The 144,179-nt window shown below is 38.0% G+C and overlaps 1 long non-coding RNA gene across 1 annotated transcript; it reads right to left on the bottom strand.

The window, feature by feature from the left end:
• Positions 1–36,881: 36,881 nt before the first annotated feature.
• Positions 36,882–99,007, bottom strand: LOC138804758 (uncharacterized). Its single transcript, XR_011365340.1, has 3 exons — positions 98,730–99,007; positions 97,599–97,718; positions 36,882–36,982 (listed from the first exon to the last, which is right to left on the bottom strand). It is a non-coding gene; the product is annotated as an uncharacterized lncRNA (long non-coding RNA).
• Between the last annotated feature and the right edge of the window lie 45,172 nt (positions 99,008–144,179).

The raw sequence follows: 144,179 nt of genomic DNA, 5'->3' as shown, positions 1-144,179 counted from the left end.
ACAAACACCAGTACCCCTTTATGATTAAAGGTCTGAGAAGCTAGGAATGCATGGAACATTCCTCAATATAATACAGAGTATGTATATGACAAAGAGATAATAAACATGTAACTAATGGTGGAAGCATGAAGACATTAAAATCAGGAATGATAAAAGGATGTCCACTCTCTCTACTAATGTTCAATATAGTAGTGGAGTTCCTAGCAAGAGCAATAGGCAAGATAAAAACATAATGGTGATCCAAATAGGGAAGAAGGAAAATTATCTCTTTTTACAGATGAAATGATCCTGTATTTAAAGGACCCTAGAGCTTCCTCCCTCAAGTTAGTAAAGGTGATGCTAACCTTCAGCAACGTAGCAGGGTATAAAATACACAAGAATCAGTAGTTGTTCTTTGTTATCAACACTGGGAAGATCCATGCTGGAATCCAAAAAACAACCTGATATATATTAGCTCAAAATCAAATCAAAACTAAACAGAACAAAACAACAACGAAACTAGGAATTAATTAATTTAGCTAAAAATGTGAAGGACCTCTACTGTAAAAACGTTAAAACTCTAAAATGGGTAATTGAAGGAGATTCAAGGAAATGGAAAGTCTTTCAATGCTCCTGGTTGGAAGAATTAACATTGTGAAAACTGCAATATTACCCCCAAACAATTGACAATGCAATACCCAGCAAAATCCCAACAATGTTCTTCAATGCAGTAGGGAAAGCAATCCAAATTTAATATGAAATTACAGATGAAACAGAAGGCTTAGAAATGAACTCATGGGCCTATAGTCATTTTACACAGACACACAGACACACAGACACACATACACAATGGAATTCTATTCACCCATCAGAAGGGATGACATTTCACTAGTCTTAAGGAAAATGAAAGGCTGGGGGAAATTATACTAAGAGATAGGAATGCACACTCAGAGCAATATAGGTTTCATGGATTCATTCATTTAAGGTAGCTAGAAGGTGCCTAGAAATCTACAATAACAAGACAGATTCTACCTCGTCCCAGGTAGGAGGGCCATTATCAAGAAAATTCACTATAGAAAATGCTGAGGTGGATGTAGCCAAATGGGAACTCTATTACACTTTTCAGTGAAAACAGGGGTTATACCGTGGGGGAGGGACACACAAAGCAACAAAGAAATAACCTATAAATATCTTAGAAATGATAGCAAGAAAGAAAAAAATGAGTCCTTATCTTGAGGTTCATTTCACCTAACATCAACTTATCTGACCGTTATTTCTTGTCTCAGACATATGCTAGTTATTGTACATAAGGGAAGCCATGGGACGTATGTTTCTTTGGCCTGGCTTACTTCACTTAATATAATTTTTTCCAAGTCTGTCCATTTCCGGACAAATGGGGCAAAAGTCAGATATACTTAAAGAATTATGTTCAGCTTATCCATTACTGAAGGAAGAACAACTAAAAGAGCAATCCCCATTAGGAAGAAGAAATCCTATTTACTTATCTTCATTCCTTTGTAAGGCCAGTGTTGCCCCCTGTATCCTCATGTTGTACATTACAACTTTATACTTGATCATCAAGTATATCTACTGCCTTCTACATTGTGACCTAAATGCCCCAGGAATTCCACTTCGCTTTACTTTTTAAAAAGATTCTCTCTAGTGAAGATGTTCTCCCAATCTGAGGGCTTTCTATTGATCTTGCTAGCTATGTCCTTTGGCATGCAGAAGCTCTGCAATTTCATGCAATCCCAATTGTCCAACATTTCTTCGATTTGTTGTGTTTCTGGGTCTCTATTAATAAAATCTGGTCTATTCCAGGGAGACCCAGGGTTTCTCCTATTCCATCTTGTAATGTTTTTAGATTGTCTGCTTTGACTCAGAGGTCTTTGAAGTATTTGGAGTTGATTCTGGTGAAGAGTGATATCTAAGGATCTAGCTTTAATTTTCTACAAGTAGTTAACCAATTTTGCCAGCACCATTTTCTGCAGAGGCTGTCTTTCTTCCATTCTATGTTGTTTAGCTCCTTTATTGATGACTAGACATACAACGGAGAAGTGTCTCATATCTAAAATATACCTGGAACTCAAAAAATTAAATCCCTCAAAAACAAATCTTCAAAGAAACAACTGCTCAATAAGTAAGTGGGCTAAAGACTTGAAGAGAAACTTCTCTGGAGAGGAAAGAAGCAGGGCCAGTAGACATAGAAAGAAATGCTCAACCTCCCTAGCCATAAAAGAAATGCAAATCAAAACAACAATCGCATACCACCTCATCCCAGTTAGAATGGCTATAATGAAGAACTCTAATAACAACAGATGCTGGAAGGGATGTGGACAGAAGGGCACCTTACTGCATTGGGAGTGTAAACTTGTTCAACCACTTTGGAAAGCAGTATGGAGGTTCCTCAAAAGACTCAACAAAGAGCTCCCCTATCACCCAGCAACAAACAAGACCACACTAAAGCTACCAGGACGACTATGTTTATTGCAGCATTATTTACCATGGCTAAGATGCCCCGCAAGTGATGAATGGATCAAGTAAATGTGGTATATATACACAATAGAATTCTATGCCTCCATCAGAAAGAATGACATTGCCCCATTTGTTAGGAAGTGGAAAGACTTGGGAAAAATTATATTAAGTGAAGTAAGCCAGGCCCAAAAAACATAGGTCCCATGGTTTCCTTTATTTGCAATAACTAGTATATGTCTGAGTCAAGCAGAAAAGTTCAGATAAGTTGATGTTAGGGAAATGAACCCTAAGATATGTATTCAAATGTTTTTTCTTTCATGCAATTGTATTTAAAGTATTCATAAGATTTTTTTTGTTGCTTTGTATGTCCCTTCCCCATGGTATAACCCCCGCTTTCATGGTATTTGATGTTGGTATAATTTGTGGATGGTAAGGGAAAAAAACAAATCATTTAAATAGGGTTACAAGTGGACCCATTGCAACAATGAGATGTAAAACACGTTATGTTGAAAATGAACTTTACAACTTTGGGGGAAGAGGAGGATTTGGTGTGGGGGAGGATGGGAAGGAATGGGAATGGGAAATAAAGATGGAGGCTACAATGCTTGATAAGAATGAAGGGTTAAAGTAACTACATTTTTGAGGCAGTGGCCATTTGTTTCTTGTTTATCTCAGCTAGCAGAGCAACATGTGGTGGTAATCCAAACACCTGGTTGTTTGCCTTTATAAGCCCTGCAAATCTTTAGCTCAGGGCTCTCCTCCTAGGCTCCACTGTGTGGGAGTGTAGGATGAGGCCCAAGCTGCAGCCCGTCTAAATAAAACCTTGCTTTTGCATTTTGGAACGTCTGACTCTAGTTGGTCTTCTTTGTGGGGGTCCTGCAAAATGGTCACTACATGTTAGTGAGGGCTGGTCCTGGATACCTCAAGAGACCCACGAGACCTCAGACCCCGAAAGTAAAACAGTGCTGTCAAATTTGTCTTGTCCTGTCGTTCCTCTCTTTATCTGTTTTACTTTCATTTTTGTTTGTGAGGACGGCAGCTCCAATTCGTATTGTGTAAAGGGTTGTCATAGCGGACGCGCTTGCATGACAACCCTGGAGGATCTGGGAAACATCCCAGATCCTCTTGTGAGGGGGATGGTCCTTGGATCCCTGCCATGAAAATTGTGGTGCGTAGGTTGGTTTGGTGTTGGGCCAGAACTGACCAAGAGGGCCTCATAACTGAGGCCCAACTCACTCACTGTGGGTCTGCTCCTTCTGCTTCCCTATTACAGGGGTCAGCGGACCAATTCAGGAGATCTCCACTTCGTAACCTTTTTTTTAACTGTCAGGGCTGTGAATGTTTTGTTTGTACTGTGTATTGTTTTTTGGACTGTACGACTAATGGGACTGGAAATCATGGGCAACACTCCATCTAACCCCCTAGACTTAAAAAAAGAAAAAAACTAAGAAAGGGGAAAAGATATTGTACCCCCTGGTTTTTCAGGGAGATAACGTGGAAAAAATATTTCCTATCCCATACTCAGCTTCCCAGGTTACTTTGGCAGAGCCTGAGAATGATCAAGAGGAGGAGGTAGCTATAGAACCAGCAGCTGAACCCTCGGCACCTGCCCTTAAAATTTCTGAGGGGCCAGTCACTAGAGGAAGCCATGGGATCAGCCCCTCTCCCCCTTCTAATGCAGCTGTTTTTTCCTTAAGCACATTAGGTCCTGTGGATGCAAATGGTCAACAGTAATTCTCATATTGGCCATTTTCTACAAGTGATCTATACAATTGGTGCACCCAAAATGCCACCTTTTCTGAGAAACCCCAGGATTTAATTCGTTTGCTTGAAACCATTCTCTTTACTCATCACCCACTTGAGATGATTGAAGTCAGCTTTTACAGGTCCTTTTTACCACCGAAGAGAGAGACTGTATCTGAGAGGCGGCCCAGAAACAAATCCCTGGCCACACAGGAGTGCCCATCACAGATCCTGCCATGATTGCTTCCTATTTTCCTGAGATCTGACCAACATGGGACTACAATATGGTTGAAGGTAGGGAGCGACTCCTCATCTATCACCAGGCTCTGTTTGTAGGTCTCAAGGTGGTGGCTCACCGACCTACTAATATGGCCAGAGTCTATGATGTTAGATAGGGAGGAAGTGAAAGTCCGGCAAGGTAACTTGAACAGCTCATGGAAGCTTTTAGTCAATATACCCTGTATGATCTTGAGACCCTGGAGTCAGCTCACATTATTATGTTTTCCTATATAAATCAGTCTGCCTCAGACAGAAAGCAAAAGTTGCAGGCTCTAGAAAGACTTGGTGAAAAGTCCATTATGGATCTAATAGCCATGGTGGAAAAGGTTTACAGTAAGAGAGAGACAGAGGAGCAAAGAAAGGAAAGGAAGGGCAAAGAATGTGAAATTGAGCATGAAAAGAGGGACTAGGCCAAGGAAAAGAGGCCAGACTTGTTTGACTTGTCACTATCACATTCCGTGCATACCTGGTTCACAGATGGCAGCAGTTTCATTCGAGATGGAAAAAGGTACGTGGGCTCAGCAGTCACCATGGACACTGAGATAGTGTAGGCTGAAGCACTCCCCCAGGGAACATCTGCACAAAGAGCAGAACTAGTGGCACTAACAAAAGCCCTATGGATGGGAAAAGGGAAGGGATTAAACATTTACATGGACAATCGGTATGCTTTTGCTACCATGCTTGTCCAGGGAGCCAGTTACCAAGAGAGGGGGCTGCTGACAGCTGAGGGAAAGGCTATTAAAAACAAACAAGAAATTTTAAGACTTGTCCAGGCCTTATGGGAACCAGCAAATATTGCCATTATGCACTGCCTTGGCCATCAAAAGGGAACTGAATCAACAACCAAAGGAAATAACTTGTACGATCAGGCAGCTAAGGAGGCGGCCCTCCATCCCAGAGGGGGAGTACTTACTCTAGTAGACGCCAGGCCTCTAGCTTTGCCTCTTGAGCCTCAGTACTCCCAAGAAGACTTGGAGTGGATAAAGAAAATTCCCATGGCCTATAAACCCCCAGGCAGAGAAGAAAATAAAGACGGGTGTAAAACTGGTGAGGGGAAACTTATCTTGTCACAAAGATTGGACAAGGGGATTCTTAAGAGAATCCATCAGGCCTCTCACATGGGAACCCGAAGAATGCAGGACTTGCTCCAACACTCAGAAATAAAAATTAAGCAAGGAAATCAACTCATTGAGGACATTGTTAAAAATTGTAAAGCCTGTCAGCTCACCAATGCCCCCAATCAACTGGTTACAAAAGGAGCTAGCCTCTGTGGAGATAGGCCAGATGTGTATTGGGAATTAGACTTCACAGAAATTTAAAGTGGAAAAGTTGGAAATAAATATTTGCTAGTTTTTGTAGACACCTTTTCAGGATGGGTTGAAGCCTACCCAAAAAAGCATGAGATCGTGAACTTCGCGGCTAAGAAGATCCTGGAAGAAATCCTACCCATCTATGGCTTCCCATCCACCATCAGTTCGGAAAATGGACCGGCCTTGGTCTCAAAAGTAAGTCAGGGGATAGCTGTGGCACTGGGGACGGATTGGAAATTGCACCTTGCTTATAGACTCCAGAGTTCAGGGCAGGTAGAAAGAATGAATCAGACTCTAAAAGAGACCTTACCTAAATTGGCTTTGGAGACTTGCACAGAGTGGGTACCACTCCTTCTTTTTGACCTCTTTAGAATAAGAAATTCACCCTATCACCTTGGCTGTACTCCTTTAGAAATAATGTATGGACATCCTCCACCTATTATCCATAGCTTTCAGACTGGATTACTTGCTGATTTGAGTGACACTGAATTTCTATGTAAACTTGACTATCTATAGCTTGTCCACAAAAGTGGGTGGACCCAGCTTAGATCATTATATGATTCTGCTTCTATTCCTACCCCCCATTTGTTTAAACCAGGGGACTGTGTGTTTGTTCGAAGGTACAACTTGAGATTTTTGGAACCACAGTAGAAGGGACCTTACATGGTACCTCTGGCTACACACACTGCCCTTAAGGTGGACAGCATTGCTGCTCAGATCCACTGCACCCATGAAAGACCGGCTGACCCCATTGCCCAGGATGACCATGGGGAAACATGGGAAGTCTCTAAGCATCCTACCCAACCACTCCATATATAACTCAAGAAAAGAAAAATGGACTGAGTGTTATTGTTATTGTTTCAATTATCATTTGCATAACTCCTGGGAGTCGCTCAGTACAACAAGGGGAACTTTGTGCTGTCCTAGGAGAAGACTGTTGTTTTCACATTGACTATTCAGGAATAGCAAAAGAAAACATGGCTATGGTCATAGAGGGACTAGTCAAGATCGAGAGCTGTTGGAGTGAAGTTTTGGGCTGGAGCCACAATATTGTGTCTCAGGACCATAAGTCAAGGGGGGAGGAAGGGTTAAAGTAACTCCATTTTTGAGGCAGTGATCATTTGTTGCTTGTTTATCTCAGCTAGCAGAGCAACACGTGGTGGTAATCCAAACACCTGGTTGTTTGCCTTTATAAGCCCTGCAAATCTTTATTTAGCTCAGGGCTCTCCTCCTAGGCTCCACTGTGTGGGAGTGTAGGACGAGGCCCGAGCTTTAACCCGTCTAAATGAAACCATGCTTTTGCATTTCAGAACATCTGACTCTTGTTAGTCTTCTTGGTGGGGGTCCAGCAACGTGGGCACTACAAGAAATGTACTCATTATGTTGTCCATGTAATTGTAACCCCTCTGTACAGTATTTTCACAATAAAAAATTTCTTGGGAATAAAAAAAATCATTTTTCTCTAAATCGTTGATGTTGGTGTGTGTGTATGTGTGTGTTTGTGTGTGTGTGTGTTTGTGTGTGTGTTTGTGTGTGTGTTTGTGCGTGTGTGGTTTTACAAAGATCAGAAGACATTTTTCTTCATTTAGAATACATCTTTCAGGTTATTGTAAATTGTGGCTACTGGGAGAAGACTCTTGCTATATTAAAGATGAAACAAAAATATATTGTGCATGCAACACAGTGCTTTATTAGTCTGTAGTTCTTCCCTTAACTTCGATTTATATATCTTGGCCGTTATTGTGAATAATGTGAATAGCAATGAACTATAGATATATTTATCAGTTACCCAAAGAGAAATAAATACATGATCGGTGGGTCAGATGATATTTCAACTTTACATTTCTCTAGAAAACTGCATACTACTTTCTACAACGAGAATATTAACCTGTATTTTGACTAAGAGTGTAGAAAATTTCTTCTTTTTGCTTATGTGGTGCTTAGGAATCAAACCCAGGGCCTCAGGCATGCAAGGCAAGCGCTATACCACTGAGCCACCTTCCCAGCCCTAGAAAATTTCTTTTATCCACATTCTCACCAACATTATTACCTTTTTTTTAAGGGCAGGTTTGTACTATGTGCAGTAACCCAGACTGGCCTTAGAATAAAATCCTATTACTCCAACCTGCTAAATGCTTGGAATTACAAGCCTTTACCACCACACCAGGTTCGCTTGATTTTTGGATAAGTGTTATAATAGTTATGAAGTAGTATCATAGTAACTTTGAATTGCATTTCTCTAATGACTTCTGTTCCAAAAGCATTAAGCCAACATAGAAGTTGTATTAAACACGACTTTGTAAACCCACTGGCTACTTTCATGGCTATTAGGAAAAGAGGTCTATTCCGAACTTTTTTTCCAATTTTAATCATTTCTCTTTTTTAATTTGAAAATACTGTACAGAGGGGTTACAATTACAAGTGAAAGATAAGTACATTCCTTATCAAGCATTGTAGCCTCCTCCTTTGTTTACCATTCCCATCCCTTCCCATTCTCCCCGTGCCGCCCAGCCAATCTTCTTCCCCTTCTTCTCCCCTCATAAAAGTTTAAAGTTAGTTTTTCAAAATAATAACTTGTACCTCCCATTGTTTCAGTGGGTCCACCTGTATTCCTATTTAAACGATTTGTTTCTTCCTTCCCATCCACAAATTATACCAACATCAAATACAATGAAAGCAGGGGTTATACCGTGGAGGAGGAACACAGAAAGCAACAAAAAAATCTTATATATACTTTAGGAACAATTGCATGAAACAAAAAAATTTTTGAATACATATCTTAGGGTTCATTTCCTTAACATCACCTGATCTGACATTTTCTGCTTGACTCAGACATATACTAGTTATTGCTAATAAGGGAAACCATGGGACCTATGTTTCTTTGGGCCTGGCTTACTTCACTTAAAATTTTTTTCCAAGTCTTTCCAATTCTTAACAAATGGGGCAATGTCATTCCTTCTGATGGAGGCATAGAATTCCATTGTGTATATATACCATATTTTCTTGATCCATTCATCACTTGAGGGGCATCTGGGTTGGTTCCATATCTTTGCTAAGGTAAATAATGCTTCAATAAACATAGTTGTGCTGGTAGTTTTAGTGTGGTCTTGTTTGGGGTCATTTGAGTAAATGCACAAAAGTAGGATTGCTGGGTCATAGGGGAGCTCAATATGGTGCTTTTGGAGGAATATCCATACTGCTTTTTAAAGTGGTTGAACAAAATTACACTCACACCAACAATGCAGTAAGCTTCCCTTCTGTCCACATCCCCTCCAGCATCTGTTGCTATTAGAGTTCTTGATTATCGCCATTCTAATTGGGATGAGGTGGTATCTGAATGTTGTTTTGATTTGCATTTTTGTTATGGCTAGGGAGGTTGAGCATTTCTTCATGTGTCTATTGGCCATGCTTCTTTCCTCTTCAGAGAAGTTTCTCCTTTTCTTTAGCCCACTGACTTATTGGGCTGTTGTTTCTTTGAAGATTTGTTTTTGGGGGATTTAATTTTTTTGAGTTGCAGGTATATTTTAGATATGAGACCCTTGTCTGCTGTATGGCTAGTGAAGATCTTCTCCCAATCAGTGGGCTTTCGATTGATGTTGCTAGCTATGTCCTTTGCCATGCACAAGCCCTACAATTTCATGCAATCCCATTTATGCAACCTTTCTTTGATTTGTTTTGTTTCTGGGTCTCTATTAAGAAAATTTAGGCCTCTGCCAAGGAGTCTTAGGGTTTCTCCTATTCCATTCTGTAATGTTTTCAGAATGTCTGCTTTGACTCCAAGGTCTTTCATCCATTTGGAGTTGATTCTGGTGCAGAGTGATATCTAATGATCTACCCTTAGTTCTCTTCAAGTAGTTAACCAATTTTGCCAGCACCATTTACATAAAAGGTTGTCTTTCGTCCATTCTATATTTTAGCTCCCTTATCGAAAATTAGATGGCTATAGGTCTGTAAGTTTATTTCTGGGTTTTCAATTCTATTCCATTGGTCCTGAGGTCTGTTCTTGTGCCAGTTCCAAGCTGTTTTGATTATTATGGCTTTGTAGTAGAGTTTGAAATTTGGTATTGACATTCCTCTAGCCCTGCGCTTTCTGTTAGGGATCATTTTCTCTATTTGGCATCTTTTATTGTTTCATATGAAATTTTCAATTGCCGCTTCTATTTTCGTGAAGAATGAGTTTGGAATATTGATAAATATCGCATTGAATTTGTAGATAGTCTTGGGAAGTATTGCTATTTTCACGATGTTGATCTTTCCAATGCAAGACCATGGGAGTTTTTGCCACTTTCTAAGTTCTGTTTTGATTTCGTTTTTCACGTTTTTAAATTTTTCATCATAGAGGTCCTTCACTTTTTGGTTAATTTAATTCCTAGTTATTTTTTGGAGGCCTATTATGAATGGAGTTGCTTTCCTAATTTCAGCCACACTTTTCTCATTGTTGGTAAACAGAAAAGCCATTGATTTTTGAGGGTTAATTTTATACCCTGCTACTTTGCCAAAGTTTTGAATCAACTTGAGAAATTTGGGAGTGGACTCTGTGAGATTCTTTAAGTACAATAACATATTATCTGCAAAGAGGGAGAGTTTTACTTTTTCATTCCCTATTTAGATCCCATTTATGTTTATATCTTATGGCTGTAGCTAGGCATTCTAATACTAGATTGAAGAGAAGTGGAGAGAGTGAACATCCTTGTCTCATTCCTGAGTTAAGAGGGAATGGCTTCAGTTTTTGACCATTAAGTATAGTGCTGGCTGTAGGTTTGTCATATACAGCCTTTATTCTATTGAGGAATGTTCCATGGATTCCTAATTTTTTCAGAACCTTCATTATAAAGGGGTTTTGGATCTTGTCAAATGCTTTTTCCACATCTATTGAGATAACCATGCGGTTCTTATCCGTGCTTCAGTTGATGTTATGAATTATATTAATTGATTTTTATATATTGGGCCAGCTTTGCATTCCTGAAATGAATCCTGTTTGATCATGGTGCATGATTTTTTGGATAAATTGTTGAAATCGTTTAGCCAAAATTTTGTTGAAAAGTTTTGCAACAATGTTCACCAAACAAATGGGTCTATAGTACTCTTTCTTTGATGAGTCCCTACCTGGTTTTGGGATGAGGGTTATGATGGCTTTATAGAATGAGCTCGGTAGTGAACTTTCTTTTCAAATTTCATTGAAGAGCTAAAGGATAATTGGTGTTAGCTCTGCTTTGAAGGACTTGTAGAATTCCACTGTAAAACCATCTGGTCATTGTCTTTTCTTAGATGGGAGGTCTCTTATTGCTCTTTCTATTTCAATGCTTGAAATGGGCCTGTTCAGATGGTTTAACTCATCTTGGTTTAGTTACAACATGTCAATATTTGGTAGGAAAAGTTCTGTCTCTGCCAAGTTCTCAAACTTACTAGCAAAACGTTTTGAGGATTATTCCCTTATTAAGTTGTGAATCTTGGTTGTTCCTGTGGTGATGTTACAATTCTCATCTCTGAGTTTATTTATTTGTATGTATTCTCTTCTTTTTTCTGATAAGATTTGCTAAGGGGCTATCAATTTTTTTTTCATTTTTTCGAATAACCCACTCTTTGTTTTGTTGAATCTTTCCATGTTTTTTTTTGGATTCTAATTCTGATTTAATTTTGTCATTTCTTTCCATCTACTGTATTGGGGTTTATCTTGCTGCTCTTTTTCAAGGAGGCTCAGATGTCTCGTTAAATTGTTGGTTTCAGATCTCTCCAATTTGTTGATATAGCATCTCAGAGCAATAAACTTGCCTCTGAGTACTGCCTTTGCTGTGTCCCAGAGGACCTGGTAATACGTGTGTTCTTTTTTGTTGAATAACATGAACATTTGAATTTCCTTTCTAATTCCTTCCAACACCCACTCGAGAGTCGGCAGTGTGTTGTTCAGCCTCCATGAGTTACAGGACTTTCTTTGGTGGCTTTTGGTTTTGTGTTCTAATTTCATTCCCTTGTGGTCTGAGAGAATGCAAGGTATAACTTCAATGTTTCTGAATTTGGACGTTTGCTTTGTGACCTAAAATGTGGTCTTTTTTGGAAAATGTTCCATGTGCTGATGAGAAGAACGTGTATTCTGATGCTGCTGAGTGAAATATTCGGTAGATGTCTGTGAAATCTTGTTGATCTATGCAGTTGTTTAGATCTGCAGTTTCTCTGTTGAATTTTTGCCGAGTTCATCTATCTAGTGGGGAGAGTGGTGTGTCAAGTTCCCAACAATCAATGTCATTGTATCTATGTGGCATTTGAGGGAAAGTAGTTTTTCTTGGATAAATTTGGGTGCTCCGTTGTTTGGAAAATAGATCTTTAGAATTGTAATATCCTCCTGAAGGAGGGATCCCTTCATTAGTATGTAGTGAGCTTCCTTATCTCTTCTCATTGATTTTAATTTGAAGTCTATTTTATCTGATATGAGGCTTGCAACACCTGCCTGTTTATGGGGGCTGTTTGCTTGGTAGATTTTGTTCCAGCTTTTCACATTCAAAATGTGTTTGTTTTTATGGGCAAGATGTGACTCATGAAGGCAGCAGATAGAAGGATCTTGCTTTTTCATCCAACTAGGCACTCTATGTTGCTTAATTGGAGAGTTCATTCCGTTAATGTTGAGAGATAGGACTGAGAGGTATTTGGGAGTTCCTGCCATTTTATCCACCTTCATGGGAGCTGTACCAACTGGGTTCTTCCTATGGTTCTTGGATTCTCAGTTTGGGAGCAGTTTCTTGGCTTTATTGTGGTCTTGTTGGTTTTCTATGTGTAGGATATCTTTAAGAATCTTTTCTAGGCCTGATTTGGCAGAGATATATTGTTTCAATTTTTCTTTGCTATGGTAGGTTTATATTTGACCTTCAGTAATGAAAGAAAGTTTAGCTGCGTATAATATTCTTGGATTATAATTGTTTGCCTTTAGGGCATGGCATACCTTATCCTGGGCTCTTCTTGCTTTGGTTATCTCTACTGAGAAATCTGAGGTGATTCTAATTGGTTTCCCTTTATAGGTGATTGATCTTTTCTCCTTGACAGCTTTAAGGATCTTTTTCTTGGTCTGAATTGATCCTGTGTGGATTATAATATGACTGTGGGATGTCCTGTTCTGGTCTGGTCTAGTTGGAGTTCCTAAAGCTTATTGTATCTGAATAGTCCTTTCTTTTTGCATGTTTGGGAAGTTCTTTGCTAGGATCCTGTTAAACACATTTCCTAAAAAAGAGCGGTTCCCGAGAAGATGGTGGAGGAGAAGCTGGAATCTAAACAAGCTCTTGCATAGAAAGCAGTTTTAGAGTTCCAGTGAACAGTCCTAAGCAAGAGAATCACACCAAGTGTGCCGTCACAGGACAGAGGGTTAGGCAGGAGAGGGGAAGTCAAGGCAAGGAGACACATCTGAGCACTTCACAGCAGCTGCCATGGCGGCGGAAGCAGTCGTGGCGGCAATTGCAGGGCACCATAACTGAGCCACAGAGAGTCCGGGACAAAGGAGCCAGATGTAACTGGTGAGCGGATTCTACTCAACACCAGGAAGAACTGAAAAGTAGCGGAAATCTTCATCCTGCAGTTTGCAGACCAGAAACGACCCAGGAACCAAGACTTGACGTGAGTAGAAGCCCAACGTCCTCACTCCTTCTCAGGGAGCAGAGGAGGGAAGGCCACCCCTCACCCCCCCAGCACCGGAGATCTCCATCTTGGATACCGACAAAGCTCGGAGGAGCTGCTAGCTCCAACTCAGGCTTTGGAATTAAACGAGGCATTTAGCAGGTCACAAGAACTTAACAGCGGCATGACCTGCCAGACTCAGCTCCATCCAGAGAAAAGTCACCCAGCTCGAGCTCTAGCCATAGGAGTGGCTTTCCTCACTGGGTAATCAGAGCCAGATGCTGCCCCTCCTTCTAGCTGCCTCGACAATCAATTGAAAATCAGTAAACCTAAATCCTGAGAATTGCTCCAGGCTTGGCTCTGTGAGGTTTTCACAAAATAGCCCCAGGGAAAAGCTACTGTTTGTTGAAAGGCCTCAACTCTACTCAGAACCTAGCCTCATCACTGCATCCCCCTCTTTTGTGATTCTCAAAGCAGATCACCCTCCCATTAAACTAACCTGGGAGGGGGATCTCAAAATCCTGGGTAAAGCAGAGCATTTTTCTGCCTGTTGGAACAAACTGACTTAAGAAACCAATCAAGCCACAGGACCTCAAGCAGACCAGAGACTCCAACAAGAGGCTGGTTACAGACACAAGGGAGATACAGGATTTTTCCAACACCTCCCAAAAAAAATCAAAGAACTTTTTTTCTTCTTCTTCTTCTTTTTTTGTTACTTTATATATAAAAGAATTTTTTTTCTTTTCTAAAACTTTTATTAATCTTTAATTTTTGCCTTTTTTGAAAAAAAATTGCTGTCCAGTAACTTTTTTTTTCCTCTTATAATTTTTATTTTAGGGATACATGAATGTGCATTTTTCTTTCTTTTCTTGTCTTCTTTCTCTTTTTTCTTTTTTAATTATCTTTTTGTTTTTTGTTTAGCTCTACTGAACTTCTGATCTTTTATTCTCCCTTTCTTATCCTTTTCACCTTTTCCTCTCCTTTGTTCTTCTTTAAATGACTTAACTCTTGTCCTGCACATCCTCAGACAAACCCGTAGCTAACTAGTAGAACCTATCCCCCGTTGTGTACATACTTAATCCACAAATTTATTACTCAATTCAATCTGAGACTTAAATTCCTTAATAGCAGTACTACCTCTTTATACCTATATAACATTTTAAGCATTTTTTAAGTTTTTCACATCTTCTCTACGTCCCTCCCCTTCTCTCAGTATATTCACGTTCCTCTCTAAATAGATTGTTTTTGTTTCTCCTTAATATCATTAATTTTTACTCGTCTATTTTTCCTTGTCTCTTTTCGTTTCCCTTTCCCATTCTTCTTTTTTTCTCTCTCTCTACTTGCATCCTACCCAACCTATTTCCTGCTTTGAGATTAGGACATAGTTAACACTCCCTGTGCCTCCTCACACTAATCTATTCCTATTTTTTACTCACATCTCTCCCTAACCCTAATAATTTCAGGTTTTCCAAATTCTTCTCTGTGGTTTGAAGCCCATTAACATATAGTTGTTTGATGTTGAATAGATGTATCTGTTGAACTACATTGTACCTGTAGACTATTGACTGTACAAATTCACACTTTGGTTGATGGTTGCCTTAAGATAGTGTTCTAGCACAAAACTGGTGCTATTTTCATCTCAAATGGGCAGAGTAAGCCAGGTATCTCAATTACCAATCTTGATAATCAGGGGACAGAACAGATAACGAATAATCCAGAGGAGAGTTCCCAAACACCTCTACAAACACTGCTGGCAAACATGATAAATGAAAAGATAGAAAACATACAAAGGATACTGTATGAGGGGGATAGGGAGAGAGAGGAGGCAATCCAAAGGTTTATACAGGAAAATCATGAGCGTGAGGAAGCTACTCAAAAACTGATACAGGATTTGCGTGAACATCTTGAGAATAATCAAAGAGAAAGGCAGGAATGGCCTAAAGAGCATGGGAACACTCAAAGAGAACTATAAGCATGGCATGAACGGGAGGAAGCTAAGCAAGAGTAATACAGGAATTGAGAGAGCAAGATGAGAATACACAAAGATCACTAAAGGCATTCATGGAATCCATTAACAAAGAGCTGAAGGAAGTCAGGGAAACCACAAAGGGAATCCTGAATGGAAACCAACAGAAGGAATGGGAGTCCAAGGGAACCATAACCAATCAACTAAATGAATTGAGAATAAACACTGAACACCAAATTAAGGAAGTAAAGAAGTCCATACAATATCTAAAACAAAGCTTCAACAAAGAATTTGAAGCCATCAAAGGTGACCAATTAAAAGGAAAATAAATAAAAAAACAAAGTTGAAAGTCTTGACAGCAGGTTATACCATGCAGAAGATCAAATCTCGGGGATTAAAGATAGCCTAGATATTATACAGAAAGAACATACAACCATCCAAGACAAGTCCCAGAAATATAATAGATCTATCCAACACTTGCAAGCCACCATCAGAAAATGTAATCAAAGGATAATGGGTGTAGAGGAGGACCTAGAAACAGAAGACAATGGTCTAGAAAATTTGTTAAACCGGATCCTAGCAGAGAACTCCCAAAACATACAAAAAGATAGTCCAGTAACACATATAGGCTGAACAACACACGGCTGAATCACGAGTGGGTCATGGAAGAGATTAGAAAGGAAATTCAAATCTTCATGCTATTCAACAAAAATGAGCACACAAATTACCAGCTCCTCTGGGACACAGCAAAGGCAGTACTCAGAGGCAAGTTTATAGCGCTGGGCTCCTAAATAAACAAATTGGATAGATCTGAAACCAACAATTTAATAAGATATCTGAACCTCCTTGAAAAAGAGCAGCAAGATAAACCCCAATCCAGTAGACAGAAAAAAATAATTAAAATTAAATCAGAATTAAATGAATTAGAATCCAAAAAGCTATAGAAAGAATCAACAAAACAAAGAGTTGGTTCTTCGAAAAACTTAACAAAATTGACAGACACTTAGCAAATCTTACCAGATAAAGAAGAGAACGCACCCAAATAAATAAACTCAGAGATGAGAATGGAAACATCACCACAGAAACAACCAAGATTCAGAACATTGTGAGGGAATATTTCTCAAAACTTTATGATAATAAGTTTGAGAACTTGACAGAAATGGACCTTTTCCTAGCAAATATTGACATTCCAAAAATAAATCAAGATGAGTTTAACCAGCTTAACAGGCCCATATCAAGCATTGAAATAGAAAGAGCAATAAGAGCTCTCCCAGCTAAGAAAAGTCAAGGACCGGATGGTTTTACAGCGGAATTTTACAAGGCCTTTAATGCAGAGCTCACACCAATACTCCTCCAACTTTTCAATGAAATTGAAAGAGAAAGTTCACTACGGAAGACATTCTGTGAAGCCATCATAACTCTCATCCCAAAACCAGGCAGGGACTCATCAAAGAAAGAACTATTGACCCATTATTTGATGAACATTGATGCAAAACTTCTCAACAAAATTTTGGCCAATCGACTTCAACAATTCATCCAAAAAATCATACACCACGATCAAACAGGATTCATTTCAGGGACGTAAACCTGGTACAATATACACAAATCAATTAATATTATTCATCACATCAACCTGAGCAAGGATAAGAACCATATGGTTATCTCAATAGATACAGAAAAAGCATTCGACAAGATCCAACACCCCTTTATGATGAGGGTTCTGGAAAAATTAGGAATCCATGGAACATTCCTCAATACAATAAAGGCTGTATATGACAAACCTACAGCCAACATTATACTTAATGGTCAAAAACTAAAGCCATTTCCTCTTAACTCAGGAACAAGACAAGGATGTGCACTCTCTCCACTTCTGTTCAATCTAGTATTAGAATGCCGAGCTACAACAATAAGACAAGATGCAAACATAAAGGGGATCCAAATAGGGAAAGAAGAAATAAAACTCTCCCTCTTTGCAGATGACATGATCTTGTATTTAAAGAATCCCATAGTCTCCACTCCCAAATTACTCTAGCTGATTCAAAACTTTGGCAAAATAGCAGGGTATAAAATTAACCCCCCTAAATCAATGGCATTTCTTTATGCCAACAATGAGAAAAGTGTGGCTGAAATTAGGAAAGTAACTCCATTTGAAATAGCACCACAAAAAATAAAATACCTATGAATCAACTTAACCAAAGAAGTGAAGGACCTCTGTGATGAAAACTTCATAATCTTGAAATAGGAAATCCAAACAGAACTTAGAAAATGGCAAAATCTTCCATGCTCCTGGATTGGGAAGATTAACATCCTGAAAATGGCAATACTTTCCATGGCTATCTACAAATTCAATGCGATACCTATCAAAATTCCAACTTCATTCTTGAAGGAAATAGAAGAGTCAATCCAAAAATTCATATGGAACAATAAAAACCCCGAATAGCAAAAACCCTCCTCAATGGAAAAAAACACTGCTGGTGGAATATCAATACCAAATTTCAAAATCTACTATAAAGCCAGAGTCATTAAACGGCTTCGTACTGGCATAAGAACAAACCTCAGGACCAATGCAATATTATTGAAAACCCAGAAATGAACCTACAGACCTATACCTAACTAATATTCGATAAGGGAGGTGAAATAATAGAATGGAAGAAAGACAGCCTCTTCAGTAAATAGTGCTGGCAAAATTGGTTAATTACTTGCAGAAAACTAAAACTAGATCCTTATATATCACCCTGCAACAGAATCAACTCCAAATGGATCAATAACCTCGAAGTCAAAGCTGACACTCTGAAAACATTACAGGATGGAATAGGAGAAACCCTATGCCTCCTTGGTTCAAGCCGAAATTTTCAGAGTAGAGACCCGGAAACACAACAAATCAAAGAAAGGTTGGACAAATGGGATTGCATGAAGTTGCAGAGCTTCTGCATGGCAAAGGACATAGCTAGCAAGATCAATAGAAAGCCCACAGATTGGGAAAAGATCTTCAGTAGCCATACAATGGACAGGGGTCTCATATCTAAAATATACTTAGAGCTCAAAAAATAAAATCCCCCAACAACAAATCCTCAAAGAAACAACTGCCCAATAAATAAGTGGGCTAAAGACTTGAAGAGAAAATTCTCTGAAGAAGAAAGAAGAATGGCCAACAGACACATGAAGAATGCTCAACATTCATAGCCATAAAATAAATTCAAATCAAAACAATACTGAGATACCACCTCACCCCAGCTAGAATGTCTATAATCAAGAACTGTAACAACAACAGATGCTGGAGGGGATGTGGACAGAAGGGAATCTTTCTTCATTGTTGGTGGGAGTGTAAACTTGTTCAAACACTTTGGAAAGCGGTATGGAGGTTCCTTAAAAGACTTCACATAGAGCTCCCCTATGACCCAGCAATCCCACATTTGGGCATTTACCCAAATATTTACAAACAAGACCACACTAAAGCTAATAGCACAACTATGTTTTTTGCAGCATTATTTACCATAGCTTAGATATGGAACCAATCCTGATGCTCCTCAGTAGATGAATGGATCAAGAAAATGTGGTATATATACACAATGAAATTCTATGCCTCCATCAGAAAGAATGGCATTGCCCCATTTGTAAGGAAATGGAAAGACTTGGAAAAAATTATATTAAGTGAAGTAAGCCAGGCCCAAAGAAACATAGGTCCCACGGTTTTCCTTATTTGCAATATCTAGTATATGTCTGAGTCAAGCAGAAAAGGTCAGATCAGGTGATGTTAGGGAAATGAACCCTAAAATATGTATTCAAATGATTTTTTTCTTTCGTGTGACTGTTTCTAACATATATATATATATATATATATATATATATATATATATATATATATATATATATATATATATATATATATATATAAGTTTATTTCTTTGTTGCTTTGCATGTCCTTCCCCAAGAGTACAACCCCTGCTTTCACTATATTTGATGTCTGTATAATTTGTGGAGGAGATGGGGATAAACAAGTCGTTTAAGGATACAGGTGGACCTGATGCAACTATGAGAAGTACAAGTCGTCATGTCAAAAACGAACTTTACAACTTTGGTGCGGGGGGGGTGGTGGTGGGGGGGCGGGGGGATGCTGGGAAGCGATGTGAAGGGTAAACAAAGGAGGAGCCTTCAATGATTGATAAGAAATGTATTCTTTGTCTTGCCCATGTGATTGTAACCCCTCTGTACAGTAGGTTCACAAAAAATAAAATTAAAATTAGAAAAAGAGAAAATTTTGATGGAGTGTTTATATGCAGAAAACCTGGGAAAGCTAAATTTTTCCAATTAGGATAGTCAGTATTCTATGATCCCGCAGGGAGAAAACTAGGTAAGCATCCATTTACAACCATCTGAATAATTCTGATTCTGCCCATATTAGTTATCTATCTATACATGTGCCCACGTGAGAGGATTTTAAATGACTTTAGTGCTTTAAAATTTAAATTTAAATTTGGAATGAAATTAGTTAAAATGCATTACCTTAAGATATTTAGAAACAACTAAAGGTCTATAAGATTTTTTTATTTGAAGAGAAGCGATATTGGAATTTGGTTCTCTAGTTTAAGCAATTTGCAAAAAGAATTGGCAAAGTAAAATTTACATTTACAGCAGACTTGACACTTATTAAATTTTGTATATTGAAAAGAGCATAAGCCTCAACAATATGTCAATGCTATCCTGTTATTTATCTCTAAAGGTTTATGCTTCTGGTCTCTTAATATTAAAACCAATTTTTTTTTTAATCTTTAGCTAGTTGTGCAAAGGGGTTTCACTCCATCATGTCAGTGTGGAATAGAGTGTATGTACATTTCATTGTACAACACATCTGGATCATTGTAAATCTTTCCACTTTTCTTCCTTCCCTTTCCCCAACCCCACCTATCCCTTCAAGTTTCCTAATTATATTCTCCGAGTTGAGTGATCTGACTGTATTAGTCCAACATTTCCCCTCCATTCTTCTGTCCTACTCCCTTTAAGCCCAGCTCCTTATTTAAGGCTTATTTCATCTTCATGGTATTTTGTAAAATATCTCTTCCTTTGGCATTTGGCTTTGGGATTGCCACATCCTCACTTCCATATTTGACCTACATAAATGAGGCTATTTCTCCACATTTTCAATCTGTGAATGCCTGAGATAGGTCTCCTTTATTATTCACCTTCTGTCCTAAATTTAGAATTGGACATTCAGGGCCATCAAACAGAGCTTTCTCACTTTCTACACACTGAAGATGGAAGGAAAATAATTTCCATGCTCTCAATATTATGCTTTCCATCATGAATGTCCATCACTCATCACTTCAACAGTATAAATTTAAAGTTATGTTTTCTGCATTATATTCGCACATTTTAAGTGAATATTCAGGACAATTTACCTAGTATTGGAAGTTTAAGGACGATTTTCAATTTCTGATGATAGAAACAGGAGTCAGTTTTAATTATGCACAATCCACTATGTAGTGAGTGCTGTAGTCTTCTAAATTTTCAATAAATTTTGAATTACTTTTTATTAATAATTAAAAAAGCTTTATTTCAATATTTGAAATGCTGTCCCAATTATTTTAGAACTTTCACATTAAGTTAGAATGAAATCCCCCCCCATTTTCCCCTACTAGTTCAGGTTAAGTCTCCTTTGGCTTTATTGTTTGAGGGGATGAGAGTAAACAGATGAGGGTAAACAGAAAGATGATCATTGCTCAGATATCTCCTTCCTCTTCTGTTTCTGCTAATTTTTATTTATTTTTATTGTGAAAATACTCTACAGAGGGGTTACAGTTACATGGGCAAGATAATGAGTACATTTCTTATCAAGCATTGTAGCCTCCTTCTTTGTTTCCCCTTCCCATCCCTTCCCAGCCTCCCTGTTTCTGCTATCCTTTTAGAAAGGAATACTGGAGCAGGGAACAAGAGTAATACTTGGGCAAGGGAGCATTCCTGGCATATCAATTATTGTTTCTCAGAATCACTTAAACTGCTTACTCTTGCCTTGTCTCTAACAGTAACCTAACTGTGGCTTCCTTCCTGCAAGAATAAGCACACTAACAGGTTTTACACGTAAATTTGTATTTTATATCTCAGCTTACTACTACCAAAAATAGAAAGCTTTGGTTACATAAATGCAAAGGCACTGATTGTTCAACAATACCTTGGTGAGGAATAGACAACTATACTCAGCTCCCCCTCCTCTTCCATCCTTCCTTCCCCTCCCCTCCTATCACTTACCCTCGCTTCCCTTCTTCTTTCTTTATGTCTCTCTCCTCCATATTCATTTCTAACTTCTCTCTTTTTCTCTTCCAGTAGCAAGTGATTTGGTTTATCTGGCAATACATACGTTATTGAACAAATATGTTTTCTCCTCTTTTTGTGAATATTTATTATTAAGAAGTGAGTTCTAGCAGAGCACCAGTGGCTTACAGCTCCATACAAGGTGGGTTCAAATTTGACAATTGTAATTCAAAGCTATTCCAAGTAGATAAACCTAAGAGATTCTTTTATCCACTTGTGGTAAAAGGAAGAAGTGAAAGTGTGTTTCAGGAAGTATAGAGTAACATTGAGAATTAAAGCCCAGATTGTTAGGTTTTTAAAGAGTGGTCGAGTAAGAACCACACAAACACGAGGTATTCAGGAAAGGGGTAAGTTTATTCATCATTCTCTCTGGCACCAGGCCATGTTGGCCCTCCATGCGGCTGGGAAAGTCCTGGGAAAAACCTGGAAAAGACCTGAGAAAGAGAGCATCTAGGGCTGGGCTAGGCCTTATCTAGGGTATGTGTGGAGAAAGGTGTGGCCACATCACTTTCAGATACAGAAGTGATATTTTCCAGGAGTGCCAGTTGCCTAGGTAACGCAGGTACTGGGAGGAAACTTTGCTTGGAGGAGGGTGGAATCTGCTCGCTATCCAGAAGCAGACATTATATTCCAGCCTTTTAATAATCATGAAATAAGGTGTGGATCCTCTCTGGCTAATTCCTGCTGACAAGGTGTGTCGAAATTAGGGGTAAAATGCTTGAATTTGGTCCTATCCTAGAGAAGGCAGTGAGCTGCAGCTGTCCCTTGGTGAGTGTGAGTCCTTTGATAAAGTCTGGTGGAGGCAAGTCTCTTGGATGAAGTCTAGAGAAAGTCTCATGAGGCATTGAGGGCCTGGAAAAAATTATTAGAGAGAAAATAAATGGCAAGTGGAAGGACTTGGGGGTGAAAAATGTTGGTAGAAATGTCCCTGTCTGGTGATTAGGTAGAGGAGAATTCAGGTAACAAAGGCAAGAATGTGAATTCCCATCCAGTTAAAAGGTAGACAGGTATGAACATTAGATGGTAGGCTTCTTACTTATATTCCTCCTGGCTCTGGTTAATTTTGAAAGGGCAGGCACTAAATGGCTGATATGACATCATCTCCTCTTACTCCTCTCCATGGTCCCTTGTTCCCCAGTCTGGCTGAGTCTAGGTACTCGTTTCTGGGATGACTTGTCTCAGTGAGAATTCATGGAGATTTGAACTCAAGGCCTGGGCACTGTGCCTGAACACTTCTACTCAAGGCTAGTGCTCTACCATTTTGAGTTATAGTACCGCTTCCAGTGTTTGGCTGGTTAGAGTTAAGAATTTTCAGCCATACTTCCAGTCTGGCTCTTTGCAACTGGGAGATGGAGTCTTAGGGATTTTTTTTAGCCCCTGTTGGCTTTGAATTGCAATTTTTTCACGAAAATTCTTTATTATTTCCAATTAAATAACATGGAGATCAAAAAGAATAAGTAGAGTTTATCTGGTCCTTACCAAGAATTGACAAAGTAATATCCTGCAATGACAAAACTCGTTAGATGTGAGAATCTTAGCACAGATATGCGCAATATTTTAGAGTCACGTAGTCGGTACTAGAATACATAACACAAAACCAAAAAGGCAAAACTCAAAATCTAAATTTTTTTACATTAATATTTAGACATCTTTGCTAACAAATCACATCAGATAGTTGGGCCTCAGTTACCAGGGTCTGAGAAAAGAGCAACTTGTTAACAAGATACAATAGAATAGATGGATGGAGGAGTAGTAAACTTGGTGGAAAGTTATGGGTCAGATAGGACCAAAACCCGAAACCACCATATGGCCAAGATGACAAACTCACGATGGTGAATTTCTGAAAAAATGCTAAGAAAGCCTGAACAAATAGATGAAGCCTAGATTGGCTAGTCTTTGATAGGGAAGCTAGAGGAGGTCCCCGGGGCCCAACTCTCATTACACTTTTCAGGGCACAATCCAAAACGTTGTAGAAAAGAAAGGGAGAGATACACGAAGTTGGACATGATTAGCAGAGAGCAAAGAGATCCTGAAAATGAACAGACTTCTGACCGTTTACCATTGCAGAGGCAAAAATTGTCTAAATCTGAGAAGAGACTAAAAAATTAGGTGCTCTGGCTATCCAGGGAGTACAGGAGGCATTTCAGAGGGGTTTCAAGGCACTGGAGTTACACACAGCTCCCCATTAAGGGTGTAGGAGAGAAAAATAATCAGTGAGTGAAGGTGGGCTTATTGGATGGAAGTGGGCCCACAACTTACCACTGAGCCCTCTAGGAGGGAGTGGCCAAGCAACCAGAGTCAAGTGCCCTCAGCTCCAGACGTGACTGGGCTTTCAATTAAAGGCCTAGCAGGTTCTTTGACGTGGAATCACATTTGGAGAGAGACTGAGGGACAGAGAACCCTTAGAGAGTAGTTCACTCACCAAAATGTACAAGCATGGAGGTAGATGCAGAGGCCAGCAAGGAATTGATTCACTTTGTCCACAGCAGACAGACCGGTTCCCAAAAGGCCTTCAGAACTGTAGTATTCCTCAGAGCAAAAAAAGGAAAAACAAACAAAAGAAAGAAAAAAAAAAGGAGAGGAATCCCACCCCCTATCCTGACTTTAAACCTTTCCGTTGTTCAAATGGCACCATTTATGTTAGGTTTTTAAAAAGATGTTGCTGAGTAAGAACCACACCACACATATGGTATTAAGGTAAGGAGTAGGTTTATTCATCAATCCCGCTGGCACAAGGCCATGTTGGTCCACCACGCTGCTGGGAAAGGCCTGGGAAAAACTTGAGAAAGACCTGGGAAAGAGCACGTCTGGGCATGGGCTAGGCCTTGTTTAGGGGATGGGTGAAGATAGGTGTAGCCACATCAAATTCAGATGTGACCTCAGCAGATGCAGATGTGACATCTTCCAGGTGTGCCAGTTGCCTAGGTAACACAGTTATTGCGTGGAGACTTCACTGCAAGGAGGATATAGTCTGCTCTCCATCCAGGAGCAGACCTTCCACAGGTAGAGTGCAAGGCCGGGAGTTCAAACCCGAGTACCAGCACAATATAAAAAAATGAGTACTTTTTTTTTTTTTTTTGTCGGTCATGGGGCTTGAACTCTGGGCCTGGGCGCTGTCCCTCAGCTCTTCAGCTCAAGGCGAGTGCTCTACCACTTGAGCTACAGCGACACTTCCGGTTTTCTGGTGGTTTATTGGAGATAGGAGTCTCATGGTCTCTCTTGCCCGGGCTGGCTTTGAACCGCGATCCTCAGATCTCAGCCTCCTGAGTAGCTAGGATTACAGGCGTGAGCCACCAGCGCCCCGCAGTACTTTATTTTTGAAAAGAGATTTTTCTCAAAAAATTCATACCCAGGAAAATTTTCAAGGTCAAAGACTGTTTGAAAGGCTCTTTCACATCTTAAAATGATTTCTCTGTTTGATTCACATTATGGAAAATAGGAATCACACTTCACATTAAAAAGTATGCACATTGTTGAACATTTTTAATGTTCAACAAAATGTAAAAATTGTTTGTATTTTTAATGTAAAGGAAGCATGGGAAAGGAATTCACCTCATTGGGTGAATTAGTTTTGACTCACTGACAGACTTTTGCAAGTAAATGAGGGTCTGTTTACATGTAAAGAAGTCTACACAGATGGATTTCTAGGAGGGAGAACAAGCTAGCTGCTGTCCAGGTTTGAATCAAAGTAAGTTTATTCCTATGAAATGACAAAGAGTAGCTCATCTCATTGAATTCTATGCGAGCAGCAATTTCAAAAGGTTTAAAAGACTCATGTCTATGTTGTGAACAACCAAGTTTTCACAAACAAAAAAGAGTTTCCTGAGCGAAAAAAATATGTTAGAGCAAAAGAAACTATGTTAAATATAGTTAATGGCTGAGGGACAGGTGTAAAAGAGTTCTGTAATAACAACTAAACTATAAATTTTTCATCAAGTTTCTAACAAGAATCTCCAAGATAGGCCTTGCTACATCTGTCATAGAGGACTGGGTTTATGCAATTGTCAGTTTTGTTTAGGGTCTAACATCTTCTACGGTCGCTTTGTTTGCAAATCGCTCACATCACAAACATGCCGTGTCTGGAAAAATGTGCTGTCTTGCTAGGCACCTAAGGGATTTTTGTGCCACTGTGAATATTTATCGTTTTACTTCTTGTAATTATACCTGTCAATGTGAAGTCCTTTCTTGATAAGAATAATAGCTTCTGGAAGTGGTACCTTGGCTCAAGTGGTAGAGCACTAGCCTTGAGCTGTGGAGCTGAGGGACAGTGCCCAGGCCCAGAGTTCAAGCCCCACGACCGACACACACACACACACACACACACACACACACACACACACACACATTCACATACATATTTACCACTTTGACTCATGTTAGGTTCCTGACATTGGATATCACACAATGATCTAATAATCAAACTTTCCTCCCCAGACATAAAATTCATTCATACTTCCACACAAACAAAAACACCAGATCATTCAAAATAATGAGAATAATGAGCCATCTACTCCGTGATTTTATTCATTCATGACGATGCATTTTTCATATCATAATTAAAAATCTTTTTGAGTCTCTCTGATTAGTAGACAAAAGTATGTTATCATATAAGAGAAATTGTAGGTAAAATTACTTCTCCCTAGTTAATCTTTAATATATCATATCAAAGACTTCTCTTTCCTCCTTGCAGAGTCTGTTTCTGGCATTTTGCCCTAATGTCTAATATTAAATTACAAAGGACATGCCATATTCCTTAATTCATTTTTCCTAAAGGTTATGCTATAGAGTTTAATCTGATTTGTTTACTGATTCTAAATTAACTTTTCTCAACAACTTGTATTATTGTTTATATTGCTCCTAAACCATTGGAAATGTCAAAAAGAACTGGTTATTCACCTTAGCAATGATTGTGAATGGCAGCAATGTTTGTGGGGAGATGAAGGACTTGAATTACCTGGAGTCCCTAAAAGATGGCAATGCTTTTTAAAGGGCTGATCATTTAGTAATCTTTAAAAGTGTGGTCTTCTGATTTCATCTAAGAAGATAAAAGTATGCTTTTCATCACATTCTGGCCTATAAAACACTGGAATCATTTCCTTTGTACATCATATGTCCTGCTGCTACTGTAGTGAAACCCACAAACAACTGCAGAGCTGTGTTAGCTGCTCTAGATATGAAATTTTCTTCCAGTAGCCCTCCCTAGTGATTCAAGCCCAGACTCATGAGATAGTCATATAATCCACAATTACAAAGCACCACAATATAAAAGATCACGTGCAAAATGAGGTTCATTTTTTTTCTTTGTTGTTTCATTTTTTTATTGATTGTCTTTTAAGGAGAGTGGGGCTGTTTATTTCTCATTATTGTTGGTATGACTTAAATAAATTTACCAGATTTTTGAAATAAAATACATATAAAAAGGCATATTTAGTCACAAAATAAAAGTAAACATTTGAGTGATTCTTTTCATTCTACTCCTGTTAACAGTTATTTTAAAATAACTTTGAGATGAGACAAGCATATGTGTAAATTGCCACGCATCAAGCACACAGGACTCTGGAATCTTTGGGCTTTGATTTCTATATCAACTTCACCTAGAAAAGAAAATTATCACTTGCTTCATGTCTTAAGTAATCTACTTAAAACAAGTTTTATTAATTTTATCAATAAATCTCATAATCTATGGAATTGATGCATTGCATAAGTATTTGATTTCTTATTTCCACTACATTAATATTACACTTATTTTAGTTTTTGCACATGAAATAATGACATTCTTGAGTATAAAACATTCCTGTTATTCATTTTGGTTGCCGAAATGGAACTATTAGAATTTTTGAAAATATAACTTTAAATCAAAACCTTCAAATTTCATAGGACTTCAATTGTGTTACTTACATCTTTAATGTTAGAATAAAAAGTATTATTAAATAGAAAGCAAAATTACGTTATCACTCTTCAATCCCTGAATTGATTTTATGATAAAAATAATTATATTTATATAATATATATACTGAAACAAAGTTTGTGATATGGAAACAAAAAAACTCCTTTTTTGTTTTGTGTTCGTTGTTGTTGTTTATAATTTGTGATGATTCTATAGTCTTTATCCCATGCCTGGTATATTCATTGTATGTCTTCAGGAAGGTATGGGGTGGGCACAGAGCTTTAGTGAAAAATTGTAGCAGTGGAGTTCATTGAACATTGATAAAAGTGAACTATTTAACAAACGGGTAGGGACAGGAGGGTAGGACTGGGAACAAGTGAGGGAACTGAAGACATTTTATGAAAGGAAATGTACCTGACGCATGTAATTGTAATCCCTCTATAAATCACCTTAATAATAACAGACTAAATTTATTTAAAGGCAAACAAAATGTTGTTTCATAGAATCCTAATAGTTTGCTTTGTTCACTGGTTTGGGCTGGTTGAGTCTATCTTTGAAAATAGATACACTGACATTCATTGGGAGAAGTTGTGAGCTCATTGGGAGAAGTTGTCAGCTACTAGAAGATAAGTCAATTATGATTGTCTGTATGGTTTTTGAGACTCTGATTCATTTATTTCTTTATTCTAATTTGTATTATTTCTGTCTACTGGATTTGGTTTGGCTTGTTCCTGTTTTTCAAGTACCTAATGCTGATTCAAGATTGTTCTAATTTGTTGATATACACACTCAAAGATATAAATTTTCCTTGAGTATTGCCTGTGCTGTTGTATCCCAGAGGAGGTAGCATTTTGTCTATTTCACTTCCATTGAATTCTATAAACGTTGGAACTTCCCTCCATATCTCATCAGTAACTCACTGATGACTTAGCAATGTGTTATTCAGTCTCTGTGTTTCAGAATTTTCTGTGATGCCTTTTGATGTCGAGATCTCATTTGGTCCAATCATTGGCTGACAGATTACAAGGAGTAATTTCATTTTTTTTTAATTTTCACAGATTTTCCTTGTGATCTGAGATATGATCTATTTTGGAGAACGTTCTGTGGGCTGCTGAGAGAAATATATATTGTGACACTGCTAGATGAAAAATTCTGTAGATATCTGTTAGGTATGGTTTGTCAATACAGTTATTTAGCACTGAAGGTTTTTTGCTAAGTTTTTACCTGGCTGGCCTGTCCAGAGGTAAGAATGATGTGTTCAAGCAACCAACAATGTGTTTGGATGTATACATGTTTTTAGGGTAAGTAGTATTTGTCTGATAAATTTGGGAGCTCTAGGATTCAGGGCATTGATAGTTAGAATTGTTATATCCTCCTAATGGATAGTTTTCTTTACCAATATGTAATGTCTTTCTTTGTCTCTTTTTACCTTCATACCACTTTTAATTTAATGCCTATTTTATACCTTCATACCACTTTTAATTTAAAGCCTATTTTATCTAATATTAGTATAGCTACTCTGGCCTGTTTATGAGGTCCATTTTTAATTTTTAAAGATGATGTACCGAAGGGTTACAATTACTTAAGTCAGATAATGAGCACATTTCTTTTTGAAGTGTCACCTCTTCCTTAATGTTCTCCCAGTTTTTCCCTTTCAACCTCCTTCCCCTATAAGTTGTATAGTTCATTTTTAATGCAGTGTCTATTGAGTAGGACTGCTGCATTTGTTCACCCTTTGTCCCACCATTTCTGCTCCCCCTTGCCCTTTGAAAACTTACATATAAGACCAAAGGTGCAGAAAAAAAACCCAGCATCAGAAGAAAGAAGGAAAAAGCAAACAAATAAAAAATCTTTCATTATCATTTATTGGAGATCATTTTGATGAACTTTATTTTATATGATGATATTCATATAACTATTGAGCTTTTGTGATCCTCTCAAAGGGCATCCTGCTTTGATCTCACTGTATACATGTTTAAAATCCCAAATAATTTATCGTGTCCAATTGTAATGTTTTCTCTTTTACCATCCAAGAGTGTTTACTTGTAGAATTAGAGGCACATTATAATAAAACAAATGAGGGAAATCAGGCAACCTATATTTCTTTGAGTGTGTCTTTCTTCACTTAATATGTTTGTTCTAAGTCTTTCCATTTCCTTATAAATGGCGTAATAGTATTCTATCTGGATCAATAGAATTGCATCAAACTGAAGAGTTATTTCATGGCAAAGGAAAAGTTAGCAGGATATATAGAAAGAGAACAGAATGGAAGAAGAATTTTACTAGCTAATCATCAGACAAGGGTTTTCATAACTAACCCATATTTAGAAATGAAAAAGTTAAACCCAACAACAATAAACCCTCAAATAAAAAAGAACCCAATTAAAATATGGTTAAATACTTAAAGATAACTTCTAAGAAGAAGTAAGAATAACAAATAGACACATCTCTCTCCATAAAAGAAATGCAAATCCAAACAACACTGAGACTCATCTCAACCCTGTTACAATTTCATTATGAAAAAAACGAACCATCACAGATACTGATATGGCTGTGGCCCAAAGGAAACTCTATTTCATTGTTGGTGAGACTGTAATCTTGTTCAATCACTTTGGAAAAAACTATGGAAGTTGCTCACAAAACTGAATAGAGAGCTACCTATTATCCAGCAATCCACTTACGGGATGCAAGGCGATACAAATGAATTTTCTGAAATGTCATAGTCCGTGGAGAGTGAACATACTATAATTCTCTTAAAAGACTGTCAAAGCCCAGCAAAATAAATAACAGTAAATGTGTACTGCAAGAGAGGACAGTGGGGGGCAATGTGAGAGGGGTAGGAAATTGAAGGGGAAAACGATAGAATACAGACAACAATCCATTGTATAATTCCCAGAATTGAAATATACAAAGGAAGGGGTAGTGTGAAATGGGGGTGGAGGTGTTGAAGTGGTAACACAATTCCAGGTGCATTGTACACATAAACTGCTTTGTTAAATGGCAAGTAATTCCATAACAAAATATTGAGACACTTAAGGATTGGGCTTGATTGGGAGGGGTGGATGAGAATGTTGAAAGGGGTGATATTGATCAAGATACACTGTATCCTATATACTGTTTCAGTGAATGTCAATTCCTTTGTACAACTACTTAAAGATAAAAACTTTTTGAAAATTAATTATGATAGTTGAATAGAGTTGAACCTCAATTCAATTCCAATTTAAAAATATTTCTAACCTGGAGACTTGGAGAATACAATTCAAATAATAAAATACTATAAATATTTTTATCAAAATTTGTGATATTTAACTCCATACTACTTTGCTCTTTGTTAGCCATTGGGCTTTTATGAGAGAATACTTCAAAGTAAGTGGCATAAAATCAAAAGCAGTATATTAGCCATACTCTAGAAGCTTGAACATTGATTATAAAAATGGTTGTTCCAAGCAATTATTTTTCTCATGGGGGTCCATTTTCTGGTTCATTATAATTATTTGCTGGACATTCATAAGGCAGAGTAATTTATATTGGGCTTACTTAATCAGGATCATTATTGCAGCGTCATCTCTAAAAGGTTGATTCTAATGTCACCTGACAGGGGAATATATTTTCAACATGTGTATCTGAAAGGAGTTACATTGTCCAATACACTTTGCAACTTTTGCTTTAACTTAGGGTAGTATATCATTTGGATATTATTTCATAGAAGATAATAACTTAAGGACAAGCTTATATCATTTGACTTATGTGGATGATTCTTCTTAAAATAGGAATAATTATAGTGATGGCAAAGTGAAGTATGATAGGTTAATGGCTCTTGAATCACATCATAGGTAACCATGTAAACATTGTACAGTCTTTCTAAGGCCTTTCTGATATATTTGAAGAATCTCTGATGACTTAATTACTTTCATAAATATTCGTTTGAGCCAGCAAATACAGATATCATTTGATTTTAATTACTTTCTGCTATTAGGACTTTCACAGACACCAAAATCAGAGGATATTAATTTCTCTGATAAAATACATAATAAATTTTTGTAATTAATATAACATGAAGAATGTAACGTTAATAGCACTAAAATAGTAATATTCACATTATATAATACATTGACATTCGTTGGTTACATCAATTTTTAGATTGTTTATATTTTTTAAAATATTTATAAGTGTAAATTGTTTGCAATGTATAGACAATGAGAGAAAGATTTGCATGCATATTACTACACATGCAAACACATATACCTGGTTATTCATGATCCTCTATTCGTTACTTTCATTCATGCTTGGAGAACATGCAAAGAAGTGAAAATTGCAAACTTGAATTTACTAAAGGGTTAATTACATCGAGTTTCTGTTGGACTAATAGATTTTAGAAATTAGATTTGTCTCTTCCTTTCACCCTCCTTTCCTTCCTTTGTTCCTTCATTTCTTCCTTCCTTCCTTTTTTTCTTCCTTCCTTCTTTACTTCTTTCCTTTCTTCCTCCTTCCTTCCATCCCTACTCTCTCTTTTTCTTTCTTTCCTTCCTTCCTTCCTTTCTTCCTTTCTATCTTTCTTCCTTCCTTCCTTCCTTTCTTTCTTTCTATCTTTCTATCTTCCTTTCTTTCTTTTACTGAGAATCTTTCTTATGGCAATAGAAAATATACCAACTGTTGTACTACAAGGTATTATGAGTAATTATAAATATAACTACATTAATATGAATTTAAATATCCTGTTATATTTTGACAAATTATACTAAAAACAATTTCACAACCATTGCAAGATATGTAACAAATCATACTTTTCATGATATTATTTCTTCAAACTAAAATAAGAATTTAGACATAATATTGTGTATGTGTGTGTGGTTCTTGTGATTTTAACTCAAGACCTAAAACTTAGTTTCATTTTTCCCTCAAAGGTATTTCTCTATCATTTGAGCCAGAATTCCGTTTTTGGCTTTGTGTGTGTGTGTGTGTGTGTGTGTGTGTGTGTGTGTGTGTGTGTGTGTGTGTGTGTGTGTGTGTGTGTGTGTGTGTGTTTGTGTGTGTGTGTTATGATTTGTGTGTGATATGTGTGTGTGTTGTGATGTGTTTGGGCTTTGAACCGCAGCTTTCTGAGTAGTGAGGATTACAAACTTGAGACACCTACACTTAGCACAGATTTAATATGTGTAAGAATAAATTAAATTTCATATTATTTGGATTTTAGAGGCTCCATTTAACAAATTAACGTTTAGATATTTATTTAGTTATTAAACTTGAACATGCAGTGTGAAAACTAGTTTTCATTTTTATTTAAAACATATACACTCAAAGGTTTAGATGACAGAATCTTTGGACAAATTGAAATATTCTATTATTCAAAAGCGAAAAAGAATCATTAATCAAATTTCTCATGTAAACTAAAAGCAACAGGCTCTGTCAGGCTGAATTAAGCAATTTTACTTTTCATTAAATATTATATACTTTGGTCACATAATTTTCTCTTCCTTTAAACATAAGCTATATTTGACAGAAAAAAGTAGATTCATAAATTTTGGGGTATATAAAAATCTCAGTTATTTGTCATGTATTTCTAAGGTTTGAATAACAAGTCATTTCAGAGAAACACTGAATTTCATGTATTATATGTCAGTAGTGATTTTAGAAGTAAATCAATCTCAATATGAGATAACTAAAGCACGATATTCCATCAGTTATCCAATTATTCCAACAGCCTTTAATAGAACTTATTTTTGAATAGCTACTCTCTATAGAATAACTAAAAAATAAATGATCATGATAGTATTTATTGTTACTTCAACTAGAAAGAAAGAACCTCACTATAGATGACACATACTTGAATGAAAATGCCATATAATTATGAAAAATTCAAGTTATTATGAGTTCGATGAAATAGTCATTTTTGAAGGTCAAAGATGAAATCTCTTGAAGCTTCCTTATCTGCCAAATTAAAAGCATTTGTACTCTAAATATTTCATTCATTTCTCCAGCAATGGTATAACCAAACCACCTTTATGCCAAATAGCTTCTCTGATTAAGTCATGTAAATATTTAGGAATAGAAGTTATCACAATTGTATAGATGTATCTATCCACCACGCAATAAATGAAATCTGAAATCAAAAAGGACTGGGATTAATAATGAGCTTTCACTATGTTGCCATAAAGAGGTGAACCCTTTCAAGTGGGCATAGTCATAAAGATTTGGTCACTGAGAACTTGTGATCAAAGAGGATGTTAACATAAAAGTCCTTTCTTCCTCTTCCTTCTTTTAATTCTCTTTCTCCTTCTCCTTTTCCTTCTCCTTCTCCCTCTTCCCCTCCTCCTATTTCTCCCTTCCCCCCTCCTATTCCACCTCTTCTTTACTTCCTCGCTTTCATGAATACAAATAATCCATCACATATTCCTGACATGGGGTACAGTGCCACCAGCAATCCAAAGCAATGAGGATAAGAAACATACAATGAAATGTATAAAATCAGAAGTCAAGATTTATCTTTCCTCCTTTTAAGTTAATTTTATAATGTATTTTGTTATATTAATAGGATACTGAAACAACATGTTCTCATTTATTGTAAGCGATAAGATTTACTGGAAAAAAAATCAGACCAACAAATCTATTTTAAAATATTAGATATAATTGAATAAGAGGCAAAAAATCACCTCTATGATTTCTTATGAAAAGACAGCAGAATGTGATCTGTTAACAAAAATGGGTCCCATGGAACAATGGGAAAAATAAATCTACACCTACAGATTGTGATATGTCTTTGACATTTTAGGTTTGTTTACACAGCTACTGTCATCTCTTAGGAAATGACTTTATTAATACTCAAGGGTTTGCAGCTTATAACCCAGCAACAAATAATGCTTCTAAATGTAAAAAGGCAGGGGGGGTCTAGTTCAAAGCCTTGGCTTGGTGCCAGCTTAGTAAGGTATAGCTGAACCAGGGAAGAGGGGTAAAACAGGAGTGGTTATAAAAATAAAGCACTGGTCTGAAGCCTCAAAATAAGGACCCCATTCTGTGTGGACCAAACAGTCTCTAACATGAGGTTCTTCTTAAATTAACAAGCACGATTTTAGATTTTTGCAGAGTGAGATGATGCATAGTTACAGACGATGTCTGATATGTCAGGTAATCCAGTCTGCTCTTTTACATGTTACCCAATAGCCATGTTTCAACACATATGACTACAATGAGATTGTCCAAATTATACTGTGACTTTTCCCTCTCATGAATCAAAATTCTGTCTAATAATTTCTGTCTTCCAGATGTTTTCCCAACATTTCTCATGATCTTTTCTACTATTTTGTCTTCATTATTGATGCTCATACAACTTTTTTGTTGTCTTTTGTGTATATGCCATTTTTAGTGCTTGAACACAATGTTTAATGGTCTCCCTTGTATTTTTTGCTCATGGCTAATGACACGCTATTCCTTGAACCACTCCTCACCTTCTGCCTCCTGCTGGATAATTGGAGATAAATTTTCATATTTTTGTCTGTTTGTACTGATATTGAGCTAAAATATTCAGGTATTAGCTTCCTGAGTTTCTATGATTCTACACATGAACAACTAACACCAAGCTTTGCTATACTATTCTTTTAATTATGTTTCAGAAGAAAGTAAAGTATATTTGTGTTAAGTGTGCAATTTTCAAATACAAGTTTGAATCTACTTGATATAATGTAACTGTTATCAATTTTAACAGTTAAATCAATGAATGCTACACATTCCCAAAGAAATATAATTGAAAAAATGCATAATTATTTTCTTTAAACAAGTAAAGGAACTAGGCATTTCTTTCACTTTACAATTCAAGTTTTATATAACTTTAATTAGCAAACTTCCATGACTAAAAGTAAATATATTAATTTTATACTACAAGAAGCAAAGTGATTATACTTAAGAATAGATATTTCATCACAGTCAGAAGATAAGTTTTTGAGCATTCTCCCCATAAAGAAATGTTACAAGCAGAAATTAATGGATATGATGTGGCTTGATCATTAAACAACATATAAATGAATGGGAATATCACTCCATATTTCATGCCTACTAAAAGCAAACAGCAAATTACTACATATTTTAAATTTTTTAATTGTTAAAAGTATTATTTATTTAAAAACAATATTTTTAAAAAAATAGCCAAGGAAAACTGTTTAGAGTCGTGTTCACTCTCTATTGTTGAAGCCAGAAAGAGAAAAATCATACTTTTCTTCTTCCTTGAGCCACTCTGATTTATTTCATCTATTTCTGAAAGAATAAAATTCTGGCTTTGAAGCCTTTTGCTTGATATCCACAATGTGTCATTCTTTCTTTATTAATAGGAGAATTTGGAGAAAGGCTGAGAATTCTCACTAGAAAAAGGAGAAGAGGAAAAGAGAAGCGAGAAATCTAGGTATTTCTTTCTCATCTCAATCACAAGTTCTTGATAATGATTGTGGATGTTAGATACAGTACTCTAGAGTGATTGAAAACATTTATAGAAAGAGTTAACCCCTCAAGTGATCACATAGAGAATGCTTATTTATTTAAAAAATGTAATAGCATCAAACAGGAAGTGTTATCTATTTGTTTAGTACTTGTTTAGTATTTCTTAAATTCTGATGTGCTATAGTCATACAAGAATGGTAAGGAACTAACATACTAATATCACATACTAATATTCGCTTAATTCTTGCTGTGTTTGAGTTTTGCTTCAATTTTACATGCTATATTCTTCCAGTATATAAGTTGAAAAAAGATTCCCTCTGGAAATATGCTATTTTTATCGGTAAGAGTAAAGAAGTTAGCTCTTAGACACAGACCATAGGATAGAAATTTTCCCCTAGAAATAGCCTTTGACCACTTCTGGTTCATTTTTGTAAGCCGAAGTAAGTGACATGACCCATCTTGACATTGCAGAGTAGAGGTAAATCTCACCTACAGTAAGCTGATGCAGGACAGACTAATATGCCAAGATATGCAGTACTTGAGATAAAGAAGAAAAAGAAGAGAACTATAATACAATCAGTCATACTTGCCATCACATGTCTCTGCAGGAAGGAAACTATTATGTACTTTTGTTTCTCAAACTACTGAGATCTTCAAATCATGTCTTTTATGCTTCCATGTTACTGGAATTAGAGAACATCTTAATACTGAGACAGCATAAAATCTCAAAGAAAGCTGGACTAATTTCAAGACTACATTTTGTTCTAGTAGGACATGAAACAATTTTATAGACAAGACTTTATAATGGTAACTTTTTTATCCAGAACTGTATTTTGTTAATATATGTGACTATCCACCAGAATAAATGTCTTCATTTTCTGCATTTTGTGCAGACAGCATATTAAAGTAGATGTGGAGTTCATCAGTAGCACTTTTTAAAAGTGCAAAAATGTGGACTAGGAGCCAATATACATATTTTTTCAACATCACCTTCTACATTCTCCTTCTTCCTTCCTAGGAAATACAATAAATAAAATCAATCAATAAAAAGGTTTAGATTTTTGGCTCTTGAATTTGAATGTGTAAGTATAATGTTGTGGATGTCAGGGATGAATTTTTATGTTTTTTTATATAATAATGTAACATGCAACATCCCTATGAGTCCTGCAGGTCTTAACACTGTACTTCTTTAGGGATGTGATAGGAATGTTAGCCTTACTGGACTTAGTATTGTTTTCCACTTCCTTTTCTACCACCTAGCCTAAATTATACTACATAGTAATCTAATGAAAAAGTAATGCCATATTAAGAAAGTCATTTAGGGCTCTGGGAATGTGGCTTCATGGTACAGTGATTGCTTAGAATGCAAGAATCCTGGGTTCAATTCCTCAGTACCACATAAACAGTAAAGGAAGTGGTGCTGTGCCTCAAGTGGTAGAGTGCAAGCCTTAAGCAAAAAAGAAAAGAAAAGAAAAGAAAAATCTCAGGAAGAGTTCCCTGGCCCTGAGTTCAATCCCCAGGACTGGCAAAAAATTCTTTAGCTAATAAATGCCAAATAAAGAACCTATATTTTAATATAAAATTGCTCCTTCCAATAATAACTTAAGAATATTTCTTAATTCATGTACTTTACCTATATTAGAAGGCAGTGTTGAGAAAAAAAACATTTTGTTAGTAAGTCACTGCAATTAATGTCAGGAATGTGCTTAGATATCAACTAAAGATTAATCCTGGAAATTCAAAGATTCCAGGTTTTTGAGTGGTCACTGCTAATCACAATGAGAAGGGTCGTCTCAGTGAGAATTGGAAATCTTTTTGCTCAGTATGGCACTAAAAAGGCACCAGCTAATTAATAGTTGTGATAGAAGTGAAGGAATAAATCCAGATGGAAGAAATAAATGAGAATTGTTAGTTTTTTTAAAAAAGAGATACCCGAGTAAAAACAGCACCATGCACGTGGTATTCAGGTAAGGAGTAGGTTTATTCTTAGTTCCAGCTGGCACCAGGCCATCTTGGTCCTCCACGTGGTGGGGAAAGGCCTGAGAAAGATTGCTGGGAGATCTGGGAAGGAGAAACAGCTGGGAAAGAGAGAGCTGGTAAAGAGAAAAGAGCTAGCAAAGAGAGAAAAGAGCTAGAAAAGAGAGCATCTGGGAAAGAGGTGGGAAAGGGAGAGCTAGGAAAGAGAAGAGAGCTGGGAAAGAGAAGAGAAGGAAAGACCTGAGAAAGAGCTAGAAAAGAGCAGAGAGAGGGCGTCTGGGCCTGGGCTAGGCCTTATCTAGGGTATGGGTGCAGAAAAGTGTGGCCACATCAAATTCAGATTGACCTCAGCGGATGCAGATGTGACCTCTTCCAGGTGTCCTAGTTGCCTAGGTAACACAGGTACTGGGTGGAGACTTTGCTGAGAGGAACCATCCAGGAGCAGACCTCACAATAATAATAACTAAATTATACCAGAAATTCTTCTAGGGAACCATATTTGATTATTGAAGAACTAGTTATAAACCAAGCTTATTCTTCATTATCTTTAGCATTCTATATCACTTAGGCTAGTTCTTAATCTCTGTGTGATAAATTGAATGCCATTCTATGTTATTCTTTCCTATCTGATTTCCATTGCTTTCTAAAAATCTGTCTTTCTATATTTCTCTACTAATAATTATTTATACTAAGTCCACCGCCACAGACATCAGAGGATGCTAAAGTAAGAGTCCAATAGCTTGACTCATTAATGTAACAACATGGAAAAGGAGGACATATTTATTGCTACCTCAAATTTTCTGAAAAGCTGAAATGTCATCATTTGATTCAAATTTCCATTATTCGTCTACAGTGTCATTAAGTGCACATAACTACAAATATGAGCCGGGTGCTGGTGGCTCACACCTGTCATCCTAGCTACTCAAAGAGGTTGAGACCAGAGGATTGTGGTTCAAAGTTAGCATGGTCAAGAAGGTACATGAGACACTTATTTTCAATTAACCATCAGAAATCAGGAAGTGGTGCAGTATCTAAACTGGTAGAGCACTCAATTTGAGCTCAAGAGCTGAGGAAGAGTGCCAGGATCAGAGTTCAAGCCCCACAACAAACAAAAAATGTCAAATATACTTTAAGCTTCCCCAAAAGGAACTATGAAGTGAATAGTAATCTTCCCAAGCAGAAAAAATTTTCCAATATGATTCAGTGAACCTACTTTTGCTGAATTATTTAAGTTATGGCTTCTTTGCTGGATGTATTCTCTTCTTTTAAAAATGGTCAAATATTACCTTTATAATAATCTTCATCTAATATTTCTTGGTTCCAAAGAGAAGTCCATATAGTTGATGTCACTTAGCTTTCTTACTATCTCAGTTCAAAGCCAATCCAGGCAGGAGAATCTGTCAAATTCTTATCTCTAATTAAACACCAAAACATCCGGAAATGGGCTTTTGGCTCAAGCAGTAGTGTACTAGCTGTGGGGGCAGTTGGGCAGGAAAGACAATTGTTCGGGGACAGGGTCCAGGCTCTGAGTTCAAGCCCCAGAAGCAGCACAAACGACAGAAACAAACAAGCAAACAAAAAAACCCCACATATTTCTTTGGAACCATCCTTAAAGCACTGGTTTGAAAAGAGGCTCCTTTTGCTGATCATACTCACTGGATCCTGCTTTTTGATATGGCAAACTCAGGACCAGAAGAAAGGAATGGATATCTGACTTTTACAACAAAGAGAATCGTCTCAGGAGTTAAATATCCATGCATAAGACATTTTAAAACCTCAGTATCCTTGTTTCTTTGCAGTAGAACATTGTACAACAATGTTATTTCCATTTTTTTCTATGCTGGCCTTCAAATGGCATATTGTTTCCTTTTGTAATACTCTCAACTAGAAGTCTACAGAAAGTTTTATGAATAAAGAGCAAACTCGAAAAAGTCAGGGACAGAGTTTCCTTCAAGCCTTGGATTATTTTCTTGTACAGTAAAAGGACAGCACAAATTAACTTGAACTTTGTCATTTCTCTATGTTCAATTTCTCTCCTGGATTCAGTTTCTACTTCCTGTAAAAGTTCCTTCCAATTACTTCAGTAACAATCTACGGTGCTGCTCCAGGCAAAGTGAATATTTTCTGGCTTCATTGAAATAGCACAAAGACATCTTTGGGCATGAGGTAACACGTGTTTCAGAGACAACTTAGTAACGAGAAAATATGGAATTTACATGGCTTATAAAACATTATCCATGTACAAATGGCCATATAAGATTATGTTAAGTGAAATGAGCCCCAAAATAGGGGCATAACTTGTTTTTTTTCTTTCTTACTATTGTTTTTAATGTATCTAATATATATTATGTGGTTTTTTTTTCTCTTCCATTTTCTTCCTCCATGGTATAACCCATTTCCACTGTTTGATATCAGTGACCTTGCACATACATTTTTCTAATGTGGGGAGGGGAAGGGAAATAAAATGGTGAAACAAGGATACAGTATGACCTGTTGTAACAATGAGACGAACAAAACACTATGTTCAAAACGAACTTTACAACTTGGGGATAGGAGGGGAGAGTTGGGGTTGTGGGGAGAAAAGGCATGGCAGGGGAAAGACAAAATAGGAGGTAACAATGCTCGTTAGATAATGTAGTCATTAACTTACTTATGTAACTCTAACCCTTCTGTCCACCATTTTCACAATAAAAAACATGAAAAAGTAAAACAATATCCTGGAGTACATTAAGTTCAAATTTCCTAAGTGCTCTGTAAATTCAGACCTATTTTAAGTGGGAAGAAGGTACTCAGAAACATTTTTTGTCAGTGTTTGTGTTGTGCATTATTATCCAAGTGTACATAAGTTAACAGAAGGAGAAACAATAGGAATAGGAGAAAGAGAAGTTCTGTATTTAAGTATAATGGTTCAATACTCTATACAAGACTCTGCAAAAAAGACAACTTTCAAATAATAAAGCCAAGGCCAGTATGTAGATCTATGGGAGTGACATAGAGAAAGCATTACTACTAAGTGGAACATGAAGGATGAGAACAGTCTCTTTCTTCTACTACCTCTAAATCATGATAGCTAATCATTCAAATTTGTAAAAAGTAGAATGGAAGAATAATTCTGGTTCCAAGCAATTCAGATATAAGACCATGGACTTAACTGGAAAAAAGGCCATGTCGAGAGTAGGAATTATACTAGCAATGAACTAGTGGCTAAGATTACATTTCTTTTACTTTTTCTTTTCTTTCTTTTTTTTGATGGTAGTGGGGCCTGAACTCCGGGCCTGGGCACTGTCCCTCTATTCTTCAGCTCAAAACTTTTTCTCTACCTTTGAACCCCACACCACTTCCAGTTTTCTGGTGGTTAATTAGAGATAAATGCCTCAGAAACTTTCCTACTCATGCTGGATTTGAACTGCAATCCTCAGATCTCAGCCTCCTAATTAGCTAGGATTACAGGTGTGAAACACTTGAACCCTGCTTATGATCACATTTCTAACAGTGTATACTCAGCATATGTAATGTGTATGTTCATCTATCTTTATATGAACTCGAGTTAAAACTCTGGAAAACAGATTTTACACTCACTAAAATGGTTGCAGTTCAAAAGTTGATACCCCTGGAGAAATAAAACTTAAGAATGTAAAGCAGTCTGGGAAGTTCAGATTGTATCGAGCTTGGGCAAAATACTATAATTAACCAGGCAAAAGATGCATTAGAATAATGTCTCAAGTGATGGAATACTAGTTATGGGCAAGATTGCTGAAGAAGGGCTTCAGGTTTTTGCATACATATATACATACAAATACACACATACACACAGATGCACTTATATGTTCAAACACACATATGGAACAACTCTCAGATTCTGTAGAAAAGTTAGAAAATATGTCTTGAGTAAAAATAAAATCAAGTGATAATTTTTAATAGTAGAAAGTCCTCAAGTGAAATTTCCCCAAAAAGCTTGAGAATATTACATAGGTGGGAACAGAGATAGTAAGAAATTCAAGTCATCATTAATAAAGGGATCGGATCCAGAGAGGAATGAATCAGAGACCCGTTCAGTGCACCTGAAAATGTTCATATCCTGAGTCAAATGTTAGAACATCTTTGAAAATAGTACATAAACAGCCTGAGCCATCACTCTAGTGAAAAATATTATTGGAGAAGTTCAGAATTGCTAGTCTGTATCTAGATTAAATAAATCAAAAAACTATGGTAGGACAATGTGATACAAGCCAGGAATTCTAGCACTCAGACTAACTCAGCTGATTAGAGAGTGGAATGACATAGTGATACTTTCAGTGCAATAGGTAGTATAATTTTGTGTCAATAAAACAAACCCAGAAAGGAATAAAAAATAAGCCAGAAAGGAATACACATTTGGAAGTTTGGGCTAATTTTTTCAATATGTTTTGAGAAGTCAAGTTTCCTATTGAAATGCAACTCATATATAATCCTCAGTTGTGTTTAAATGTCGTCTTCATTACAGAACATTACTAGATGCAAAAGAGCTCATGATTCCCAACCAAGAATTTGAAAAAGCAACAATCATTCTGTTAGATTCTAAAGAAATGATGAAGAATTTCAAAAGCTTAAGCCTAGAGAAATAGGAAAGTTCATTTAAAGTAGGACTTTGTAGACCTGGCTAAATAAGAATTTAGATTTAAAGTAAATATTTTTGTTTGTAATTTAATATTCTATACTTTACTATCAAATTCTTTTTAAGTAGAAGATTTAATTTACAAATTCACAAATGATTCTGGCATTCTATTTGCCTAAAATATTCTTTCATGTAAGGTATAATTAGAACTTAGTTAACAGTTAATTTCAACAGTTCATAAGTAACATGATAATGTGAATAATCTAGATAAAGTTGACAACAAATTGATGCTATTAATTTATAAATTTACCAAAAGAGCAACTTTTTGAGACTTTGGTGTAACATGGTATGAAGAGAGTAATTGTGTGACATCTTAACTTCTAGGTCTGGGCACTGTCCCTGAGCCTGTTTTTGCTCTAGGCTACTGCTCTACCACTTGAACCTCAGTGCCACTTGTGTCAGGTTTTACCCGAGCAGTTTATTGGAGGTAAGAATCTAAGGAACCGTCCTTCCTGGGTGGGATTTGAACCAGAGTCTTCAGATCTTAATATTCAGACATTCAGATCTCCTGAATATCTATGGTAGATAAAATATATAACTATAAATAATATTTGCAAGTGTTCTGATCTCAAGGATAACACTGGGTGGAAAATGATGCAGCAAAGTTTAGTGTAGTGTTCTTTCCACAATACGAAGGGCATCACATTAGCAGAAGTGTAGTATTTTTTCACAATAGTTATATGCTTGTCATGTTGTGAATTTAAGGAATCTTAAGGTGCACATTACAAGTTGGAAATTTTGGGGCTAGGATGACTTTATGGCATAAAAACTTGGGATTGATGATTATAGAAATGATGGCTTACTTTGATGAACAAATGTTTACTCTTGAGGAATTAATATAGACACTTCATAGTTTTACCTTCTACCCGACTGTGGCTATTTTTTCTGTTGAATTTAAATATGTAACGCCCCATTGAAAACAGTACTTATTGCAGAATTAAATAAAATGCAAACAGGTACTGTTTTGAATGTCTCTAGTGTTGCATGTTCAGAATTTGAAAATGAGTAATTAGTTGTCATAGGAATGTTGAAGAACATATATACTCTGTCCTCTTAACAATTATTCCGTTTTAAAAGTTAGGAGTTCCAACAGAATTGAACTATTTTTGTTTTAGTATGAGACAATACTAAAACAATGTTTTTTTCAAAATAATGACAATTATATTCTGAAAATATTGAATAGTTTGATGATATTCAAGTTGATGACCCTCTGATGAAGGGGTAATTAATTCAAATTAGCAGCCAAAAATCTTCATTTCTTAAAAAGTTAATACACATAGAATAATATTTACTATACCAATACAGTAATATTATATTTTATACAGCTCATTTTTATTTTAATTATATCATCAAGGTGATATATAGAAGGGGTTGTAGTAATTATAAGGTACTGAATACATAACATGTGTAACTTTTTACCCCCTCCCCCATTTTTCTCACAGTTTTCCTTCAGCCCAATTGACCCCTCATAAATTGTAATGTAAATTTCCAACATGTTGTTTTGTGAGTATTGCTATTGCATTGGTTTGCCGTTTGTTCTTTGTCTTGCCATTTCGTTGTTCCTCTTCCCTTGCCAAATTAATATGAATGTATATACAATACACGGGATATTGAAATCAAATATAACAAGGATAAACCAAAGGGAAAACACAAAAGAAAAAAGAAATCACATAGTACATTAAAAACAACAACCACCAACAGAAAACTCTGTTCCCATATCCAGGAGTCCATTTTGCTCATCATCATCTTATATGGTCATACATACATAGTTATTGAGCAATTCTGCTCAACTGCTAGGAATATCCTAGACATTTCCTACTTATTACAAATGAGGAAACCACGGAATCTCTTTCTTTATGTCTTTTTTTTTAATTTTATTTGAGAACATACTGTACAGAGGGGGTACAATTTCATGGGCAGGATAATGCATACATTTCTTACCAAGGATTGCAGCCTCCTCCTTTGTTTACCCTTCACCTCCCTTCCCAGCCTCCCCCCTCCCCCCCACCCAATCATACCCCCTCCCCCCCACACACCGACATTGTAAAGCTGGTTTTGACATGACATTCTGTACTTCTCATTGTTGCAACAGGTTTTAGTGGGATTTTTCCTAGACTTTCCAGCCCCGTATGAATTTGAAGTATAGAATTCCACCGTGCATACATAAACCCATTTTGTCAATTCGTTCATCTACTGAGTGGCATATTGGTTTAAAATATGACTCCATGTAAGTATCACTTAGGGTCATTCAAAAATGAGAGATGCCACTTCCCCAGACATTCTAAAAGCATGATTTCTATGTAAGATAGGATTTTATGGTGGTACGAGTTTTGAGAAATCTGGATGAGTTTCATGTATATCTTGCACTGAATTAGGCAGGAAGCTATCCAATATCATGGAGGATAAAAATGGTAGTGTCAAAAATATTTCCCTTGAGAAAGATATAGGAGGCTGCCAGAAGTATAAAGTAGTTCAGATAATTTTGAAGAATTTATAAATGCAAGCTTAAGTTTGTCTCTTTAACTAATAATTATGTAAGTGGAAGGGCAAAAGAAGGGGACGAGAAGAAAATAACTGGCAGCAGATCACTGTCCCAAGATAGAGTAAATAAGACATAATCTATAACTTTCAAGTTAAAGAGAGACCAGTAGAATACATCCCATTTAATTTAGGTACATGCAAAATAATTATTTGGCTTTTTCCTACTTTAATGCTCCAAAACAATTGAAAACTTATAAGAAAAGTTATGTGATTGCCATTGCTTCAACCCGAATACTAACTGTGATGAGCCTTTTTTTTTCTCACTTTGCAGTTGGAAAATATCCCTAGTTGATGATGTGGCTGATTAGAGTCAGAGTTATAGGCTTGTTCTTGTACATTTATCCCAGAAGAGGTTAAAGTAGTTCCCCCACCCCAAGATATCCAAGTACATTGTCTGAATCTGTACTTTGAACACACCCTCACACCTGAGCACATTATTTGAAAATATACTTCAGCATGTCATGGCACATTCTACATTGTGCCCTTGTCTTCTTTGCACAATCCTTTTGAGTTCATAGGTGCTCTATTTCCATTTCATCTGTAAAAACTGCTAAGAAAATTGTTCAACTACCACTTCTTCTTTGACATGCCCAGTATATGTATGAAGGTATATTGTCCATGTTAAGCAATAGGGTAGTGCTCACACTCTGAAGAGAAAAGTTCCATAATATGACCCTGTGTCCACATTAGAGTGTGTAGAATTTAAAGCATTTTAAGACAAACCGTGATATTAGAATTGAAAGTCTCCTTATGGACATTTTCTGGGAGCTCATTAGTTTTCCCAAGAGAAATATAAATATGCACAAAATCTGGATTAATATTTTTAATGTTACCACTGTGCATGCATCCATATTAAAGATTTGCACAAATAAAGAAACAAAAAAACTAAACCATAACAGGTAGATTGACTATGTGCTTATAACAAATTATGGAATAGATTTTGGAAGTATTGCAAATTTCTTACCACTATGAATGAACTTCCTCTCTCCACACCACTACACACAAATATTTAAGAGTGTGAACAGAATTATTTCAAGTAACATACTGTAAATGTTACTGCAATATCATGTGTATATCTAAAATTCCCTTGAAAGTAATAGATTCTACATTCTATTGAAATATTAGTTATTTTATTCTAGGAAACATTTGGAACAATAGACTGTATATCTTTGAAATGAAAAAGATCAAAAAATAGTAGCATAAAAATTTTAGAGGAAGTCTGTCTTCAGAAATATATATATATATATATTATATGAAGAAAGACATACATTTTAGAGATTATTTGTCATCAGAAATATATACATATATCTGAATTTATGTGTAGAATGATGTACATTATAGTGAAACAAAAATCTTAAAACATAATTAAAATTAAAAAAATACATCAAACCAAGTGCCAGTGACTCATGCCTATAATTTGAGCTATTCTGGTTAATGAGATCTTAGAATTGTGTTCGAAACTAGCTCAGAGAGGAAAATACTTTTTAGGGGGCTGGGAAGGTGGCTTAGTGGTAGAGCGCTTGCCTTGCATGCATGAGGCCCTGGGTTCGATTCCTCAGCACCACATAAGCAAAAAGAAAAAAGCTGGAAGTGGCGCTGTGGATCAAGTGGTAGAGCTCTAGCCTTGAGCTGAAAAGCTGAGGGACAGCGCCCAGGCCAGAGTTCAGGCCCCATGACTGGACCCTCCCCCCCCCCAGCAAAAAAGTATTTGTTAGATTCTTATCTCCATTTAACCACTAAAAACAGGAGTTACCTCTGTGCCTCAAGTTTTAGAATGCTGGCTTTTAGCATAAAAAATCTTAGGGATAATGCCCAGGGCTTGCAAACAACAACAATATATATCACATTAATTTCAAAAAAGCACCTTTTAACTGCTGTGAACATTTCTTAGAAACAAGAATACAAGCCTCTGGAAAATGTTAAGTAAAAACTATAGAATATTTACATTTATGTTAAAGACATGACTATTTAGTTTAAGATATTTAGGTAATGATTAGGAATTAAGAATAATGATAGTATATTAGGACTGGTCTTTTATTCTATTTTACTATAGCAATAAAATGATATTTGTAATGATTGTATAAAAATAATCTTGTTTGGTATTTGAGCTATAATACGTAATAAACATTTTAAATTGATTTCCATAGGAAAAATCATTATCTTAATTGTATCAATTCTTTTGATTTTTTTCTTTTCTTTTCTTTTTTTCCTTTTTTTCCTTTTCCTCACTTTTTTATAAATTTTATTTTTTATTGTGAACATACTGCACAGAGGAGTTACAATTACATGGACAAGAAAATGAGTACATTTCTTATCAAGCATTGCAGCTTCCTCCTTTTTTTACCCTTCACATACCTTCCCAGGGGATCAATTATTTTGTAATGTCAAAACAATTTAAAAAATTAGTCCAAGGCTGGTTTGCTCTAAGACTATATTTGTTTTCTTGTTCTAGTTTTTATATGTTGGTAGAAATTAAAATTCCAAAAATTCAATGGATATTGGTATTCTGGAGCATCTTCATAGGTACTAATATTGGAATTGTTTTATTTCATTTGTTATTTTCACAAATATATTAAGATGATTATGCATTTTGTTTCTTTTCGCTGCTATTGGCTCTTACCTTAAGAATATTTTATTTTCCTAGCGAAGTAGAGAATACAATTGGATTGAGGAAGTAACATATGACTTTCACAGAATGCAGATGCATAGATTTGGGTCATCTGTGATTTGCTAAAAGTTTCTTCCAGAAAAGGTTATCAATTAGTTATAAGTGATGCATAATTCTTAGATATTACAGTTATCACATACACTTTTTGATTGAGTTATCTCTGTATAAACTCAAAAAAACAACGGACCAAAAAAACTCAAAGTACACAGAAATCACATCTTTGTTTTAAACGCTGTAGTTTACAAGGAATTTTTAGCCAACACTGAACACATCTTTTTAGGTATTCTGCAATTTGTGTGAAGTGTTTTTAACAATAGTTTACTTTTTTGCTGACATGAAATTCACATCAATATATAATCTCCTTTTATTGTATACATTTTAGTGCTTTGGAATTAAATTGTACAATAATAGGTTTTCCAAGCCTAATTTTCACAAACTTGCATTTCCTCAAATAGAAATGCTGCAAATTTTAGAACAGACATTAAAAAAGATATAAAATTCACTTATAGGAGTTTGTCCAGCATACATCCTCTATAGTGTGTCTTTTCACATTTGTTTTGGGGATTATTTCCAGGGTCTCACACATATTATTCAAGTGCACTGTCAATGAACTACATTCCCTGTCCAAACAAGTTTTTTACTTCTCTTTAATACATACATAGAAGTTTAATGGCTGGATCATATAAAATTCTCTCTGACCTTTTGAAGACTTGCAATCTTGCTTGCTAAAATGATCGCAGTATTATACAAATCATTCTCCTATGTAGAGTTTATCATTTTCTCCACAAATGCATTACTATATTTTCTGTCATCTTTTTATATTAGGGTCAAACTAGTGAGTTTTCTTTGTCTATTTTCTTAGAAACTAAAGAAGAACTTATTTCATATGCTCCTCCTATTGACTATTAATTTATATATGTTCTTCAAAGAAATATCCTATTCAGGTAAAAATTTATATAGAATTAGAAGATATAAAAATACTTAAGATTCAGAAATATTGTAACATTAACATTGTAGCATTAACAAATATGTTCCCTCTATCTGTTGGATATGTTTTCACTTCGGTTATAGTATCCTTTGAATTATGAAAAGCTATCACTTGATATAATCCAGTTTATTCTTGCTTTTCTTTAGCCACTAATGCTTTCCATGTCAACTTTTTAGAAACCCTTAGTGATGCAATGTCATGAAATTATACATTTATGTTTTATAGGTTTTCACATGTCACATTTAGTTTGATAATCATTTTTATTTTAAATTTTTGTATAAGGATGGAGGTAGGACGGGTGTCTGAGGCTCATATCTGTAACCCTAGTTACTGAGGAGTCTGAGAATTGAGGATCACGGTTTAAAGCCATCCCAGGCAGAAACGTCCATGAGAATCTTATATCCAATAAACCTCTAGAAAACCAGATCTGGTGCTGTGACTCAAGCGGTAGGGCACTCACATTGAGCGGAAGAGCACACAGACAGCGCCTAAGCCCAGAGTTCAAGCCCCATGAATGACAAAAATACAAAACAAAACAAAAAAGGATTGAGGTAGTATTCTAAGATCATTCTTTAAATCTCAAGAGACAATAGTGTCAATACACCCATTTAAGATTTTATTTTTATTTCATAAAGTCATAGGATAGTTTTCAAAATCTATTGTTCATAAAACTAAGAATTGATTTTTGACAAATCTGTTACATTCTTCTATGTATCTGCTCTTATAGTAGAACTATTTTATCTTCACTACTAAACATGGTAATAAGATTCAAAGCTAGTATGAAGGCTGAAGCTACACCATTTTACAAGATTGTTCTGACTGACCTGTATTCCTTGAATTTACATACGAATTTATTGAGCAGGTGGACCAATATTCTACAGAGATATCTAGATGTTTGATAGTCACTCATATTTTGTACCTTGGAAAAACACAAGACCCCAGATAGTATACATAGAGAAATGCCTTTAGAGAATACTGGAAACAAATAAAATTAATTTAGGAATGAGTTAAGATTTAGATAATGCTGTAGCATACTAAATCTGAATGATAACAACTTGAGCTTTACAACAGAGGAGAGTGAGAGGGGAAAGAATGATGGACCACATAGGAGCTATATGTCATTGCTATTGTGTTTCAAAAAACAGAAAGACTTCAGAGAAGAGAAGGAGAAAAGTAAAGTGTCCTGAGTCAAGTTTCTTTTTAATCCATCTAATAGTTTGGACCAAAAGTCAGTAAAAATGGGAAAAAATAAAATAGGAAATAAAGCATTGTATATACCTGTTACAATGTAAGGAAATTTAATAGGAATATGATAATTAATTCCCAAAGAAATAGAAGAAAGAATAGCTAAACTATAAAGGGAGAAAGAATGAAGAGAGAAGCAAAGTAAAACCTTTATCAATAACAAACACAAGAGTTTGGAAGTGGAAAGGCAGTGGGAATATTCTAAATAACAATAAAAATTGCTAGCGTGGATAGAATATGTATCACATTTTATCATATATAATTTTGAAAAAACATACTAGGAATGAAAGTTTCAAAGTCATGATTTAAAACACTATTTGGATTATAACAAGGCAGTATTGCCCAGTGGTAAAACATTGGCCTAGCATGTGTGAAGCAATGGTGTGATCTCCCAAACTTTACAAAGTACACACAAAGCACACAAACACACAAACCACTTAAACACACACATACACACCACATAAACACATTTGGAATATTGATATTATCATAATAAATGGAGGAAATTATCACAAATAGTAAAAGTATGATAATATATGAAATCTTAATATTGCTCGTACAATTTAAAAGTTTAGTAGAAATAAAAAAATCACAATATACTTGGATTTTAATAGATTAAGTAAATTGAAAATTATTAGAAGACATGAGAATCTTGGCAAATAAGTTTAAATAATAAACATTTTTAAACATGTGTCCTTTTATTTTGACAAAAGATTGATGTTACTGGTATTTTAACTCAAGATTTAGAATATGATAGCGAGGTGCCCTATATAACACTAGCGATGGCTATATCTCTAATCATTTCATTCTGAATAGTTTTATAATAAGGTCACAGAGTTTCTCAGTATCTCTCGAATTACAAACCCTATTTGCACTTCCCACCATAGCTAGAAAATGGATGCCACAAATCACAATGCGGAGATCAAACTTTTTTTTTTAATTCAAGTAAAAATATTTCCAAAGAGTGACCAAGACTTTCTTAATAAAGTATGTGCTTCTTGAAAATACAGTAAGTATTTGTTACCTGGACAAATATGTTTATAACTATAAGAAAATAAATTTATTTAAAATCAATAGCCATATAAAAATTAAGAAAATAATTTTTAAATAGTCATATGTTAAATATTAAGTTAACTAATCGTACAACTCTGAAAAAAATGAATTGCCCTAAAGAAACAAAAGAAATAATTTAAGCCCAAAATTTGAAATTTAGAAAATAAAATGAAGTGTACTCTTTAGTTGACTTAATTAAGTATAAACCCTCTGTATATTGATTTTATAATAAAAATGCATTAACAAAGAAAGCAAAATTACCCATGTATCAATAGCAACTACAAAAGCATCAGTAGTTCTTCTTTTGAGTGTACAAAAAAAATCGATGGAAGAGATAACAATGTTCCTTCCCTATGAAATGTACTCATTACTTTACCTTATTTATGTAACTGTAACCCCTGTGTACACTACCATTAAAATAAAATTAAATTGAAATTTAAAATAAACCAAATGATATACCAATTAAGAATTCTTAGAATCCATTGGTTAAAAACTTCGTAAAAAACTGCCCTAAATACCCAAGGAATATACTTTGATGATACTATTTAAATATTTCAACTTCAGCAAAAAAGCAAAAAGTTTAAAAACTGTTACAAAGTAAAGTAATAAATCAGAATATATTACTATTAATGATAATCATAAGATGAATTTATAGTGGTAGTCAAATATGTAAGAAATGATGAAATTTGCCATTAATTTGCACTTAATAAGTGAGAAAGAATTTTTTTAGGTCTTTTTAAATTATCATAAGATTAATGAAGAAACTGTTCTGTCACATCATACGATAATCAGATGAAGCTGATATTAGAGCAAAGAACAGATTGTACTAAGTTTTTGAATGTTCATGTATATACTTATTTTGGTTGTGGGAAATTGTGGGTATTTCAACTTGGGGTATATTTTTCCTGCTAGGCCGGCGTCGTATCAGTGGTTAATTTTAGGATAGGTGTTTCCTTTCCACAAGAACATGCACCTGATCTGTCCTTTTAGCTTTCTCATCATCAGTGGCATCCGAGATGAACACCAACTTGTCCAGCCTGCTACCTTGACTGGCCTGGATCCACAGTCCTTCCAATCGTAGTAACTAGATAGTGAAGGATGGTGGAAATGATCCAATGCAGCCAGCTATAGATTGAGAAGGAATTCCACTAAACTTTTGGCCTGGGTTCTGTTCTCAAGCCTCCTAAGTAGTTAAGAGTACAGATAGGAGCCCCTGGTGCCAAGCAGTAACAGTATTTTTAAAGCAATTAGACATATATATGACTTAGGCTTGTGATTACCTCAGGAAATGAATAAAAGAGCAGTGAAGCAAAGAGGACAGCCAGAATTTTAACTAGGTACTCAGAGGCTGAATAAGCTTAACTAGCTAATAGGGAGTCTGAAATCTCATGACCATTTCAAAGCCAGTCCAATCATGAAAATACAAGCGATTATCTAAAAAACAAAAACAAAAACAAAAACAAAAACAAAACAAAAACAAAAACAAAAAAACCCCACAGAAGTGGCTGAAGTTGTAGACCACTATCCTTGGGCACAGAAGCTGAGGAATAGTTCCCAGGCACTATCAAGCCTCAAGAATTATGAGTGCATGCATGAGCACATGCACCGCACACACACACACACAAATGAGTATTTCAATGTGAAGTTCTTTATTTTTTTACCTTGCTGTACTTTATTTCCCTGTATTAGCTCACAAATTAACAAAATCAGCTAAGGACCTATTTACATAAAATTCATCATGTTTCTCTAAAATCTACACTCTTTTTGGATGCCTGCATTTATTTGACCCAAAAGTAAATTATTAAGGAAGTCAATTCATCACTCTCAAGTCTATAGTATTAGAGGATTGCTTAGGATCTTCCTAGCAACATGATTTTGTGAAATCCTACATAAAGCAATATATTTCTTTCACTAGAAGGGAAGCCTCTGTCACACCATTAATAATAGGTTTTTCTCCTCCTGGCATGCATCTGTAGTTATATTATCTTCATATATTTCATGATCTGTGTATGACAAAGTCTACCGTGAAAGTACAAACACCCTTCTCAGCGCTTAGCATTTGTATACCATTCATAGATATGAAGGTGTTTAATTGTTACTGAAATTGCTTTAAAATAAATAATGTTCACCCTGACAATCTTGAGAAAGAAAAATTGGTTTCTCAGCACTTTAGGTAAGAACATCAGGGAAAGAAACAAGGAAAAGTGAGGAACAACTCAACACATACATTCAAATGAAACAAAACAAGACAAGAAAACACAATTAATTCAGTACTCAAGAACCTGCAGGAAATGCAAAGATTTTTTTAAAAATCAGCTATGACAAGCTTATGAAAATCCTGACTACATGGGAGTGCACTGATGTGAGAACAGTGGCTAACGCCCAGACTAGACAGAAAAAAACTTTACCTAATACCATGCACTTGTTAATCTAAATTCCAGGAAGAATAACATAAAGTGGACTGAGGCTAAGATCTTACACATGTAGGAAGCCAGTGTCTATCTGCAAAATTGTCAGGATAATTTAGGGCTGGACACATGACAAAGTGGAAAGAACACCCATTTAGGGGGCACAAGACACTGAATTCAAACTGTAATATTAGGGGTATTAAAGAAAAAAGGTATGATTTTAAATAATTGGAATAATTGTAACACTTGAGTATTTTAGTGGAGAAAAATCCATTAGAGATATAGAATGAACCCACGTTCCAATGCTACTTTAGTGATAATGTTTAGTGGTACTTCAGACAAAACAGATTTACCTTGCAAATGAGCATGGATGTGCATTTGGGTGATGGAAATACTCTACTTACACAGATGTAAATTAGATAGATTTTTTGGGGTAGATTGTAGTTATTGAACTAAGAGCCTGGGTGATGTCCCTGAGCTTTTTCTCTCAAGGCTACCACTCTATTACTTTGAGCCACAGTTCCTATTCTTATTTTCTGTTGGTTGTTTGGAGATAAGAGGCTCATGGACTTTCCTGCCGAGGATGGCTTTAAACCATGTTCATCAGATCTCGGCCTCCTGAGTAACCAGGATTCAAGGCATGAACCATCGATGTTTTTAATAATTTAGTAAATTGTATAGTTACAGAAGTTATAAATTATCATTGTAACCTGTGTAATATATGTATGTATGTATATATCAATACATAGGGGTAGAAATAGTTTAACATATTTTTGTATCTACAGTACATATATGAAATCATCCTTCATTATAAAATAAAATGGAAACAAAAGTTAATGAAGAGCAAAACAAAGGGAATTTTTACAAGTTTCTTTTTGTTGAATGAAATATGTATCAGTTTGGAAAAAAACCATCTCTACTTTAACAAAATGGGTAATTGCTATTAATTCCAATCCATCTATTTGCCCATATTGTGCATCCTCACACATGAGTGTCAAAATCAAACCACAATTTTTTGTCTGTATTTAACTCACCTGTTATAATTTAGGGGATAGATGAAGTAATCAAATAAAGATTAAAATAATAGTGAGTGAGTCTGTGAGTTAGAGCTGAAAAAGTTTTAAATATAATAATAGCTAATTAAAATGTATATTTCATACTTTTACTCTGTTGTCATGTCTCTCATTCCCACATTAGGAAAGCACATAGAAGGTTCTCACTAAATTTATGTAAGTATTAAAAATATATTTTAAGAATATGGGCATAGTGTGGTTTTAGCTTATTGAGACATGTATGGTAGAGTGTGTATTTGAGGACTTGCAATATCTTGTGATGGAGATGAAAGGAAGAATGTGCTTATTCTAGAAAACTGGCTAGAGGATTGCTCCCAGAAAGAGAGTGATGAATTCTTCCAAAAGGTTACAGTAAAATCACTTTCACAACCTTGTTCATTATTGCACTATTCACCACAGCCAAGTTATGGAAACAGCCAAGATGCCTTTTGACAGAGGGATGGTTGTAGAAAGTATGTCATATATACAAAATTGGATTACATCTATCCATTATGAGGACTGTTACATTATTTGCAAAGAAAGGGATAGATATAAAAATATGTTAAGTAAATGAAGTCAGAGCCATACACACAAAGGACCCATGTTCTGTCGCATATTTGGAAGCCAGAATTTTATGCAAGTTAAACAACAGTATTAACCAAAGTTTTCATTTTTCAGAGCAGTATTTAAAAGGTGTCATTTCTTATAAAATTGAACTTTTAATCCAACAAAATGAATACCAGGAAACTATCACTTGGAAGATGTGAGGGGAAGTCAAAGGGAAGAAATAAAGAGAGTTATGGAGTAAGAGTGAAGACATTATATTCAATGCAAATAATATGAAACTAGAAAAAATTAAAGTGGGGTGAGGTTTGGAAGGGTAGGGAAAAGTTATATAAAGATCCATTATACTTAAAAAACTCATTTATTGAAAGGAAATTCCCATGTACACCTAGTTAAGATAATAAAAATATGATTTAAAAAATGGAGACATTTGATCTTTAACTGTGTTCTCTTAAACCATGAGTCAATATAATAGTTTCCTCCTCAGACATTTTCTTTGCAGGTATTTTCCTCATAGTGACAGAAAAGTGATCAATGCAATGCATATCAATACATCACATTGCACATACAATGAGAAGTACAAAATATCATGTCAAAACCAGCTTTACAATGTCGGTGGGGGGGAGGGGGGTATAATTGGGTGGGGGGAGGGGGGAGGCTGGGAAGGTAGGTGAAGGGTAAACAAAGGAGGAGGCTGCAATGCTTGGTAAGAAATGTATGCATTATCCTGCCCATGTAATTGTAGCCCCTCTGTACAGTATGTTCTCAAATAAAATAAAATAATATTAAAAAAAACTAAACAAGCAAATATATTACTTATACATCAAAAAAAAAATCACGGTAAAAATGTTAGAATTCATCACATGATAAAAAACAGGTAGAATGTGCCAAATACTAATTGATTGTTTTTCCAAGTACTTTACCTATGGTATATAATTTAATCCTCACAATAATTGCATAAAGTGGAACTCCTTACATTTTTAATTCTCAGATGAAGATATTGAAGTCTTCAGAGTTGGAATTATTAGTACAACATTGCACTCATGGTAAGTGTTACCCTGAGGATCATCTCTCACTCTATCAATTAACCTCATTCTATTTTATGACTAAAATACTTGCACTTAGTTTACAAATTCTAGGAAAATTTCCCAGAATTATTGTTTTCACTTTCACAATATTTCACTTTATCTTTGTTAGAAAATAGGGAACTATAATATAAAAACTCAAAGTTCATAATCAATGCATAGCTCCCTGGTGAAAACAACTGCTAAAGTATAATATTCTTGATTTCTAGCTCAAAATAGTAGAAATCATATTTTATCCCTTCACTCAACACTGAACACCCTGGGGACCCTATCTCTGTTTAACACTGTCTTACTGAAATAATGACCTCCCCAATTCCTGATGGAAACAGACTGCAGGTCTAATTTCCACATTGAAGCTCAACTAAGTTGTTTACCATTCGAAGTATTTTGATTGCTTTTTACACCTAACATTTTGAGAGAAAGGTACTACTTTAAAATGCTATTAAATCAAGACTGATATAAAAATCACCTTTGACCCCAGATAAATATTTTACCTTTCCTATACTCAAAAATGCACTCTGACCTATCACTAATATTAGGAATGAGAGGATAAAAAATCATAGACACCAAGACCTAAGTATGAATTAAAGACTCTCCAACTTGTGAATACTATTGGTTTAAAAAGACATGAAGGGCTGGGAAGGTGGCTTAGTGGTAGAGTGCTTGCCTTGCATGCATGAAGCCCTGGGTTCGATTCCTTAGCAACACACAAGCATAAAGAAAAAAGCTGGAAGTGACGCTGTGGCTCAAGTGGTAGAGCGCTAGCCTTGAGCTGAAGAGCTGAGTGACAGCGCCCAGAGTTCAGCCCCCACTACCGGACCCTTCCCCCCGAAAATAAAGACATCAATACTACCAATTTTTTTCAAAATTTACTATGATACTGAAGATTCAATAATAAACTATTAACACTTGAAAATAACTCATTTTCATGGGACTAGAACACAAAACACAAGATTAATCCTAATCATATTAAAAGACATTTATTTTTACTGCAAATTCACTCTTATAACTACAAAGATTCTAAAAATAACTGAAGCACAGTGACACAAAAATAATTTAACTGCATCATCTACATTCAAAGGACTGTGCTAATAGAAAACAAAATTATACTAATTAAGTTACACAATTCACTTACATTCTTTTATTCTATTTCTTTTAGTTTCATAAAAACTGGCTTTTCATAAAATGATCCATAAAAAAGCCTATATACCCACTTACATTTTCAGATCTTAACAATATTTATTTCAGAAATGTCTTTAGCTGTATAATCAATGAACTAAAATATTACTAAAATATTTAGATGGTTTTCAGAGATTGCAAGACTCGGTCTGAGATGTTATTTATATTGGAAAACATATTCGAAAAGCCTTATTTGTTAAAGTTGTGATAGTTACTCCCACAAAAGAACTATTATTGAAGAAACCTTTGTATGTACAAAACAACTTCAAATGCATCCACAATCTGGAGATGACGCATGTTTTTTTTTTTAAATATATATCTAACAAGCATAGCCACAATACTGATTTTCAGTCAATATGATGCGATATTCAAACCTTAACAATACGGGGTTTATTATCTTAGTGTGAATAGATACGATCTTACAAAGAAAGTTATTTTCAAAAGAAATCTGGAAAGAGTTTATCCACCTTGAGTTTCACAGAAATAACCAGAGAGTAATACCTATTTGGTCAAGTCGGTCAAAATCACTCCATGAATATTTCTTTTTTTTTTTTTTTTTTTTTTTTTTTTTGGGTCCAGTTGTGGGGCCTGAACTCTGGGCCTGGGCGCTGTCCCTCAGCTCTTCAGCTCAAGGCTAGCGCTCTATCACTTGAGCCACAGCGCCACTTCCGGCTTTTTTCTTTTTGCTTATGTGGTGCTGGGGAATCGAACCCAGGGCCTCAGGCATTGCAAGGCAAGCGCTCTGCCACTGAGCCATCTTCCCAGCCCCTTCATGAATATTTCTTAAAAAATATAACCAATTTAAACCGGGTGCTGGTGGCTCACGCCTGTAATCTTAGCTACTCAGGAGGCTGAGATCTGAGTATCGCGGTTCAAAGCCAGCCTGGGCAGGAGAGACCGTGAGACACCTATTTCCAATAAACCACCAGAAAACTGGAAGTCGCGCTGTAGCTCAAGTGGTAGAGCACTCGCCTTGAGCTGAAGAGCTGAAGGACAGAGACCAGGCCCAGAGTTCAAGCCCCACGACTGACAAAAAGAAAAAAAAATTTTATATATATATATATATATATATATATATATATATATATATATATATATATATATATATATATATATATATAAACAATTTAAGAAGTCAAATACATATTTTGTAGTGACAGTCATCTTACAGCAATAACTTACTACCTAATTATATGTGTATCTTTTTACCTAACATAAATTAAGAACTGAAAATGATCTCTTTTATATAACTTATGTTGTAAATGCTTTGATTATGATGATGTTATTAACAAATAAAATGTACAGAAGGGTGGTTTCACTGAAATGACAGGACATAACACTGATAAAAAGAAAAACATTGCAACACAGTTCTTTTCAGCCTCACCCTGTTCATATTGGCAAGCAACATTGCAACAGCACACACACATACACACACACACACACACATAAACACACATGTGTGCACACGTACACAAGCATGCACACGCATGCCAAATTCAGGGTTTATTGTACAAAAAAGCTCAAATAAAATATTAGTGATTAGGACAAATGATAATTTCCTTATTACAAAATAATACATAATTCAGTCACCATGGTAGTTACATTTTATCTGCCCCTCCACATGTGACCACTACATTTATTTTAGGTAATTCTTTAACTAATTCATTCCTTCATTAGTTAAATACTAATACTAGAGCTTGAACTCAGGGCCTAGATCTGTCCCAAAATTTGTTATTGTTTTGTTTTAGTTTTCTCAAGGTTAGCATTTTATTGCTTGTAACACAGCTCCATTTCTAGCTTTTGCTGGTTACTTTCAAACCAGAATCTAATAGATTTTTTTCTTCGTCTGGTTTCAAACCACAATCATCAGATTTGGTCTTTCTGATTATCTAGGAATAAAGACATGAGCCACCAGTGTGGCTCCAGCTTTTTCCTATACTTATCTATTGCACATACTTAGCAATTTAATATTGAGAGTATAGAAGCAAGATGTATAGTGATTATATTGTTCTGTCAGAAATTCAAGTTAGTAATGTAAATTTCTTCTTAAGACCATACACAAAAAATACTTAAGAAGAAATCTGATGGTGATGATGATGATGATGTGTGTGTGTGTGTGTTTGTGTGTGTGTTTGTGTGTGTGTGTGTGTGTGTGTGTGTGTGTGTGGTGTGTGTACTGTTGCAATATGTTTCACATATAAGCACTGTGCAAGGGTGTCCAGACATTCACAGTAATTGCGTGAATATCTGCCTTGAGCTACCAACTCATGGACATTGTCTAAGTGTCCACTCTAGGCTTCCCGATGAAGAGGGGTATACTCATCCTCATCCCTAGTATTCATAGGAGTGGCCTTTTTGGAAAGAAGTCTCCTCACTGTAGTAAGCGGCAAGAAAAGCATTCTACCACTGAGCCACTTTCCCAGCCCAAGGATTAAGATTCTTGTTTGTAATTTGTTCAAAGCTATGTCTCTTTATGCAGGCTACTAAAAATGTATTTACTAATTTCAAGTAAATATATAAATTCTATTTCCATCTCTTTTAACAAATAAAAAATAAAATTGTTTGCTTTGTAAATGGATCAGAAGCATGGATTTTTTGGCTAGCTAGGTCATTGCACATCTGTATCTCTCTTCCTCTCTCTCTTTCATGAGTCTCATAGACAATATGGTTGTTCCATAATTATCCTAATTTATTTTGCTTTTATATTTTTGGTTGCATCATTTCACTTTCTGCTCTGCCATTTCCCAAATCAGCACCACATAAACAGAACCACAGAAGTGGTTCTGTGGCTCAAGTGGTAGAGCGCTTGCCTTGATTTGAAGAGCTCAAGGACGGTGCCCAAGCCCAGAGTTGAGGCCCCACAACTAATTTTTTTTTAAAAAAGAATCAAAATCCTTGATGATTCTAGGAACCGATCTGACTGAAATCAGTTGACTCACACTTTTCCTGCACAATGAAAGAAAAGGTCCAGGCTAGGAAAGCAGCTAGAGAAGGCAGGCAGATTGTATCTGTAACAAAACTTTGTGGAAAATGGTATAGAGGATTACTTACTGGAGATCCATTTGCACTGGAAGCATGATGGTGAAATATTGCTTGCTGATTCTGAACTATTGCTTTGATCATTATATTCTCCAAGAAGAAAAAATGAAATTTAATTGATATCAAAGGACGACTAATACATTTTGAATTCTCATTAAGCATCTTCAATCATCAAAATTCAAAATCACCTGAAGACAATAGATAGGCCTACTTTTTTTATTTTTTTGGTCCTGTTGTGGGGCCTGAATTCTGGCCTAGGCACTGTCCCTCAGCTCTTCAGCTCAAGGCTAGCGCTCTACCACTTGAGCCACAGCGCCACTTCCGGCTTTTTTCTTTTTGCTTATATCGTGCTGAGGAATCGAACCCAGGGCCTCAGGCATGCAAGGCAAGCGCTCTACCACTGAGCCACCTTCCCAGCCCAGGCCTACTTTTTTAGATGAAAACAAGTTTTTTTTAAAAAAAACAAGAATTTAGGTAGTCATACATAGGACTTCTATTTTACTACTACATTATACATTTTTTTCTAATGTTGGTTACCAATAAATAATGGATCTATTAGAAAGCTCTTAAAGGTAATATATTGAATAGTAAGTTCTCTTACACTATATCTTGGTATTTCCCAAATTATTTACGTAGAAGGCATTGTTTCCTATTTTCTCCTTCCTAGAATAAGCTGCACATGAATCATGAATACACCACTGGTCCTCATTTTCAGTCTGTGCTTTTTTATACGGAGGAAAATCTTTCCTCTGCTCTCTATCAATTCACTACTGTCCAGTCTGAATAATTTAAAATAGTAAAAATGGAAAAAGAGAAAATAAATCATGGTGAAAAAACATATGCAGAAAATTCACCGGATTTTTCTGACCATTTCAACCAACGTGAACTATTGGGGAAATACATGGACACCTCATTCCCACTGGTACTCAAAGTCTCTGGTTAGGCAATTCTGATGAAGACACGGAACAAGATGAAAACATGAGGAAGGTATCAATTGCAAGAAAATAATGGAGAAGAATACCATACAAATTTCTTCTTTGGGATGCCAAAATTAATTGGCTTACTACACTGCCGAGACTACTTTCCAAAAAGGCCCCTCATGTATACTAGAAATGAGGTAAGTATACCCCTCTTCATCAGGAAGCCTAGAATGGACATTTAGACATTGTCCATGAGTTGGTAGCTCAAGGGAAAAATGTCTTCCTGACCCTTTACCCTTCTTCCATGTAGGAACAGACCAACCAGAATATCTTACCCTGACAGCATAGATTGTCTTACTGGAACAAAACTAATCTTAGTTACAAGGGTTCATAGAGAGAGGAAAACTTCAGACAGAATTGTTCAGAATAGAAGGTATTTTATCAAAATATAATTATTTATTATACCTATCATTTCAAAAGTAGCTAAAGCCAAGAAGGTGAAAAAAGTGTTCATATTCATGTTACCTAATATCCTGACCTGTCTACCATCCAAACAGGCAGGAACTTACACTACTGACTTTCTATCACCAAATATTTCCATAGCTCCTGGAGAAGTCCATAAATTTCTCCTCGATATTAGGCCTTAAATTGGTAATGTTTAATCAAAGTGTTTCCTCTTGCCTCCAGGTTGTAAATTTACAAATGGTAAAGTTTTAGGTCTAACTCTACCAAAAACTGAGGTAGAGATAATGGAATAATACTTTAAAACAGAGTTGCATTTGATAACCTAACCTCAACAGAATAATGCATAACAATTTCTTATATTATATATACTTATATATTTTATATATGCTTATCTTAAATTTCACACAGTGAATCTTACTAGAATTAATTGATAATTTGGCAAATAAATTGAAAATTATTCCCATAAATAGATTGGAACATAAATAATTAGGCTTAGAATATATATTAGAATATAAGAAGTATCATTGCAATGTCTTCGGTATAAACTTGTGATACCTTCTAAGTGTTCTTGGTCTTCTGAATTCACATTGTAAAAAAAATATTGTTTTCCTCTAATCTAGAAGAGATTTTACACTGCTGATGCGTTTATTGTGTTAACTCGCTAGTCCCAGTGTTTTTTTTTCCATATTTCTGAAGCATTCTTACTGATTATACACAAATTTTGCTGATATGATTCCTAAAATCTATTATTCTTCTGAAGTACCCATGGGTCTGAGGATATCAGATCCCAGTTACCTGCATCATCAGATAACATGGGCAAGACTTCTCACCTTGGCCCATGCAACATGCTAAGAGAAAGTAATTGAAGACCCACCTCAATTCCTTGCAGGAATTAGCCGTAAGCAATTGTGAAATGTAAGGCAAATTAAAATGAAAGATGAGATCACAAAATATGAGAGAAAGTACTGTAGTTCAAACTTTTAATTTATAGATGACCAGCCCATATGAGTAAACAAAATCACAAATGTCACAAGATTATTTTTAATACCCCTCTCCTAATGATGAGTGGAAGATTTCAGTACAGCATAAGTAGGCCAAAAATAATTTCTGGAATATTAGATCCATAATTGTTCTACCAAGGCTAGGAAAACTTGACTTAGAGTTCAAATATAACAAAAACACACAAAAATCACAACCAAACAGCAATCTTTAGAGAGTATGTATATGAGCTCACAAAATTTTAAGCAGTTAATGAAGGACAGTCATGGGAAAAGCAAACAAACTATTCAAAGAGTGCAGTTGTGGTAGGGGAGAATTTTGAACAGATTTAAATAGATTGTCAAAGGTTATAAATTACCTACATCTACTGCAAATATTTTCTTCTGTGAGTATTCTTTTTCTTGGGGGGGGGTGGGGGCCAGTCGTGGGGCCTGAACTCTGGGCCTGGCACTGTCCCTCAGCTCTTCAGCTCAAGGCTAGCGCTCTACCACTTGAGCCACAGCTCCACTTCCAGCTTTTTTTTTGCTTATGTGGTGCTGAGGAATCGAACCCAGGGCCTCAGGCATGCAAGGCAAGCGCTCTACCACTGAGCCACTTTCCAAGCCCCCATTCTTTGAGTATTCTTTGTCTGAACTGGTTACTCCAGTCTTGAGATACACTTTATAACTTGTGAAGATAGAAGGGAAGAAACAAGGTCAAGAACCCATTACACCACTGGGGAGAAAACAGTTCTCTAAGGTTTCTTTCTTCACTACTCTTTTCTCATACTTTTAATAAAGTCAAGTGATTTTGAGTTACATCTTTCCTTCTTTTTCAGAGAATTACTGTTTGGTAATTAAATGTCAATTCACAAATTTTGATGTCTTTTTTTAAAGAACTTTGAATTTTAATTCCACTGCTACCTTGTTTCACACAGTGAGAGTATATTTCCTGGATAAGGACAATTCTCAAGGGAACCTACAGGATTTACAGCAAGGTTTGTGAGGCTTGTTAGTTTACTGTGAAAATGAACCATATTCACCCACATTGCTACCTCTCAGCTAAGTCTCCAAGGATTTCTTTGCATGAAAGCCTATTTTCCCAGACAATATTAAATTTTCTTAATAGGCTAAGTTGTTAAAAAGTTTGAACAATTAAAATTTACCTGTCATAAATTTTAAAGGTCTTTTGAAATTCCTTTATCAGAATCGTGAAATCACCAGTCATAATCCCGCCTTTACCATCAAAAACAGTTAACATGTTGTTTCATGATATAGTATCCATGAAACTACTATTTTCCAGTGCCTTTGTTATGCGTATATATGACCATATAAGCTGATGCTGAGCAAAATGTACTCCAAGATATGGAAAGAGAAATATTTATTTGTGGTTGTTGTTTTTGATGTACTATGTGATTTCTATTTTCTTTGAGATTTTCCCGTATGGTTTATCCCCTGCTGTGTTTGATTTTGGTATCCTGTGTATTGTGTATACATTTACCTTAATTAGGGAAGGGAACACGAACAAAAATAATGGTGAGGCAAAGGACAAAGACCAAACCAATGCAATAGCAATTCTCACAAGACAAGAAGTTGGAAATGTACATTACAACTTTTGAAGCATATTGGGGTGAAGGAAAAACTGTGAGAAAAATGAGAGAGGGAATAACAAGTTTGAAAAGTTATGTATTCAGTACCTTACAATGGCTGTAACCCCAGTGCACATCACTTTCACATTGAAATTACATTTAAAAAATAAGCTGGTGAAATAAAATTTCACTGTTTTGGTATAGTAAATATTATTCTTTATGTAGTACCTTTTCAAAAATCAGTATTATTTGGCATCTAATTTGAATTAATTACCTCTTCTTTATTAGACGGTCATCAACTTGAATGATATCCAACTAGACAATTTTTTCACAATATACTTGCCAATATTTCGAAAATAGAATAAATTTAGTACTTTCTTATACTAAAACAGAAAACAGTTTAATTCAATGGAAACCCATAACTTTTAAAAGTAAATAAGTTGTTAAGAGGACAGAATGTATGTGTTCTTCAAAATTCCTATGACTAATAACTACTCATTTTCAAATTCTGAACATTCCATACCTGACAGATTCAAAATATACCTGTTTGCATGTTATGTAATTCGGCAATAGATGAATTTTCCAATGGTGTGTTACAGACCGAGAAGTGAACAGAAAAAGTGCTACATTCTGATATAGGATATAACTATGAAGCATGTTTTAATTAATTCTTCGGGAGTAAGCAGTTGTTTGTCAGATTAAGCTATTATTTAATTACCATCAATCACAAGATTTATGCCATAAAGTCATCCTAGCCTACCAGTTTCCAACTTGTACGGTGCACCTCAAAATTTCCTTAATTCACATCAAGAATAGCTTATCTCCATTGTGAAAATACACTGCACCTCTGCTAATGTGATGCCCTCCGTGTTCTGGAAAGAAGATCACTATATACTGGGTTGCATCATTTTTCCCCTACTGGTATTCTTGGAAAAATTATTTATATTTATACTTTTTTAACTATCATAGATAATCAGGATGCTAAGATTTTAAGGTTACAGTTCAAAGCCTGTGAAGACTCAAGGTCTATGTTGAAGGGGCAGAATGATGCAGACTCCGGGCTCAGGATTATCTGAAAATTGTGTTTGAGTATTAGGAAAGCTCTTGGTATGTCAGGCTAGAGAGGGAAAACGTTCTCTCCCTCTATCTCAAAATAAATGTCACAGACTCCTAGGAGCTGAGGAAGTAGCTCTTCTGTTGCTTAAGCATAGTTGAACAGCTGGTCAAGCATTTTCCTGAAATTGGAGAAGTGGTTTAAGTTTGCTCTAAAATAGTTTAGATAATAATATATCAAGACAGGGCTGGGAAGGTGGCTCAGTGGTAGAGCACTTGCCTTGCATGCATGAGGCCCTGAGTTCAATTCCTCAGCACCACATAAGCCAAAAGAAAAAAGCCGGAAGTGGTGATGTCGCTCAAGTGGTAGAGATCTAGCCTTGTGCTGAAGAGCTGAGGGACAACGCCCTGGCCCAGAGTTCAGGCCCCACAAACGGACCCCCCCCAAAAAATAATAATATACCAAGGCATTGTGTCATAGCTCAAGTAAAAATGTATGTGTTGAAATTTTTGTGTCAATGTCTTCTGACCAAATCTTGGCAAAGATCATGCTTGCTTGTCTTTAAACACCCACTAAGAATAAAGCATAGCATGCAGTGGCAATTGCTGTTTGCACTCTGCATTCCCAGTGTCCTGGTGATTTCGTTACCCTTACCCAGGGACCCCAAGGCACTAGACGATACAATTGGCACCCAAACAGGGACCCTTCATTGTTGAATTCAGGATGGGATATTCAGGTAAGTACTTTTAATTACAGGGTGATGGGACAAGTTAAATCTACTCCGTACTTACATATGCTTAAACATTTACTTGCTGCTTATGGTCTAAGTATTTGTTCTTCTGACATAGAAATGTGTATTAATGTAGTTAGGGAATGGAATCCTTGGTTCCCAGATGAAGGAACATTAGATGTTGATAATTTGAAATGAGTAAAGAATAAAGTAGAAAGAGATGTTCGAGAAGAGGAAAAGATTCCTATTAGAGAGTTCCGGGAAGATGGCAGAGGAGAAGCTGGAATCTGAACAAGCTCTCACATAGAAAGCAGTTTTAGAGTTCCAGTGAACAGTCCTAAGCCAGAGAATCACACCAAGTGTGCCATCACAGGACAGAGAGTTAGAAAAGAGAGGGAAAGCCAAGACAAGGAGACACATCTGAGCGCCTGCCAGCAGCTGCCGCGGAGGTGGCAGGGTCACAGCGGAAACCGCCACCACGGCCATACCTGAGCGCTCACACAGAGTCTCCGGAACGAAGGAGCCAGACACAGAGGGAGAGAGGATTCTACTCAACAGGAGCAAGAACCAACAAGGAGCGGACATCTTCATCCTGAAGTTTGCAGACCAGAGACGACCCAGGACCCAAGACTCGGCGTGAGTACAAGCCCGATGTCCTAACTCCTTCTCAGGGAGCAGAGGAGGGAAGGCCACCCCTCCCCCCCCAACACGGGTGATCTCCACCTCGGATACCGACAAAGCTCGGAGGAGATGCCAGCTCCAACTCATGCCTTGGAATAAAACGAGTCATTTAGCAGGTCACAAGAACTTAACGGCAAAGTGACCGACCAGACTCAGCTCCATCCAGGGAAAAGTCACCCAGCTCAGGCACCAGCCATTGGAGTGGGTTTCCTCACTGGGTAATCAGAGCCAGAGGCTGCTCCTCCCTCTAGCATCCTCAACAATCAATTGAAAAACAGAAACCCTGAGAATGGCTCCAGGCTGGGCTCTGTGAGTTTTTCACAAAATAGACCCAGGGAAAAGCTACTGTTTGTTGAAAGGCCTCAACTCTACCAGAACCTAGCCTCATCACCCCCCTTTTGTGATTCTCAAAGCAGATCACCCTCCCATTAAACTAACCTGGGAGGGGGATCTCAAAATCCTGGGTAAAGTAGAGCATTTTTCTGCCTGTTGGAACAAACTGACTTAAGAAACCAATCAAGCCACAGGACCTCAAGCTGACCAGAGACTCCAACAAGAGGCTGGTTACAGACAAAAGGGAGAGGAAGAACTTTTTTTTCTTCTTCTTTTCTTTTTTCTTTTTTTTTCTTTCTTTTTTTTGGTACCTTATATATATATAAAATTTTTTTTCGTTTTCTAAAACTTTTATTAATATTTAATTTTTGCCTTTTTTGAAAAAATAATTGTTTTCCAGTTACTTTTTTTCCCTCTTATAATTTTTAATTTAGGAATACGTGAATGTGTGTTTTCCTTTTTTTCTTGTCTTCTTTCTCTTTTTCTTTCTTCCTTAATTATCTTTTTGTTTTTTGTCTAGCTCTACTGAACTTCTGATATTTTATTTTCTGCCTTTCTTATCCTTTTCAACTTTTCCTCTCTTTTTTTCTTCTGTATGTGACTTAACTCTTGTCCTGCACATCCTCAGATAAACGCATAGTTAACTAGTAGACCCTATCCCCCATTGAGTACACACTTAATCCACAAATTTATTACTCAATCCAAAACCTCTGAGACTTAAATTCTGTAATAGCAGTACTAACTCTTTATACCCATATAATATTTTAAGCATTTTTTTAAGTTTTTCACATCTCCTCTATCTCCCTCCTGTTTTCTCAATATATTCACATTCCTCTCTAAATAGATGGTCTTTCAATCTCTATAACTATATTAATTTTTATGTTTCTATTTTTTTTTGGTCTCTTTTCATTTCCATTTCCCTTTCTTCTTTGTCTCTCTCTTAACTTGCATCCTACCAAACCTATTTCCTGCACTGAGATTAGGACATAGTTAACTCTCCCTGTACCTCCCCACACCAATCTATTCCTATTTTTAACCCACAACACTCACTAACCCTACAAATTTCTGGTTTTCCAAATTCTTCTCTGCGGTTCGAAGCCCATTAACATATAGTTGTTTGATGTTGAATAGATGTATATGTTGAACTAGATTGTATCTGTAGACTATTGACTGAGTAAATGCAAACGTTGGTTGTTGTTTGCCTTAAGATAGTGTTCTAACACAAAACTGATGCTATTTTCATCTCAAATGGGCAGAGTAAGCCGGAAAAACACAAGAAAAATGGCAAATCCGGGTATCTCAATTCCCAATCTTGATAATCAGGGGTCAGATCAGATAACAAACAATCCAGAGGAGAGTTCCCAAATAGCTCTACAAACACTGGTGGCAAACATTATAAATGAGAAGTTTGACAACTTACAAAGGACTCACTATGAGCGTGATAGGGAGAGAGAGGAGGCATCCCAAAAGTATATACAGGAATATCATAAGCGTGAGGAAGCTACACAAAAACTGATACAGGATTTGCGTGAACAACTTGAAAATACTCAAAGAGAAAGGGAGGAATGGCGTGAGCAGGCTGAGAACACTCAAAGAGAACAGCAGGAATCCCACGAACGGGAGGAAAGAGAACTGCAGGAATCCCACAAACCAGAGGAAGCTAATCAAAGAGTAATTCAGGAATTGAGAGACCAGGTAGAGATAACACAAAGATCAATAAAGGCATTGATGGAACCCATTAACAAAGGGCTGAAGGAAGTCAGGGAGACCACAAAGGAAATGCTGAATGGAACCCAACAGAAGGAATGGGAGTCCAAGGAAACCATAACCAATCAACTAAGTGATTTGAGAATAAACACTGAACACCAAATTAAGGAAGTAAAGAAATTCATCCGAGACCTAAAACAGAGCTTCAACAAAGAACTTGAAGCCATCAAAGCTGACCAATTAGAAGGAAAAGAGATAAAAAACAAAGTAGAAAGTCTTGACAGCAGGTTAGACCATGCAGAAGATCGAATCTCAGGGATTAAAGACAGCCTAGATATTATAGAGAAAGAACATACAACCATTCAAGACAAGTCCAGGAAATATGATAGATCTACCCAACACCTGGAAGACACCATCAGAAGGCCTAATCTAAGGATAATGGCTGTAGAGGAGCACGTAGAAACAGAAGTTTATGGTCTAGGAAATTTGTTTAACAGGATCCTAGCAGAGAACTTCCCAAACATACAAAAAGATTGGCCTATTCAGATACAAGAAGCTTTTAGAATCCCAAATAGAACAGACCAGAATAGGACATCCCACCGTCACATTTTAATCCACACGGGATCAACTCAGACAAAGGAAAAGATCCTTAAAGCTGTCAAGGAGAAAAGGTTAATCACCTATAAAGGGAAACCAATTAGAATTACCTCAGATTTCTCAGCAGAGACAATCAAAGCAAGAAGAGCATGGAATTATATATGCCGTGACATAAAAACAAACAACTATCAACCAAGAATACTGTACCCAGCTAAACTCTCCTTCATAACTATAGGCCAAATAAAAACCTTCCATAGCAAAGAAAAATTGAAACAGTACATCTCCACCAATCCAGCCCTACAAAGGATTCTTAAAGATGTCCTACACATAGAAAACCAACAAGACCCCAACAAAGGCCAAGAAACTGCACCCAAACTGAGAATCCAAGAACCATAGGAAGAACTCAGTTTTCACAGCCCCCAAGAAGGTGGATAACATGGCAGGAACTCACAAATATCTCTCAGTCCTATCTCTTAACATTAACAGACTGAACTCTCCAATTAAGCCACATAGACTCTCTAGTTGGATTAAAAAACAAGACCCTTCTATCTTCTGCTGCAGGAGTCACATCTCGCCCAAAAAAACAAACATATTTTCAATGTTAAAGGCTGGAACAAAATCTACCAAGCAAACGGCCCCCATAAACAGGCGGGAATTGCAATCCTAATATCAGATAAAATAGACTTCAAATTAAAATTCGTGAGAAGAGGTAAAGAATTTCGCTACATACTAATTAAAGTATCTCTCCTTCAGGAGGATAATACAGTTCTAAATATCTATTCACCAAACAATGGAGCACCCAAATTTATCAAAGAAACACTACTTTCCCTCAAAACCCATATAGATCCGAAAACATTAATTGTTGGGGATTTTAACACACCACTCTCCCCACTAGATAGATCAACTCGGCAAAAATTCAACAGAGAAACCGCAGATCTAAACAGCTGCATAGATCAACTAGACTTAACAGACATCTACCGAACATTTCACTCAGCAGCATCAGAATACAGGTTTTTCTCAGCAGCACATGGAACGTTTTCTAAAATAGACCACATTTTAGGCCACAGAGCAAACTTGTCTAAATTCAGAAACATTGAAGTTATACCTTGCAAATTCTCTAACCACAAGGGAATAAAATTAGAACTCAACACCAAAAGCCACCAAAGAAAGTCTGGTATCACATGGAGGCTGAAAAACACACTGCCGAATCAAGAGTGGGTCATGGAAGAGATTAGAAAGGAAATTCAAATGTTCATGCTATTCAACAAAAATGAGCACACAAATTACCAGCTCCTCTGGGACACAGCAAAGGCAGTACTAAGAGGCAAGTTTATAGCTCTGAGTTCCTATATCAACAAATTGGAGAGATCTGAAACTAGCAATTTAATGACACATCTAAAAATCCTTGAAAAAGAGCAGCAAGATAAACCCCAATCCAGTAGACGGAAAGAAATAATCAAAATGAAATCAGAATTAAATGAATTAGAATCCAAAAAAACTATAGAAAGAATCAACAAAACAAAGAGTTGGTTCTTCGAAAAACTTAACAAAATTGACAGTCCCTTAGCAAATCTTACCAGAAAAAGAAGAGAACGCACCCAAATAAATAAACTCAGAGATGAGAATGGAAACATCACCACGGAAACAACCAAGATTCAGAACATTATAAGGGAATACTTCTCAAAACTTTATGCTAATTAGTTCGAGAACTTGACAGAAATGGACCTTTTCCTAGCAAATATTGACATGCCAAATCTAAACAAAGATGAGTTAAATCAGCTTAAGAGGCCCATCTCAAGCATTGAAACAGAAACAGCAATAAGAGACCTCCCAGCTAAGAAAAGTCCAGGACCAGATGGTTTTACAGCGGAATTTTACAAGGTCTTCAAAGCAGAGATCACACCAATACTCCTCCAACTCCTTAATGAAATTGAAAGAGAAAGCTCACTACCGAACACATTCTATGAAGCCATCATAACCCTCATCCCAAAACCAGGCAGGGACTCATCAACGAAAGAGAACTATAGACCCATTTCTTTGATGAACATTGATGCAAAACTTCTCAACAAAATTTTGGCCAATCGACTTCAACAATTCATCCAAAAAATCATAAACCATGATCAAACAGGATTCATTTAAGGGATGCAAAGCTGGTTCAATATACGCAAATCAATTAATATTATTCATCACACCAACAGGAGCAAGAATAAGAACCACATGGTTATCTCAATAGATGCAGAAATAGCATTCGACAAGATCCAACACCCCTTTATGATGAAGGTTTTGGAAAAATTAGAAATCCATGGAACATTCCTCAATACAATAAAGGCTGTATATGACAAAATTACAGCCAGCAACTCCATTTGTAATAGTCCCACAAAAAATAAAATATCTAGGAATTAACTTAACTAAAGAAGTAATGGACCTCTATGATGAAAACTTTAAAATCTTGAAAAAGGAAATCAACACAGAACTTAAAAAATGGCAAAAAGTCCCATGCACCTGGATTGGAAAGATTAACATTGTGAAAATGGCAATACTTCCCAAGGCTATCTGCAAATTCAACGCAATACCTATCAAAATTCCAACCTCATTCTTCAAGGAAATAGAAGAGGCAATCCAAAAATTCATATGGAACAATAAAAGACCCCGAATAGCAAAAACGCTCCACAATGGAAAGAACACTGCTGGAGGAATATCAATACCAAACTTCAAACTCTACTATAAAGCCATAGTAATCAAAACAGCTTGGTATTGGCATGAGAACAGACCTCAGGACCAATTGAATAGAATTGATAACTCAGAAATGAACCTACAGACCTATAGTCATCTAATCTTCGATAAGGGAGCTAAAACAATAGAATGGAAGAAAGGCAACCTCTTCAGTAAATGGTGCTGGCAAAATTGGTTAACTACATGTAGAAAACTTAAGTTAGATCGTTATATATCACCCTGCACCAGAATCAACTCCAAATGGATCAAAGACCTTGAACTCAAAGCAGACACTCTGAAAACATTACAGGATGGAATAGGAGAAACCCTACGTATCCTTGGCTCAGGCCGAAATTTTCTGAATAGAGACCCGGAAACCCAACAAATCAAAGAAAGGTTGGACAAATGGGATTGCATGAAGTTGCAGAGCTTCTGCAGGGCAAATGACATAGCTAGCAAGATCAATAGAAAGCCCACGGATGGGGAGAAGATCTTTACTAGCCATGCAACGGACAAGGGTCTCATATCTAAAATATACTTGGAACTCAAAAAATTAAACCCCCCACCAACAAATCCTCAAAGAAACAACTGCCCAATAAATAAGTGGGCAAAAGGCTTAAAGAGAAACTTCTCTGAAGAAGAAAGAAGGATGGCCAATAGACACATGAAGAAATGCTCAACATTCCTATCCATAAAATAAATGCAAATCAAAACAACATTGAGGTATCACCTCAGTCCAGTTAGAATGGCAAAAATCAAGAACTCTAACAAAAACAGATGCTGGAGGGGATGTGGACAGAAGAGAACCTTTAGTTCATTGTTGGTGGGAGTGTAAACTTGTTCAACCACTTTAGAAAGCAGTATGGAGGTTCCTCAAAAGACTTCATATAGAACTCCCCTATGACCCAGACATCCCACTTTTGGGCATTTACATAAATGTTTATAAACAAGACCACACTAAAGCTACCAGCACAACTATGTTTATTACAGCATTATTTACCATAGCTAAGATATGGAACCAACCCAGATGCCCCTCAGTAGATGAATGGATCAAGAAAATGTGGTATATATACACAATGGATTTCTATGCCTCCATCAGAAAGAATGACATTGCCTCATTTGTTAGGAAATGGAAAATCTTGGAAAAAAATATATTAAGTGAAGTAAGCCAGGCCCAAAGAAACATAGGTCCCATGGTTTCCCTTATTTGTAATATCTTGTATATGTATGAGTCAAGCGAAAAAGGTCAGATAATGTGATGTCAGGAACATGAACCCTTAGATGTGTATTTTATTGTTTTTTTCTTTCATGCATGTGTTTCTCACGCATTTATAAGATTATCTCTTTGTTCCTTTGTATATCCCTTCCCCACATTATAACCCCTGCTTTCACTATATTTGATGTCAGTATAACTTGTGGAGGAGATGGGGAAAAACCTGTTGTTTAAGGATACAGGTGGACCTGTTGCAACAATGAGAAGTACAAGTTGTCATGTCCAAAACTACCTTTACAACGTCGGTGCGGGGGGGGGGGGGAGGGGGGAAGGGGGGAATAGAAGGATTGGGATTTGGGGGGTGGGGGGAGGTTGGGAAGTGATGTGAAGGGTAAACAAAGGAGGAGGCTGCAATGCTTGGTAAGAAATGTACACATTATCCTGCCCACGTAATTGTAACTCCTCTGTACAGTATATTCACAAATAAAATTAAATTAAAAAAGATTCCTATTAGATTTTGATCCATTTGGGCTATTTTACATACCCTTTTAAAGCTTTGAATGAGGAAGGATTAATAGCAGACTTAAAGAAAGAGGCCACCCCTTCTATTCTATATTTACAATTGGACTCTGAGGTTAAGGACACAATAGATAAGGATGCATTGCAATTAACAGAGAAAAAAACAAGAGGTAAAAAAGCGTGAAAAGGAACAAATTGAAAGTGTAAATAAAATATCTGAGCAAATGAAATTTTTGTTATCAAAATTACAACATATGGAGTTGGAAATTAGCAGAGTGAAAAGAGAACCTGAGAAAGTGAAAGTAAAGCAGCCTTAGGCTCCTTCACTGGCCGATGGAATTTTTATAGCATCAATCCCTCACAAAACAGAGGGCTCAGACAGTGAGTTTGATGATGAAATGCCTATTTTTTTCTTATCCTTTAATTCGACCACCCCCTATGAATGGTATATCTCAACCAGCCAGATATGAATGTGCTGCTGTTGATGATATTGGTAAACTTAAGAAGGCAGTGATGGTGTATGGTCCTTGTAAGGTCTGCTCCAGCATTGAGAGCAGACTCCACCCTCCTTGCAGCAAAGTCTCCACCCAGCACCTGCGTTACCTAGGCAACTGGGCACCTGGAAGTGGTCACATCTGCATCCCCTGAGGTCACATCTGAATTCGATGTGGCCACACCTTTCTCTGCCCATACCCTAGATAAGGCATAGCCCACGCCCAGAGTCACTCTCTTGCTGCTCTTTTCTAGTTCTCTCTGCTCTCTGCTCTTTTCTATCTCTCTCACAGTTCCTTTCTAGCTCTCTGCTCTCTCTCTCCCTGTTCTCACTGTTCTTTTCTAGCTCTCTGTTCTCGCTCTCTGCTCTCACACTGTCCTTTTCTAGCTCTGCTCTCTCACTGTACTTTTCTAGCTCTCTCTGCTCTCTTGCTGCTCATTTCTAGTTCTCTGTTCTCTCACAGCTTTTTTCTAGCTCTCTGCTCTCTTGCTGCTCTTTTCTAGCTCTCTCTGCTCTCTCTTTCTTTCCTCTCTCTTTCCCAGATCTCTCTTTCCTAGGCCTTTCCCAGCCGCGTGGATTTCCAACCTTGCCTGGTCCCAGCAGGTCTACTGAATAAACCTACCCCTTACCTGAATATCACGTGCATGGTGCTTTTCTTACTCGGCTACCTCTTTTTAAAAACCTAACATGAATGGTGGCATGACTCGGATAAAGGGCTTAAAGTCAGGATAGCTGGGACTTCTCTCTGGTATTTTTTCCCTCTTTTTTCGTTTTCTGTTTGTTTTCCCCTTTTTGTTCTGAGGAATACCCACAGTTCTAATGACCTTTTGCGAACCCATCTGTCTGCTGTGGAAACAGCGCATCGATACCATTGCTGGCCTTCACATCCATGTCCACACCACTTCTCTACTCCGTTGAGTGAAGCTACTCTAAGGTTCTCTGTTGCTCTCTCTAGAGGGCTCTGGGGGAAGTCGGGAAGCCCCTTCTGCATGGTCAGCTCTCCTTCACTCACCAGACTGACTCTCCTACTCATTTAATGGGGTGCTGCAAATCATGCCTGAGCCGTGAAACCCCTTTGAAATGTCTCCTGCGCTCCCTGGAAAGCCAGAGCACCTCATGTTTATGCCATTCTCAGATGTAGACAGTTTTTCTACTGCAATGGTAAATGGTCAGAATTCTGTTTATTTCCAGGCTCTCTTTGCTCTCTCTCTGCCATTCATGTCCAACTTTCCCTATCTCTCTCTTTCTTTTTTCTACATTTTGGCTTGTGCCCTGAAGAGTGCGACGCAGGCTGGGTCCCAGGGACCCCCTCTAGGTTCTATCTCAAAGGCTAGCCAATTGTAGTCTTGGTCTATTTGTTCAGGGTGTCTTTGCATTTTTTTTCAGAAATTCGCCATCTTGAGTTTGCCATCTTGGCCACATGGTGGCTTAAGGGTTTGGCCCCATCTGGCCCTTAACCTTCCACCAAACTTATTACTCCATCTGGCTATTCTAAGCTGCCTTGCTAACAATTTGCTTTTTTCACAGGCCCTGGTAACTGAGGCCCAACCATGTGATGTGCTTTGTTAGCAAAGATGTCTAAACACTGTTGCCAAAATTTTAGGTTTTGAGTTTTGCCTTTTTTGTTTTGTGTTGTGTATTCTACTGACTACATGGTTTTAAAATACTGGGCATATCTGTACTGAAATTCTCATCACATCTAATGAGTTTTGTCATTTCAGAATATTTGTCAGTCAATTCTTGATAAGAACCAGGTAAGCTCTACTTATTCTACTTGATCTCCCTGTTGCTTTAGTAAGGTGCTAGTCTTTTTTTTTTTTGTCGGTCATGGGGCTTGAACTCTGGGCCTAAGAGCTGTCCCTCAGCTCTTCAGCTCAAGGCGAGCGCTCTACCACTTGAGCTACAGCGCCACTTCCTCCCTGTTGCTTTAATTTGAAATAATAAAGGTCTTTTGTGGCAAAGATTGCAGGTCAAAGCCAGCCCAGGCTGAAAAATCCCTAAGACTCCATCTCCCAACTAACCTGCAAAGAGCCCGGCCTGAAGCATGGCTCAAGACTCTTACCTGTAAGCAGCCAAACACTGGAAGTGTTATTGTAACTCAAAGTGGTAGAGCACTAGCCTTGAGCAGAAGTGCTCAGGGACAGTGCCCAGGCCTTGAGTTCAAACCTCCTTGAATACCAACTGGGACAAGCCATCCCAGAAATGAGCACCTAGACACAGCCAGTCTGGGGAACAAGGGAACATGGAGAGGAGTAAGAGGAGATGACACATCAGCTACTTTGTGCCTGCCCTTTCAAAATTAACCAGAGTCTGGAGGTCAGGGGAAGTAAGAAGCGTGCCCATCCAATGTCTATACCTATCTATCTATTAACTGAACAGGAATTTATAATTCTTGCCTTTGTCACCTGACTTCTCTACCTAGTCGGCAGATGTCAGAAGTAGCTAGGGACATTTCTACAACATTTTAAGCCACAAGTCCTTCCTCTTACCATTTATTTGCTCACTAGTATTTTTTTTCCAGCCCCTCAATGCTCATGAGACTTCTCCAGACTTCATCTAAGGATTCACGCCACCAAGAGACCACTGCTGCTCACTGCCTTCTCTGGGAGTGGACCGAATTCCAGCCTTTTACCCCTATTGTCGAAGCCCCCTTGTCAGCAGCAAGTAGCCAGAGAGAATCCACACCCTATTTTATGATTATTAAAAGGCTGGAATATAAGGTCTGCTCCAGGATGGCGAGCAGACTCCACCCTTCTCACAGCAAAGTCTCCACCCAGTACCTGTATTACCTAGGCAACTGGGACACCTGGAAGAGGTCACATCTGCATCCGCTGAGGTCACATCTGAATTTGATGTGGCAACACCTATCTCTGCCCATACCCTAGATAAGGCCTAGCCCAGGCCCAGAGGCTCTCTCCCGCTGCTCTTTTCTAACTCTCAGTGTCGTATGTTACTATAACATCAGAAGACAGACAGACAGCTGTCCTTAAACCTTATATTATGGAAGTTCCAGTTAACATAATTGATAGAGATATACTGGAACAATGGGGAGCTCATATTCAATTTTAACATTTTTAGTTGGGGCCCATAAAGATATTATGGAAATCTGAGGAACTTCTTTGGATTCAACAATGTCCTTTATCTAAAGAAAAATTAGAAGCAGCTCATCAATTAGTTGAAGAACAGTTAACCAAAGGACATATTGAGCCATCTATGTCACCAGGGAATTCTACAATATATGTTATTAAAAAGAAGTCAGGGAAATGAAGATTGCGGACTGATTTACAAGGAGGTAAGGCATCCACGTACCCTATGGGGCTTTACAACCTGGTATACTGTCGCCTGTCATCCTTCCTAAAAATTGGCCAATAATAGTAATAGATTTACAAGACTGCTTTTTTACCATTCCTGTACATGTAAAAGATTATAAAATATTTGCCTTTTCTTTACCACAAATAAATCATCAAACCCCTCATCAGAACTTCCAATGGAAGGTGTTGCCCCAAGGAATGATGAATTCTCCAACTATGTGACAGGTATATGTTGATAAGGCCTTAAAACCTGTTAGACAAAAATGGCCTCACATTTATATTTCTCATTATATGGATGATATTTTATTTGGAGGACCAAATATGACAGAATTAGAAATGGTGTCACAGTGTTTACCCTCCATATTTAAAGATTTTTGGATTAATAATAGCACCTGGAAAAATACAAAAAAATATCGTGGTAAAATGTTTAGGATATGTTTTTTTTTGTTTCTTGTTTTTTTTTTATTGTGAAAATATGGTACAGAGGTGTTACAATTACATGGGCAAGATAGTGAGTACATTTCTTATCAAGCATTGTAGCCTCCTCCTTTATTTACCCTTCTCATTCCTTCCCATCTGCCCTCCCACAAACCCAATCCCCCCCACAAGTTGTAAAGTTTGTTTTCGACATGACAACTTGTAATTCTCATTGTTGCAACAGGTCCACCTGTATCCTTATTTAAATGACTTGTTTTTCCCCTTCCCCTCCACAAATTATACCGACATCAAATACAGTGAAAGCAGGGGTTATACTGTGGGGGAGGGACATACAAAGCAACAAAGAAATAATCTTATAATTGCGTTAGAAACAAATGCATGAAAGAAAAAAAAGCACTTAAATACATATCTTAGGGTTTTCTGCTTGACTCATACATATACTAGATATTGCAAATAAGGGAAATCATGGGAACTATGTTTCTTTGGGCTTGGCTTACTTCAATTAATATAATTTTTTCCACTTCTTTCCATTTCCTAACAAATGATGCAATGTCATCCTCCATGCTCCAGGATTGGAAAGATTAACATCGTGAAAATGGCAATACTTCCCAAGGCTATCTGGAAATTCAATGCGATACCTATCAAAATTCCAACTTCATTCATCAAGGAAATAGAAGAGGCAATCCAAAAATTCATATGGAACAATAAAAGACCCAGAATAGCAAAAACCCTCCTCAATGGAAAGAACACTGCTAGAGGAATATCAATACCAAATTTCAAACTCTACTATAAAGCCATAGTAATCGAAACAGCTTGGTACTGGCACAAGAACAGAACTCAGGCCCAATGGAATAGAATTGAAAACTCAGAAATGAACCTGCAGACCTATAGCCATCTATTCTTTTATAAGGTAGCTAAAATAATAGAATGGAAGAAAGAAAGCCTCTTCAGTAAACGGTGCTGGCAAAATTGGTTAACTACTTGTAGAAAACAAAAGCTAGATCCTTTTATACCACCCTGAACCAGAATCAACTCCAAATGGAACAAAGACCTTGGAGTCAAAGCAGACACTCTGAAAACATTACAGGATGGAATAAGAGAAACCCTAGGCCTCCTTGGCACAGGCCGAAATTTTCTTATTAGAGACCCGGAAACACAACAAATCAAAGAAAGGTTGGACAAATGGGATTGCATGAAGTTGCAGAGCTTCTGCATGGCAAAGGACATAGCTCGCAAGATCAATAGAAAGCCCACGGATTGGGAGAAGATCTTCATTAGCCATACAATGGACAAGGTTCCCATATCTCAAATATACTTGGAACTCAAAAAATTAAATCCACCAACAACAAAACCTCAAAGAAATAACTGCCCAATAAATAAGTGGGCTAATTACTTAAAGAAAAACTTCTCTGAAGAAGAAAGAAGGATGGCCAATAGACACATGAAGAAATGCTCAACCTCCCTAGCCATAAAAGAAATGCAAATCCATACAACATTGAGATAGCACCTCACCCCAGTTAGAATGGCTAAAATCAAGAACTCTAACAAAAACAGATGCTGGAGGGGATGTGGACAGAAGGGAACCTTACTTCATTGTTGGTGGGAGTGTAAACTTGTTCAACCACTTTGGAAAGCAGTATGGAGGTTCCTCAAAAGACTTTACATAGAGTCCCCTATGACCCAGCACTCCCACTTTTGGCCATTTACCCAAATGTTTAGAAACAAGACCACACTAAAGCTACCAGCACAACTATGTTTATTGCAGCATTATTTACCATAGCTAAGATCTGGAACCAACCCAGATGCCCCTCAGTAGATGAATGGATCAAGAAAATATGGTATATATACACAATGGAATTCTATGCCTCCATCAGGATATGTTGTTTGTAGACAAACAGTGACACCTCAAAAATATCTTTACGACGTGATCAATTACATAAGTTAAATGATTTTCAATAGTTACTAGGAGATATTATTTCCATGCGACCATCCTTAGAAATTCCTACTTATCAATTATATAATTTTTTTCATTATTACAAGGGAACCTGATTTACATAGCAAAAGAACTTTAACTAAGGAAGCTGAAAGAGAAGTACAATTTGTAGAACAGAGAATAAAAAAAATGTTTTTACATCGAGTAACGCTAAATCAACTCATAAATTTATATATTTTAGATACATGGAAATACCCAACAGGAATTATACGACAAAATGAGGTACCATTAGAATGGATTTATACAAGGCATAGATTTACAAAATATATTATGCCTTATAAACAACAGTTGTCAATAATTATTCAACAGGCCAGGCAACGGGTATTTACCCTATCGGTGTATGATTTATTTGAAATTATCTTTCCTTTGTCAAATGTCCAAGTAAAATATTTATTATACCTGTCTGAAACGCTACAAATAGCATTAGTAAATTTTCCTGGGCAATTTTCCTATCATTTTCCCAAAGTTAGATTGTGGGATTGCTTGCATAAACAACAACTTGTCATTATCAATATAATTACCACGGCCCCTATTTCCACTGCTCTTACCATTTCTACAGATGGCTCCAAAACAAAAAGTGCTATTGGACAACAAATAAATATTGGGTACAAACAACTACTTAAGCATCAGTTCAATAAAATGAACATTTTGCTATTAATAAGATGTTACAAGATTTTGTGGGAGATGTTAATATTGTTACTGATTCTGCCTATGCTGTAGGAGTTGTGACTAATATAGTCACTGCAGTTACATATTCATCCAAACCCCAGCTAAACCAACTATTTAAAAAATTACAAGCATTACTGCAACAACGTAATGCCAAAGTTTTGTTACTCACATTAGAACTCACTCTTCGTTACTTGGGTACCTTGTATATGGCAATAATCAGTTTGATAAATTAGTTAGTTTTGCTTCTGCTAAACAGGATCATGCTCATTTACATACAAATGCTAGCCATTTACATATGCATTATAAAATACCTTATTCTCAAACTAAACAAATTATAAAAAGGTGTCCTATATGCAGACCAATGCATTTGAGAATTGTACCTGCTGGCGAAAATCCTCGTGGATTACAACAGAACGAGCTCTGGCAAAAGGATATAATCCATGTATAAGCCTTTGGCCGTTTTTCCTTTCTACATGTTACAATAGATATGTATTCCAAATTTGTTTGGGCTTCTGCCCTTATGGGAGAAACTGTTAACCATGTAATAGAACACTTATTGGAAGCTTTTGCCATTATGGGAGTGCCTGCTAAAATAAAGACTGGCAATGGACCAGCCTATAAAATATCAGATTTAAAAGATTTTGTAAACTTTATGATGTGGTACATATTACAGGAATAGAATATAACCCCCAAGGACAAGCCATTATTGAACGAGTTCATGGCACACTACAACAACAAATTAAAAAATTAAAAAGGAGGAAAAGGTTGGATGAGGGTATGGAAATTTTGTGGTTTTCCATGCAAAATCTTAAAATAATTTTACATCTAGCTCTTTATATTCTTAATTTTTTAAACTTACCACAAGGAGATATTTTAACTAGAGCTGAGCACCATTTTGAACATATATCAGAGAAACCTTATTTAAATTCTTCGGTATGGATTAAGATTGCACTGGATGCAGAATGGCAACTAGGAACATTATTACATAAGGGGAGAGGATAAGATTTTGTGTCTACACAGGATGGCAAACAATACTAGCTTCCTGCATGATGGATACAGATGAGGCCCAGTGAGGACAGCCCTGTATCCTTCAAGGAATCAGCCACCAATTGAGGAAAAAGAAATCCCCCTGCCCACCTAGGGACAGGTTAAAAAGTTGCCTGGAGAAAGACAAAAGATGTTACAATGCAATGGTAAACCTGTCCCAGCTGAGAATTTGTTCCTGGCCATGTGTGCCCTGCTTACTGTAAACTCTGTCCATGCTAATGCTAATGTAAGTTTTGGGGCCTTTATTCCTAACCCTCCTTTATTGGAACCTGTTGTTTGGGTAGACATGGATATAACCATCTATACTGTTCCTGCTGTTTTATCTCCTCCTTGGAATAATTTCACATTTTGCAATAAGGATGATGGTAGCTTTTAAAATTTTACTTACTATACTCATTCCTTGCCTGTTTGTCTGGGGCCTCCTCCATGTTTAGTAATGAATTGGCAACATTGGGTTTTACCTGGGAAATGCACTTCCAATTTTAAAACACAGCTGCAGCGATTAACTACTTGGCCATTAATAGCAGCTGGGAAAATGTCACTGATGGAGAGTTATCCTTACCTATGTGCAATGATTTACTTATATTGATTTAAAATATCAGCCTTTTGTGTGGCAAGAGTGTAGAGGAACATTTGGAAAAATGTTCAATAATTTTATTAATTGAGGACCTTTTGGACAGTTTATTAACACATGTTCATAATGGAATATTACCATATATGATTTATCAAATGTTACTAGGATGCCAGAAGCCATTAATGGATCGCTTACTGGAGCTCGATTGATGGCCTGCAGAGATGGAAGCATTGCCAATGCTCTATGGGTTTTCATGCCTGCACCCACTGCTGTTCAGACTCATCTTTGGAAGGTCGCAGCGGCGCTGAAACCTGTGATGCTATCAAATGGATCGTTTTCAAGGACGGTGAACTCTGCATCCACTTATAATTTTACTTTGTACAAATCTTATGATGCAACAGCTTGTGTACCTCTGCCTTATGCATTTTTAGTGGGAAATTTTACATTTTCTCCTACTATTTATTTTTTTAATTGTCACCTGTGTTCTTGCATAATTCCTCTCTTAATTTTAATGACAGTGATCGTACTATGATATTACAAGAAAGAACTCATATTGGCCTGATAAATTAGGAAGAGAATAGTCCCAAAATTCTGTGGATAGTGTTGTTATTGAATTTTTTTTTACCAAACTACTAAAACGTGCAAAGCGTATGATTGGAGCCATTGTAGCTGTGATCTTAAGCTTAATTGCTATTACCACTGTTGCTGCGGTGTCTGGAATTGCCCTACACACTTCCTTACAAATTAGCACTTTGTGGAAGAATGGCACCGGGATTCACATGAATTGTGGGTCTCACAGGTAGAAATTGATGCTCTATTACAAACACATTAATATTCTTAAACAGACAGTGGAATGGTTAGGAAACAAGTTATTGGTTGTAGAAAAACAGTTATTGTTAAAATGTAATTGGAATTTTACTACCTTTTGCATTACTAATGTAAAATATAAGAAATCCATACATGATTAGAATGTAATACAGCAGTATTTTTCTGGAAATTCTACTGCTGCTCAATTGATTGCTCAGTTACAATTTAATGTACATGAGATTTTTGGTAAACAATTTACAAATGATGATGCTTCTAATATTGCTAATGCATTCATTAAACATTTGGAAGGGTTGGATCCGAAAGAAATACTACAAAGCATTTCACATACTGCTAGTGGTATGGGAATTATGATTGTTATTATTTTGTTTGCACTTGTACTGTTATATTTGATTTTTATGAAACCAATGCAAGCATCTATGATAACTCTGTGGAAAGCTTTACTTTTAAAACAAAAGAAAAAAGAAGGAAATTGTGAAGACTCAGGGTCTATGTTTAGGGGGCAGAATGATGCAGGCTTCGCCTCAGGATTATCTGAAGACTGTATTTGAGTATTAGGAAAGCTCTTGGTATGCCGGGCTAGAGAGGGAAAACGTTCTCTCTCCCTATCTCAAAAGACATGTCACAGACTCCTGAAGGCTGAGGAAGTAGCCCTTCTTCTTGCTTAATCATAGATGAACAGCTGGTCAAGCATTTTCCTGATTGGTTTGAGCTTGCTCTAAAATAGTTTAGATAATAATATACCAAGACATTGTCTCACAGGTCAAGTAAAAATGTATCTTTTGAAATTTTTGTGTCAATGTCTTCTGACCAAATCTTGGCAAAGATCATGCTTGCTTGTCATTAAATACCACTAACAATAAAGCACAGCATGCAGTGACAATTGCTGTTTGCACTCTGCATCCACAGTGTCCTTGTGATTTCGTTACCCTTACCCAGGGACCCCAACGCACTAGACGTTGAGAAAAACCCACCCAGGCAGGAAGGTTCTCTAGATTCTTATCTCCAATAAACTTCTTAGCAAAAGCCAGACACAAGTGAGCTGAGGTTGGAAATGGTAGGACACGGGCCTTGAGCATAAACAGGCTCAGAGACAGTGTCCAGTCTCGAAGTTCAAGACTAGGACAAACCAATAAATCAAAAACGAAAATAAAACAAATCCCAAACTTAGCATTTTTCTCACTGTATACAGAGGCACGTAATTAAGGAAATTGCTTCCTGTGTTACATACAGGTAGAAGAAAGAAGATTTCACACAATTATTCTCTTCATACGATGTTATACCAAAGCCTCAAAAAATTGCCCTTTTTCTAAATGTATAAATTAATATCATCCATTTGTTGCCAACTCTGTCTTCATTATTCACATTATCATTTTATACATGAAGTGTTGGTATTATCTATTAACTGAGTTCTAATTATTACTCTCATGAAAGAAAATTCTAGGCAAATAGAATGCAAGAAACATTTGTAAATTTTTCAATTAAACCTCTACTTAAAAAGAATTTTGTAGTATCCTATAGAATATGAAATTACAAACAAAACCAAAATATTTATTTTAAATATAAACTCTAATTTAGCAAGATCTACATAGTGCTACATTAGATTAACTTTGCTGTTTTTCCAGGCTTAAGCTTTTGTAATCCTTCATCCTTTCCTTGGAATATATCAAAATGATGATTACTTAGTTTTTCCAGGCTTAAGCTTTTGTAATCCTTCATCCTTTCCTTGGAATATATCAAAATGATGATTACTTAGTTTTTCAAATTTTGGATGGGAATCATGAGCCATTTTGCATCTAAGAATGTTCTGTAATGAAGAGAACATTTCAAACACAACTGAGGATTACATGTGAGTTGCATTTCAATAGGAAACTTGACTTCTCAAAACATAATGGCAAAATTAGCCCAAACTTCCAACTTTGTATTCCTTTCTTGTTTGGTTTGTTTTATTAAGACAAAATTATACTACCTGGTCCAGGGAAGGTATCACTGTATAATTCCACTATCTAATCTCCTGTCTTAGTCTGAGTGCTAGAATTCTAGCCTTGTATCACATTGCCCCTCCATAGTTTCTTGGTTTATTTAATCTAGATACAGACTAGCAATTCTGAATTTCTCCAGTAATATTATCCACAATACTGCTCAAAGTGTTCATGTACTCTTTTCAAAGATGTTCTAACATTTGACACAGGATATGAACATTTTCAGATGCACCCGCAGGAGTCTCTGATTAATTCCTCCATGGACCCGTTCTCATTAATAATAATTACTTGACTCTCTTACTATCTCTGGTCCCTATCTATGTAATATTCATAAACTTTTTTGAAGAAGGTTCTCTTGAGGAGTTTCTAACATTAAAAATTATCACTTGGTTCTAGTCTTACTCAGGACATATTTTCTATTGTTTTCCAACTTTTCCACATATTCTGAGAGTTGCTTCATATGTGTATTTGTGTGTGCATATAAGTGTCTCTGTATATATGTGTATGGTTGTATGCATGTATACAACAGGGTTAAGTTCTTATTCAGCAATCTTGCTCATGAGTGGTATTCCAATACTTGAGCCATGCTTCCAATCCAGCTTTTTGTTGGTTAATTATAGCTTCTCAAAGACTGTCCTGCCCTGGCTGGATGCAAACTGAACTTCCCATACACCTTTACATTGTTAGGTTTTATTTCTCCAGTAGTATCAACTTTTAAATTACAAACATTTTTGTGAGTGTAAAGGCTAAGCTGTAGCCTAGATTTTTAACTTACGAATTCATATAAAGATAGATGAACATGCACATTATATATGCTGTGTGTACACTGTTAGAAGTGTGATCCTAAGCTGGGTGGTGGTGAGATATTCGGATAGGGTTCAAAGCCAGGCCGGGCAGGAAAGTCCCGGAGACTCTTTTTCCAATTAACTACAAGAAAACTGAAAGTGGCACTGTGGCTCAAGTATAGAGCATTAGACTTGAGCTGAATAACAGAGGGAAAGCTCCCAGGCCCAGTGTTCAAGTGCCAAGACCACCAACAACAAAAAATACATAAGTAAAAGAAAGAAAATAAATGTGATCTTTTCTACCAGTTCACGGCTAGTATAATCCCTGCTCTCTCAGGATGGAATTTTTTTCCAATTAAGTCCATGCTCTTATATCTGAATTGCATTGGAAAGAGAATTATGCTTCCATTCTACTGTCTACAAAGTTGCGTGATTAGCAAGCGTGATTTAGAAAGGGAGTGGCCTCATACTTCCTGTTCCACGTAGGAGTAGTGCTTTCTCTATATCACTCTCAAATTTACATACTGGACTTGGTTTTATTGTTTCAATGTGGTCTTATTTGTAGAATCTTCTATAGTGTATTGAACCCTTATACTTAAACACAAAACTTCTCTTTCTCCTATTATTGCTATTGTTTTCTTACTGTTAACTCATGAACAGTTGGGAAATAATGCGCAGCACATACACTTACAAAAAAATGATCTGAGAACCTTCTTCCCGTTTAAAATTCGCCTTAATTTATAGAGAACTTACAAAGTTTGAACTCAAAATACTAATGGAAAATGTATTTAAGAGCAATATAAATTTCATATTTTCTCTTTACTAAGTTGTCTCTGAAACACGTGTAACCTCAGATCAGGGTGTCTTTGTGTTATTTCGGTGAAGCAAGAAAACATTCATTATATCTCAGGCAGCACCGTAGATTGTTCCTGGAAATAACTGCTACTGGATGTGGAAACTGATCCCAGGAGATGAATGGAATATAGAGGATTGACAAAGTTCAAGTTAACTTGTGCTTTCCTTTTTACTGTACAAGAAAGTCCCAAGGCTTGAAGCAAACTCTGTCCCCGACTTTTTCGTGTGTGTTTTTACTCATATATAACTTTTCTGTAAACTTCTAATTGAGAGAATTACAAAAAGATATAATGTGCCATTTGAAGGCCAGCATAGAACAAAAAGAAATAAAATTGTTTTAAACATATTCTAATGCAGGGACTGGGAAGTTGCCTCAGTGGTAGAGCGCTTGCCTTGCATGCATGAGGCCCAGGTTCAATTCATCAGCACTATATAAGCAAAACTTAAGCCAGAAGTGGTGCTGTGGCTGAAGTTGTAGAGCTCTAGCCTTGAGTTGAAGAGCTGAGGGACAGCGCTCAGGCCCAGAGTTCAGGCCCACGACTGGACCCCCCAAAACAGTTCAACTGCCAAGAAACAATGACATGGAAGTTTTAAAGTGTCTTACCGCTGGTATTTTCACTCCTGAGATGATTCTCTTGTTTCAGGAGTCAGTTTTCAATTCCTTTAGTTTGGTCTTGAATTCTCCAGAGGAATAAGGATTCCAAAAAAGCATCCAGTGAGTATGATCAGTACTCCTTTAAGGAGGGTCCCAATGAAATATCTGGGTTTTTTGTGTTTGCTTGTTTTTTTTAGTTTGTGTTGGTTATGGGGCTTGAACTCATAGGCTGGATCCTGTCCCTGAACAGTTTTTTTTCCTGCTAATCTGCCCCCAAAGCTAGTACTCTACTGCTTGAACCAAAACTCCACTTGTGGCTTGTTTGCTGTATAATTACAGATAAGAGTTTGACAGACTCTCCTCCCAGGGTTGGATTCGAACTAAGATAGTAAGAAAGCCAAGTGACATCAACTGTATAGACGTCTCTCTTCAAAGAAGAAATATTAGATGTTTATTGTGAAGCTAATATTTGACATTTTTTCTTTTTTTATTGTGGGAATACCATAGAGAGGAGTAACAATTACACGGGCAAGATAACGTGTACATTTCTTATCAAGCATTGTTGCCTCTTCGTTGTTTCCCCTTCCCATTCCTTCCCATACTCCCCCTCTCCATAGTTGTAAAGTTCGTTTTTTGACATAACGACTTGTACATCTCATTGTTGCAATGGGTCCACCTGAATCCCTAAACAATTTGTTTTTAGAGAATATGTCCAGCACAGATTCCATAACATAACTCACCAAAAGTAGGTGCACTGAATAATTTTGGAATTAATTTTTTTTGCTTGGGAAGATTATTGATCTTGCCGTTCCTTCTGGGGAACCTTAAAGTCATATTTCACCTGTTTTGTTGGTTGTGGGGTTTGAATTCTGATCCTGGGCACAGGATCCCGCTTTTCATTTCAAGTTGAGCGCACTACCACTTTAGTTACAGCACCACTTCCGGGTTTTTGGTGATTAATTGAAGATTAGGGTCTCATGGACTTTCCTGACAAGGCTAGCTTTGAACCACAATCCTCTCATCTTAACCTCCTGAGTAGCTAGGATTACAGTTGTAAACCAACAGCACCCATTTCATATTTGCATTTAGGTGGACTGAATGACACTGTGTAGACAAAGAATGGAATTTTAACCAAATGATGACATTGCAGCTTTTCAGAAAAATTGAGGTAGCAGTAAATATGTCCTCTTTTCCATTTTGTTACATTAATGACTCATGAGTTATGGGACCCTTATATTAGCATCCTGTGACATCTGTATAGGTGTATTTACTATCAGGAAATGTTCATAGAGAAATATAGAAAGACTGAGATTTTTAGAAAACAAAGGAAATAAGGTATGAAACAACAGCATAGAAGGAGGTATATTTCGGGAATTCTGGGAAGATGGCAGAGGAGAAGCTGGAGGGAAATAAAAAGCTCTTCCATAGAAAGCAGTTATAGAGTTCCAGTCGACAGTCCTAAGCCAGGAATCACACCAAGTGTGCCATCACAGGACAGAGAGGCCAGAGAGGGAAAATCCAGGCAAGGTGACAGATCTGCGCTCTTGCCAGCAACTGCTGCTGCTGTTGTGGCAGTGGTGGCAGTGGGGGAGGTACCGACATACCTGAAACAGAGAGAGTCTGGGGACAAAAGAGCCAGACACGGAGGGCAAGCAGATCCTACTCAACATCAGCAAGAACCGACAAGGAGCAGACATCTGCATTTCGCAGACCAGAGATGACCCAGGAACCAAGACTCAGTATGAGTAGAAGCCTGACTTGCTCACTCCTTCTCAGGGAGCAGAGGAGGGAAGGTCACCCCTCCCCCCCCCCAGTACCGGAGATCTGCATCTTGGATACCGACAAAGCTTGGCGGAGCTGCTAGCTCCAACTCAGGCCTTGGAATAAAACTAGGGTCATTTAGCAGGTCACAAGAACTTAATGGCGTGACCTGCCAGACTCAGCTCCACCCAGGGAAAAGTCACCCAGTTCGGGCGACAGCCCTAGGATTGGCTTTCTTCATTGGGTAATCAGAGCCACAGGCTGCCCCTCTCTTTAGTAGCCTCGACATCAGCAAACAGAAAACCTGAGAGTGGCTCCAGGCTGTCCTCTGTGAGTTTCTCACAAACTAGGCCCCGGGAAAAGCTACTCTTTGCTGAAAGGCCTGAACTCTACTCAGAACATCGCCTCATCACAGCATCTCCAAACTTGAGGAAAAAGCCATCTCCCTCTTTTGTGATACTCAAAGCACACCCCCCTCCTATTGAACTAACTTGGGGAGGATCGAAAAATCCTGGGTAAAGCAGAAAATTTTTCTGCCTGTCCAAACAAACTGACTTAAGAAACCAACCAAGCCACAAGACCACAAGCAGACCAGAGACTACAACCAGAGGCTGATTACAGACACAAGGAGGATACAGGATTTTTCCCAACCCTCCCCAAAAAATCAAAGAACTTTTTTTTCCTCTTCTTCTTTTTTATTATACCTTTAAAAAGTTTTTTTTCTTTTCTAAAACTTTTTTTAATCTTTAATTTTTACCTTTTTTGAAAAACAAATATTTTCTAGTAACTTTTTTCCCCCTTATAATCTTTATTTTAGGGACACATGTGTGTGTGCGTTTTTCTTTCTTTTTTTTTTTCTTCTTTTAAAAATTTTTTTCTTTTTGTGTTTTGCTTAGCTCGACTGAATTTCTGATCTTTTTTTTTCTTTCTTCCTTACCCTTCTCATCTTTTCCTCTCTTTTGTTCCTCTTTATGGGACTTAATTGTTGTTATGCACATCCTCAGATAAACCCGTAGTTAACTATTAGGCTCTATCCCCCATTGTGTACACACTTAATCCAAATTTATTACTCAATTCAAAACTTCTGAGACTTAAATTCCTTAATAGCAGTACTACCTCTTTATACCTATATAACATTTTAAGTATTTTTATTTTTAAAATTTTCACATCTCCGTTATATCCCTCCCCTTCTCTGAATATATTCCCATTCTTTGAATAGTTTGTTCTCAAATCTGCATATTACTAATTTTTATTTTTCTATTTTTTTCTGGTCTCTTTTTTCCCTTTCAATTTCTTCTTGTTTTTTCTCTCTCTACTTCCATCCTATCCAACCTATTTCCTACTTTGAGACGAGGACTTAGTTAACTCTCCCTGTATCTTCCCACATCACTCCATTAGTATTTTTTTACCCACATCTCTCCCTAACCCTAATAACTTCTGGTTTACTAAATTCTTCTTTGAGGTTCATAGCCCATTAATATATAGTTGTTTGAGGTTGAATAAAGGTATCTGTTGAACTAGATTGTGTCTGCAGACTATTGACTATGCAAACTCAGACTTTGGTTGATGCTTGCCTTAAGTTAGTGTTCTTGGACAAAACTGGTGTTACTTTCATTCCAAATGGGCAGAGTAAGGCGGAAAACCACAGGAAAAATGGCAGGTCCGGGTATCTCCATTCCCATTCATGATAATCAGAGGACAGAACAGATAATGAATAATTCAGAGGAGAGTTCCCAAATAGGTCTACAAACACTGCTGGCAAACATGATAAATGAAAAGGTTGAAACCATACAAAGAACTCTGTATGAGCATGATAGAAAGAGAGAGGACACAAACAAAAGGTCAATGCAGGAAAAGATTGAAAATTTACAAAGGATTCTGTATGAGCATTAGAGGGAAAGAGAGGAGACAATAAAAAGTTCTATACAGGAATATCATGAGGGTGAGGAAGATACTCAAAAACTGATACAGGATTTGCGTGTGCAGCTTCTTGAGAATACTCAAAGAGACAGGCAGGAATGGCATGAACAGGAAGAAGCTAAGCAAAAAGTAATACAGAAATTGAGAGAGAAGGATGAGAATACACAAAGATCACTAAAGGCATTCATGGGATCCATTAACAAAGAGCTGAAGGAAGTCAGGGAAACCACAAAGGGAATGCTGAATGGAACCCAACAGAAGGAATGGGAGTCCAAGGAAACCATAACCAATTAACTAAGTGATTTGAGAATAAACACTGAACACCAAATTAAGGAAGTAAAGAAGTCCATACAAGATCTAAAACAAGGCTTCAACAAAGAATGTGAAGACATCAAAGCTGACCAATTAGAAGGAAAAGAAATAAAAAACAAAGTAGAAAGTCTTAACAGCAGGTTAGACCATGCAGAAGATCGAAACTCGGGGATTGAAGATAGCCTAGATATTATAGAGAAAGAACATACAACCATCCAAGACAAGTCCAAAAAATATGATAGATCTATCCAACACTTGGAAGACACCATCAAAAGACCTAATCTAAGGATAATGGGTGTAGAGGAGTACCTAGAAACAGAAGTTAATGGTCTAGGAAATTTGTTTAACAGGATCCTAGCAGAGAACTTCCCAAACATGCAAAAAGATAGGCTTATTCAGATACAAGAACCTTTTAGAACTCCAAATAGACCAGATCAGAATAGAACATCACACTGTCACATTATAATCCACACAGGATCAACTCAGACAAAGGAAAAGATCCTTAAAGCTGTCAAGGAGAAAAGGTTAATCACCTATAAAGGGAAATCATTTAGAATCACCTCAGATTTCTCAGCAGAGACAATCAAAGCAAGAAGAGCCTGGAATGATGTATGCCAAGCCCTAAAAACAGACAAGTATCCACCAAGAATACTGTACCCAGCTAAACTCTCCTTCATAACTATAGGCCAAATAAAAACCTTCCATAGCAAAGAAAAATTGAAACAATACATCTCCACCAAACCAGCCCTAGAAAAGATTCTTAAGGATGTCCTTCACAGAGAAAACCAACAAGACCACTATAAAGGCCAAAAAACTGCACCAAAAGTGAGAATCCAAGAACCATAGGAAGAACACAGTTTTCGCAACCCCAAGAAGGTGGATAACATGGCAGGAACTCCCAAATACCTCTTAGTCCTAACTCTTAACATTAACGGACTTAACTTTAAAATTAAGCGACATAGACTGTCTAGTTGGATTAAAAAATAAGATCCTTCTATCTGCTGCCTTCAGGAGTCACACCTTGCCCATAAAAACAAACACATTTTCAATGTTAAAGGCTGGAGCAAAATCTACCAAGCAAACGGCCCCCATAAACAGGCGGGAGTTGCAATCCTAATATCAGATAAAATAGATTTCAAATTAAAATTCGTGAGAAGAGTTAAAGAAGGTAGCTAAATACTAATTAAGGGATCTCTCTTTCAGGAGAATATTACAATTCTAAATATCTATTCGCCAAAAAATGTAGCACCCAAATATATCCAAGAAACACTACTTTCCCTCAAATCCCATATAGATCCAAAGACATTAATTGTTGGGGATTTTAACACACCACTCTCCACACTAGATAGATCAATTCGGCAAAACTCAACAGAGAAACATCAGAAATAAACAGCTGCATAGGTCAACTAGATTTAAAAGACATCTACCTAATATTTCACCCAGCAGCATCAGAATACACGTTTTTCTCAGCAGCACATGGAACATTTTCTAAAATAGACTACATTTTTGGCCACAAAGCAAACTTGTCCAAATTCAGAAACATTTAAGTTATACCTTGCATTCTCTCTGACCACAAGGGAATAAAATTAGAACTCAACACTAACAGCCACCAAAGAATTTCCGGTAACACATGGAGGCTGAACAACAGTGTTGGACACCCAGTGGGTCATGGAAGTGATTAGATGTGAAATTCAAGTATTCATGATATTCAACAAAGATGTACACACAAATTACCAGCTCCTCTGCGACATAGCAAAGGCAGTACTCAGAGGCAAGTTATAGGTCTGAGTTCCCAAGTCAACTAATTGGAGAGATCTGAAACCAACACATTAATGAGACGTCTGAACCTCCTTGAAAAAGAGCAGCAAGATAAACCCCAATCAGGTAGACGGAAAGAAATAATTAAAATTAAATCAGAATTAAATGAATAAGAATCCAAAAAAAAACTATACAAAGTATCAACAAAACAAAGAGTTGGATCTTCGAAAAAATCAACAAAATTGCCAGACCCTTAGCAAATCTTATCAGAAAAAGAAGAGAACACACCCAAATAAATAAACTCAGAGATGAGAATGAAAACATCACCACGGAAACAACCAAGATTCAGAACGTTATAAGGGAATATTTCTCAAAACTTTATGCTAATAAGTTTGAGAACTTGACAGAAATAGTCCTTTTCCTAGCAAATATTGGCATGCCAAAACTAAACCAAGATGAGTTAAATCAGCTTAACAGGCCCATATGAAGCATTGAAATAGAAACAACAATAAGAGACATCCCAGCTAAGAAAAGTCCAGGACCAGATGGTTTTACAGCAGAATTCTACAAGGCCTTCAAAGCAGAGCTCACACCAATACTCCTCCAACTCTTCAATGAAATTGAAAGAGAATGTTCACTACTGAACTCGTTCAATGAAGCCATCATATCCCTCATACCAAAACCAGGCAAGGACTCATCAAAGAAAGAGAACTATAGACCCATTTCTTTGATGAACATTAATGCAAAATTTCTCAACAAAATTTTGGCCAAACGATTATAACAATTCATCCAAAAAATCATACACCAAGATCAAACAGGATTCATTTCAGGGATGCAAGCTGTTTCAATATACGCAAATCAAGTATTATTATTCATAACATAAACAGGAGCAAGGATAAGAACTATATGGTTATCTCAGTAGATGCAGAAAAAGCATTTGACAAGATCCAACACCCCTTTATGATGAAGGTTTTGGAAAAATTAGGAATCCATGGAACATTCCTCAATACAATAAAGGCTGTATATGACAAACCTACAGCCAGCATTATACTTAATGGTCAAAAACTAAAGCCATTTCCTCTTAACTCAGGAACAAGACAAGGATGTCCACTCTCTCCACATCTCTTCAATCTAGTATTAAAATGCCTAGCTACAGCAATAAGACAAGATAAAAAACATAAAGGGGATCCAAATAACGAAAGAAGAAATAAAACTCTCCCTCTTTGCAGATGACATGATCTTGTATTTAAAGAATCCCATGGACTCCACTCCCAAATTACTCAAGCTGATTCAAAACTTTGACTAAGTAGTAGGGTATAAAATTAACCCCAAAAGTCAATGGCTTTTCTGTATGCCAACAATGAGAAAAGTGTGGATGAAATTAGGAAAGGAACTCCATTTGTAATCCCACCTCAAAAAATAAAATACCTAGGAATTAACTTAACCAAAGAAGTGAAGGACCTCTATGATGAAAATTTTAAAATCTTGAAAAAGGAAATCAAAACAACTTACAAAATGGCAAAATCTCACATGCTCCTGGATTGGAAAGATTAACATTGTGAAAATGGTAATACTTCCCAAGGCTATCTACAAATTCAATGCGATACCTATCAAAATTCCAAACTCATTCCTCAAGGAAATAGAAGAGGCAATCCAAAAATTCATATGGAACAATAAAAGACCCCAAGTAGCAAAAATGCTCCTCAACGGAAAGAACACTGCTGGTATAATGTCAATACCAAATTTCGAACTCTAATATAAAGCTATGGTAATCAAAACTTCTTGGTACTGACATAAGAACATGCCTCAGGACTAATGGAATAGAATTGAAAACCCAGAAATGAACCTATAGACCCATACACAATTAATGTTTGATAAGGGAGCTAAAATAATAGAATGGAAGAAAGACAGCCTCTTCAGTAAACGGTGCTGGCAAAATTGGTTAACTACTTATAGAAAACTATAACTAGATCCTTATATAACACACTACACCGGAATAAACTCCAAATGGATCAAAGACCTCGGAGACAAAGCAGACACTCTGAAAACGTTACAGGATGGAATAGGAGAAACCCTAGGTCTCCTTGGCTCTGGTCCAAATTTTCTTAATAGAGACCCGGAAACACAACAAATTAAAGAAAGGTTGGACAAATGGGATTGCATGAAGTTGCAGAGCTTCTGCATGGCAAAGGACATAGCTAGCAAGATCAGTAGAAAGCCCACGGATTGGGAGAAGATCTTCACTAGCAATATAAGGGATAAGGGTCTCATATCTCAAATATACTTGGAACTCAAAAAAATCAAATCCCCCAACAACATATCCTCAAAGAAACAACTGCCCAATAAATAAGTGGCCTAAAGACTTAAAGAGAAACTTCTCTGAAGAAGAAACAAGGATGGCCAATAGACACATGAGCAAATGTTCAACCTTCCTAGCCATAAAAGAAACGCAAATCAAAACAGCATTGAGATACCACCTCACACCAGTTAGAATGGCTATAACCAAGAACTCTATCAACAACAGATGCTGGAGGGGATGTGGACAGAAGGGAACCTTACTTCATTGTTGGTGGGAATGTAAACTTTTTCAACCACTTTGGAAAGCAGTATGGAGGTTCCTCAAGACTTCACATAGAGCTCCCCCATGACCCAGCAATCCCACATTTGAGCATTTACCCAAATTTTCACAAACATGACCACACTAAAGCTACCTGTACAACTATGTTTATTGCAGCCTTATTTACCATAGCTAAAATCTGGAACCAACCCAGATGCCCCTCAGTAGATGAATGGATCATGAAAATGTGGTATATATACACAATGGAATTCTATGCCTCCATCAGAAAGAATGACATTTCCCCATTTGTTAGGAAATGGAAAGGCTTGGAAAAAATTATATTAAGTGAAGTAAGCCAAGCCCAAAGAAACATAGGTTCCATGGTTTCCCTTATTTGCAATATTTAGTATATGTTTGAGTAAAGCAGGAAAGGTCAGATAATGTGATGTTAGGAAAATGAACCCTTGATATGTTTTTAAATGTTTTATTCTTTCATGCCTTTGTTTCTAACTCATTTATAAGATTATATTTTTGTTGCTTTGTATGTCCCACCCCCAGAGTACAACCCCTGCTTTCACTATATTTGATGTTGGTATAATTTGTGGAGGAGATGTGGAAAAACAAGTCGTTTAAGGATACAGGTGGACCCGATGCAACTATGAGAAGTACAAATTGTCATGTCAAAAACGAACTTTACAACTTTGGTGCGGGGTGTGGCCTTTGGGGTTGGGGCGTTGGGAGAGGCTGGGAAGGGATATGAAGGGTAAACAAAGGAGGAGGCTGCAATGATTGATAAATGTACTCATTATCTTGTCCATGTAATTGTAACGCATCTGTACAGTGTGTTCACAAAAAATAAAAATAAAAAATAAAAAATTAAAAAAAATTTAAAAAGAAAAAAGGAAAAAATGCACACAAGTTAAAAAAAAAAAAGAGAAACTTTTATCACGCAGAGATTAAGAAGTAGCCTAAGAGATTTAGAATGATAAAGGCAATGAGCAAAAGCCTAGTTTACAACTATTTCTTCAATAACCAAAAATGGTTCTCTAGACCAGTTTCTGGTATACCTTATTTACTATCATTTTTTTCCTTCCATCTGGAGTTACTCCTTATTTTCTGTCACAACTATTAATTAGCCTCTGCCTTTTTGATGCCAAAACTGATCAAAAGGAATTCAAAATCACACTTAGACTACTTTTCACTTTGTGATGAGCAGTGATGACACAAAATCCTTGAATCCTTGAATTTGCAGAATTAATCTTCAGCTCACATCTAAGCACATTCCTGGCATTAATTGCGGTGACTTAATGAACAAAACTTTTTTCAACACAGTATCCTAACATAAGTAAAATACATGAATTACGGGCTATTATTAGGTGTCAGTATGGAAGTAGCAATTATGTATTTCAAATATGGGTTCTTTATTTTCCATTTACTAATTTTTTTGCCAGTCTTGGGGCTTAAACTCAGGGGTAGGGAATTATTCCTGAGCTTTTTTTTTCTCAAGGCTAGCACTCTACCACTTGAGGCACAGCATTCCTTCTAGTGTTTTTCTTTTTTCTGTGTTACCGAGGAATTGAACCCAGGGCTTCATGCATGCTAGGCAATCACCGTACCATGAAGCCACATTCCCAGAGCCCTAAATGACTTTCTTAAGAAGGCATTACATTTTCACTCCGTAACTATGTATCATAAGTTTGGCCAGGTGCTAGAAAATGATGTAGAAAGCAATACAATTCAATAAGTCCAGTAAGGCTGGATGGACAATGAATTTCATGGTCTAGCCAGGGAACAGTGGGGCTTACCTCAGGGAGCTGTTTCAACAGGCTGAGCAAGACAGCTCCTGTCCCACAGCCCACCTCCAGAATGAGAGGGTCACCTTGGATTCCAACCACATGGGGATGCTGGACCCCCTCCTCCAGCACCTATTCAACCAGTTTTTGTAAAAGAGAGAGAGAGAAGTCAGAATTAAAATTAAGTTGAGTGCCGGTGGCTCAGAACTCTAATCCTAACTACACTGGAGGCTGACATATGAGGATCATGGTTCATAGCCAGCCCCCGCAGGAAGGTCTTTGAGACTTTTATTTCCAAAGAACCACCAGAAAACCACAAGTGGTGCTGTGGGCTCAAGTGATAGAGCACTAGCCTTTTGCTGAGGAGCTCAGGAACAGTGCCCATGCCTAGGGTTCAAACCCCACAAGTGACAAGAAGTGGACTTCCTACCACAAGAAGTGAATTGAATTGCACCCATTGTCTTAGGGAGCATGGTAGTGAAGTCAGGCCGAGCTTCCTGTGAAGTTGAAGTCATAAGGACGTCACCTGACTTCTCTGTGCCTCGGTTTCCCCAGATGCAAAATTCAACACAGTAAAGGATCCCCTTCCTCATGGGGATAGGGTAATGATGAAAGAGAGCCATGGTTTGTTTCAAAATCCCCAGTTGTTGCATGATTAATAACTGCTCCACCTGAGTCCTTTGTGGGTATCTTCCTGTCATTTGCTCACAGAATTGCAGAGAACCTTCTCTGTATGCCACTCACTCCATGCCAAGCCATGCTCCAGAGATTCCCTCTCTATAAATCCCTTGTTTCCTCAAAACCGTCCTGTGAGGAGAATGAGGTCTGATGGTTGTGGCCCTACCCAGAGCTTCACCTGTGGTCAAGAATCGGGTGCTGTGAACTAAAAGTTTGGGATAATCCATCTAAATCGCTGACTGAGCATGGCGCTACATGTTTACAACTACAGAGGACCAGGCCTGGTGGGGCATACCTGTCCCAGATAGGAGAACCTCAATCCAATCCAACTAGAGCATATATTGAGTTTCTGTTTCAGAAATGCCCAAGACAGAAAGGTGGCTCCTCAGATCCAAGAAAGGGGTCATGGTGCCCCCAGAGGCGTGTCTGATCCCAGGTAGTGGTCATTTGGGAGCAGCCACTCACCTGTGCTGCTGGGAAAAGCTGCTGGAGGCTGCTCCAGGTGGGGCAAGCAGCAATGGCAGCGGCATTGCAAACACATGGGCCAAGAGCAGAGAACCAGGGCCAGGGACCAGGTCAGGTCTTTAGGCGGGCTGGCAGTGTACCATTGCCTGAGGTTTGAAATCCTGCAACTTGGAAAGGTGAGGAGGGAGCGAGGGTGTGGGCAGGTATCTCAATTTTCTACTATATTCCAAAGTTGCTTGAGTCTCTTCCTCACCACTCAGCCACCTCTACCTTCCTCAACTGCTGGTAGTGTTGTAAACTAACAGAGGGAATCCCGGGTACTACTAGGCAGCATGGAATGTGGGCGTGGTCACCATTCTTATATCCCATTGGTCAGAAATAATCATGAAAGAATGGGGGTGTGGCCAGAATTCTGTGATGCAAGCAGCATTTGCGGAGTCAAGAAGATAGCAGCTCCCCCAGCCCTTTTCCCACTGAACAATGTCCAATTCAGTTGGAGATGAGATGGTGACCTGCTTTAGCTGGATGACTACACAGATTGTTCTGTATGTCTGTTTGTTGCCAGACCCGGACCTTGAACTCAGGATCTGGGCACAGTCTGAGCACTGCTTTTGTTCAAGGCTCGCCCTCCACACTGGAGCCCTGGGCTTCTGGCTTTGTTGGCACTGAAGTTGGACAGAGGTGTCAAGGACTTTCCTGACTAGGATGACTTTGACCATGATCCTCCCATCACAGCCTTGTAAGTATCAAGGAGGACTGCTGAGAGCCACTGGTGCCTGTCTAATCATTGGTCTTGCTGATATTCTTGGACAGCCCGGTGAGTACCCTATCTCCAGGTTGAAGTGGTGGGAGCTGGAGCTCACAGTTGGAATCCTGGTTCTGCCACCTCCAAATGGCTGGAGATCCTAAGGAACTCATTCCTATCCATATTAATACCAATGGAATGTGATGTATGTCATGGTTGGGCAGTTCTTGAATGATTCTAGGATATAATTATAAACAATTATATTATAGGACACTGATTGATTTTAGTTAATTCTTTATTAAGCAGTTAAACAATCACATTCATAAAATGGAGACATTATGAAATGCTTAAGAATTGGGCCTCACATACTGCAAAGGTACCATTTTTCTGCCAGCACTGGGATTGAAACTCAATGTCTTGGTAACTCTGTTGCACTGTGTGGGAATGGGAAGCTGACCAACTTAAAGTCAAGAAATTCAGGTCTGTTCCTTATGCCTAAAATAGATCTCCATCACTAGAAAACATCCTATTCATGTACAATTTACATGTATGATTTTTATTTATATACATATGTTGACTCCATATTGCATTCAGTGTAGTTATTTTATTTTGTTGTTTTATTCATGTATTGACCATTTATTTTATTGACTATTATGGAACATAAAACATTGATTACATTGATTACACAGGATATAGGTCTGCATATGTATTCCACTTCATACCTGACACCCATGACTTTCACAGAAAAGGAAAACATGTATCACCATCATCTTCTTACTCCATGATTAATTTTGGGGAGTGCTGGCATCTGAACTCAAGACCTACAAGCCTTCAAGGCCCAATTCATGAATGGGTGAATGTTAGCATGCCATCCTGGGGCAAATTGAGCTGACAGGCTGTTTCCAGGTCCTCAGATCAAGGCCCAGGGGTGACCAAAATAAGAAAAGATTGACATGCAGATGGCAGTATGCTAATAAATATAAATCTTTATAGAGTGTCAGAGAAGTCTATACAGTATTCAGTTATATAGACTACATTCCTTCCAATTCCTGGGTATTAATTATACCTCCATGTAATTAATGTAATTAAGGTAATGTAATTAATTGTTTTCATCCTTAAACTGTTAATGAAATCAGTGTCCTTTAATTATTGCATTCCTTTAAGTAATAATATTCTTTCAATACTTCATAAATATTAAATAAAATGCATCAACCTCCTGAAATGATGCTGTCTAATTTTATAGGAGCATCATTCATGATCAATTCATTCAACCGTGACATTGACAATATTCCATTGTTAATCCTATGGATGGGAACCATTTTCTTAGTAGCTCCTGCCATTGGTTGGTCTCAGGACAGGGATTCGAAATCAGGGCCTATGTTACCACGTGGGCCTATGGCATCCCTGATAGTCTGGCAGCCTTCAGCAATGCAAGATGAAGTACCCTTTGCAACAGTGTCATTCAGACCTATGAGGGTCACCATGCAAAGGAAGAAAACATAAAATGGCCATATTTTTTCTGTGCATTGCTTTCTTTGCAAGGCCTGAGGGTCTATGATCCCAGGAGGAGCTGTAGATCTAGTGGCTGCAACCCAGCCTAGGGTGATCAAAGCTGAGGCAGAGTTGCCTCGACCTGAGTTCAAGCGCCATATTGAGGAAAGTAAAATTTAAGAAAAATTTAGCTCCCTGGCTTGCAATTCACGCTGTTTATTCTTCCAGGCTTTGGCTTTGAACTCAGGATCTGGGTAAATCTGCAGCAATGTGGATGAAGGGAAAGATCACCGTATTTGAAGAAAAGAAAGTTAGGCCTGTTCACTAGTCCTGTATTCAAGCCCTAGCCCTGGAAACATACTATTTATATACATTGTAAAGATAGGATTTATACTTACCTATAGATGTTCAGTCCATACATGTTTGGTGTGGTTGTTCTTGTATTTTTTGTTTAATTCATTTATTTACCATTGACTGTACTAAGATGAAACACCTTAATTTTATTACATTGATGACATCCTATCACAGAGCATCTAGATTTATAGAAATGTTCTCCATCATGCCAGGATTCTCAGGATCACCCAGGATATTCAGAGAAAAGGAAAATAAGTTTCACACTTGGCTTCTTACTACAAGATCCACTTGTTGGTAGTGCTGGGATCTTAACTCAGGTCCTAGTAGGACCAATTGACGAATAAGTCAAGGTGAACACACTAACCTGTGAGCAACTAACGAGCTAGGCCATTCCCAGGATCTGAAATTGATTGCCAGGGTGGTCCACTATAGTCATGAATTCATAATTTAAACATACGATCTATATTGACATACATGTTTGTACAGCATCTTGTGTGAACTTCTTCTTATTTTGTCTCTATTTCATGGAGGTATTCTGTATTTTACTAAACATGGTGACAGGTATAACTTTGCTGACATGGATGACAACCTGTTTCTATGGTTATAGGGTTGCTTATGAATTCCTCTTCTTGGTTGAGACTCAGGACTTTCACAGGAGAGGAGAAAACGTGTGCAACAACTGGCTTCTGACATCAGGAAGAATCTTTTGTGAGCGCTGGGATTTGAATTCAGGTTTGGATAGCTCTGTTGCACTGAGAGGGATGGGGAAGTTCACCATCCTTGAAGACTAGAATGTCAGGCCTGGTTTAGGGCCTGATTTGAAGCCCCAGCACTGGACAAAATAGCAAGCCCACCTTTTTTAAACATAAGATCTCTCTTTACCTACAGGTGTGGTATGCATCTTGCATTCAGTGTAGTTACACTTTTTATTCATTTTTATTTATCTTATTCATGGATGTATTGTGCATTTTATTGAATATGGTCACAGATAGAACTGTGCTTACATTGATGACCACCTATTCCCATGGCTATTGAGTTGCTTATATAGCATTTTCTATCCTCAATGAGACTCAGGACATTCACAGAACAGGAAAACATTAGCAACCCTGGGCATTTCACATTAGAATGAATCTTTTGGCAGTGCTGGAATTTGAACTCAAGGCCTAGCAGGCCCAACTGGTGAATGGGTCATGGTGAGCACACCAGCTTGTGAACCACTAAGGAGGTAGGCCATTCCTGGTACCTGTGATGGAGTCCTGGTGGGGGCCAATATAGTCATAAATTCATAATTAAACAAAGGATCTATATTTCCAAACATGAGTGGGCGACACCTTGCCTTTGGTGTAGTCATTCTCTTTATTTTGTGTCTTAGTCATTGATGTATTGTGTATTTTCTTAAGTATAGGTTGACAGATATAACTGTGGTGAACTGGATGACAACCTATTCCCATGAATATAGAGTTGCCTATACCGTCTCTATCCTAGCTGAGACCCAGAATTTGCACAGCACATGAAAACAGGTGCAATGACTGGCTTCTCACATCAGGGGGAATTTTAGGCTGTGCTGGGATTTGAAATCGAGGCCTAGGAAGCCCAACTGCCCATTGGGTCCAAGTGATCACACCAGACTGTGAGCCAGTAAGGAGCTGGGCTGTTCCCAGGAACTGAGATTGAGCCCCAGGGAGGCCAAAATAGTCCTCAATGCATCATTGAAACATGAGATATATATTCACATCCGTGTGTGGACTGCATGGTATGTTAAGTGTAGTTATTGTCTTTATTTTATATGCTATTCATGGATGTATTGTGTATTTTCTTGAGTATATGAAGACAGGTATAACTCGGCTGACATGTATAGCAACTTATTCCCATGACCACAGGATGGCCCATGCATTTTCCATCATAGCTGAAACCCAGGAGTTGCACAGGAAAGGAAAACAGGGCAACGATTTGCTTCTGACATCAAGATGAATCTTTTGGCAGGGCTGGAATCTGAACTCGGGGCATAGCAGGCATAATTGGTGAATGGGTCCACATGAGCACACCAGCCTGTGAACTATGAAGAAGCTAGGCATTCCCAGTACAAAGAAATAATCTTATAAATATGTTAGAAACAATTGCAAGCAAGAAAAAAATACATTTCAATACTTATTCTTGGGTTCATTTCACCTATCATATTGATCTGGTTTAATCAATTCTCTGCCTTCACTACAAGATTATTTGAAGAATACATAAGATAATTGCACTGAGAAGTGATTTAGAGAATTAATTCATATTGTTTATTTTTAATTTTTTGAGGTAAGTATTTGGATTCAAATTCAGAACCTTGCATTTGCCAGGCAAGCATCTGACCACTTGCACCATACCACATCCAGCAATGTTTGCTTTGTTTGTGTTTGAGATAGAATCTTGTATTTGTTTATTCCTAGGCTATCTGGATAGTGAACTTCATAGTTTTATGTCCAACATAGGTAGGAAGACAGCCACACATTGGCACACCCAGCTTTTATTGATTGAGCTGGAAGTCTCTTGTAGCTTGACCTTGAACTGCAACTATCGACATTTCCATTTTCAGAGTAGCTAGGATTATATGTATAAAACACCTCATTTGACTTATTATGTATGTTTAGGAAAATTCTGAAAGTATGAGAAAATCCTCTAGAGTTCCTAACCATATCCAGATTCTAGGTGATACACTAATGATTATTCTGTCAAAAACTTTTTGACATTATTCTCCCAAACGTTTTTAAAAAATTTTTTTCCGCAAAATGCCGTACAGAGGGGTTACAATTACATGAGTAAGGTAATGAGTGCATTTTTTATCAAGCATTGTTGCCTCCTCCTGTTTCCACTTCTCATCTTTTCTGATCTCCTCTCTACAACCCCCTAACACCCCGCCCCTGGCAAAAGTTGTAAAGTTCGTTATTGGACATAATGAATTGTATAGCTCATTGTTGCAATGGGTCCGATGTATCCCTATTTAAAGGTTGGCTTTGCCCATTCCCTCCACAAATTATACCAATATCAAATAAAATGGAAGCAGGGGTTATACCATGGGGGAGGGACATCCAAAGCAACAAAGAAATAATCTTATAAATATGTTAGAAACAATTTCAAGAAAGAAAAAAATACATTTCAATACTTATCTTGGGGTTCATTTCACCTAACATGAACTTATCTTACCTTTTCTGCTTGTGTCAAAAATATACTAGTTATTGCAAATAAGGGAAACCATGAGACCTATATTTTTGGGCCTGGCTTACTTCACTTAATTTTTTCCAAGTCTTTCCATTTCCTAACAAATGGGGCAATTACATTCTTTCTGATAGAGGCATAGAATTCCATTGTGTAAATATACCACATTTTCTAGATCCATTCATCTAATGAGGGGCATTTGGATTGGTTCCATAACTTATCTATGGTAAATAATGTTGCAATAAAAATAGTTGTGCTGGTAGATTTCGTATGATCTTGTTTGTGATCATTTGGGTAAATGCCCCAAAGTGGGTGATAGGGGAGCTCTGTCTGGAGTCTTTTTGAGGAACCTCCCACCAACTATGCAGTAAGATTCCCTTCTGTCCCCATCTCCTCCAGTATCTGTTGTTATTAGAATTCTTGATTATAGCTATTCTAACTGGGCTGAGGTGGTATCTCAATGTTAGGTTGATTTGCATTTATTTTATAGCTAGAGAGGTTGAGCATTTCTTCATATGTCTACCGGCCAGCCTTTGTTCCTCTTCAGAGAAGTTTCCCTTTAAGTCTTAACAACTTATTTATTGGGCAGTTGTTTTTCTGAGGATTTGTTGTTGGGGGATTTAATTTTTTGAATTCCAGGTATATTTTAGATATGAGACCCTTGTCCATTGTATGGCTACTGAATATCGTCTCCCAATCAGTGGGCTTTCTATCCATCTTGCTAGCTATGTTCCTTACCTTGCAGAAGTTGTGCAATTTCATGCAATCCCATTTGTCCAAATTTTCTTTGATTTGTTGTGTTTCTGGGCCTCTACAAAGAAAATTTTGGCCTGTGCTAAGAGACCTCTATTGTTTTCGGAGTGTCTGCTTTGACTCCGGAGGCTTTCATCCATTTGGAGTTGATTCTTGTGCAGGGTGATTTATAAGAATCTAGCTTGAATTTTCTACAAGTGATTAACCAATTTTGTCAGCACCATTTACTGAAGAGGCTATCTTTCTTCCATTCTAATTATTTAGCTTCCTTATCGAAGATTAGATGGCTATATATCTGTAGGTTCAATTCTATTCCATTGGTCCTGAGGTCTGTTCTTCTGCCATTACCAAGTTGTTTTGATTACTATGGTGTTGTAGTAGAGTTTGAAATTTGGTATTGATATTCCTCCAGCACTTTTCTTTCTGTTAATGATCTTTTATGCTATCCTGGGTCTATTATTGTTCCATATGAATTTTTGGATTGTCTCTTCTATTCCTTAAAGAATGAATTTGGGATATTGATAGGTAATGCACTGAATTTGTAGATAGCCTTGGGAAGTATTGCCATTTTCATGATGTTGATCTTTCCAATGCAGGAGCATGGGAGTTTTTGCCACTTTCTGTGTTCTGTTTTCATTTCCTTTTTCAGGTTTTTAAAGTTTTCATCATAGAGGTCCTTGACTTCTTTGGTTAAGTTAATTCCTAGGTATTTTATTTTATGTGGAGCTATTATGAATGGAGTTGCTTTCCTGATTTCAGCCACAGTTTTCTCATTGTTGGCATACAGAAAAGCCATTGATTTTTGAGGGTTAACTTTATACCCAGTTACTTTGTCCAAGTTTGAATAAGCTTGAATAATTTGGGAGTGGAGTCTCTGGGATTCTTTAACTACAAGATCATGTCATCTGCAAAGAGGGAGAGTTTTGCATCATCTTTCCTTATTTGGATCAATTTTATGTTTGCATCATGTCTTATTGCTGTAGATAGGCATTCTAATACTAGATTAAAGAGGAGTGGCGAGAATGGACATCCTTGTCTCGTTCCTGATTTAAGAGGAGATGGCTTTAGTTTTTGACCATTAAGTATAATGCTGGCTGTAGGTTTGTCATATACAGCCTTTATTGTATTGAGGAATGTTCCCGGAATTCCTATTTTTTCCAGAGTTTTCATTATCAATGGGTGTTGAATCTTGCCAAATGCCTTTTCTGCATCTATTGAGATAACCATGTGGTTCTTATCCTTGCTCTTGTTGATGTGATGAATTATATTAATTGATTTGCATATATTGACCCAGCTTTGCATATCTGAAATGAATCCTGTTTGATCGTGGTGTTTGATTTTTTTGCATGAATTGTTCAAGTTGATTGGCCAAAATTTAGTATCGATGTTCATCAAAGAAAAGGGTCTATAGTTCTCTTTTTTTGATGAGTCCCTGACTGTTTTTGGGATAAGGGTTATGATGTCTTCATAGAATAAGTTCAGTAGTGAACTTTCTCTTTCAATTTCATTGAAGAGCTACTGGTGTGAGCTCTGCTTTAAAGGCCTTGTAGAATTCTGCTGCATATCTTTCTGGTCCTGGGCTTTTCTTAGATGGGACTTCTCTTATTGCTGTTTCTATCTCAATGTTTGATATGGTCCTGTTAAAATGTTTTAACTCATCTTGGTTTAGTTTTGGTATGTCAATATTTGCTATGAAAAGGTCCATTTCTGCCAAGTTCTCAATCTTATTAGCACAGTTTTGATAAGTATTCCCTTTTAATGTTCTGAATCTTGGTTAGTTCTCTGGTGATGTTTCCATTCTCATCTCTGAGTTTATTTATTTGGGTGAATTTTCTTCTTTTCAAGATTTGCTAAGAGTCTGTCAATTTTGTTTTCTTCTATCCTAATTAGTTTAATTCTGATTTAATTTTAATTATTTATTTCCATATCCTGGATTAGGGTTTATCTTGCTGCTCTTTTTCAGGGAGGTTCAGATGTCTCATTATATTGTTTGTTTTAGATCTCTCCAATTAGGAACTCAAAGCTATAAACTCGCCTCTAAGTACTGCCTTTGCTCTGTCCCAGAAGAGCTGGTAATTTGTGTGCTCATTTTTGTTGAATATCATGAGCATTTGAATTTCCTTTCTAATCTCTTCCCTGACCCACTGGTGATTCAACAGTGTGTTGTTCAGCCTCCATGTGTTATAGGACTTTCTTTGGTGGTTTTTGGTGTTGAGTTCTAATTTTATTCCCTGTGGTGTGAGCAAATGTAAGGTATAACTTCAATGTTTCTGAATTTGGACAAGATTGCTTTGTGACCTAAAATGTGGTCTATTTTGGAAAATGTTCTATGTGCTGCCGAGAAAAACGTGTGTTCTAATGCTGCTGGGTGAAATATTCAATAGATGTCTGTTAAATCTAGTTGATATATGCAGCTGTTTAGATCAGCGGTTTTAGACTTGAGCTGAAGAGCTGAGGGACAATGCCCAGTCCCAGAGTTCAGGCCCCACAACTGACCAAAAAAATGCCTCTGCCACATCAGCCTTGCTTTCCTGACTCCCCTCATGTTGGCATACTAGGAGGCCAGCATAAGATTAAGCTCCATAAACCTTTTTGGATAGCAAAAGAAACCACTGCATGGGAAGTGAGTGGTGTTTTAGAAGAGATTTGGAGCTGAACACAGGCAGGAGAGCTCGTGGCTTCAGACTCAGCTGTCTTTTGAATCATTGCGCAGTTACCAGCTATAAGGTTTTGCTCCAAAATCAATGTGGCAAAGTCTGCAATTCTTATTGACTCATCCACATACACAGACCTAGTTAGGCATCCAGAATGACTTAAAATGTAGATTTCCTAAATCAGAGAAATCTGTACCAGAGTAAATGGGTAGAAAGAACTTCATTTAATCAGGTTCAATTGATTTTTACTTGCTTATAATTTAAATGAGACAACAATATCAAACTAACCAAGATTTCACAAAATCAAAATATCCAAACAACTGCATTTTACAGGAAGTAAATATTCACAGCACAAATCAGAATTTCTGAATAGGTGGTGCTTTCAGAAAATAAGGAATTAGGGTTCAAGACACATGTCCGATACATTTCACAACAGCATCAAAATTAAATTCATTACCACAGGTGGCAAAAGTTGCTTACTCTCACCAAGTAAGCACATTATCATTGTTTTCTGGTCATTAGTAAAAATGATGTAAGAGTTTGATTTCCCTTCTCAATTTCAATCCTCAAACTCACATTTTCTTCTAAGGAAGTCATTTATCTCACACACCTGACTATACAGAATATGTCTTCAAACCAAGGTCTCCCGGGCATCTGGGAGCAAAATAGGAAGAGTGAAACAGTCTACAGGAAGCTTGATTGCTCAGGAATAAATCATGTTTGTACTTCTGCTTTTTCTTTTTAATTGTGAAAATACCGTACAGAGAGGTTACAATTACCTGAGAAAGGTAATGAATACATTTCTTATCAAACATTGTTGCTATGGAAAAACTTGATGGCAGAGCTAAGCTAGTTTGGGAGTGCTTGTCCTTTCCAGCACCCAGGTGGGAAGATGGTTAGTTGGGAGAGGTGAAATGTCTTAGAGTTTCAGAAAAAGGCAAAAGAATTGTGCATATTTTTTCTTCTCAGAAAATAACCTTTTAATAAGATAAGTTTTCCTCTTCACAAAACAATTATACAGTAGTCCCCTTCACTGTAATTTCCCCTTCTGTAGTTAGTTACTGCAGAGCACATGGGCAGCAAAGATGGCGCTGAGAGGGAGTTGAGTTGGCAGAGCCGAATTTACCTTATGTTCAGTGCTTAACCAGCCCGTGAAAGCTTAGGTGCATGATAGGGTGTGACCTTGACAGTGATTGGTTCCTCTTCCCTGCCTGCCATGCCACCCGATTTTTTGGCTTTAAAAAGGGCTGCTCTCTGTTAATAAATGTGTTTTCTTCCTACTTGACTTGGCTCCTCGCTGTATCTGATTGTCTCCCGGGCTGAGGGAGGCTGGAGAATGGGCCAGCACCGCACTTACCTTTCCTCAGACCCCTCTGTCTTTCTTGTTTCCTGGGATGGACAAAGACCCAAAAAGTTACCTGTGCTCAACTGTGCTCTGAAAAGATTAATGGAAAATCATCTCATAATTTGAAAGAGACAACATTCACATAATACCTTTATTTTGTTTTTTTGGGTTCTTTTGGAGCTAAAGTTTCACTGTATATATCTTTGATTATTTTCCTCCCTAGGCTTCTGTTTCCTGGAATTACAGGTACGCACTTCCACATACATTTCACATTACTTTTTTTTTTACAGTATATTGTTATAATTTTTCTATTTTTATTAGTTACTGTTATAATTGTCTTACTGTACCTAATTTATACCTGGAGCTTTATTGTAATTATATTTGTTGGGTAAAAGCATAAAATGGTCATCTCGGTATTTACAGTGTTGCTTCCAGAACTGATTGAGTACACTAAAATCAGGATAGGTTCCAGTCCCATATAAAAAATAGCATAGTATATCATACAAAGTAAGTTACACATTAAATTACATCAAGGTTATGTAACAGTATGTAAATAGTTGCTATATTGAATCTTTGGGGATCATTTTTTTCCTGAATATTTTAAATATCTGGTTGATTGAACACCTAGATGTGGAAATTCTGGATACTGAGGGTTAACTATATAAAGTACTTCATGGATTTCAGGTATCCACTTGAAATGTATATCCAAAGGCTAAATAGGAACTACTGTAAAGATCAAAATGAAACTTGAACCTGTTATTTTGCCATAAATATTCATTAAATAAAATGTGGATAAATTTGATTCTGTACCTCTTCCTCCTCCTTCTCCTCCTCCTCCTCCTCCTCCTCCTCCTCCTCCTCTTCTTTTTCTTTTTTCTTTTTTTTGGTCCGGTCATGGTCCTGAACTCTGGGCCTGGGTGCTGTTCCTCAGCTCTTCAGCTAAAGGCTAGTGCTCTACCACTTGAGCCACAGCACCACTTCCGGCTTTTTTATTTTTGCTTATGTGGTGCTGAGGAATCGAACCCAGGGCCTTGAGTATGCAAGGCAAGCACTTTACCACTGAGCCATCTTCCCAGACATCCTTCTTCTTCTCCTCCTCCTCCTCCTCCTCCTCCTCCTCCTCCTCCTCCTCCTCCTCCTCCTCCTCCTCCTCCTCCTCCTTCTTCTTCTTCTTCTTCTCCTCCTCCTCCTTCTCCTCTTCCTCCTCCTCCTCCTCCTCCTCCTCCTCCTCCTCCTCCTCCTCCTCCTCCTCCTCCTCCTCCTCCTCCTCCTCCTCCTCTTCCTCCTCCTCCTTCTGCTCTTCTTCTTCCTCCTCCTCTTTTCTCAGTGCTGAAGATCCAGCGCAGGGGGTTGAATATAAAAGGCTTGGTCTCTAACACAGTTCTACATCCCAACCCTCTACAGCTTCTAAAAAGCTAGTTTGAGAATTTCACAATGTTTAATAATCAACACAAATTTTCCTTTTCCTTTCTAGGCTCCAGAACAGGGAAAAGTGGGGTGGGGGAATAAATGGGACAGTCACCTAGGGAAAATTGTGCTGATTATCATATTTTTGGTTCATATGGCATTTAAAAATAATTACTATATAATTTAAATCCTATTTTTAAAATTTCTTCATAGGAACAATGACCAACTAAAAGTTTTTTCGTTTTTATGTATAAAGTTCACAATTCTGTCTCTATAAGAATCTTTTAAAACATTCTTTTGACAATCTCCATAGAGGCAAAACCGAAGTCTATATATTAAATATTCTAATCATCATATGAAATAATTAGGAAGGGCAAATCAATAGAAAAAATGAGAACTATGTCAAACACAATGAACAGGACAATTACCCATCGAACAGATGCTTATCATTTTGAGAACAGCAGTTGGAGAATTTGCAGATTTACTGACAGGACAATGTTTGAATTCAAAGGAAAGAAGACAACCCTTAAAATATTGAAAGACAAACATGCACCAATATGTTATGCCTGTAATCCAACATGCTCAGGACGCTCATTCGTGGCTAAAGAAAAGCAAGAATCAATCGGATAATATCAAATGATAAATTTTCATAATTCAAAGGACACTATAACAGAAGTGAAAATACATGCAACAGATAAAGGGCATATATTTGTTAATGCTACAATATTAATGCTACAATGATCCTGAGTCTTAAGTATTTTTATATCTTATAATTCTCTCTGATATATATTTTTCGGGGTCCTCTCATGGGGCTTGAACTCTGGGCCTGGGCGCTGTCCTTCAGCTCTTCAGCTCAAGGCTAGTGCTCTACCATTTGAGCCACAGCGCCACTTGCTGATTTTTTCTTTTTGCTTATGTGGTGCCGAGGAATTGGACCCAGGGCCTCAAGCATATGCAACACAAGTGCTCTACAACTGAGCCACCTTCCCAGCCCCTAATTCTATATATTTTTTCCTGAATAGTATATTTCTTTTTCAATTGTGAAAATACTGTACAGAGGGGTTTCAATTACATCAGCAAAATAATGAGTACATTTCTTATCAAGCATTGTTGCCTCCTCCTCTGTTTCCCTTTCACATCATTCTCATCCCCCCACCATGTGCTCCCTAACTCCCCCACCAAGGCCAAAGTTGTAAAGTTCATTTTTCAACATAACGACTTGTATAGCTCATTGTTGCAATGGGTCCATCTGTATCCCTATTTAAACTATTTGTTTTTTTCCCTTCCCCTCCACAAATTATACCAACATCAAATACACTGAAAACAGGGGTTATACTGTGTGGGAGGGACATACAAAGCAACAAAGAAATCATCTTATAAACGTTAGAAACAATCACAAGAAAGAAAAAAATTTGAATACTTATGTTTGGGTTCATTTCACCTCATATCAACTTATCTGACCGTTTCTGCTTCTCTCACATATATACATAATTGCAAATAAGGGAAACCATGGGGCCTGTGTTTCATTGGGCCTGGCTTACTTCACTTAATTAATTTTTTTCCAAGTCTTTCTATTTCCTAAGAAATGGGGCAATGTCATTCTTTCTGATAGAGGCATAGAATTCCATTGTGCATATATACCACAGTTCCTTAATCCATTCATCTACTGAAGGGCATCTGGGTTGGTTCTATATCTATATCTATGGTAAATAATGCTGCAATAAACACAGTCGTGTTGGCAGCTTTAAAATAATCATGTTTGTATCATTTGGATAAATGCTCAAAAGTGGGATTGCGGGGAAATAGGGCAGCTCTATGTATAATCTTTTGAGGAATCTCCATACTACATTCCAAAATGGTTGAACAAGTTTACAAGCCATACAACAATGAAGTAGGGTTCCCTTCTGTCCACATACCATCCAGAATCTGTGGTTAGGGTTCTTGATTATAGCCATATTAAGAGGAGTGAGGTGGAATCTAAATGTTGTTTTGATTTGCATTTATTTTATAGCTAGGGAGGTTGAGCATTCCTTCATGTATCTACTGGCCATCTTTATTTCCTCTTCAGAAAAGTTTCTCTTTAAGGCTTTAGCCCACTTATTTATTGGGCAGTTGTTTGTGTGAAGATTTGTTGTTGGAGGATTTAATTTTTTGATTTCCAGGTATAATTTAGATATGAGACCCTTGTCCATTGTATGGCTAGTGAAGATCTTCTCCCAATCCGTGGGCTTTCTATTGTTCTTGCTAGCTATGTCCTTTGCCATGCAGAAGCTCTGCAACTTCATGCATTCCCATTTGTCCAACCTTTCTTTGATTTCTTTTATTTCTGGGTCTCTATTAAGAAAATTTCGGCCTGCGCCAAGGAGACCTAGGGTTTCTCCTATTCCATCCTGTAATGTTTTCAGAGTGTCTGCTTTGACTCCGGAGGCTTTCATCCATTTGGAGTTGATTCTGGTGCAGGGTGATATATAAGAATCTAGCTTTAGTTTTCTACAAGTGATTAACCAATTTTGCCAGCACCATTTACTGAAGAGGCTGACTTTCTTCCATTCTAATTTTTAGCTCCATTATCGAAGATTAGATGGCTATAGGTCTGTAGGTTCATTTTTGGATTTTCAATCTGTTCTTGTGTCAGTATCAAGGTGTTTTGATTACAATGGTGTTGTAATAGAGTTTGAAATTTGGTATGGATATTCCTCCAGCACTTTTCTTTCTGTTTTTGATCATTTTTCCTATTCGGGGTCTTTTATTGTTCTGTATGAATTTTTGGATTGCCTCTTCTACTTCCTTGAAGAATAAGGTTGGAATATTGATAGGTATCGCATTGAATTTGTAGATAGCTGTAGGGAGCCGAGGCGAGACTCCGCCCACTCCCTTGCAGCTTTGAGGTTTCCACCCCAGACGGTGCTTGGTGGGAGGCCTGGGCTGTGCGCGTGCACGAGCCAGGTAGAGCCCCCAGCCAATCCCATGACACCTGGTGATGGTGAAAGGCAGGCGACCAACAATAGAAAGACCCGCGTTCCGATTCTCCTATATAAGCGGCTGTGTTTCGGGTGCACGCTCTCTCGCGCCCAAGCTCTCCTACAACTAAAAGGCTCTCCAATAAAGTGTGATCTGAGAAGACTCCTGGTGTGGTGGTCGTTTTTCCTCGCTGGTCGAGTGGACGGTCACTACAGATAGCCTTGGCAAGTATTGCCATTTTCACAATGTGGATCCTTCCAATCCAGGAGCATGGGAGGTTTTTCCACTTTCTAAGTACTGTTTTGATTTTCTTTTTTATGTTTTTAAAGTTTTCATCAGCCGGGCACTGGTGGCTTATGCCTGTAATCCTAGCTACTCAGGAGGCTGAGATCTGACGATCATGGTTCAAAGCTAGCCAGGGAAGTTAAGTCTGTGAGACTCTAATCTCCAATAAACAACTAGAAAACCGGAAGTGGTGCTGTGCCTCAAGTGATAGAGAGCTCTCCTTGAGCTGAAGACCTGTGGGACAGCACCAGGGCCCAGAGTTCAAGACCCATGACTGACAAAAACAAAAATGTTTCCATCATAAGGGTCCTTCATTTTTGATTAATTCCTAGGTGTTTTATTTTTGGGGGGGGCTATTATAAATGGAATTTTTTCCTGGTTTCAGCCACACTTTTGTCATTGTTGGATTAGAGAAAAGCCGTTGTCTTTGAGGTTTAATTTTATAACCGGCAACTTTGCCAATGTTTTGAATCACTATGACTAATTTGGGAGTGGATTCCATGGGATTCTTTAAATACACGATCATGCCATCTACAAAGAGGGCTAGTTTTACTTAATCTTTCCCTATTTGGATACATTTTATGTTTGCACCATGTCTTATTGTTGTAGCTTGGCATTCTAATACTAAATTGAAAAAAACTGGAGAGAGTGGACATCCTTGTCCCTTTCTTTTGTTTTTTATTGTAAAAATATTTACAGAGGGGTTACAATTAGGTGGGCACGATAATGAATACATTCCTTATCAAGTTTTGTAATCTCCTCCTTTGTTTCCCCTTCCCATCCCTTCACATCCTCCCCAGGCCCCCACCCAATCCCCCCCTCACCAAAGTTGTAAAGTTCGTTTTCGACATAACGACTTGTACATCTCATTGTTGCAATGGGTCCACCTGTATCCGTATTTAAACGATGTGTTTTTCCCTTCCCCTCTACAAATTATACCGACATCAAATACAGTGAAAGCAGGGGTTATACTGTGAGGGAGGGACATACAAAGCAACAAAGAAATAATTTTACAATTGTGTTAGAAACAATCGCATGAAGGAAAAAATAACATTTGAATAAATATTTAGGGTTCATTTCCCTAACATCAAATTATCTGACCTTTTCCGCTTGACACAGTCATATACCAGATACTGGGACATATGTTTCTTTTGGCCTGGCTTACTTCACTTAATATAATTTTTTCCAAGCCTTTCCATTTCCTAACAAATGGGACAATGTCATTCTTTCCGATGGAGGCATAGAATTCCATTGTGTATATATACAACATTTTCTTGATCAATTCATCTACTGAGGGGCATCTGGGTTGTTTCCTTATCTTAGCTATAGTAAATAATGCTACAATAAACATAGTCTTGTTGGTAGCTTCAGTGTGTTCTTGTTTGTGAACATTTGGGTAAATGACGCACAGGCCAAAATTTTCTTAATGGAGACCCAGAAACACGACAAATCAAAGAAAGGTTGGACAAATGGGATTGCATGAAATTGCAGAGCTTGTGCATGGCAAAGGTCATAGTTAGCAAGATCCATAGAAAGCCCACGGATTGGGAGAAGATCTTCACTAGCCATACAATGGACAATGGTCTCATATTTAAAATATACCTGGAAATCAAAAAATTATATCCCCCAACAACAAATCTTCAAAGAAATAACGGCCCAATAAATAATTGGGCTAAAGCCTTAAAGAGAAACTTCTCTGAAGAGGAACGAAGGATGGCCAATAGTTACATTAATAAATGCTCAACCTCCCTAGCCATAAAAAAAATGCAAATCAAAACGACATTGAGATACCACCTCACTCCAGTTAGAATGGCTAAAATCAAGAACTCTAATAACAACAGATGTTGGATGGGGATGTGGAAAGAAGGGAACCTTACTGCATTGTTGGTGGGAGTGTAAATTTTTTCAACCACTTTGGAAAGTAGTATGCAGGTTCCTCAAAAGACTCCACATAGAGCTTCCCTATGACCCAGCAATCCGTTGTCCCCTTCTTGATTTAAGAGGAAATGACTTTAGTTTTTCTCCATTAAGTATAACTCTGGCTGTAGGTTTGTCATTTACAGCCTTTATTCTATTGGGGAATGTTCCCTGGATTCCTAATTTTTCGAGAGCCTTCATCATAAAGGGATTGTTGTATGTTGTCAAATGTTTTTTCTCAAGCAATGGAGATAACCATGTGGTTCTTATCCTTGCTCTTGTTGCAATGTATTATATTAATTAATTTGCATATATTGACCCAACTTTGCATCCCTGAAATGAATCTTGTTTGATCATGGTGTATTATTTTTTGGATGAATTGTTGAAGTCAATTGACCAAATTTTTTTTGAGAAGTTTTGCATCAATGTTCATCAAAGAAATGTGTTTAAACTTCTCTTTTTTGATGAGTCGCTGCCTGGTTTATGGATGAGGGTTTTGATGGCCTCATTGAGTAAGTTCTGTAGTGAACTTTCTCTTTCAATTTCATTGAAGAGTTGGAGTAGTATTGGTGTGAGCTCTGTGTTGAAGGCCTTGTAGAATTTTGATGTAAATCTATCTGGTCTTGGGCTTTTTTATATAGGACTTCTCTTATTGCTTTTCTATCTTAATGCTTGATATGGGCCTGTTAAAATCGTTTAACTCATCTTGGTTTAGTTTCAGCTGCATGTCGATATTTGCTATGAAAAGGTCCATTTTTGCCAAGTTCTCAAACTTATTAGCATAGTTTTGAGAAATATTCCCTTATAAAGTTCTGAATCTTGGTTGTTTCTCTGGTGATGTTTCCATTCTCATCTCTGAGTTTATTTATTTCTTTTTCTGATAAGATTTGTTAAGGATCTGTCAATTTTTTTTAATGTTTTCAAAGAACCAACTCCTTGTTTTGTTGATTCTTTCTATGTTTTTTTTTGGAATCTAATTCATTTAATTCTTATTTAATTTTAATTATTTCTTTCCATCTACTGGGTTGGTGTTTATCTTCCTGCTCTTTTTCAAGGAGGTGCAGATATCTTATTAAATTGTTGGTTTCATATATCTCCAACTTGCCACGAGTACTGACTTTTCTGTGTCCCAGATGAACTGGTAATTTGTGTGCTCATTTTTGTTGAATATCATGAACACTTTAATTTCCTTTCTAATCTCTTACATGACTTACTCCTGATTCAACAGTGTGTTGTTCAGCATCCATGCCTTACAGGATTTCTTTGGTGGCTTTTGGCGCTGAATTCTAATTTTATTTCCTGTGGTCTGAGAGAATGCAAGGTATAACTTCAATGTTTCTGAATTTGGACTTTTGTTTTGTAACCTAAAATGTGGTCAGTTTTTGAAAATGTTCTATAGTCTGCTGAGACAAAGGTGTATTCTGATACTGCTGGGTGAAATATTCGTTAGATGTCTGTTAAATCTAGTTTATGATTGCAGTTGTTTAGATCTGCAGTTTATTGAGTTTTTGCCGAGTTGATCTATCTAGTGGGGATAGTGGTGTGTTAGAGTCCCCAACAATTAATGTCTTTGGATCTATGTGAGCTTTGAGGGAAAGTAGTGTTTCTAGGATAAATTTGCGTGCTCCATTGTTTGACAAATAGATATTTAGAATTGTAATATTTTCCTGAGGGCATGATCCCTTAATTAGTATGTAGCGACATTCTTTTTCTCTTCTCACGAATTTTAATTTGAAGTCTATTTTATCTGATATTAGGATTGCAACTCCCACCTGTTTATGGGGGTCATTTACTTGGTAGATTTTGTTCCAGTATTTCACTTTCAAAATGTGTTTGTTTTTATGGGCAAGATGTGACTCATGAAGGCAGCAGATAGAAGGATTTTGCTTTTTAATCCAACTAGACAATCTATGTCTCTTAACTGGAGAATTAAATCCTGTGATGTTGAGAGATAGGACTGAGAGGTATTTTTTTATTGTGAAAATGCAGTACAGTTGGTTTACAATTACATAGACAAGATAATGAGTACATTTCTTATCAAGCATTGTTGACTCCTCCTTTGTTTCCGCATCCCATCACTTCCCAGACTCCCTTTACCCAATCCTCTCCCCCCCCACCAAAGTTGTAAAGTTCATTTTTCAACATAACGACTTGTACATTTCATTGTTGCAGTGGTTCCACCTGTATTCGTATTTAAATGATTTGTTTTTTCCCTAACCCTCGACAAATTATACCAACATAAAACACAGTGAAAACTGGAGTTATTTTTTGTTATGTCTAAAAAACGAATGTTACAACTTTGGCCTGGGAATGGGGGAGGGAGGGCGTGGGGATCAGTGGGGGGGGGGAGTGAAAAGGATGGGAAGAGGAAACAAAGGAGGAGACAACAATGCTTGAAAAGAAATATACTCATTACCTTGCCCATGTAATCGTAACCCCTTGGTACAATATTTTCACAATAAAAAACTTCAGAAAATGTTTATCACTTATTATAATTCAAATACCAAGCAAGAGTAATTTTATATAATCATTACAGGTATCATTTTATCACTATCATAAAATAGAATAAAAGACCAGTCCCAATTATTACCTACCTATCATTATACTTAATTCCTAATCATTACCTAAATATCTTACACAATCTAAATAGTCATGTTTTTAACATAGACATAAATATTCTATACTTTTTACTTAAAAATTTCCAAGGGCGTATATTCATGTTTCTAAGAAATGATCACAGCAGTTAAAAAATGCTTTTGTGAAATTAATGTGAGACAGGTTGTTGTTGTTGTTGTTGTTGTTGTTGTTGTTGTTGTTGTTTACAAGTCCTGGGCATTGTCCCTAAGCTTTTTTTGTGTTCAAGGCCAGCACTGCACAACTTGAAGCACAAGGCTAATTTCTGTTTTTGAATGGTTAATTGGAGAATAAGATTCTAACATGTACTTTTCTGTTTGGGCTAGATGTGAAAACAATTGTTAGATCTCAGCCACCAGAGGATCTAGAATTATAGGTGTGAGTTACCGGCACTTGGTTTGATGATTTTTTTTTATTTTAATTACGTTTTAAGATGTTTGTTTCACTATAATGCACATAATTCTATGCATATATATATATATATATGACGACAAATTCCCTCTAAAAATGTATGACTTCTACATATAAAATTTATACACACATATATATATATTTCTGAATATATACATTCCCTCTAAAACTTTTATGCTTTTCATTTCAAAGATATAGTCTATTTTTCCAAAAGTTTCCTAGAGTAAAATGACTAATATTTCAATTGAAAGTAGAATATATTATTTTCAAACGAATTTTAGATATACACATGATGTAGTAGTAATATTTATAGTATATTACTTGAAAAAATTCTGTTCAAACCCTTTAATATTTGTGTGTAATGACAGAGAGAGGGGAAGTTAATTCATACTGGTTAGAAATGGGCAATGCTTCAAAAATCTGTTCAATAGTTTGTTATAATCACATAATCAAGCTACCTGTTATGGTTTAGTTTTTTTGTTTATTTATTCAAAAATTTAACACGGATGCATGCACAGTCATAATATTAAAATTATTAATCAAAATACAAATAATACAAAATCATAGACACATACCAGACTTTCAATAATTAGCATTTATGATGCTAATAGTAATTTTTTGAAGATGATGATGACCAGAGTGACCTTGATAATGGCAATGTTAGGATTGAAAAAGAAAAATTTTTAGACATCTTTGAATTTAGATTTCCCACATTGAATACATAATAATAAACAGTGTTGGATTACATACAATAAGAATAACAAAAGGAGAGTTTCAATATCAAGAAATAACAATCACATAATCAGGTGAGACAGTAAATCCCTAATGTTCTTGCAGTCTCTCTAATGTATCCTCACTTTTCTTGGTGGTATTGTTTTCTTATAAATAAAATCGTTTATTTTCACATGTTTATTATCCCACATAGATAAAATATAATAAGATTTGTGCTTTGTTATCAAATGATCTTGTTTGTTCTAGTCTTGGGAACTTAGGAGAAAGCCTTTCACCACCGACATAGCCAGTAGCTTAGTTATACATACCTAGAAGGTAACAACACAAGCCTCAAGCCTGCTTCACTCAGAAGGCAGAAATCCTTAATCAGTTTTAGTTTCTATCCAGTTCACTGAAGAAAATCTATGTATAAATTTATGAAGAACACTTGGCAGCACATAAAGCAATAAGAAAATTTTGATGGAAAAAGATTAGTTTTCAACTTAGTGTCATTAGTTCAAGTAACATTCTCATATAGATACTATTCAATAACCAATGTTTTCCAATGATATGTTGAGTATGTTCTTAAATACAAATGTGGACACATGACCCAATTTACATAATACCACTTACATATCTGTAGTTGCCTTAAAAGGACACAACCCTTAGAGCCAGGAGGTAAACTTTATTTTTATTTTTGCATGAAGCAATTTGTGACTTTATACCAACAATCTGAATTTGACTCTATCCTTATTTGTAAGCTAAGGTGGAAATGTAAGGACTCTGCACTTTTCTTTTTAATTGCTCTAGGAGTAAGCAAAGTATTCTTCAATATTTCTGGTAGATTACATCCATTTATAGATGAGAAATGTAAAGCCAAAAGTAAATGTGGTGAGTAAATAATGATACTAGAATTTGTGTCTGAGCTCTTCCCTCTGCACACTTAAAAGGAACAGTAATTTGTTGATGGAGAGGACCAATATGAAAACACTATGGGGAAAAAACATACTTTGTAAAAAGGTATTTAAGACTAGGTGACCAGTGATGAGTACATGAAACAGACTTGTGTCAGGCGCATAAAAAGGAGTACACAGAAATCATATTAGTGCTGGGGGCCAGTGGCTCATACCTGTAATCCTATCTACTCGGGAGGCTGAGATCTGAGGATCACGGTTCAAAGCCAGCCCGGGCAGGGCTCGATCTTAGGTCCCGGGATGGACCTAACCCTCTTTTGGCTCACAGGCTGGTGTGCTCACCACGAACTATTCATCACTTGGGTTTGCTAGGCCTTGAGTTCAAATCCCAGCACTGTTAAAAGATGAATACTGATGTGAGAAGCCAAGTGATGCTCCTCTTTTCCTGTACTGTGAAAGTCCTGCTTCTCAGCTAGGAATGGTACATGCTATATAGGCAACTCTATAGCCATGGGAACAGGTTGACATCCATGTCAGCACAGTTATACCTGTCACCATATTCAGTAAAATACACAATATTTCCATGAATTAGACACAAATTAAGGAGAAGTGTACTGAATGAAAGATGCTGTCCACACATGTATATCAATAGAGATCCTATGTTTAAATTATGAATTTATGCCCATCCTGGCCCTCCCTGGTGCTCAATGTCAGGTCCTGGAAATGGTCTAGCTCCTCAGTTGCTCACAGGCCAGTGTCCTCACCTTGACCCTTTAACCAATTGGCCCTGCTAGGTTCTGAATTCAAATCACAACACTGTCGAAACATGAATCCTCATGTGAGCAGTACATCAGTTCACCTGCTTTCCAGTCCCGTGAAAGTCCTGGGTCTCATCTAAGATGGACAAGGCATAGGGAACTCTATAGACATAGGAATAGGTTGTCATGCATGTCAGCACATTTATATCTATCATCATATTCAATAAAATACAAAATGCATCTCTGACTAAGACACAATAAAATAAATAACTAAACTGAAAGCGTGATGAATTCCACATATGTATGTAAATAGAGATCCTATGTGTAAAATAGGTGGGCATATGATTTTTGCCAGTGTTGGGCTTCAATTCAAGCACTGGGAGCAGGCCTGAACATGTAGTCTTCAAGTATGGTGATCTTCCCCTTCTCCCACAGTGCAACAGAGTTACCCAGACCTGAGTTCAAATCCCAGCTCTGGCAGTAATATGGGGCGTATTCGGAGCTAGGCAAATTCCTTCATATTTTTTTTTCAACAGAGTCAGAGGTTGAACTCAAGTCTTGGTAACTCTGCTTTAGTTCCGATAATCTTAGGCTGTAGCCTCTGGACCTACAATCCATCATCGGATCCTAGGACCCCAGGGCTTGCAGGAAAAAAGAAATAGCCGTGAAGGGGAAAAAAAGTTGCAGGAAGTTCCACCTAGCGCTTTTATGTTCATTTTCCTTTGCCTGGTGACCATGCTGGGTCCGAACTTGGCGGCCTACAGAGTGAAGGTGACCTGGACTGACTTAAGGTCTGCTGGCTCTCGCTGAAGCCCAAGGGCCTCGGGATATCAGAGACCTCAAGGTCGAATCCAGGTCAGACACCATCCAATGAGGGAATGGCGGGCAATCCTGAGATACTCTTTTCCGGCACTTGGAAGGGTCGTGGAATTCGATCAATCTCATCTTTGAGTACATCCTGCAAGATGCACGTAGGAAATGATAGGCAAGACTCATTGTGTATCGATTATTTTCAATGACGAGTTGATGAAGCTTGACCATAATCATCACAGTCATGAAATGGAGGCATCGGGAAAGCTCCAAGAATCGGTAGTCATGGGGTAAATTGGATTCCATCACAGGTCGCCATCTCTCCTACTGTATACAAATATGCAGACTACCTTCAGCTTATGAATAGATGAGTATTGTGCTCTCCCCCTTTCACTTCCGGGGCTCAATCTCAGGTCCTGGGAACAGCTTAGTTCCTTATTAGCTCTCAGCATGGTATCCTCACCTTGACCCTTTCTCCTGTTGGGTTTGCTAAGATCTAAGTTCCAACCCCAACACTGCCAAAAGAGGAATGCAGATGTGAGAATCTAAGATGTCCACTTGTTTTACTGCCCTGTGAAAATTGAGTCTCAGCTAGGATGGAGAAGGCTCAAGCAATGCTATAGACATGGGATTTAGTTCTCATCCCTGCCAGCACAGTTATATCTGTCATCATAATCAATAAAATACAAAATGTATCCCTTACTAAGACACAATAAAAAGAATAACTACATTAAACACATGATGCATTCCACACATGTATTTAAATAGAGATCCTGTGTTTGAAATAGGTGGGCATATGATTTTTGCCAGTGTGGGGGCTTCCATTCAGGCCCTGGGAGCAGACCTGACCTTGTAGTTTTCAAGGACGGTGATCTTCCCCTTCACCCACAGTGCTATAGTGTTATCCAGATCTGAGTTGGAATCCCAGCTATGGCAGAAAAAATGGTGCAAATTCTGAGCTAGGGTGGTTTATTATTTTTTATTTTATTATATTTTTTTCCAACCAAGAGATTTGAGGCAGAAGCTGAGGCAGAGTTGCCATGGGCACATAGCCGATCCTGTGATCCTAGACCCTGAAGCCTTGCAGGAGAAAAAAAAAAAAACCCTCACTGAGAAATAGCCACCGTATGGATTTTTTACATTTTATTCCTTTGCATGGTGACCAACCTGGATCTGAATGACATGGATACAAGTTTACTTCACTTTGCATTGGCCAAGGCTAGAGGGCTATCGCAGAAGCCACAGGCCCATATGTCATCGAAGGCCCTGATACTGAATCCTGGTCCTGACACCTATCAGTGGGGAGACTTCCCAAGAGACTTGTTCCTATGCACGGGAATAATGATGGAATGTTTGGAAACTCATGACTGAATAAGTTTCTGCGGGCATCGGTCTAATCTAAAATGGGATGCAATGATCCTAGGACGCTGATTGATCTTAATGAATGGTTTATTAAGCATGAAAACAATACTATTCCTTCAATAGCAGCATAATAAATACCTAAGAGTTGGTAGGAATGTAGTTGATGTCATTGAATCCTAAGTAGATGTCTGTGGAATTCTATACAAATATATATTTATTGGTATACTACCACCTGCCTATCCATGTATGGTTATTTTGTCCACCCCTGTGGCTCAATGTCAGGGTCTGGGAACTGCCTGGCAGCTTCCTTGGCTAGAGGTTGCCGTGTTGACACATTCATTCATGAATTGGGTCTGCTAGGCCCTGAGTTCACTGCAAACAATTGGATTGTGGAATAAGAAGCCAAGTGTGACACCTGTTTTCCTTTTCTCTGAGAGTCCTGGGTGTCAGACATGATGGACATCATGTCTACAAATTTAGATACTATGTGATGAGATGTCATCAGTATAATAAATGGAATGCATATCATCACAGTCAATAAATGGTAAATAATTGAATAAAACAAAAATACAATCAATAACCACAACAAACAGGATATGGACTGAACATCTATAGGTAAATACAAATTCTATCTTTACAATGAATATAAATAGTATGGTTTCCAGGGCTGGGGCTTTTGAATTCAGGCCTAGTGACCAGGCGGGACTTTCTTGTCTTCAAGCATGGTGAGCTTCCCCTTCGTCCACAGTGCTACAGAGTTACCCAGACCCTGAGTTCAAATCCAAAGCCTGGTAGAAAAAAAAAAAAAACAGCGTGAATTGCAAGCCAGGGAGCAATTTTTTTTTTTTTTTTTTTTTTGCGAAGCAATTTCTTGAACTCAGGTCATGACAACTCTGCCTCAGCTTCCATTGTCTTAGGCTGGGGTGCAGCCACTGGAGCCACAGCCAATCCTGGGATCCTAGATCCCCAAGCCTTGCAAGTGGGAAAAATATGCACATAAAAAAAGTGGCAAAGCCAGGCACCTGTGGCTCACAACTGTAATCCAAGCTACACAGGAGGCTGAGATCTGAAGATCTCAGTTGAAAACCAGCCCAGGCAGGAAAGTCCGTGAGAATCTTATCTCCAATAAACCACTAGAAACCCGGAAGTAGCACTGTGACTCAAGCAGTAGTTTCATGAAATGTTAGTTAAAATTGATCAGAGTCCTAGGATATAATTGTGTATAATTTTATCCTAGAATCATTCAAGAAGTGCCCATTCAATCATGACATATATCACATTCCATTGGTATTCATATGGATAAGAATGAGTTTCTTAGAATCTCCTGCCATTTGGAGGTGGCAGGAACAGGATTCAAACTCTGGGCTCCAGCTTCCACCTTTTAATCCCCAGGATAGGGAACTCACAGGTCTGTCCAAAAACATCAGCAAGACCAATGATTAGGCAGGCACCCGTGGCTCTCAGCAGTCCTCCTTAATACTTACAAGTCTGTGATAGGAGGATCATGGTCAAAGTCACCTTAGGCAGGAAAATCCTTGAGACCTCTGTCCAACTTCAGTGCCAACAAAGCCAGAAGTAGAGCCGTGTGGCTCCAGAGGTTGAGGGCTAGACTTGAGCAAAAGCAACTCACGGACTGTGCCCAGATCCTGAGTTAAAGGTCTGGGACTGGCAACAAACAGACATACAGAACAATCTGTGCAGCCATCCAGCTAAAGCAGGTCACCTTCTTGTCCCCAACTGGATTGGACAGTTTCCTGGGAAAGTGGCTGTTCTCATCTTGACTCCGCCCATTCTGCCTGCATCACAGTATTCTGGTCACACCTCCATTCTTTCACGGTTCTTTCTGACCAATGGGATACAAGAATGGCGGCCACACCCACATTCCATGCTGCCCGGAAGCACCAGGATTCCCTCTGTTGGTTGACACCACTACCAGCAGTTGAGGAAGGTAGTGGTGGCTAAGTGGTGATCAAGAGACTCCATGCGACTTTGGAATAGAGTACGAAATTGACGTTCTAATCAGTGAGTCGGAGAAGAGAGGATTTCCCAGAGCCTGGGAACATGGCCAGCCCATCTTTCCCATCTCAGCGCTCAGATGTCTGAAACAACAAGACTCCATGAGAAAGCTACGGGCATGAAACTGCCGCCAGAACACCGGTAGAAGAATCCTCCTGACAGACCTGTAGCATTCAAGAAAACAAAGAACATGAAAAAGGGAAGGATCCCCAAGACACACCACAGGGGAGCGTGATTCAATGGAGGGTCCGGCCAAAAGTGATGCCCTCCATGGGCTTCGAATGCCTTTGGACACAGTCACAGCCATGAGGTTCTAGATTGTCAATGGTCCTGATACCACCAAGGATCTGCAGAGGTGCTACCGACACATGGTGCCCACCCTGGACCCCAGAAAAGAAGAAACCAGGCACTCTATGCCAAGATCCAATCACTGAAGCAGGAAAAGACAGACCTTCAGGATCAACGGGAGAAAGAGAGGGAGAAGATAGCACAGGTGCATGCAGCACTTAAAATAGAGCTAGAGAGCCACAAGGCACCTATACAGAGGTTGGTTTTGGCAGAAAGCAATTTACAATCCCGCCTGCATGCAGCAGGCGGCCGATGATACAGAAAGGGAGCACGAAGCTCTCACCAGTTGCCGGCAGGCCACAGAGCAGTGCATGGCCGAGCTGGAGATGTCAGCTTCTGTGGTCACTGATCACTGAATGCGACTGAAATGTTCTTTGAACAGCTGCATGATGTGACCCTTCTGCTCAAGGAAATGGCCAGAAGCTTCGATGACCTGGAGCAAGTGAACTCAAAGTTATAGGAGAAGCTTGAAGTGCTCTGGACAACAGGAAGAGAGGAATCTGCAAGTTCCAACAAGCACTGGTGGGGCATGAATTACTGAAGAGACTACTGGACAATGTGAGCTGACTAGTGAACACAGCGAATCTAGAGAGAGATACCTTCACAGAAGACCTGAGCATTGAGAGGTCCACAGGAAAGGAGGAGGCCCGGCAGCTGTCAGTTGGGTGAACCAACTGACAGAGGAGAAGGACCAAGGGGCAAGAGAACAGCCTAGAGAACAGGCTGGAGGAACCATGGCCCATCTCAGGCCAAGTGGCAGTTCCAGGCCCAGACGTACTGCACACAGATAGTGTTGAAAAACCGGAAGGAATAACTTCACATCCAGGTCCAGGAAAAAAAGAGGCTACATCTCCAGAACCCGGAGAAGCAGGAGCAATGTTGGAGACTGGAGGAGAAGGCCAAGGATTGGCAGGAGATCCCTGAGACCCCATGATGCGCATATGTGTGTGAAGGACAGCTGGAGGAGCATCTGGCCCTGCTTTGGGACGCGCTCCACATGGTGAGCGGTGAGAAGGAGGAGCTCTCCAGCATCCTAGACACAGAGCAGCAGGTGAAGAAACACCTGCGGGAACAGCTGGTCCACACAGAGGCGAAGATAGAGGAATGGAAAGAAGTGGCTGACATAGAAAGAAAGCCAAGCATCTCAAGACCAGCAGGAGCAGTCCCTGGCCCAGCCACAGGAGCTCAGAGCCACCTGTGAGCAGCACATCACCTCCAATTAGTGGCTGAGCTCCAAGAAGGAGGCCCTGCAGCAGCACCTGGAGAGGCAGACCCAACTCCTGGAGTAGCTGAAGCAAGTGCATGGCCCGACCAACTGGGGAGACCAGGTGGTGCTCCCAAAGTGGCAGGACACTCTCAAGTGCCTGAAAGCAATCAGACCACAGGAAGAGCGGCTGCAGGCCCAGCTGACCTTCCTGACTTTCCCTGGGGAAGGGGAAGTCGAAAACCCCGGAGAAGCAAAAGGTGAGGAGTCGACTCTCCCCCCTACACATGACCATTTCAGAGGATGGAGACATTCCCCAAACTGAGAAGGACGTGGATTTGTGAGCACTCTTAGTGGATGAAATCCACAGAGGGAAACTCCTGCAACAGGAGTGGCAGGCCTGATGCGGGCACCCAGTTCACCTGGCAGCTCAGTGCCAGAGAAAGCTTGAGTCAAAGGCCCTCCATCCCATGAGCTGGCACCACAGCCTGTGTGGGGATGGGAATCAGGACATGTGGGCGTCCGAGAAGAAAATATACTATGTCCATGAACTGCCTGATGAGATGGACTTCCATAGTACAGCGGGTGATCTTCAACATAGATGCACCCAGCTGTCGGCACACATCGCACTGTTGAGGATTCCCTCATGGCATGTAAAGAGCAGATGTTCATTCTGGCTGAGCTGTGTCAGAAGAAACCTGAGCGTGTGTACCAGCTGTCCTAGGAGAAGAGGGAGAAGAGGAGAGAGCTGCGGGAGCCGCTGTCACTCCTCACAGGGGAAGAAATGGACAACGGGCTCCAGATGCCAGCACAGGCTGAGCCTCCTGTCACTGCTGCCGCTTTGGATGCCTCCAGGCTCCAGGGAGGGAGCAATGAGGGAGGAGCAGAAAGGTTTTGAAGAATTGCCACTTCAACGCAGTGTGGAAACTGCCAGAGGAGAGATCGAGATTCCCAACCCCATAGAGGCCTCCCCCACAAAGCACATCCTGCCACAGCTGCCCTACATCCAGAGCCACCCACAACTCACGGGCTCAGGTGAGGAGCGCTCCTTTTCTTCTCTAGACTGATGCAGATGATGGCTTTGTGACATAATGACTCTCCAAAGCCTCAGCAGCCACCATAAGTAGGTGGCCAGGTGGCCTTCTCTCAGGCCTCCATCTGCTGGTCATGGGAAGGGTAAACTGCGGGTCGGTTAGGGCAAAGGTGGCCCATATTCAAGGGACATCTAATGGCCTATTGGTGGCCAGGGAAGAGACCCATGTTATGCTTATCACAAAGAATAAATTGTTTTCAAAGGGAAAATAAGCCCAATAAAGATTTGTTCTTCCAGTCCTGGGGCTCTTTCTTTCATGGCTAGCACTCTACCACAGGGCCACTTCTTGTTTGCTGATGGTTCATCAATGATAAGAGTCTCACACACTTTCCTTCCCAGGCTGGCTTTGAACCATGACCCTCCAGATCTCAGCTTCCAGAGTAGCTAGGATGACAGGCATGAGCCACCAGTGCCCAGCGTTTGATACCTTTTGAAGGCATCTTGGCGAGTCTTTAAAATGAGACCTAAAAGGCATGGATAGACCTTGAACCAATCAAGGAGCTGGTATGGGGAAAGGCTGACTTTCTAGCCATTCTGTTCCCCAAAATTAAAGATGCCAGGTGGTGTTGGATGCATCAAACATCTAGGCCAACAGCCACCAGACTCAGTGGGGAAAAGGTAAAGAATACCCAAAGATTGCAGTGTAGAATTCTTTGATTTTGCATGCATGTGGGGTGTGTGTGTGTGTGTGTGTGTGTGTGTGTGTGAGAGAGAGAGAGAGAGAGAGAGAGAGAGAGAGAGAGAGAGAGAGAGAGAGAGAGAGAGAGAGAGAGAGAGAGAGAGAGAGAGAGAACTCAGGGCCAAGGCTCTATCCCTGAGTTTTCTTGCTCAAGGCTAGTGTTCTGCCACTTGAACCACAGCCCCACTTGCTTTTCGATGGTTATTTGTAGGGAAGTCTCAAGGACTTTCCTGTCCATGGTGGCTTCAAAGCATGATGGGAGCCCCAGGAAAACAAGAGTAAACACAACTCAATACAATCCTTATGGTGGACAACTCCTGCCTCATGGTGGCCAGAGGTGGAACATGCGTCCCTGTGCCATCATGGGGACTATAGTCCTCTAGAGTTCAATTTGGGGAAGTGACCGGGGCCAACCTGACTTTTGCTCACCCTGAGTGATGATTCCAGAGTAGATCTGTTCCACCCTAGGCCAAGAGAGCTCCAGGAGGCCCTGATCCCAGGGGCACAAGGAAGTGAGAAGTCAGCTCCAGGCCCAGCTAAGAGCCTTTGCCCATGGACACCCCAACTTGGCCTTCCTGATCACCATAAGGCCTGTCAAAGAACAACGCCAAAAAAACAAACCAAAATTGGAGCTGTGAATCAAAGTGGTAGCGTTCTAGCATTGAACCAAAGAGCTCAGGGACAGGGGCCACAAGCTTTGAGTTCAAGACCCCCAGCTGACCTTCCCCCATAAAACACACATTAGCTAAATGTGAACTAGTAGGATTTGTGAAGTGTTTCTGAAGAATGATGATACTGAACAAAGCACCCTAATTCTAATGACGCCTGAACTTGTGACATACAGGAATGTGCTGAGTCCTTCACAGGGTGCTGTTTTCTGGGTCCTTCCCACATAGGGTGTTTTTTCTGAGTCTTCATGAACCATGCTGTGGGCTGAGTCATGCCAAAGGGTGCCATGTTAAGAGTCCTTGAGAAGAGTAGGCTGTGCTGGGTTTTTCAAAGGGTGCTGTGTGCTGAGTCCATCACACAATGTACTTTATGCTGAGTCCTTCAAAAGTGTGGTATGCTAATTCATCCCAAATGGTGCTATGTGCTGACTCCTTGAGAAGGGAGGGACAGGTGAGTTTTTCAATGGGTGCTGTGGGCCCAGTCCTTTACACAGGGTACTTGTGCTGAGTGCTTCAAGAGGGCTGTGTGCTGAGTTATTCCAATGGGTGCAATGTGCTGCATCCTTGAGAAGAGAGGGATGAAGTGAGTTCTGTGTACAGAGTCCTGTAGACAATGTGCTCTGAACTGTCTTTCATATAGTGGTGTGTGCTGAGTTCTTCCTCAAGGTGGTATGTGCTGAGTCCTTCAAATCTGCTATGTGCTGAGTTTTTCAAAGGGTGCTGTGTTCTGAGTGTTTTACACAGGGTGCTACATACTCAGCCCTTCAAAGGGTGGTGTGTATGGAGTCTTAACACAGGGTGCTATGTGCTGAGTCCTGGAAAAGAGTACTACATGCTGAGTTTTTCAAAGCGTGCCATGCACTGAGTCCTATATACTGCATGCTGTGGACTCCCTCCTTCAAAGGGTGTTGTGTGCTGAGTCATCCCAAAGGCTATTATATGCTAAGTCCTTCAAAGGGCAGTGCTGAGTCTTTTACTCAGGGTGCTTTTTGCTGTTTTTTGAAGTATGCTTTGTGCTGAGTCATCCCAAAGGGTGCTACATTCTGAGTCCTTGAGAGGTAGTTTTCCCCAACAATTTCTCTCAGTCTGTCAGTCTGTCAGTCTGTCAGTCTCTCAGTATCTCAGTCTCTCAGTCTCTCTCTCTCTCTTTCTCTCTTTCTCTCTCTCTCTCTCTCTTTCTCTCACTGGGTCACTGTGCACGTGCTTGATATGTGGAGTGGAGAGGCTTGGAGGAGAGTCTCCTCTAGTGGTGAGGCTGAGGGGAGATTTGATCCCCTGAGAAAGGGCTAGGGTTGGCGGCGAGTGTTGAGCTGAGGTGAAGCTGTAATTCCCATGGCCTGGAAGCCTTAGGGCCCAGTCAGAGTTGTTCTTGTGGGCAAGGGTAGGGGTCGAGCCAAGGGGAAGAGGGGACTGGGCCGAGGGCTGGAGGAGGCAGGGCCCAGGGGCCTCACTGTGGAGGCAGCAGTGGCCAGGGTCTCAGAGGGGCATGTGTGCATGCACAGGGGGTGTGAGGCGGCCCGCGAGAGAAGTGGAGGTTGAGAGAGAGAGCAGAGAGGAGCGAGGACAGGCACTAGGGGAAGTGGCTTCACATGCTCTGTTCATGGATCAATAGAAAAACAGACAAAATGAGAATAAAGGCAACAAATGTACAGCCAAGAAGAATATAGTTAGAATAAAGGTAGAGGAAATAAAGGTGCACCAAAGTATATAGGAAGCCTTAAACCAACACCCCCTTCCTGCAGGCATACTTCCATGAAGCTTATGCTTTGTCTGGCGCGATCTCTTACGCAGATTCAGCAGGAGATGTCATGGAATTTCTTCCTTTTTTATTTTTTAATTGAAGCTCATGAATGTCTTGGTGCACAGAAGAGAAAAATCTAAAGATCATCTGGAAAATGACTGGAAATATAATAATAAGAATTGGGAGAATTGATCTGACAATGGCAATTATAATTATTGCATAAATCCAATCCAGAGGATTGAGGGCCTCCAATTTATGCTTAAATAATGCTGCCAAAGATTGTAATTGTTATACCTGAGACACAGAGAGTCCGGGACGAAGGAGCCAGACGCAGCAGACGAGCGGATTCTACTCAACACCAACAAGAACAGACAAGGAGCGAACATCTTCATCCTGCTGTTTGCAGACCAGAGACGACCCAGGATCCAAGACTCGGCGTGAGTACAAGCCCGACGTCCTCACTCCTCAGGGAGCAGAGGAGGGAAGGCCACCCCTCCCCCCCCAGCACCGGTGATCTCCATCTTGGATACCGACAAAGCTCGGAGGAGCTGCTAGCTCCAGCTCAGGCCTTGGAATAAAATGAGTCATTTAGCAGGTCACAAGAACTTAACGGTGAAGTGACCTGCCAGACTCAGCTCCATCCAGGGAAAAGTCACCCAGCTCAGGCGCCAGCCATCAGAATGCCTTGCCTCACTGGGTAACCAGAGCCAGAGGCTGCCCCTCCCTCTAGCAGCCACCACAATCAATTGAAAAACAGAAACCCTGAGAATGGCTCCAGGCTGGGCGCTGTGAGCTTTATCACAAAATAGCCCCAGGGAAAAGCTACTGTTTGTTGAAAGGCCTCAACTCTACCCAGAACCTAGCCTCATCACCACATCCCCCTCTTTTGTGACTCTCAAAGCAGACCACCCTCCCAGAAAACTAACCTGGGAGGGGGATCTCAAAATCTTGGGTAAAGAAGAGCATTTTTCTGCCTCTTCCAACCAACCGACTTAAGAAACCAATCAAGCCACAGGACCACAAGCTGACCAGAGACTCCAACAAGAGACTGGTTGCAGACAAAAGGGAGATACAGGATTCTTCCCACTCCTCCCCCCCAAAAAAAAAAAAAATCAAAAGACTTTTTTTTTTCCTTCTTCTTCTTTTCTTTTTTTTTTGCTTGTTTTTTGTTTTTTGTTACCATATATATATATATATATATATATATATATATATAAATTTTTTCCCTTCTAAAACTTTTATTAATCTTTAATTTTTGCCTCTTCTGAAAAAATAATTGTTTTCCAGTAACTTTTTTTTTTCTCATCTTATAATTTTTATTTTAGGAATACGTGAATGAGAGTTTTCCTTTCTTTTCTTGTCTTCTTTCTCTTTTTCTTTCTTTCTTAATTATCTTTTTGTTTTTTATCTAGCTCTACTGAACTTCTGATCTTTTCTTCTCCCTTTCCCATCCTTAAAGTTTTTCACATCTCCTCTATGTCCCTCCCCTTCTCTGAACATATTCACATTCCTCTCTAAATAGACGGTCTTTTAACCTCTATAATAACATTAATTTTTACGTTTCTATTCTTTTTCTGGTCTCTCTTTATTCCCCTTTCCGTCTCTTCTTTTTCTCTCTCTCTCTACTTGCATCCTACCCAACCCATTTACTGCACTGTGATTAGGACATAGATAACTCTCCCTGTGCCTCCCCACACCAATCTATTCCTATTTTTTACCCACATCTCTCCCTAATCCTAATAATTTCTGTTTTTCCAAATTCTTTTCTGCGGTTCGAAGTCCTTTAACATATAGTCGTTTGATGTTGAATAGATGTATCTGTTGAACTAGATTGTATCTGTAGACTATTGACTGTACAAAGGCAAACTTTGGTTGATGGTTGCCTTAAGATAGTGTTCTAGCACAAAACTGGTGCAATCTTTATCTCAAATGGTCCGAGTAAGCCGGAAAAACACAAGAAAAATGGCAAATTCGGGTATCTCAATTTCCAACCTTGATAATCAGGGATTAGAACAGATAAAGAATAATCCAGAGGAGAGTTCCCAAATAGCTCTACAAACGCTAATAGCAAACATGATAAATGAGAAGTTTGACAATGTACAAAGGACTCTGTATGAGCGTGATAGGGAGAGAGAGGAGGCATCCCAGAAGTTTATACAAGAATATCATAAGCGTGAGGAAGCTTCTCAAAAACTGATTCAGGATTTGCGTGAACAATTTTAGAATACTCAAAGAGAATGGGAGGAATGGCGTGAGCAGGCAGAGAACACTCAAAGAGAACTGCAGGAATCCCACAGAAGGGAGGAAACTAATCAAAGAGTAATTCACAAATTAAGAGACCAGGTAGAGAATACACAAAGATCACTAAAGGCATTCATGGAAGCCATTAACAAAGAGCTGAAGGAAGTCAGGGAGACCACAAAGGGAATGCTGAATGGAACCCAACAGAAGGAATGGGAGTCCAAAGAAACCATAACCAATCAACTAAGTGATTTGAGAACAAACACTGAACACCAAATTAAGGAAGTAAAGAAATTCATACAAGACCTAAAACAGAGCTTCAACAAAGAACTTGAAGCCATCAAAGCTGACCAATTAGAAGGAAAAGAGATAAAAAACAAAGTAGAGAGTCTTGACAGCAGGGTAGACCATGCAGAAGATCGAATCTCAGGGATTGAAGACAGCCTAGATATTATAGAGAAAGAACATACAACCATCCAAGACAAGTCCAAGAAATATGATAGGTCTATCCAACACCTGGAAGACACCATCAGAAGGCCCAATCTAAGGATAATGGGTGTAGAGGAGCACCTAGAAACAGAAGTTAATGGTCTAGGAAATTTGTTTAACAGGATCCTAGCAGAGAACTTCCCAAACATACAAAAAGATAGGCCTATATACATACAAGAAGCTTTTAGAACCCCAAATAGACCAGACCAGAATAGGACATCCCACCGTCACATTATAATCCACACAGGATCAACCCAGACCAAGGGAAAGATCCTTAAAGCTGTCAAGGAGAAAAGGTTAATCACCTATAAAGGGAAATCAATTAGAATCACCTCAGATTTCTCAGCAGAGACAATCAAAGTAAGAAGAGCCTGGAATGACGTATGCCATGCCCTAAAAACAAACAACTATCAACCAAGAATACTGTACCCAGATAAACTCTCCTTCATAACTGAGGGCCAAATAAAAACCTTCCATAGCAAAGAAAAATTGAAACAATACATCTCCACCAAACCAGCCCTGCAAAAGATTCTTAAAGATGTCCTACACATAGAAAACCAACAAGAACGCAACAAAGGCCAAGAAACTGCACCCAAACTGAGAATCCAAGAACCTTAGGAAGAACCCAGTTTTCACAGCCCCCAAGAAGGTGGATAACATGGCAGGAACTCCCAAATACCTCTCAGTCCTATCTCTTAACGTTAACGGACTGAACTCTCCAATTAAGCGACATAGACTGTCAAGTTGGATTAAAAAACAAGACCCTTCTATCTGCTGCCTGCAGGAGTCACATCTTGCCCGTAAAAACAAACATATTTTCAAGGTTAAAGGCTGGAACAAAATCTACCAAGCAAACTGCCAGCATAAACAGGCGGGAGTTGCAATCCTAATATCAGATAAAATAGAATTGAAACTAAAATTTGTGAGAAGAGATAAAGAAGGTCGCTACATACTGATTAAAGGATCTCTCCTTCAGGAGGATATTACAATTCTAAATATCTATTCGCCAAACAATGGAGCACCCAAATTTATCAAAGAAACACTACTTTCCCTCAAATCCCATATAGAGCCGAAGACATTAATTGTTGGGGATTTTAACACACCACTCTCCACACTAGATAGATCAACTGGGCAAAAACTCAACAGAGAAACCGCAGATCTAAACAGCTGCATAGATCAACTAGACTTAACAGACATTTACCGAACATTTCACCCAGCAGCATCAGAATACACGTTCTTCTCAGCAGCACATAGAACTTTTTCTAAAATAGACCACATTTTAGGCCACAGAGCAAACTTGTCTAAATTCAGAAACATTGAAGTTATACCTGGAATTCTCTCTGACCACAAGGGAATAAAATTAGAACTCAACACCAAAAGCCACCAAAGAAAGTCCGGTATCACATGGAGGCTGAAAAACACACTGCTGAATCATGAGTGGGTCATGGAAGAGATTAGAAAGGAAATTCAAATGTTCATGCTATTCAACAAAAATGAACACACAAATTACCAGCTCCTCTGGGACACAGCAAAGGCAGTACTCAGAGGCAAGTTTATAGCTCTGAGCTCCTACATCAACAAATTGGAGAGATCTGAAACTAACAATTTAATGACACATCTAAACCTCCTTGAAAAGGAGCAGCAAGATAAACCCCAATCCAGTAGACAGAAAGAAATAATCAAAATTAAATCAGAATTAAATTAATTAGAATCCAAAAAAACTATAGAAAGAATCAACAAAACAAAGAGTTGGTTCTTCGAAAAACTTAACAAAATTGACAGACCCTTAGCAAACCTTATCAGAAAAAGGAGAGAATACACCCAAATTAATAAACTCAGAGATGAGAATGAAAACATCACCACGGAAACAACCAAGATTCAGAACATTATAAGGGAATACTTCTCAAAACTTTACGCTAATAAGTTTGAGAACTTGACAGAAATGGACCTTTTCCTAGCAAATATTTACATGCCAAAACTAAACCAAGATGAGTTAAACCAGCTTAACAGGCCCATATCAAGCATTGAAATAGAAACAGCAATAAGAGACCTCCCAGCTAAGAAAAGTCCAGGACCAGATGGTTTTACAGCGGAATTTTACAAGGCCTTCAAAGCAGAGCTCACACCAATACTCCTCCAACTCTTCAATGAAATTGAAAGAGAAAGCTCACTACCGAACACATTCTATGAAGCCATCATAACCCTCATCCCAAAACCAGGCAAGGACTCTTCAAAGAAAGACAACTATAGACCCATTTCTTTGATGAACATTGATGCAAAACTTCTCAACAAAATTTTGGCCAATCGACTTCAACAATTCATTCAAAAAATCATACACCATGATCAAACAGGATTCATTTCAGGGATGCAAAGCTGGTTCAATATACGCAAATCAATTAATATTATTCATCACATCAACAGGAGCAAGAATAAGAACCACATGTTTATCTCAATAGATGCAGAAAAAGCATTTGACAAGATCCAACACCCCTTTATGATGAAGGTTCTGGAAAAATTAGGAATCCATGGAACATTCCTCAATACAATAAAGGCTGTATATGACAAACCTACAGTCAGCATTATACTCAATGATGAAAAACTAAAGCCATTTCCTCTTAACTCAGGAACAAGACAAGGATGCCCACTCTCTCCACTTCTCTTCAATCTAGTATTAGAATGGCTAGCTACAGCAATAAGACAAGATGCAGACATAAAGGGGATCCAAATAGGGAAAGAAGAAATAAAACTCTCCCTCTTTGCAGATGACATGATCTTGTATTTAAAGAATCCCATAGACTCCACTCCCAAATTACTCAAGCTGATTCAAAACTTTGGGAAAGTAGCAGGTTATAAAATTAACCCCCAAAAATCAATGGCTTTTCTATATGCCAACAATGAGAAAAGTGTGGCTGAAATTAGGAAAGCAACTCCATTTGTAATAGCCCCACAAAAAATAAAATACCTAGGAATTAACTTAACCAAGAAAGTGAAGGACCTCTATGATGAAAACTTTAAAATCTTGAAAAAGGAAATCAACACAGAACTTAAAAAATGGCAAAACCTCCCATGCTCCTGGATTGGCAAGATTAACATCGTGAAAATGGCAATACTTCCCAAGGCTATCTACAAACTCAACTCGATACCTATCAAAATTCCACCCTCATTCTTCAAGGAAATAGAGGAGGCAATCCAAAAATTCATATGGAACAATAAAAGACCTCAAATAGCAAAAACGCTCCTCAACGGAAAGAACACTGCTGGAGGAATATCAATACCAAATTTCAAACTCTACTATAAAGCCCTAGTAATCAAAACAGCTTGGTATTGGCATAAGAACAGACCTCAGGACCAATGGAATAGAATTGAAAACCCAGAAATGAACCTACAGACCTATAGCCATCTAATCTTCGATAAGGAAGCTAAAACAATAGAATGGAAGAAAGACAGCCTCTTCAGTAAATGGTGCTGGCAAAATTGGTTAACTACATGTAGAAAACTAAAGCTAGATCCTTATATATCACCCTGCACCAGAATCAACTCCAATGGATCAAAGACCTTGAACTCAAAGCAGACACTCTGAAAACATTACAGGATGGAATAGGAGAAACCCTACGTCTCCTTGGCTCAGGCCGAAATTTTCTGAATAGAGACCCGGAAACCCAACAAATCAAAGAAAGGTTGGACAAATGGGATTACATGAAGTTGCAGAGCTTCTGCAGGGCAAATGACATAGCTGTCAAGATCAATAGAAAGCCCACTGATTGGGAGAAGATCTTTACTAGCCATACAACGGACAAGGGTCTCATATCTAAAATATAGTTGGAACTCAAAAAATTAAACCACCCAACAACAAATCCTCAAAGAAACAACTGCCCAATAAATAAGTGGGCGACAGACTTAAAGAGAAGCTTCTCTGAAGAAGAAAGAAGGATGGCCAATAGACACATGAAGAAATGTTCAACATCCCTAGCCATAAAAGAAATGCAAATCAAAACAACATTGAGATATCACCTCACTCCAGTTAGAACAGCAAAAATCAAGAACTCTAACAACAACAGATGCTGGAGGGGATGTGGACAGAAAGAACCTTACTTCATTGTTGGTGGGAATGTAAACTTGTTCAACCACTTTGGAAAGCAGTATGGAGGTTCCTCAAAAGACTTCACATAGATCTCCCCTATGATCCAGCAATCCCACTTTTGGGCATTTACCCAAATGTTTACAAACAAGACCACACTAAAGCTATCAGCACAACTATGTTTATTGCAGCATTATTTACCATAGCTAAGATATGGAACCAACCCAGATGCCCCTCAGTAGATGAATGGATCAAGAAAATGTGGTATATATACACAATGGAATTCTATGCCTCCATCAGAAAGAATGACATTTCCCCATTTGTTAGGAAATGGAAAGGTTTGGAAAAAATTATATTAAGTGAAGTAAGCCAGGCCCAAAGAAGCATAGGTCCCATGGTTTCCCTTATTTGCAATATCTAGTATAGGTATGAGTCAAGGGGAAAAGGTAAGATAATGTGATGTTAGGAAAATGAACCCTTAAATATGTATTTTAATGTTTTCGTTTCTTTCATGCATGTGTTTCTAACGCATTTATAAGATTATTTCTTTGTTGCTTTGTATGTCCCTCCCCCACAGTGTAACCCCCGCTTTCACTATATTTGATGTCAGTATAACATGTGGAGCAGATGGGGACAAACAAGTCGTTTAAGGATTCAGGTGGACCTGTGGCAACAATGAGAAGTACAAAATGTCATGTCAAAACCAGCTTTACAATGTCGGTGTGGGGGGGAGGGGGGTAAAATTGGGTGGGGGGAGGGGGGAGGCGGGGTAGGGAAGTGAAGGGTAAACAAAGGAGGAGGCTGCAATGCTTGGTAAGAAATGTATGCATTATCCTGCCCATGTAATTGTAGCCCCTCTATACAGTATGTTCTCAAATAAAATAAAATACAATTAAAAAAAAGATTGTAATTGTTTTTTACATCTAAATGAGCTTTACTAACTGCTGTAATTCTTTCTTGTAAAACCTCCATAACATGAGAGATATCTTTATCTCTCCACACTCCTAACAAATGATTTCTGGTGGTATTCCAATTAAAAGAAAAGTTATATTTTAGAGCAGTAACACAGGTATATTTAAAATTAGCATGACATTTAACTGAGAATTGTGTTTTGAAATTTTGAACTTCCTGACCTATTATAGCCAGAACCACTTCCTCCAGGACATTTATTTTCATTTCTAACTTTTGATCTATTATTTATTTTTTTGCTAGGGCTAATGAAACATTTTTGCTTAAATCAGTAACAGAATGAGCAGTGTTTACTTCATTTACTAAGGCTGCTGTAGAGATCGCTAAATAGCTAATAATTGTTATTAAAGCACTTATTCCTAAAATCAAGGCCGCAACAAAGCGTTTTGGCTGCAACATAATATCCGGTGTTTTCAGCATTTGTAAAGCAGAATTTTTAAACCAAGGGTCATTTTATAGATCTACACATAACATTACATACGAAGGTCTTTTTAAAATTAAAATTACAGAATATGTTTTATCCAGAGAAGAAGTAAGACAATTAGTAAAAATACAATCCTTACCGCTAATATAATAAGATTTTCCTTGATTAATAAAGATTAAATTATCTAGTTTTCCAGCTAAAATTCCCATAGGATAACCCACACATGCTCTTACTCCAATTGCAGTACTCTTAGTTTCTTTGGGCTTTTTCAGTAAAATCATGTTTGTTGCTGCAAAAAGTCTGAACAAATCCAGCTGAATGCCAGTTTTATTGTGAGAGGGAGAGTGACTCACCAAAATGGAAGCCACCCACCCTGGAGTGAGCCATCTTTTCAGGGGTTCCCCATGCGTATCAGGAGCATAGCCATTAAACTTTCATGAATTATGTTTTAAGTAGGAGGCATAATCATAATCAGGGTTAGCAATGGAAAACATCAAAAATACCATCTGGTGCCCCATAGGGTTGTAAAAAAGAGGCCTTTGGAAATCCACGTTCCCACCATTTTGGTGAGGTAATTAATGAATCCCCAAACTGATTCTTTTCATGATATTTTTGTAGACAGTTATCTAAATGTATATTCCTCTTGGGAATGAAAAACGGATTCATTATAAGTATGAAAGCCTAATGTCATCATGCCAATTTCCCACATCAATCTTTTTTTTAGAACTTTTTTATCATTGGATTGATCAAGGGCATCAGTCAAAAAAGTTCTATAGTTTATAGGCAAACACCCAGGGAGATTTTCTCCTGATAGCATTATGCAAATTAGAGTGGTATCTGTCATTCCTTCATAATTAATTGTTTGAGAAGTCATATGAGAATTAGAATAGTCCTCCAAATCCCCTAGCGGGTCACTATTGTTTGACATTAGTTGTATAATATCTTCATCCCACCCATCCCACGGGATGTAGAAGAGGAGTATTAGGAACAAATTCCTGAAAGACCCTAGTCTCCTAGGATACTTTCGTCAACGGGAGGGCGCCCCAGAAAACTCAGACTCCAGGCCAGGAGATGCAATAAGCAAGAGGAGTTTATTTGACGTTTGTGCAAACGGACTCTCTGTCCTGAGCAGACAGGGAGCCCTGAGCAGCAGTTACAAGCCTTCTTTTAAAGGCAAAAACCACAAGATTAATGCATAACACAAAGCATCCCATGATTGGTCCATTTAAAGGTCACCATATACACCAACAATCACTTTGCCACGCAGGAAATTTTGTAACACTCTTTGTAAAATGACTGGCCCATGGTTGGTTTAAGGGGGGTTTACATGGTTACAGGCCTATGATTGGTTTACATTTGGCTTAGCTTGTGGTCTTGCCAGGTGGTCGTTATCTCAAGGTCCTGTCTGAGGAATTTCTCAATGGGAACTGAGGAACACGTATTGTCTGTTCTTTATCTACGACCACTGACCTTGTCCTTGGGACGACACCTGGGCTCTGAGACTTTACCCAATTCCTTATTTCCGGGGGGGGGGGGTTTGGTGTTAGCTCAAGCAAGCAAGTTTACAGAAGCTGAGTCAGCAGTTAGTAAATTGTAAAATGGACGCAGCCCTAATTTTTGTAATTCTTCATTCCCCACTTCTTCTCTGGAGTAATTTTAATCTTAAAATTTAGGGTGTCTCTGTATTATTTTGTGGGGTGTCAGTTGTTCTCAGTGCTTGGTATTGAGACCTCAGAACTAATAGATGGACTGCGCTGATTTTTGTTCTTTTACAAAAGACATCAGTCTGTTGAGTATACAAGGTCCGATTGTAACAAAAGTAACAGTACCAGAGCCCCTTACATTTTTTTACCAGTCCTGCCTCCGTGTATCACAGTTAACTGTACTTGTAAACTCCAATTTTAAGACATAGTTACACCATTTGCAACATACTCGTACCATTTGCGACATACTCATACCATTTGCAACATACTTAAACTTTCTGAGGTGTGTCTTCTTTTTCTTTTTTTTTTAAACAATTAAAGACAATCCTTACTTTTTAAATCCTTTCTTATCTAAAGGGGATACCAATTTTTCCCCAGTTCCCTTCCCAAGGCTTTCTTTATTATCCCCCTCTCCTGTACAATTCCTTTCCTAAGGCTTTCTTTACTACCCCCCTCTCCTTTACAATTTTTATTGATAACATACTCAGGTTATTAAAATACCAGAGCCAAATTAGGCTGTGACCATAGAGTGGATTTTCAGTCACTATGCACTGAGGTGCCTAAGCCAGTGAGATCCTTGTCTTCAATATCCACTGTGGGAAGAGAGGGTTTCTGGATATTAGCCAAAAGAATGTCCCACAAGATCTTAGATTTAGCAGCAGTCAACCAGGAATCAGACTCAGGTGATGGAATCAGACAAGAGTTTCTCCAGGTGGCTGTCAGGCCGTCTTTGAACTTTACCCATTAGGGTATGAAGCAGCAGCAGCAGCAGCAGCAGGATCTCTCAGTGGCTCCAAGGGACTGTCACACCTCATGCTGGGCTGTAAATTCCTACAAAGACTGGTTAAAGATACATTGCATAGGCTTGGCAGGCTTTGATCCTGCTGGATTTTAAGATCTTCAAACAATAGTCCGGGACAATTTACCAAAATCACAACTTTTTTTTACTAACCAGATATTTTTGTAAATAGACACAGAAGGCTCAGAAGGCTTAGTACAGATGCAGTCTCCACACCTTGCACACCGACAACTGTTAACACTGTTTTTTATGCCTTTTTTGCCTCATTTTTCCAAAATTTCTGACTCTGGACCCTTGATCTTAAAAAAAGAGGTAGAAGGGCGAAGGTCCATCTTCTGTAATTTCTTCAAGCTGACTTCAGGGGCATTGATCTTACCTAGCCAGGAACCTATAACCTTAGCCTATTTTACAAAGAGGCTATCAGGGTTAGATGTCATTAAGAACAATATTTAACTTTTGACAACTGCACAGACCTTTTTTCCGGCTACAACAGTGTAGCTTGTTTAGCACTCTGGTTTGCAAAAGCATCTTTCTAGATGGCTTAGGAATGTGATCTCTAGTGATCCCAAATAATGCCTAAGTTACCTTTGCAGGCCTTTAGACAGATATCAATAGAAACACTCTCTCAGGTTTACAAACTTTTTCCTGAGCAGATGAATTTCATGTAACTGGTGTCAGCTCAATTAGAGCTGCCAATTAGAGCTTTTGACACATAAAGGGGTTGAGATTTAAACTATCCCCCACATTTTATAACATTAGCTTTTTATTATCAAAGAGGACTGGCAAGTTCCTGTCCCTTACAAGGTAGTCATGAACATTAGGCATGCTTTCAAATATCTTCCTATGACCTCCCGGCTCTGACCAGTTTTGAAAGGCCACGCACAAATGACTCTAGGATCTGACATTTCTGCCATCCAAGCAGTGGCTTACTGCCTCTGGATGCTCCTCCATTGCTTTTGTCCCAGGAGTGTCTTCTCCACATTTGGATAAATGCCTCATTGTCATTTCCCTTTAGCTGGTCACTGGACTTGAACTCGGGGCCTGAGCACTGTCCCTCAGCTCTACAGCTCAAGGCTAGCACTCTGCCACTTTGAGTCCCAGACTCGGGGCTTGAATGCTGTCCCCTAACTCTTCAGTCCAGGGCTAGTACTCTGCCACTGTGAGTCTCGAGCGTGGGGCTTGAGTACTGTCCCCTGACTCTTTAGTCCAGGGCTAGTACTCTGCTGGCTGAAGAGAGGTGACAGTCTCAGAGGAACCTTTTTGTGCCCGGGCTGGCTTTGAACCAGTTTGTAGATCAATTAAAAGCAACAAGGCGGTCAACATAGAAGTAGCTTTTAAGCATGCTCTTACCTGAAACTTGCTAAGAGCCAAAGTTACATCTGACAAACTTTTAAGAATCCTCTGTGCTTTGCTCTGGGCTTGCTGGAAACTTAAAAAAACCTATAAGAGCAAACTAGAATAGCAATCATTTTGATAATCCTAATTTTTTTCTTTTGTGCACATTGAGGCCAATGTCAAGAACAATTTTACATTTAAACTTTATATCCAAAAATCCATTTTTAATTTTTTTTAAAACCTCTTATTTGCATTTTGAAAAGATCCCTTGAAATCTTGAGGCCAAGTGTCACTCATTGCCTCTTAGTTGCTTGTTTTAAAACAGACACACATTAAGATTTTTAAACTCAAATGAAAATTTTTTCTTAATGCGAAAATAACAATCATCATAACTGAACCAAAAAGCTAGACTTAGTGTCTTTATGACTTTTAAAAACATCCTAATTGTAAAACATTAAAAGCAAGTCACATTATATAATTAACTTTTAACCCTCTTTTTAAGGCCTTTTTAATTTTAATGTTAACACATCCAAGGGGAAGTTTTAGCAATACTAATCAGATCATTACATCACTCATTTTAACCATCATGTTTTTAGTGTCTATCTGCAGGGAAAAGAAAGAACAAAGATGGGCCACTCAGCAACTTCTATGGAATGGGTACACACCCAATCCGACTCTTTAGGGTTAGATGAACTGCGTTTGTGCCAGCTTGCCCTCTTTTACCCTGTGTGGACTCCTCCTAAGGCCTGTCCCACCATGCATGACCAGCTGAACTGCACTTCTGCTTGCTTACCCCTTATCCCTAAAGATAGTTCTTCTGTTGGCTTCTAAGTTTTCCCCTGTCTCTTTTCTTGGTTCTTGAATGAAATACACAGTTTTTAGACAGACAGAACAGGTAACATCTTTGACAGTGTTAAACTAACCTTTACATTTAAATTTTTAATATTTATCCCAAA

This window comes from Dipodomys merriami, unplaced genomic scaffold (genome assembly GCF_024711535.1).
Source record: "Dipodomys merriami isolate MVZ:Mamm:240054 unplaced genomic scaffold, mDipMer1.0.p SCAF_371, whole genome shotgun sequence".
Classification (NCBI taxonomy): Eukaryota; Metazoa; Chordata; class Mammalia; order Rodentia; family Heteromyidae; genus Dipodomys; species Dipodomys merriami.
The sequence above is the reverse complement of the archived record's forward strand: the minus strand, read 5'-3'. Positions and strand labels throughout refer to the sequence as shown.